The sequence below is a fragment of the Phragmites australis genome, chromosome 3, assembly GCF_958298935.1.
Source record: "Phragmites australis chromosome 3, lpPhrAust1.1, whole genome shotgun sequence".
In the NCBI taxonomy this organism is placed as follows: Eukaryota; Viridiplantae; Streptophyta; class Magnoliopsida; order Poales; family Poaceae; genus Phragmites; species Phragmites australis.
In genome coordinates, this window is record NC_084923.1 from 48,808,121 (window position 1) to 48,944,899 (window position 136,779).

The 136,779-nt window shown below is 45.2% G+C and overlaps 17 protein-coding genes, 1 non-coding gene and 1 pseudogene across 27 annotated transcripts in view; 6 read left to right on the forward strand and 13 right to left on the reverse strand.

The window, feature by feature from the left end:
• LOC133913667 (uncharacterized) overlaps positions 1 to 2,635 on the forward strand; it is a 3,393-nt gene extending 758 nt beyond the window's left edge. For 2 of the 3 annotated variants that reach the window (XM_062356879.1, XM_062356881.1), the window contains exons 2-5: positions 1 to 1,521; positions 1,793 to 1,997; positions 2,113 to 2,306; positions 2,387 to 2,635. The exon at positions 1 to 1,521 is cut by the window's left edge. In XM_062356879.1, the coding sequence (XP_062212863.1) occupies positions 1 to 1,521; positions 1,793 to 1,997; positions 2,113 to 2,306; positions 2,387 to 2,460 (1,994 nt within the window). In that variant the 3' untranslated portion in view covers positions 2,461 to 2,635. The remainder of the gene's footprint in view (positions 1,522 to 1,792; positions 1,998 to 2,112; positions 2,307 to 2,386) is intronic. The other variant, XM_062356880.1, reaches the window with a different exon arrangement.
• Positions 2,636 to 3,448: 813 nt separating this feature from the next.
• Positions 3,449 to 5,903, reverse strand: LOC133913671 (L-type lectin-domain containing receptor kinase SIT2-like). Its single transcript, XM_062356884.1, has one exon. It carries the CDS (start codon positions 5,630 to 5,632, stop codon positions 3,620 to 3,622), a length of 2,013 nt encoding a protein of 670 aa, XP_062212868.1. The 5' UTR covers positions 5,633 to 5,903; the 3' UTR covers positions 3,449 to 3,619.
• A 9,403-nt stretch (positions 5,904 to 15,306) lies between these two features.
• LOC133913672 (D-xylose-proton symporter-like 3, chloroplastic) lies at positions 15,307 to 20,137 on the reverse strand. Its single transcript, XM_062356885.1, has 14 exons — positions 19,832 to 20,137; positions 19,616 to 19,710; positions 19,036 to 19,114; positions 18,894 to 18,953; positions 18,725 to 18,791; positions 18,511 to 18,635; positions 17,682 to 17,783; positions 17,236 to 17,613; positions 17,010 to 17,057; positions 16,806 to 16,868; positions 16,577 to 16,657; positions 16,231 to 16,329; positions 16,026 to 16,163; positions 15,307 to 15,695 (listed from the first exon to the last, which is right to left on the reverse strand). The coding sequence occupies exons 1-14, from the start codon at positions 20,033 to 20,035 to the stop codon at positions 15,561 to 15,563; spliced, it is 1,674 nt and encodes a 557-aa protein (XP_062212869.1). The 5' UTR covers positions 20,036 to 20,137; the 3' UTR covers positions 15,307 to 15,560.
• Positions 20,138 to 20,606: 469 nt separating this feature from the next.
• Positions 20,607 to 20,766, reverse strand: LOC133913880 (U1 spliceosomal RNA). The gene has a single exon (XR_009909120.1). It is a non-coding gene; the product is annotated as a U1 spliceosomal RNA (small nuclear RNA).
• Positions 20,767 to 24,537: 3,771 nt separating this feature from the next.
• Positions 24,538 to 25,508, reverse strand: LOC133913673 (Bowman-Birk type trypsin inhibitor-like). Its single transcript, XM_062356886.1, has 2 exons — positions 25,271 to 25,508; positions 24,538 to 25,108 (listed from the first exon to the last, which is right to left on the reverse strand). Exons 1-2 carry the CDS (start codon positions 25,386 to 25,388, stop codon positions 24,846 to 24,848), a joined length of 381 nt encoding a protein of 126 aa, XP_062212870.1. The 5' UTR covers positions 25,389 to 25,508; the 3' UTR covers positions 24,538 to 24,845.
• A 2,659-nt stretch (positions 25,509 to 28,167) lies between these two features.
• On the reverse strand, positions 28,168 to 31,060 carry LOC133913674 (protein NRT1/ PTR FAMILY 5.6-like). The gene is made up of 4 exons (XM_062356887.1): positions 30,784 to 31,060; positions 30,161 to 30,378; positions 29,483 to 30,006; positions 28,168 to 29,173 (listed from the first exon to the last, which is right to left on the reverse strand). The coding sequence occupies exons 1-4, from the start codon at positions 30,914 to 30,916 to the stop codon at positions 28,327 to 28,329; spliced, it is 1,722 nt and encodes a 573-aa protein (XP_062212871.1). The 5' UTR covers positions 30,917 to 31,060; the 3' UTR covers positions 28,168 to 28,326.
• Positions 31,061 to 40,664: 9,604 nt separating this feature from the next.
• Positions 40,665 to 43,579, reverse strand: LOC133913675 (ras-related protein Rab2BV). Its single transcript, XM_062356888.1, has 3 exons — positions 43,437 to 43,579; positions 43,122 to 43,311; positions 40,665 to 41,455 (listed from the first exon to the last, which is right to left on the reverse strand). The coding sequence occupies exons 2-3, from the start codon at positions 43,284 to 43,286 to the stop codon at positions 40,973 to 40,975; spliced, it is 648 nt and encodes a 215-aa protein (XP_062212872.1). The 5' UTR covers positions 43,287 to 43,311; positions 43,437 to 43,579; the 3' UTR covers positions 40,665 to 40,972.
• Positions 43,580 to 47,370: 3,791 nt separating this feature from the next.
• Positions 47,371 to 51,575, reverse strand: LOC133913676 (nucleobase-ascorbate transporter 6-like). Its single transcript, XM_062356889.1, has 14 exons — positions 51,171 to 51,575; positions 50,918 to 51,015; positions 50,637 to 50,813; positions 50,434 to 50,534; positions 50,244 to 50,319; positions 50,108 to 50,167; positions 49,828 to 50,012; positions 49,586 to 49,682; positions 49,416 to 49,502; positions 49,260 to 49,318; positions 49,070 to 49,161; positions 48,529 to 48,606; positions 48,273 to 48,433; positions 47,371 to 47,783 (listed from the first exon to the last, which is right to left on the reverse strand). The coding sequence occupies exons 1-14, from the start codon at positions 51,268 to 51,270 to the stop codon at positions 47,565 to 47,567; spliced, it is 1,590 nt and encodes a 529-aa protein (XP_062212873.1). The 5' UTR covers positions 51,271 to 51,575; the 3' UTR covers positions 47,371 to 47,564.
• A 1,897-nt stretch (positions 51,576 to 53,472) lies between these two features.
• LOC133913678 (calmodulin-binding protein 60 A-like) lies at positions 53,473 to 57,286 on the reverse strand. Of its 2 annotated transcripts, none has more exons than XM_062356893.1 (7): positions 56,943 to 57,286; positions 56,753 to 56,828; positions 56,058 to 56,107; positions 55,478 to 55,965; positions 54,957 to 55,117; positions 54,428 to 54,628; positions 53,473 to 54,311 (listed from the first exon to the last, which is right to left on the reverse strand). In XM_062356893.1, exons 1-7 carry the CDS (start codon positions 57,080 to 57,082, stop codon positions 53,727 to 53,729), a joined length of 1,701 nt encoding a protein of 566 aa, XP_062212877.1. In that variant the 5' UTR covers positions 57,083 to 57,286; the 3' UTR covers positions 53,473 to 53,726. The 2 variants fall into 2 exon arrangements, with proteins under 2 accessions (XP_062212877.1, XP_062212876.1); XM_062356892.1 differs by having other exon boundaries at positions 55,478 to 55,968; positions 56,943 to 57,284.
• A 589-nt stretch (positions 57,287 to 57,875) lies between these two features.
• On the reverse strand, positions 57,876 to 60,098 carry LOC133913680 (mitotic-spindle organizing protein 1A-like). Of its 2 annotated transcripts, none has more exons than XR_009909074.1 (2): positions 59,620 to 60,098; positions 57,876 to 58,373 (listed from the first exon to the last, which is right to left on the reverse strand). XR_009909074.1 is itself a non-coding variant. In XM_062356895.1 (2 exons), exon 1 carries the CDS (start codon positions 59,961 to 59,963, stop codon positions 59,679 to 59,681), a length of 285 nt encoding a protein of 94 aa, XP_062212879.1. In that variant the 5' UTR covers positions 59,964 to 60,098; the 3' UTR covers positions 57,876 to 58,373; position 59,678. The 2 variants fall into 2 exon arrangements, 1 of the variants encoding a protein (XP_062212879.1); XM_062356895.1 differs by having other exon boundaries at positions 59,678 to 60,098.
• A 1,286-nt stretch (positions 60,099 to 61,384) lies between these two features.
• Positions 61,385 to 66,033, reverse strand: LOC133913677 (pentatricopeptide repeat-containing protein At1g74850, chloroplastic-like). 4 transcript variants are annotated; one of them, XR_009909073.1, is made up of 7 exons: positions 64,553 to 66,033; positions 64,048 to 64,463; positions 62,879 to 63,193; positions 62,681 to 62,788; positions 61,737 to 62,270; positions 61,529 to 61,644; positions 61,385 to 61,440 (listed from the first exon to the last, which is right to left on the reverse strand). XR_009909073.1 is itself a non-coding variant. In XM_062356891.1 (5 exons), exons 1-5 carry the CDS (start codon positions 66,011 to 66,013, stop codon positions 61,934 to 61,936), a joined length of 2,637 nt encoding a protein of 878 aa, XP_062212875.1. In that variant the 5' UTR covers positions 66,014 to 66,033; the 3' UTR covers positions 61,442 to 61,933. The 4 variants fall into 4 exon arrangements, 1 of the variants encoding a protein (XP_062212875.1); XR_009909072.1 differs by having other exon boundaries at positions 61,385 to 61,644; XR_009909071.1 differs by having other exon boundaries at positions 61,529 to 62,270.
• Positions 66,034 to 66,240: 207 nt separating this feature from the next.
• On the forward strand, positions 66,241 to 68,395 carry LOC133913679 (uncharacterized). The gene is made up of 2 exons (XM_062356894.1): positions 66,241 to 66,378; positions 67,287 to 68,395. Exons 1-2 carry the CDS (start codon positions 66,289 to 66,291, stop codon positions 68,034 to 68,036), a joined length of 840 nt encoding a protein of 279 aa, XP_062212878.1. The 5' UTR covers positions 66,241 to 66,288; the 3' UTR covers positions 68,037 to 68,395.
• Positions 68,396 to 71,840: 3,445 nt separating this feature from the next.
• Positions 71,841 to 74,556, forward strand: LOC133913681 (dolichol-phosphate mannosyltransferase subunit 1). The gene is made up of 8 exons (XM_062356896.1): positions 71,841 to 72,081; positions 72,931 to 73,030; positions 73,147 to 73,180; positions 73,261 to 73,337; positions 73,448 to 73,473; positions 73,671 to 73,835; positions 73,910 to 74,024; positions 74,259 to 74,556. The coding sequence occupies exons 1-8, from the start codon at positions 71,975 to 71,977 to the stop codon at positions 74,361 to 74,363; spliced, it is 729 nt and encodes a 242-aa protein (XP_062212880.1). The 5' UTR covers positions 71,841 to 71,974; the 3' UTR covers positions 74,364 to 74,556.
• Positions 74,557 to 97,363: 22,807 nt separating this feature from the next.
• On the forward strand, positions 97,364 to 102,225 carry LOC133913682 (serine/threonine-protein kinase BSK5-like). The gene is made up of 10 exons (XM_062356897.1): positions 97,364 to 97,717; positions 98,265 to 98,491; positions 98,585 to 98,720; positions 99,443 to 99,576; positions 99,663 to 99,768; positions 99,879 to 99,964; positions 100,143 to 100,331; positions 100,635 to 100,796; positions 100,981 to 101,094; positions 101,762 to 102,225. Exons 1-10 carry the CDS (start codon positions 97,651 to 97,653, stop codon positions 102,014 to 102,016), a joined length of 1,476 nt encoding a protein of 491 aa, XP_062212881.1. The 5' UTR covers positions 97,364 to 97,650; the 3' UTR covers positions 102,017 to 102,225.
• A 928-nt stretch (positions 102,226 to 103,153) lies between these two features.
• LOC133913683 (mitochondrial import inner membrane translocase subunit TIM10-like) lies at positions 103,154 to 106,094 on the reverse strand. The gene is made up of 6 exons (XM_062356898.1): positions 105,896 to 106,094; positions 105,732 to 105,786; positions 105,604 to 105,656; positions 104,823 to 104,861; positions 104,334 to 104,403; positions 103,154 to 103,459 (listed from the first exon to the last, which is right to left on the reverse strand). Exons 2-6 carry the CDS (start codon positions 105,771 to 105,773, stop codon positions 103,412 to 103,414), a joined length of 252 nt encoding a protein of 83 aa, XP_062212882.1. The 5' UTR covers positions 105,774 to 105,786; positions 105,896 to 106,094; the 3' UTR covers positions 103,154 to 103,411.
• Positions 106,095 to 108,273: 2,179 nt separating this feature from the next.
• Positions 108,274 to 111,432, forward strand: LOC133910824 (uncharacterized; annotated as a pseudogene).
• A 759-nt stretch (positions 111,433 to 112,191) lies between these two features.
• LOC133913684 (protein GRAVITROPIC IN THE LIGHT 1-like) lies at positions 112,192 to 114,129 on the reverse strand. The gene has a single exon (XM_062356899.1). It carries the CDS (start codon positions 113,976 to 113,978, stop codon positions 112,554 to 112,556), a length of 1,425 nt encoding a protein of 474 aa, XP_062212883.1. The 5' UTR covers positions 113,979 to 114,129; the 3' UTR covers positions 112,192 to 112,553.
• A 1,267-nt stretch (positions 114,130 to 115,396) lies between these two features.
• On the forward strand, positions 115,397 to 122,774 carry LOC133913685 (protein DEFECTIVE IN EXINE FORMATION 1-like). Of its 2 annotated transcripts, XM_062356900.1 has the most exons (13): positions 115,397 to 115,703; positions 116,840 to 116,950; positions 117,403 to 117,485; positions 117,723 to 117,840; positions 117,913 to 118,124; positions 118,425 to 118,897; positions 118,985 to 119,055; positions 119,672 to 119,928; positions 120,523 to 120,704; positions 121,042 to 121,325; positions 121,434 to 121,551; positions 121,788 to 121,970; positions 122,061 to 122,774. In XM_062356900.1, exons 1-13 carry the CDS (start codon positions 115,561 to 115,563, stop codon positions 122,373 to 122,375), a joined length of 2,550 nt encoding a protein of 849 aa, XP_062212884.1. In that variant the 5' UTR covers positions 115,397 to 115,560; the 3' UTR covers positions 122,376 to 122,774. The 2 variants fall into 2 exon arrangements, with proteins under 2 accessions (XP_062212884.1, XP_062212885.1); XM_062356901.1 differs by lacking the exons at positions 115,397 to 115,703; positions 116,840 to 116,950; positions 117,403 to 117,485 and having other exon boundaries at positions 117,921 to 118,124.
• Positions 122,775 to 123,153: 379 nt separating this feature from the next.
• Positions 123,154 to 125,290, reverse strand: LOC133913686 (calmodulin-binding receptor-like cytoplasmic kinase 2). Of its 2 annotated transcripts, none has more exons than XM_062356903.1 (6): positions 124,990 to 125,290; positions 124,689 to 124,846; positions 124,429 to 124,594; positions 124,152 to 124,241; positions 123,700 to 123,998; positions 123,154 to 123,625 (listed from the first exon to the last, which is right to left on the reverse strand). In XM_062356903.1, exons 1-6 carry the CDS (start codon positions 125,288 to 125,290, stop codon positions 123,368 to 123,370), a joined length of 1,272 nt encoding a protein of 423 aa, XP_062212887.1. In that variant the 3' UTR covers positions 123,154 to 123,367. The 2 variants fall into 2 exon arrangements, with proteins under 2 accessions (XP_062212887.1, XP_062212886.1); XM_062356902.1 differs by having other exon boundaries at positions 124,689 to 124,849.
• Positions 125,291 to 136,779: the final 11,489 nt, after the last annotated feature.

The window sequence follows — 136,779 nt, forward strand, 5'->3', positions numbered from 1 at the left end:
TCCCGCTCAACGAGGTGCTCGACTTCGAGCCGGTGCCGCTCGAAGAGAGGCCTCCGGAGAGCACGGAGACGAGGACGAGGGGGAGTGTTAGTAAGAAGAAGAGGAAGGCGGCGGTGAGTCACGCCTCTACTCCCCCACTTGCTCCTCAGACTCAGCAGCAGCCTCTTCAGCCTACTCCTCAGACCAATCCTCTTCATCAGGTTGTGATGGCAGTCGACGCAGTTGCGCCCACGTCTGGGCCTTTCGGTTCTGCTGCCTTGGACAAGGAGCAGGTTTGCATGGCAATCGGCAGGTTCTTGTATGACGCCGGTGTGCCATTGGAGGCAGTGAATTCTGTCTACTTCCAGCCAATGCTCGAAGCCATTGCTTCAGCAGGAGGGAGGCCTGAGGCACTCTCATACCATGACTTTCGTGGTCGCATTCTTAAGAAGTCACTGGATGACGTGACGGCTCAGCTTGAGTTCTTCAAGGGGTCATGGACCAGGACGGGCTGCACGGTGTTGGCTGATGAGTGGACGACTGATAAAGGTAGAACCTTGATAAACTTTTCAGTGTATTGCCCGGAAGGTACTATGTTTCTGAAATCGGTAGATGCAACCGGTATTGTTGCATCGTCAGATGCACTGTTTGAGTTACTGAAGAATATTGTTGAGGAAGTTGGCAAGAAGAAGGTTGTCCAAGTAATCACAAACAACTCTGAGATTCATGCAGCGGCAGGAAAAAAACTAGACGAAACATTTCCCACATTGTTCTGGTCTCCTTGCACTTTTCAGTGCATCGATGGCATGCTCGAAGATTTCAGTAAGGTGGGGGCAATCAGCGAGATAATAGGTAATGCGAAGGCCATCACGGGATTTGTCTACAACAGCACATTTGCATTGAATCTGATGAAGAAGTATCTGCATGGGAAGGATCTGCTAGTTCCTGCAGAGACTCGAGCTGCTATGAACTTTGTCACACTGAAGAACATGTACAGTGTAAAGGAGACTTTGCAAGCCATGGTCAACTCGGATGAATGGATACACTTCTTGCTGCCAAAGAAAGGAGGGATCGAAGTGAGCAATCTTGTTAGTAGTTTGCAGTTTTGGTCCTCTTGTGCTGCAGTCGTTCGTATCACCGAACCACTTGTGCATCTTCTTAAGCTAGTCAGTAGTAACAAGAGGCCTGCTATGGGGTACGTTTATGCTGGATTGTATCAGGCCAAAGCTGCAATCAAGAAAGAGCTGGTGAGCAAGAACGACTACATGGCTTACTGGAATATTATTGACTGGAGATGGGATAACCACACACCACGGCCACTTCATTCAGCTGGTTTCTTCCTGAACCCACTATTTTTTGATGGAATTCGAGGTGACATATCAAATGGAATCTTCTCGGGAATGCTAGACTGCATAGAAAGGCTGGTTTCTGATGTGAAAATCCAAGACAAAATCCAGAGAGAGCTCAACATGTACCGGAGTGAGGCAGCAGGGGATTTTCGCAGGCAAATGGCTGTCCGATCTAGGCGTACTTTACCTCCTGGTTAGTATTACAAATTTTCTTACGAACTAGTTTACCTGATTTGCCAATTATGACATCCTTAAAAACATGAGTTACATTTGTCAGTTCTCAATCAGCCAAACGAGAACTCTATATCTGCATTACTTCACTGACAATCCTTGTTAGCCTTCTTTCAAGAATAGGAACCTTGTTAACCTTGTTTATCCGCTGATTTAGGTTGTTACAAGATGAACTTTGTTTGACCATGCTTGTTGATATGTTTCATCTTTACTATTGTTAATTCATCCTGCAGCTGAGTGGTGGTATACATATGGAGGAGCTTGCCCAAATTTGACACGTCTAGCAGTCCGTATTCTCAGTCAAACCTGCAGTGCTAGAGGATGTGACCGGACATTCATTCCTTTCGAACAAATTCATGACGAAAGATTGAATAATTTTGAGCGTCAACGAATGCATCATCTCACTTTTGTTCAATACAACCTGCGGCTACAACAAAGGTAACTAAATCATCTTGTTCCACAGAATTTTACCATTGATTATTAGAGGACGAGAACTTCTGCTTGGTAATAAAACATGACTGGATTGAGTGATTTGATTAATAATTGTTTATAGACAACAACGCAAGGCGAAAGCATTTGATCCTGTCTCAGTGGACTACATAGACATAGTTGATGAATGGGTTGTGGATAGAGCTGCACTGTTCCCTAGCCCAGCCGAGCAGCCAAACTGGATGGAGATTAATCAGCCAGTCATCCGAATCACGTCCAGGGAACCAAATGAAGATGAATTTGAATCCTTCACTGAAGGTACATCCTTATATTTCCTTCCACTTTATCTGCAGGTAATGATAAAAGCTGAATACCAAAATCTCTAAACTTCCTTCCAGGAGTTGATGACGAAATGATCCAACGTGCAGCGCAGGGCATCCAGGAAGATGACGATGACCCTGCTTGTGGCTGAGGCTAGCTATAAATGAACTAGTCGGCTAACCTGTAAGCTGATGTTGTATGGACAAAATCTGGCGTTGCCTGTCATGATTTTCCAAGTAGCAACAAGTATATGCTTCTTATTTTGTAATTTATACTTACTGTCTGTTTTGCTCCTTAAGATATTTAGAGTTCAGATATCTTCCGTATCTTTGGTCAAGTCCATCACTGTCAAAAAACAGGCTTTTATCGTAAAGTTTTATGTTCTCGCGATCTTTTTTCCCATGATAAGCAGGTTGCAATCTGCTTTTTCACAGAAATGATGTTACTATATTCTTAGTTCTTTGGAGGCCGACTAACTGCATCTGAAGAGATTCACCTTCAATCGGTTAACGTTCATGTGTTCACCTTTTATTTTCATGCATTTGTCATTTGCAGAGTCAGTTCTTCTGAAAATGCATCAAGCTAATATGATAAATATGCGAGAAATAATTAAAGCTGATTGGTGTATTACTTCCTCAGCTGTTAGGACTTGGGACATCAAACATTATCTTTGGTCATCCCAAAAAGGGTTGACAATATCCTATATTTACTTTAAAAAACACACTTCCTAATCTTCAGATGTCTGAAATCGTGTGCTCGATTTTAGACAACCGTCTAAACGTTGGCGACTTTAGAGGAGGGGTTAGGGTTTGGGGTTCACCCATGACTTCAGGGTGGTAGGGGTGGCAACTGGACCGACAGTAGGCTACGTTGTGGTGAGGCGGCGGTGGCGCCGATGGAACCACAAGCAGGCAATGGGTGGGGTTGGTGACGAGGGAGCTCGAAAATAGATTGGTTAGTGGCGGTGGCGACGGATCCAGAAACGGGAGAGCTGTCGAAGACAATCGGGGCGGGGAGCGTTGCGGGAGCAGGAGCTGTTGCAGGGCGAGCAGTGGGAGGGGATGAAGTCTTCAGGAGGAGTAAAAAAGAATGATAACAGTTGGATCTTCATTGGACGGATGAGACTATGAGAGTGATCGTTGAAGAAAAAGAAAAAAACAAACATCTGATAAATAACATCACTCTAAAAAAATTACACAACATCTAATCTTGTACCTATTCCATTTCCAACCCAATCAAACTATACAGAACACTAAATTCGGTAATTTGGTGACGAGAGAAGGTGGCACTACTCAGCCGGAGATCAGCTGCTACTGCTCGTCGGAGTTTGAAGAAGACGGCTGTGTCGTGACGGTGGTGATCTCGGACGTCGTTGGGAACATGGTGACGAACTCGTCGAACGATTCGTTGTACCCAAAGATCCTGCCGCTGCTGCCTAGATCTTCCGGCATCGTCTCCGGCACCGGCGCAGCGCCTTCCAACATCTGTACCACCTGCCTCATGCTCGGCCGGCGCCTGGGGTCAGGGTGCGAGCAGAGCAGCCCGAGCTTGAGCACCAGCTCGAGATCGTCCTCGTCAAACTTGTCAATCCTTGGGTCCATGGCATCTTTGATCCTCCCGCCCTTCCAGCACTCGAGGACGAGGTCGACGAGCCCCGGCGAGTCGGCGTTGTCGCTGTTTTCTGTGGGCCTCCGGCCGCAGGCCACCTCGAGGAGGAAGGCGCCGAAGGCGAACACGTCGGTGTTCGTGGTGGCCCTACCAGTCTTGCTCATCTCCGGGGCGAGGTACCCGATTGTCCCGACGATGCGCGTCGTCTGCGGGTTGCTGCCGTGGTCGTACAGCAGCGCGAGGCCGAAGTCGCTGAGCTTGCCGTTCATCTCGGCGTCGAGGAGCACGTTACCGGCCTTGATGTCACGGTGCACCACCACCTGCTCCCACCCCTCGTGCAGGTACAGCAGCCCGGCGGCGACGCCCCGGACGATCTTGGCGCGCTGCTCCCAGCTCAGCGCCGGCTGGCCGGCGGTGAACAGGTGCTTGTCGAGGCTTCCGTTGACCATGTAGTCGTAGACGAGCACCAGCTCGCCCTGACGCCGGCAGTAGCCCAGGAGCTGCACCAAGTTGCGGTGGCGCAGCCGGCTCATGCTCGCGATCTCCGACACGAACTCGCGCAGCCCCTGCCGAGAGTCGTGGGAGATTTTCTTGACAGCGACCTCGGCGCCCGACCTTGGCAGAACGCCGTGGTACACGCGGCCGAAGCCACCTGCGCCGACGACGTCGCGGAAGCCCCTGGTCGCCGCGTGCAGGTCCTTGTAGCTGATCCGGTGAGGGCCGTACTCTATCTCCCAGTCCTCCTCCTCCTCGGCGAACCGCCGGCGCCTGACGACAAACACCGTGACAGCCGCTGACACCAGAATGAGTACCACGACGGCGAGGAGGAGCGCTGTCGCAAGCAGTAGCATCGGCAGCGGCGTCTTCTTGGATTTAGACGACGGGAGTGGCGGGAGCTTGGAGAGGTCGAGGTCCGGCGCGCGCCCGCCGCCGAGGCGGAAGCTCCAGCCAAGAACGTAGTGGGAGCTCACGGCCGCGCCGTTCGCTCCCGAGAATCCGACGTACGTGTCGTCGGCCACCACCGACGAGAGGTTGACGGTGCAAGACACGAGCGCGCCGGCCGGCCTGGGAACGCCGGCCGGCGAAACCATCACCTCAAGGCGCGTGCTCGCGCCGTCGTACTGGATCCACACCTGCAGAAGGTTCCCGCTGACCAGGCTGAGGTTGGCGAACTTGTAGGTTCTGACGTCGACGAACCTCGCTGTGGTCGAGTTTACGGACCGCAGGCTGTTGACATCAACGCCTACGTGGTTGTCGTCGATGTCCTCGAACTCCTCGTCCAGCGCCGTGTCGAGCTCGACGGCCACGATCTCGCTCCTCGCCTGCCCCTCGTTGTCCGACGTGTTGAACAGCCCGAGGTTCTTCCCCGCCACGGCGCCCGGGATCGCCACCGACGGTGCCAGCGCGAAGGCCATGCCGTGGCCGTGCGCGTCCGTGTACCGCGGCACGATGGCGACCACGAAGGTGGTGGAGAAGGAGAGCGGCGCGCCCGTGGAAGTGTTCTTGAAGCGGACTGGCAAGGGGTAGAACCCGTGCCCGAACCTCTCGTTCGTCTCGTTGGTGAGCTGCAGGAGGCCGGAGGAGGTGACCACGGCCGTGCCGGTGGTCGTCACGTTCTCGCGCGCGAATTTGGTGAACATGAACTCGTCGGCGGCCGCTCCGCCTCTAGCAAGAACGAGCAGGACGACCACCAGCACGGCAAGAATGGCCTGCATGCTGTTAACAAGGCAGTGATAATCTCGGGGCAAACGACGAACAAGGTGTGCTTTGCTTATTGCTTTCGGTCCCAGTCAGTAATCACGAGGCGAATGCTCGTCGTTTGCGCGCGGACGGCATCGAGAACTTCACAGGTGTTCGCCTGGGTTTCTCGTGAGCGGGTGGGTATAGGCGTATAGTAGGGGGCGTGGTCGCGTCGCTGCCTCAGCTCATGGTCCCCGTCGCGTGCGCCGAGAGGGACGTGGAGGTGGACGGCATCGGAGGGTAGGGGAGTGCGCATTGGCCGCTCGCGGGTGTTTCTTCGAAGCATGACAAGGATGGGAGAACTAGAAACTAAGGCTTGACGCACGACGGTCATAGGGAAGTAGAAACTAGCGAACGAGCAGCGGCGAGTGGTCAGGGTCAGTAGCTCAAGTAGCATTTGGAAGCTTCGGGGCTCCTACGCGGTCATGGAGTATGAGGTAACGCTCTACAATGGAGTCGAGCCCTGTGGGAACTTGATATCTTGTTTTATTTTTGTCCCGAGCCTCTAATGAAAGGCGTATAGATGAGATCGTACTGTTAAAAAGATAGAAACTGAGCCTTAACGTCTTACGGTCATAAATATATGTCATTTTAAAAAATTATTAAAATTTTAAAACTTTGATTAATAATAACTTTTAAATATTTAATTTGTAAATTTTAAAATCATGTGTAGATTTATATTGAATTTTTTTTGTAATATCATAAATTTAACAAATTTCATAAATATATTATAATAAAAAATAGTGCCCAAACTATATATTAGATATTGTATCTTATTCAAAATGACATCTATTTATGACCTAAGGTAATCTGTCTCTCTTTTTTTGAAAGCGGTTGGCAAATCTGTCACTTGTGCTTTGTGTGTGTGAGTGGAATTGTGACGGTTTTGTTGGGTGGATCATGACACATCGGCGTCTCCGCATAATTTATACTGGTGCACCAGTGCACGTCCTGGGCTTCTGGAGTCATTGAAGTTTTATATGTCGGAGTTTTAGTTCACTCCTATTTTATTGGAAATATGGATTATGCAGTTATAAAAAACTGAGAAGTACACACCTAACATTTCGAACCTTTTTAATGTGCCAGGAGTATGGCAGTAAGAGTTTGTTTGGTTAGCATCTAATTTTATCATAATTAAAGTTAGATAAAGTATGTATATTATAAAAAGTGTGATAAAGAAAATAACCGTCACATTTATGATAAAGTTTAGCATGATAATAAGTCTGTCATGAGAGGCAAGAAAAAAAAATAGTGAATATGACACGGATAACTTATGACGTGACAAGCAATCGAACACACTCTAAATCTAACACCTGCCTCAGTGGTCAAATTTGCATGTCTAAAGGTTGGCAAAGTGCAGTGACAACCAAACACGACCTTAGACAATCCGAGCTTGACAAAGGTGCCTTCCTGAACGTGAATGATGCGGCGATCCAAGAATTTGGGCACAACGTAACCACCACTCGATTTAGACCATAAAATCTGTATGAGCTTGATTAGTAGTAGTAGCAGATGCTAATACTAGTTTTACTACCGATCATAATCTGACATATTATGAACCCATCTAAACGACATGCAGCAAGAAGGTCTTACATTGCCAGGGGCTGCATGAATCGCGTGCGCAACTGTGAACAACCGATTGAACTGCAGGGACGACCGGCCAGGCTAGGATCGAGGAGAGGTCACAGGTCAAGGTTCTGAACAGTTGATCACACGCGGCGGACGGTGGTCGCCGGCGTACTCCGGGACCGGCCCAGACGACGCAAGGTCCGGGCGTTCGTTGGGCTGTCGGTATCGGCCTCGCAATCTCACTCTCACTTCAGACTCGGCGAGTCAATGGCTGGGTCGTCGATCAACCGGCGCTGGTTGCTGTTGCCTGATGGATGCATTCAAGTCGGGGATCACAGAAAATGCAACTCCAAACGGTATGCATACTTCTCTATATGTGTCGTTTGTGTTTTTTTAATTCGCAAAAATAATAAAATGATTAAAAAACCACCTCATTGGAACAAACATATAAAAAATCAAAATATTTACACACCATATAGAATAATCTGAACTTATGACCATCCCAATCAAAAAAAATATATAAAAACCGAAACATTAAAAAACCAAAAGTGTGACCATCCTATCAGAATAAATATATAAAATATAGAAATATTTACACATTATATAAGAAAACCGAAAAAGTATGATTGATAAAACCATAAAACCACCGTACCCTAATAGAATATAGTTGTACCGATATATACATTTACAAATCTGCACTTTATAATATTTTTTTAATTTGCTCCAAAATTAGTGTATAATATATACAAACGGTCTAGATAACCGATATGTACACGCTATGTTCCAGAAATTTCTCTTTGCGGGGATCACAACCGAATGGCTGAATCTCTCTCTCTCTCTCCCGGGCAGATTTACCAGTCATATATGCATGGTCAGTCGTTTGATACTGTGAGAGTTTGAGACTACGTCATGGCAGGTTCACACTTGGTTTCTGGTAGCTGCCTGCACATCTATGTTGGTCCATGCCCTGTACGTCCTGGTTGAAGTGGCGGAGCCAGCATTATTGACTAGGTATGTAAGATTGTGAGGGAGTAAACTGACGAAAGGTAATTGGCTGGTGAGTAGCTAGATGCGTGCGTGCGTAGGCCGTAGGCTGATAAGAGTATGCGGAAGTGAGGATGGACCGACAGTAGAGGTCCGATAGAAGGGTTAACATAGTCTCTGTAATATATTTTAGTAGAATATATTTATAAAATCTATTAAATTTATGATATTATGAAATTATTTTTTAATACAAATCTACATGCACGATTTTGAAGTTTGAAGAAGACGGTTGTGTCGTGACGGTGGTGACCTCGGAAATCGTTGGGAACATGGTGACGAACTCATCGTACCAGAAGATCTTGTCGTTGCTGCCTAGATCTTCCGGCATCTTCTCCAGCACCGGCGCAACGCCTTCCAACGTCTATACCACATGCCTCATGCTCGGCCAATGCCGAGGATCAGGGTGCGAGCAGAGCAGCCCGAGCTTGAGCACTAGCTCGACATCGTCCTCGTCACACATGCCGATCCTTCGGTCCCTGGCATCTTTGATCCTCCCGCCCTTCTAACACTCAAGGACATGGTCGATGAGCCCCGGCAAGTCGGCATTGTTGTTGTTTTCTGTGGGCCTCTGGCCACAGGCCACCTCGAGGAGAAAGGCGCCGAAGGCAAACACGTCGGTGCTCGTGGTGGCCTTGCCAGTCTTGTTCATCTCCGGCGTGAGGTACCCGAACGTCCCGACGATGTACGTTGTCTACGGGTTGCTGTCGTGGTCGTACAGCAGCGCGAGGTTGAAGTCGCTGAGCTTGCCGTTCATCTCAGTGTCGAGGAGCACGTTACCGGCCTTGATGTCACGGTGCACCTCCACCTGCTCCCACCCCTCGTGCAGGTACAACAACCCGTCGGTGATGCCCTAGACGATCTTGACGCGCTGCTCCCAGCTCAACGTCGGCTGGCCGGCGGTGAACAGGTGCTTGTCGAGGCTGCCGTTGACCATGTAGTCGTAAACGAGCACCAGCTCGCCCCGCCGTCAGCAGTAACCCACGAGCTGCACCAAGTTGCGGTGGCGTAGACGGCTCATGCTCGCGATCTCCGACACGAACTCACGCAACCCCTGTCCAGAGTCGAGGGAGATTTTCTTTGTTAGATGTAATCTAGTTGTTGACCTTGTGCTCAGCTTGTAGTCTAAGCTTAAGTTACGTAGTTGGTTTGAATTACTCAGTAGCGTATGAGTCACATAGTCTCTGTAATATATTAATATGTACTATGTAGCGCTGACCAGTAGCTAAAATGAAGTCACTCGATTGGTGACTCTTTTAGAGGAGCTACACAGTTCTGTAAGCTGCGTGTAAAAAAAGAGAAGCTTGCTTGCTGTAAGCAGCGCCTTGCCAAGCTTTTGCGTGTTCTTTGCTTTGAGATGCCTTCTTCTTCCTCGTGTTCACATCGAGTTCCAGTAATAGCGTGAGTTTATAAGGGCTTGATCCAACACTTGGCATCAGAGCCAGGTGTGGTTGGTGAAGAGGTGATCATCGGTGTTGGAAGCTCAAGTACTAGCCGGCGACCAGAGATATGTTGGACGATGGTGCTGTGAAGGAGAGCTCGTGCGGGATTCCATATCCCACGCTGACGTGAAGCAATTTTTTGGCTTGGTCGATCAAGATGCAGGTCGTGTAAGAGGCAAATGATTTGTGGGATGTTGTAGATCCCAAAGATTCGAAGGCGACGGTGGATGCGAAGAAAAACTAGGTGGCGCGTGCAATCATCTTCAGTGCCATTATGGAAGATGTGCTCTTCCTTGTCGCGAAGGAGAGTGCAAGGGAGGTCTGGATAGCTCTGAAAACTATGTTTCTTGGGGCTGATTGCGTTCGAGAAGCACGGGTGCAGACTCTTCGTGAGGAGCTAGACAGCCTGAAGATGAAGAACGGTGAGACTATGGAGGATTTTGCTTTCAAGGTTGGCACTCTTGTCAGCAAAACCAGGGAGCTTGGAGATGAATTGGAAGATAGCTATGTGGTGAAAAGGATGTTGCGTTCTCTTCCTAACAGGTTTTTGCAAATTATTAGTTCAATTGAGCAATTTGCTGATCTGAAAACCATATATGTGATGGAGTTGATTGGACATCTTAAAGTGCATGAAGAGCGCATCCGTACTGCTGATGAAGGTTAGGGTGAGAAGTTACTGCTCACAAGAGCTCATTGGAGAGCTATGGAGGAGAAGAGCAGAAGTGAGGCATCATGTAATGGCATCAAAAGAGGAGGTTTGACGAGGCTGTGGTCGTAGCGGTGGCAAGCGGACCACTGAGGATAAGCCTAAATTCGACAAAAAGAAAGTGCGCTGCTATAATTGTCAAAACTTTGAACACTCCTCATGGGAGTATCATAGTAAAATAGAAAGAAGAGAAGGCACTTATAGTGGAGAAGGAAGATAACGAACCGGCATGTAGTTTTTTTTTGAAGCATGTAAATATTCAACATTAGTGACACAAGCATTTATATCAATATTGTAACAACAAGAGCGATCGTTGCTAATAGAAGCATTATAAAGTAAGGTTGCATCATTAGAAGTGATAGTGCTATTCTTGAGGGTATCAATTTACATTTCAAGAGTTTTATGAGTTTTCTCCAAATATGAAAATTTCTCTTGAAATGTAGAATCGCTACTCTCAAGACTAGCAATTGAGGCATTAGCCAAATTAAGATCTTTGTTTAATTTCTCAACTTTCTCCTTTTCTTTAGTAAGGATCTCCTTGAGTTTAAGGTTTCTCTCATTTTCAAAGATGAGCAAGTTCTCTTACTTCTCAAGGGTCTTCTCGTGACTCTCTATTGTTTTCATTAGCTCTTTCATTTTAGACATGATATTTTTACTTAAACATTTAAGGATGCTTTCACAACCACTATCACTATCACTATCACTATCTAGGAGTTTGGGTTGTGATTTTACCTTGCGCCATTTCGCCATGAGACACTTGGGAGTGTCATCGTCGCTCATGTCTCCAAAAAGTAACTTTGTTGATGTAGAGGTGCGAATGACGATGGTGGCGACTCCTTCATCATCGGAGTCGGAGTTGGAATCCCACTCCTCTCCAATGTGAGCTTGACCCGAGTACTTCTTCTTGTGGGTCTTGTATTTGTCATTCTTGAAAGACTTGTTCTTCTTCTCATCCTTGTTCTTACTCTTTTTCTTGTTTGGACAATCAACAATGAAGTGATCAACTTCACCACACTCATAGCAAGCCCTCTTGGATGTTCTTCTCTTAGACATATCTCTCTTGTACTTGCTATAGCCATCCTTCTTTATGAATTTCTTAAATTTTCTTACAAAGAAGGCAATTTCTTTATCATCCGAGTCCTCATCTTTACTTGAGCTTGATTCTTCAATTTGCTTGCTCTTGCTTGCCTTGAATGCAAGTTCTTTGTTGTTGGAGATGGAGCTTTTGCTTGATAAGATTTTTGAATTTATGTGTTTCCTCCTTCATAAGCTCATGAGCAAGAATCCTCCCAAGTACATCACTTAGTGTGAGCCTCTTATAATCACTTCTCCCTCGGATGAGTGTGACCAAGGTGGGGTTTCTTGGTGCAAAAGCTCTAAGCAATCTCCTCACCACCTCATGATCATCAAGTTCTTTACTTCCAAGCCCTCTAATTTTGTTCACTAGCACCATCATACGATAATACACAGCTTGAGGGGTTTCATCATCCTCTATCACAAATCTTCCCAACTTGCCTTCAAGCAACTCAATTTTTGATTCCCTTACACTTATGATGCCTTCATATGAGACTTGGAGTGTGTCCCATATTGCTTTAGCTTCCTCAAGCCCATCCACTTTGTTGAATTCTTTGGGGCTCAAGGCACTAATAAGAATACTTGTAGCTTGAGCATTTTGATGAATTACTTGTTCTTGTTCCGATGTGAGTTCGATGTCTTCCACCGGAATATCGAGACCTATACACAATCTTCCAAATGGTCGGATGGAGCGAGATTAGATGCATCTTCATCTTGTGCCTTCAAGCGGTGTAATGTGTGCCATCAAAGAATGGCACACGCCTGGAAGGCACGAAGATGAAGTTGTTAGAAGGAGAATTTAATTTACTGTAATCAAAATCAACTTCTACTCTCCGTCTACCTTTGGAGCCAATTGTTATTGAAGCATCGCTTGAATCGATGGGCCTCCTTGAGCCATCACCCGAAGTTTTATCCTTCGGATCCTTCGGGCTCTTCTTCCCGGATGCTGACATCTTCAAATCCTCCAAGCGGTGAAGCCTTGTAGGAGGTTATGCTCTGATACCAATTGAAATGTTCGTGATGTCGCCTAAATGGGGGTGAATAGGCGTTTCCTGAAATTTTAAAACTTCACAGCGCATTATTGAGTCCGGATACTTCGGGTCAATCCGGAGACTCCGGGTTATACAGAACTCGGATACTCTGGGCTTTCCCGGATAATCCGGATGAAACAGGAAATCGAAACTTATGAACTTTTGAGCAAATCTAATTGAGTCTATAAATTACCACATATTCTAAGAGATGCCTAAAGGCCTTATCACCAATAACCTATAGTCACACGCACACAAGCAAGAAGATTGGGAAATCCCAAAAAATCAACTAGAACAAGTGAATGTGCAATAAAGTAAGTAGACAAGGATTTGTTCCCGAAATTCGGCCACCTCATAAAGAAGTACCTACGTCTCCGTTGAGAAGCTCACAAAGAGCCAGATCTCTCTTAACCCTTTCCTCACCCAAGTGATCACAAATATCAAGCTAGAGTTCTTACTCAAATCAATGGGTAATACAAACTTCTCGGGGCACTCCACAAGCTTGGGTGCGCTCTGGGTGACGTCTTGCTGTCTAGGAACTCAAAGCTCCAAGAGTAAAGAATGCAAATCGAAAGCTTGGCGATGACCTCAAGTGCTCAAGAATGAAATTTAGCTCTCTAGCACTCAATCTTACTTCCCAAACCCTAATCTTTAAATCTTGCAAGAATCAAAGCTCTAGAGGAGTTAGGAGGGCTATTGAATGGCTTTGAATGAGTTTGTCCACAAGTTGTTCAGCAACAAATGAAGAAGGATGTGAGGGGTATTTATAGTCCACTTCAAAAAAAATAGCTTACTGTGCATTTTGTACTAATCCGGAGTATCCGAATTCACCTAGAGACTCCAGGTAACACATGGGCACACAGATAGAACCACTATCCGAAGCCTGCCTAGAGGGTTCAGAAACATCAGAATCCGGAGTATCCAGGCCAACCCGGAGACTCCGGGTTAAGCACTTAAAGCCTATCCGAGACTCTGGCTCGGAGTCTCACCCGAAGACTCCGGCAACATACCAGACTCCGGAGTATCCGGGCTAACCCGGAGACTCCCTGTTGAGCTCAAGCTCAAACCGAGACTCTCTGTCGGAGTCTCACCCGGAGACTCCGACCTACTGATCAGAGTTCGGAGTATCCGGGCTAACCCGGAGACTCCGAGCTCAGACAACATAAGCCTTTTTCCTGGTGTCTGTGGGTGATTGCGTCTCTTAACTTTCGATTCTAAAAAGATATTTTGAGCACTGAGATACCTTCAAGACTATTAACACGCATCACTTTTGATAGTACGGCTATCCTGAACTTAAATTTAAAATAAAAATGAATTAAGGTCTATTGAGTAACTACATGCCGCTTCTGTTTTCTTTTTGAGGAACGTCAACGTCTCTTAACTTATCCAAAGGGACTTAAAAACTTTTCATAACTTCAGCAAACCTATTAATCCATTAATCGTTTATCATCAATTAGCCAAAACCCACATAGGGGGTCTAGATATACTTTCACAGGCGGCAGAAGAGAGGACACCACCAGCCATCGAGCAGCATCCAGAGAAGAGCGAGAGCGTCCTTAGCACTCACTCTCTCACTCTTAGTATTAAGTCCACATTGCAAAATAGTTATATTGAAGAAATAATTTATGCCACTGCCGCTATAAGGTAATTCTCCGTGTGTGTAAGTATCTGGGGGTTCCTAAATAGGAAAATCATTTGTAAGCTATGTTTGTGCAAATAAAGTAGTGTTGTCTTTGAAAATTCCTTGTTCTTCTAGTTTGTCTATACGAGACGAATTATTATGCTATATATCTTATAGGAGAAATCTCTTCGGTAGTTCTCAGGTAATCTCTGCATCTGGTATAGCCATAATAGGGTAAAAAGAACTCTGTGTCTGTAGAAAAGTGTTTCATTTGGATGGAATTGACTAGAGTGAGGATAAAAATTTATCACATATGTTCATGACTAGAGATATTCAAAGAAAACTTTGCTACTCTGAAATAACCTAGTGATAAGAATGGTGAATACTGAGTATGATTTTTACGTCTATTGTGCAACCAACTGAATTATTAATTTCGTCAACCTGCAAAGATCCTGAATAACATCACTGAGTACTACTGAATCAAGAAAGATCACTTTCAATATTAAATATTTTAATATTATTGTTAATATTTAAAATAGTATTTTAATAATATTAAATTAAGTTTTTATTATTTACACGATGTGCAAACATTAGTAAATAGTATCAGAATAATACTAAATAATATTTTAATAGTAATTCTTGAATATAAAATTTGCACACAGAAAATAGACGAGTTATTAAAATATATTATAATATTATATTCTTATATCACCGTACACTAACAATAAATATTACGGTAATATAACAATAAATTTGAGTTACTATTTACTAACTCAATTTTAAATAGTATATATATATATATATATATATATATATATATATATATATATATATATATATACTTAATTCAGTAGTATATATGTAGAGAGAGAGGGGGGGACCTGGCCGCCCCCTGTCTCCGCCCCTGCTGGCCTGCTGGGGAGTAATAGCGATGTTGATGGTTCCTCACTGCCAATTGTACTCGGCAAACCAATTTCTTTTTTTTTACATCAAATATAACCAATTTCAGCAAGCACAATTTCAATTTATACCGTAGGCGGCGTATCACGCACACGCACACACCAGCAGTTGTAAAGAGAAATTCCACATCAACAATTGACCAACGTCCTCCTCAGCGTGGCAGTTGACCAACTTTTAACAGTGACGTGCATGTTACAGCATAGGCACAAGTACAAACAGTCACAGCTGCTTAGGAACGAGATCACAATGGACAACTGGAACGTGGTTATGCTTCAGGTAGCTACAAATGCATGTACAAAAATACTAGTTGCACGAAGAACAGAAGATTATAGGAAAACTTTACACCGAGATGTATCATGCGTACGTATGTACTGAAAGCCTGAAACTGTGAGCGGCCGGCTTGAAAATAGCAATGAGCTTTCAAGTCTGAAATTGGGGTTGTACGGCCTCGACCTTGCCATTTCACTTCAGGATCTTAGATTCGATCTCCTCCAAGCTCAGGCCTTTTGTCTCAGGAACAGTGAGGATCACAAACACGAGGGAGAGCAACGCTATGGCCCCAAACAGGAAGAAAATATTGGCTGGCCCAAGGATCTCCTGTAACAAAAATAAAAGGCATACATGGTTTGTTCATATTTGTGGGTACAACAAACTGACAACAGCATTTGGAATAGACAGCTAAGATACACTGGTCTGGACTCTGGAGGTTGGACCAGAGAAGAAGCTGAGTTTTGCAAAACTGGGCAAGGATGCAAAAGAGTTTCTTCTATGCTTTTGTAAATTGTGCTATTACTGGAGAAGGATTCATAGGGCACAAGCACTAGATATTGGCATGTTCAGCTGTTCATGGAATTTTGAGCCTCCACTTGAAGAGAAAAAAACATCATGAAATATACAAAAGAAGATAGCAATTTTGTGAAGCAATACCTGCAAGGGTGAGAATGCAAACGTCACCAACGCATTTGAGCCAAAATTTGTAAGTACAGCAAGGCTGATCCCACGTCCTCTTGTTCGGAGTGGAAAGATCTCGGACACCATTAGCCAACTAATTGGACCAAAAGAGACCTGAAACACAACGGCATATAAATTTGTTGTGCCAGTCAGACTCCTTGTACAGAATTAAAGCACCGACCTGGTAAGCGCCGACATATAGAAGTAAAGCACCAACAGCAACAAAGGGGAGGTTGTTCAGAATCTTGTAGTAAGCTGCTAGTAGGAAGAGTGAAAGAGCCTGCAGGTTATAGAGAATATAAGAGCAATTCAGTCAGAATCTACGAATGTGTTGTACTGATTACATGATGCACAAAGGGTAAGTAGTTTTTCTCGTATATCATCGTAATTTAGACTGACTACCTAACATATAGTTCAGTATTCACATTAAGTGGGACCGTGGGTGTGGGATATGTGTTCAAATATATGGATATGAGAGCACTTTCCATGTAATCCATAGATCTCAAACAAGTGAAATAGTAACTCACAATTCCACCAACGCCGCCTATCAATAATGGGCGCCTTCCAATATCATCGACTTTAAATACTGCAACACCTGTCATCAGCAACTGCAAAGAATAGAACTGTTACACATACACCCAAAATAAAAAGAAACTGTAAGCTCCTTAGTATTTTTTTATCTACATTCCATGATTAATAACTAAACAGGTGACATACAGTAATCCATAGAGTATTGATGTAGCTCCTTAGCATTACCTTGAACAGCCCAATCAAGATTGACACTCTAGCAGCATCTGATGCAGCTGTGAACCCAGCAGTCTACAGAAGACGTACTTTAGACATAAGAGAGATTATATTGTATGCACGGAAGAAATGCATATTACAGACAATACTAGTTTGACCTCTGTATGTTCTGCATCAAAAGAAACCATTAAACAAATTCAACCAAAACAGATGTACCTGAAGAATGGAAGCTGCATAATATAGAACACTTGGCTGGCCTGTTATCTGCCAAATAAGAGTTTAGATTAAGTGATGATATTACTACTCAAAATAAAGGAGCGCGCATCAGTTTTTGAAAGTGATGAAAAAGGAGCAGAGAATTTCAAAACAAAAGATGGTAAAACCATTGCCAGAATTTAGACTCAGTTGAGCTACAAATGTGCAGGCTGAAGAGAACAAGGACCTGCTGAAAGAGAACCAGCCCTCCTCCGATGATGAAGGCCTTCAAGCTAGCTCCCTCAAATATCTCCCAAATGTTTCCTTCGGATCCTTGGTCTGCATAAGCAGCCTTAATAGAGACAATGGTATCATCAATATCATCTGCCAAAACCTTGTCGCTTACTAAGCGGCCCCTCAGTGTTCTCAAAGCTTGAATTGCCTTTTTTTTATTATCTTCCACAGATCCCTTTCCTTGCACAGCCCTGAGAAGAAGCCATCTTGGTGAAGGTGGTAAAGTCCACATACCGATGGCCATTATAGCTGCAAGAGGAGCACTGAAACCAAACATGTACCGCCATCCTCCTGCAGTGTCAATTTCAAGACTCCCTATGAGGTATCCAAACTGCAAAAATTATATTAACAATTAGCAGGTATCAAAGGGAAACATCAAAGTAAGAAGAATAGATATACCAGTATTCCTAACACGATAAACAGCTCCTTCAAAGATATCAATGTTCCACGTATCTGCGGAGGAGAAGTCTCTGCAATGTAAAGAGGGGCACCATGCATTGCCTGGAACAGAGCACCATGATGATTCAGCGACATAACACCTTACACTGCAGTGTAATAGGACAGCATAGGTCTATAATCTCTCCCAAACCACTTGTTGAATATGAGTATGAACATGCTTGTTGTAATTGTATGCCTCTTCAGTTGTTGTTAAGCCTTTTTAACAAAGCATCAACAATTTAAACAGCCATGAATGTTTTAAGTTGGTGCCAAACAGACTAGTGTACATACTGCAAACAGAAACACCTAGTGCCAACTACCTTGGCAACCCAAACAGAAAATTAGAAAACTTAGCCCAAAAGATAGATCTAATCAACTAAGATGATTTGATATATATGCATAAAAGGATAATGCCCCACCATCTCCATATCAGGAAGTTTCAAATGCATGCATGATTTCTCTCCACTTATTTCATAAATAATTGCATCTGCACACGAATATCAATCTACATTGGCATCAATTAATTTTACTGTCTCGCACTTCAGTAAATAATTGGTATATCAGAAAAATATGACCAGACATCATGACACTAGAACAGCAAATACCATAGGCAATGAATTGTTTCAAATCATAAATTTGCAATGCTTATTACTGTTCATGGAGCAACGATTCATTCACACTCCAAAATATACTAAAACATTTTACTATTCAGCTTGAACGAATATCCAACTTCAAGTCCCCAAATTTTCATTTACACATATACTAAACAGTCGTGCTAGCAGGTACTCACCAAACCAATACCAATGCCATAAAGGAGACGGCCTATGATCAGAACTACAAAATTAGGGGCAAATCCAGTGACCAAAGCACCTAAAATATATAACACAGCTGCTGTGACCAATTCTATTCTCCTTCCTGTATCAAGATGGTAGTAGAAGTTATTGACTTCCTTATCAAAGAATATACAGTACGGAAGATAAAATCACAGTAGCATTTCGGTTCACCTAGAAAATCTGCAATGCGGTATGCAAGAATGGAGCCACCAAGAGCACCATAAAGTGAACCACTTGCCTAGAAAAGGTGTAAAGAAAACTCATTTAGTCCAACCGCATTTTTGATAGGAAAAGGAAGAAGTCAGAGCTTAGGAAGCACAGAAATTTTCCGAAGGATTACCACAAGTCCTAGTTGCACCGATGACAGGCTGAACCAAGTGGTGCCACTGAGATCAGCAGACTGAGGAGGAATAAACCCAATGACAGCGAGAGACGGAATTTCATCTATAATAAATTGCTAAACAACTAAAACAGGGACTGACTTGCAAGGAGATCGTTGCTCCAGATGTTGCGCCAATGTCATAACCAAAAAGGAGACCGCCCAATGCAGGGAACAAGAACCTAGGTTCCGAACAATAACCCATCAGTACTGAAAGGCTGCAAGCTCCCCTTTGTTTATTTATTTATGTCACGCATTGCATGACTGCTTCAAGGTGAAGGATCACAATTTGGCAAGGTGAAACCAAGTAACCTAGTACTTTGTGCAACATAAGATAACACAATGTAAAATCATGTGGCATCTTTTCTTTTATTTTCTTTTTTTAACTGTATGTGGCATCTTTTCTACAATGCACTACTACAGGCTAATTGTACTATACGATTCATCACTACTGCCCAAATTTGGTATACTTATCCTCCTCAACACGCCGGACCAGGCACATCTACTGAACAACCTATTCCACAATATGATTCGTCGACACCACTGCCCTAATTTGGCATTGGATTAGGTTTAATTCTCAATATGTTTGATTCAACACTAGAAATGCATTCTAAGTCTACCTAGCGCACTCTAGATTACCCCCAAATGCCATTATACGAGGGATAGGCCAACAAATAGCTTACGGGAGGATGACGGGTGCCCACGAGAACGCCGCCGCTTCTCCCTCCGCCGCGGCGCCACGTCCCGCATCGCCCTCGCCCTGCGCGTGAGTCCGCACCTGCACATCCACCTCCATCTCATCAGACCACCACGACAACCAGAGCTCTTCCCTCCCCAGAATAGCAGGTGCGAGCAACGGTTATGTTTAGCCGCGGTGGGGCCAGGGTCGGGCACCGTACGCGGAGCCTGGGATGTCCCGCGGCGGCGTCGCGGAGGAGCGGCTGCGGGTCGGCGCCCTGCGACACGTGGAAGGCACGGGCGCCCATCGCCGACGTGGAGCGGCGGCCGAGAGGCGAGTGGCGGCGGAACGGGAGCGGGAGGATGGTGTGTGTGCGCGCTGCGGTGGCCGCAGCGAGTGAAGGGAGGAGGCCACAGGTCGCCATGCTTGGCTCAGCCGCACCTCAGAGCTTCGCCGCGTGGCGCTGCACATGGGGCTAATTAAATAGAATTTTTATTCGCTAATTAAATACCTATCCGTTCTAAAATATAAGACATATTAGGTTTTAAAAAATCAATTTTTATTAAATTTTGATCAACAATTAATTAAATTAAGTGTATATTTAATATACAGAAGTTGTGTATATTTAATAGATTTTTATTACGACATTGGTTATATAAAAAATGATAATATATTGTAAAATAAATTAACAGTTAAAGTATATTTTTCTAGATTTTAATATTCTCTATATTTTAAGATAAAGTTAATATTAATGACTTAAAAACAAAAATACAAATATTAAGGAATCGATATGAAAAAAATCACTAGTTTCCCTCATAATTCCTTATTTTTTATTAGAAAAAGATAGAGAATTAGAGTAGATAATAAAAATTAGATAATTATTTAAATTTTAAAAGTATTATTATATACTCGGATGAGAATAAAGAAAGAGGTAACGCAAAATTTTATATGCTCCAAAACATACTGAGGACAAAATTTTAATTTCAAAGAATTGGCAGGGGCCGCGCGAACGCGTACCCCCTCAACCACAAATTATGACGTCCACTCTCCCACTTGGGGAGATGGTAAGCCAGCGCGCCCACCAAGTGCAATGCGGGCCACTGGCCTAGGCCACGGGCCTACCTGATCGCCCGTCGACCCCGTCCAGGTAAGTATGGAGGAACGGTGCACCAGGCGCTAGTTTTGTAGGGAGAGCCCACGGGAAAAACCATCTTCGGCTTCCGATGCGGTACTAAACCGAAGGGCTTCTCCTCCCTGTCCCCGCGCCGAGCCCTCCTGGGCCATAGGGCCATAACGTTTTGGGCCATATTTTCTTGTGGGTCGATGCTTCGAAGAGTGGAACACGGATCGGGTAAGTGCTCCAACCAACATAGTAACGGGCTGCCCCTTGACTTGAAAAGGACGCGAGACTTTCCTCTGTAGAACTTCTTTTTATTTTTTAAATCAAAAAATTGTAAATATATGCACAGTTTTGAAACATTACAAATTAACAGGCGACAGGTATATGTTGCCTTTCAAATGGGCGAAAGGTTTAAAAATAAAAATAATATTGTGTTCTCAAAATTCAAAGTATTATCGAAATAGTCATGAAAATTTTCAACTCAAGCAATTACTTATGCAATGAGAAATAAAATAAATATAAATTAGTAGTAGCCAACACTCTAGCTAGATCGATTTCGTCCTCTCGAGAAGAGAAGACAGGCGTGCTTGCCTAGATTGTAAGGTGATATCTGGAGAGAGTGTTGTCCCTCAACAGAAGCTTTTGGTGGCTGACTTTCGCTTCCGGATACGTGTCCAGCGGGATAAGCGCGCTAAAGTCACTAGAACGAAGTTGTGGAAGCTCAGGGGGGAAGCGGCTCAAACTTTCAAGGAGAGGGTAATTAAGGAGGGCTCTTGGGAGGAAGGAGGTGATGCAAACAATATGTGGATAAAGATGGCGACTTGCATTCGGAAGGTGGCTTCCGAGGAGTTTGGGGTGACGAGGGGAAGTAGAAGTGAAGCGAAAGATACCTGGTGGTGAAACGAGGATGTCCAGAAGGCTATCAAGGAGAAGAAAGAATGTTTCAAACGCCTACACTTGGACAGGAGTGTTGACAACGTAGAGAAGTACAAGGTGGCGAAGAAGACCGCAAAGCGAGCAGCGAGTGAAGCAAGAGGTCGGGCGTATGAGGACCTCTACCAGCGGTTAAATACGAAGGAAGGGGAAAGGGACATCTATAAGATGGCCAAGATCCGTGAGAGGAAGACGAGGGATGTCAACCAAGTCAAATGCATCAAGGATGGGACAGATCGACTTCTGGTGAAGGAAGATGAGATTAAGAATAGATGGCGAGAGTACTTCGACCAGCTGTTCAATGGAGGAGGTGAGAGCTCTTCCATTGAGCTGGACGACTCCTTCGATGATGTCAACAGGCGTTTTGTACGAAGGATTCAGGAGTTTGAGGTCAAGGAGGCTTTTAAAAGGATGAAAGGAGGTAAGGCAATGGGCCCTGATGGTATCCCTATTGAGGTGTGGAGATGCTTTGGAGACATAGCAATTGTATGGCTAACTAAGCTTTTCAACCTCATTTTTTGGGCAAACAAGATGCCCGAAGAATGGAGGCGGAGTATATTAGTACCAATCTTCAAGAATAAGGGGGATATTCAAAGTTGTACTAATTACCGTGGGATTAAGCTGATGAGCCATACGATGAAGCTATGGGAGAGAGTCATTGAACACTGCTTACGAAGAATGACAAGCGTGACCAAAAATCAGTTTGGTTTCATGCCTGGGAGGTCGACCATGGAAGCTATCTTCTTGGTACGACAACTTATGGAGAGATACAGGGAGCAAAAGAAGGACTTGCATATGATGTTCATTGACTTAGAGAAGGCTTACGATAAGATACCGCGGAATGTTATGTGGTGGGCCTTGGAGAAGCACAAAGTCCCAACAAAGTATATTACCCTTATCAAGGATATGTACGATAATGTTGTGACAAGTGTTCGGACAAGCGATGGTGACACCAATGATTTTTCCAATTAGAATAGGACAGCACCAAGGGTCAGCTTTGAGCCCTTATCTTTTTGCTTTTGGTGATGGATGAGGTCACAAGGGATATACAAGGTGATATCCCATGGTGTATGCTCTTTGCAGATGATGTGGTGCTAGTCGACGATAGTCGGACGGGGGTAAATGGAAAGTTGGAGCTGTGGAGACAGACCTTGGAGTCGAAGGGTTTTAGGCTTAGTAGAACTAAAACTGAGTACATGAGGTGCGATTTTAGTACTACTAGGCACGAGGAGGATGAGGTTTGCCTTGACGGACAGGTGATACCTCAGAAGGATACCTTTCAATATTTGGGATCGATGCTGCAGAAGGATGGTGAAATCGATGAAGATGTGAGCCATCGAATTAAAGCCGGATGGATGAAGTGGCGCCAAGCTTCCGGCGTCCTCTGCGACAAGAGAGTACCACAGAAGCTAAAAGGCAGGTTCTATAGGATGGCAATTAGACCTGCGATGTTGTATGGCGCAGAATGTTGGCCAACTAAAAGGCAACATGTCCAACGGTTGAGTGTAGCGGAGATGCGCATGCTAAGATGGATGTGTGGCCACACAAGAAAGGATCGGGTTCGGAATGATGACATACGTGATAGAGTTGGTGTAGCACCAATTGAAGAGAAGCTTGTCCAACATCGTTTGAGATGGTTTGGGCATATACAACGCAGGCCCTCAGAAGCGCCTGTACATAGCGGAATAATAAAGTGTGCAGATAATGTCAAGAGAGGTCGAGGTAGACCAAACTTGACATGGGAGGAGTCTGTAAAGAGGGATCTGAAAGACTGAAATATCACCAAAGAACTAGCCATGGACAGGGGTGCGTGGAAGTTAGCTATCCATGTGCGAGAGCCATGACTAGACTTGTAAGATCTTATGGGTTTCATCTCTAGTCTACCCCAATTTGTTTGGGACTGAAAGGCTTTGTTATTGTTGTTGTTATTGTTGTTGTATAAATTTCTAACTAAAAAAATTACTTGAACAGGTGAATGAGTCTAGATTTGAATTTTTTAAAATAGATATATATATATATATATATATTAATTTTTTATTTAAAATAAAAATTGCAAATCTCTTCCTCCAGCAACATAGCTTGTCTGTGTTCATCCTACAGCCCATGCTATTCCACTCTTATTTTAAAGCTTGCACGAGTGGAATTATTTTTTATCCTGGTTTCAAAAGAACATCATTGATCCTTTTCCTGGTAAGCGCACCGTACCGAATTATTGTTTTTTGTATTTTTCCCCCCTTGAAGAAATCCCCCAGGTTGCTACTTCCTTATGAATTAATGGTTTCGAATACCAAGTTGCAAATATAGAGCATCGTTCTGAACTTCTGATCAAGGAATATACGAGCACACATGAGTTGTGTGCGTGTGTACTGAGTTTCTAAAAAATTAAGACGGCTTTGCTTTATTCAGTGGAAGGTGTGTTGCACGGTTCCTTTGGATGGCATATTCCGATATTCGCGTGTCCATCTTTCTCCCCCACCTCGGCTCCAAATCAAGATGCTTATGACTAGGTGTTTAAAAAAAGAGTATTAAATATCCATATAAAATTATAATCTTTAATATAAACAAAAACTATAAATACTTAAATATAATTAATTATCTTATTAACATTAATATAAATAACGATACTTAAATAAGCATTCTAACCTCCGTCTAAACATATGTGCCGTGTACCCTCGTGGAAAATGCGGATCTGCGAGTGCGTTGCCACGTCGAGCAGTGCTGTGCTTGCCGTCGTGGAACCGCGAGTACCGTTTCGTTGTGATGAATCTGGCTCCCGAGCTCGGCCTCGGCCTGGCGCCGGAGACCGGGTTAGAGTCCAAGTTCATCACCGTCTCCACCTTGCGCGTTCCATGACATATCCAAGCGCAAACATGGGAAAGAAAAGGAAATCTTGTTACAAATTTTAGCGATTTAGTATGCTCATCTCCTCATAATCAGCAGTCAACCAAGCAGTCGTAGCCAGCAATTACAGAGCCGTGTCAAGTAAAAAAAAAAGAAAAAAGAAAGAACAGCACCACGGCGAGCAAGATTGGTTTGGTTGCTCATCAGACTAATATATTCCTCCTCTCTTTACACAAAAACCAAGTTAAAGCACAGCTGGCGTTCAGATGGTAGGATTCGCCGCCGGTGGGTGGGTGGGTCAACAGCAATCAGTAGTTTGCTCGGCCGGCCGGCCGGCCGGTCAGTGGGCGGTGGCGGAGGGAGCGCAGCGGCGCTGGCAGAAGTTGGGTACGCGATCCATGCACTGGTACACCGGCGGGTCGGCGCTGAGGCTGGACTTGACGCAGTCCCTGCACGCCGGGTGGCACCCACGCGGCGCCGCGTCCAGGCACTGGCACTGCGGCGGGGTCGACTTGGTGCACCCGCCGCAGTTGTCGCAGCACGGCCACGCCCTCGCCGGGCTCCCCGCCTCCGCTAGCTCCCCGCCTCCCCCATCTCCGTGCCCTGCAGGCAGGTGCAACCAAACATGAATTCCATCCAACCCAGGAAGCCGAATCGATGCGTTCCAACAAGAAAGACCAATATAATCTAATCACGCGAACTCTTTGATTAACTTGGCGAGAAAAGGAAGTGACTTTTCAGCAAGAACAGAGAAAGATCCGGTACCTTTGGTTTGGACGTGGGAGTGGTGGTGGTGGTGGTGGTGGTGGTGGTGGTGCCTGCTGCTGGATTGGGCGAGGACGGCAAGAAGTGCGAAAGCGAGGAAGAACACCTGGGTTCTCATGTCTGCCTCGATCGCTCTGTTCGCACTTCGCAGGAAGTGGAATCGGTGGCGACCGGCGAGTCTCCTCCTCTGTTCTGGTTGTTCAAGGTTGGAGTCGTTGCTTATCTATCTGTACGCGGCTAATAGAAGCCATCTTTATAGAACGCGAAGACAAACGGACAGCTGACAAGCGAGCAAGTGGTACTTAGTAATACTACCATCTATATCAACACAATCTTTAATAAATACATTTAATTATTATTTTTATAACTATCTCTCGTTAAAAATTAATAAAAATTAGATAATATTAAAGTATTTTTAATGATAAATTCATTATTATCATTTTTATATGTCAAATCTTAATAATCTTGTGTATATTAGCGATCAAAGTTTTTAAAATTTAACTGCACGTATTCTATAACGACAACTATTTCAGAATAAAAATAGTAAATAGTACTAGTAGATAAATAAGAAACCTGTAGAAGAAACCTCAACAGAATTGCAACCCGCGGCTCCGACTACGAAAATAGAGTGTCCTTGTCCGATCAGTTTCATCTCCGAGATTTATATAAAATATAGAATTTATAGGTACAATAAAATAATTTAAATATATATTTTTAGTTTAAAATAATAACAATATGTCTAAGCTAAACATACTTAATATACTATAGCTAAAAAATTAAAATTAGAGATGATCAACTTTAAAAAATAGAGCTAGAGCTTTATCTCCGTATCGAGATAACACGAGGGGGTGCGTGCAAAAGTGTCAGCGGGATATCGTTGATAAATCGGGCGGTCGCGGCCGTTCACATGCGGAAATGAGTCACCCGAGATAAGATCGAACGAAGTACGGCGCCACTTCCATTTCATGGCGGCCCCATGCCGGACAGTGCCAACCCGGATCTCTTGTGCCGCTGGGGAACAACCTACCTTGCAGCGTAGATAAAGAGAGGTACAGCTCCGTGTCAGATTTTGAATTTATAGATTATAATAAAATAATTTAAATTATTATTTATAGTTTTAAATGGAATATAATAACTCATCTAAATATCTTTAGTTACTCATAGCTCTAACTTCGTAAATTTATAATATTAAAAATACTTAGCTTAAAAAAATAAAAAATAAGCTCTGCTAAATAAACCCATAGTATCCCGCTGTTATACGTTGCTATCTCGAAAATTTCAGTAAAGAAACACTCTGAGCTAAGACCATACCGTTTACCCTGCAATTGTAATGGTGTTGTCACTTACTACTGGACTAGCAGCACCAAAGCGAATACGGCAATCGGGCACAGAGGATCCGATGCTGGGGAGAGGAATTGCTGGAAAACGAAATTTCCGGCGAGACGGCCACGTCCCCTTCCTCCATTGCAATGATATGGTGTAAGAATCGAATCATAAGCTTTTCTTTTTCTTACTTGACAGCAGCGCAAGACCTAATCGCATGCCTTGGCTTTTACTGCCTGCGAAGATGAATAGTCGGTGCATTTTTGACTCAGCTCCCGGTCACTTTAGTTGGTCTGTCATCCTTTCAACCCACGACAAAATCTAAATTTATAATTTTTCAAAATAAACATATATATATATAATTTTTATTTTAAAAATAAAAATAAAAATTTCGGGAAAGAAGAAGAGGATCATGATTTTGGAGTAATGCTACACTAAAAAAAAGTTTTACAAAAGTTCTACTCACACATTGATGTGGATAGTAATAACCATACATGCTGATTTGTACTTATCGATTGAAAGGTTTCATGTGGTGGAGCATGCATAGTTGTTGTTGCTCACGTAGCATGTAAATAGAATTTTTGTAAAACTCTTTCGTAGGTGCAGCATTACTCCATGATTTGTACTGGTAATCAGGAGCAATGTCATTCGTAGTTGTAGCATTGAGGCCGACTCCATTCATTCAGCAGGTAAACCCGCAGCCCAACCGCTGCACCCGAGGCCTCCAGCTTCGTGCGCCAGTCCAACTCCTAAGGCCCATTAACTACTAGGCTGGCTCTTTTGCCAAAAAAAATTCGGCCCAACTCGAACGAACTCGAGCGCTGCCACCACCGCGTCTCCGCGTTCCAACTGTCTTCCTGTTTTGCTCTAAAAAGAAGGAAGTGCTAAATCACATTGAGGAAACTTTCAAGCGACCGTCCATTACCCTTAGATTCGAATCGAACGGCCTACATTATTCTTCTACCTTCAGATTTTGCTGCCCATGCTCTTCTCTCTCTCCTAAGTATTCACGCTGTCGTGCTACCCTGGCTTGGCCTGGTGGGTTCCTTAATGCCCCCATCGCCGACACCACCTAGTGCTTGCCTGCCACTGTCATCTCGTCGTACCGTCAAATTATAGTCCACCCTCCACCGTCTGTCTGGACATCAAGTCTCTTTTTTTTGTAATAATGTCTCTCTCAAATTGTACAGTCTTTAAGAGATTAAAAAGGTGTGAGACAGGAGCCTCAAGCCTCCATCGGCTCAACTCCCTCCGTACGATCTTACTAACGTGCTCCATGCACGTTCCACACCAGGTCTCCTTTTAAGCCCAGCAAACCTCCATAGCACCCAAAAGCCCGAAACCCATAATCTTGTCCCACCAAAAATCGCTCGCGTTTCAGGCATATGAATAATAGGAGGCGCAAAAAAAATTCATATCTTCGTCTTTCATGACACTCGCTTCACAGATCACACAACACACTGGTAGAGTGGTAGTGGTAGGTAGAGTGGCAGTGCTAGGAGATAGACGTGCATGTCGACGCGTCGCCATTGATTTCTTTGACATTTTTCGTTAAGAACTCTAAAGCACATGCATTACGACGAACCAAACGGCACTTGTGCAATCCACAACAGTACACAATCCAACGGCATCAACAAGCAAGCATCCAACTTGAATTATCAGGCATGTACCTAGCTATAATGACACGATGCCATATCTAGTTACTACTACTAATTAACCGGCTGGTTGATTAACTAAGTGGCGGCGGCGCACTCGATGTCGCCGGACTTTTCGTCGCCGACGCTGCCGGCATTGACGGTCTTGTACGAGTACCTGGCTGCGACGACCACGTAGAAGACGAGGTTCACGGCGCCGATGCAGGCCAGAAGCCAGTAGAAGAGGTCCAGCCTGCTGCGGTTCAGGTCCTTGGCGAACCAGCTCGCGCGCCCGCCGCGGGAGCTCGCGCGGTCCGCCGCCGTGATCACCAGGCTGCTAAGGAAGGTCCCCGCGCCGATCACGCTCAGGTACAGCCCGATGCCTAGGCTGCGCATGTTGTCCGGGACCTGGTCGTAGAAGTATTCCTGGAGCCCCACCAGCGCGAACCCGTCGCCGACGCCCATCAGCGCGAACTGCGGCACCAGCCACAGCACCGACATGGGCACCGGCGAGGACGAGTTGAGGCGCCGCCGCTCGACAGTCGCCGCCACGGCCATGGCCACTACCCCGAACGCCATGCCGATGCCGACGCGCTTCAGGATGCTGATCCCGCGCTCGCCCCCCGTGGCCCGCCGCAGGTACGGCACCAGGACCTTGTCGTAGAGCGCGACGGTGACGATCATGCCGATGGCGGTCAGCGCGAAGATGGACGCCGGCGGGAGCACGAAGTGCGGGCCCAGGCGCCGGTCCATTACGCTGCCCTGCTTGATGAAGAAGGTGGACACCTGCGCCGCCGCCATGCCGAAGGGGAGCGTGGCCACCCAGATGGGCACCATGGCCAGCACCAGCTTCGTCTCCTCCACCTGCGTCACCGTCGCCAGCCGCCACGGCCCGCGTGCCTCGTCGCCGCCGCCGTGCTCCACTATGGCCGCCTTGTCGAGAAACCTACACGTACCACATGCATCATGCTCAATAGTTTCTGCACCATCAACAGCACGACGATCAACATTTCTGGCTTGATCATGCACGAGCACGATCACGTAATGATTACTGTTCCATTTGCCTTTCATAGATTTCGTCCAGATTTGTTCATCCAGGAGCAGCAAAATTGGATAAACTCGAATCGCCATCACTAGTCACTACCTCACTAGTGATTGCAACAATACTAGCTAGTAATCGCATTATCTCACGATCACTTTAATCTGTGCAAATTAAAGAAAAGGCCGGGGAAATAAGTATAACGTCAGATCTTACCTAAGTTGGTCAGTATGGCAAAGCAGCCTCTTCTTGATATTCTGCGGCTTCACCTCGTACAGCTCACCAGCGTCGGTAGGCAACTCAAGGTGCCTCTTCCTCACGGCGGCGACGACGACCTGCAGCAGCGGCGTCAGCGGGCTGCCCTCCGGCACCCTGTACCTGTAGAGCCGCCAGCCGGCGAGGAAGACGACGAGCGAGGCGCCCATGACCGCCGCGAGCATGACGCTGGCGGCGCCCCAGCCGACCCGCTCCTGCGCGTAGACGATGGCCGTGACGCCGAGCAGGATCCCCGAGCAGAGCGCGCAGTTCCACCAGTTGAAGAAGGACATCTTCTGCACCCGCTCCGTTGCGTGGCTCTCGTCGAACTGGTCGGCGCCGAAGCTCTCCAAAGAAGGCTTGTGCCCGCCGGTGCCGATGGACACCAAGTATATGCCCACGAAGAACAGCGTCTCGTGCAGGTGCAGCGAGTGGTCAGGCTTCAGGCTTGGCGCCAACTGCGTCGTCGCCAGAAGGATCAAACCCTGCAAGAGAGGTGACCGGCACACATGACGAAGCCATTTCAACGGCAACAACGCGGTCGCTTGTACAAGTAGCTTCACATTTCTCTCAAGCACATAATGCACAATTGATGTAGCGCATGCGCTTTTCTCGCAAGTGCAAAGAATGGGAGCTCACCAGAAGGTAGATGATGGTCGAGAAGACGACGGTGGAGAACCTCCCGAGGTATCCATCGGCAACGAAGCCGCCAAGCAAAGGCACCAACGTGGTGACGCTCATCCAGTAGTTCACGTTCTTCGCCGCAAACTTCATTTCCTCTTGCAGCACCTTGGTGAGGTATATCATCAGGCTCGTTGCTATCCCGAAATAGCTCAACCTTTCGCTGAACTCAATCACTTCATGCCAAAAAGAAACAAGGAGAAAGAAGTTAAACGGATTTACTAGGCTTCAATCGACTGAAATTAGAGCTTTATTTCACTCGACACGTTATTCGTCCGATCGCAAGTTTGTCTTTTGATATGTACTCAATCAAGAATATTTATCTGCATACACCAGAAAATTATATATATCTCTACTATAGAAAATATTGTTCACTTGTGAATCAGTTTTTTATCAACCGTTAGAACTTCATTCAATGATTATGATTGTCGAGTGAAACATATTCTTATTTTCACTCGATTGAAAATTAGCAACTCCCGAAGTTAAATCATGACCACCTTGGGAAGAAGATTATATATTCATCGATCACGCAAAAAACCGTTGAAAAAATTGGTCAGTGCATAAAGCTCAATCTGACTCACTGATGATGAACATTGCAGCCTTCCACGACCCGGTGGCGGCACGGAGGGGTGGCCTCCCACGGTGATCCACAGATGAGTCATCCACCCATTCCTCGCGATCCTCCATGACACCAACCCCTAGGCCTTTGTCCATGCTTAAAACTAAATCCTCCAAAATGATGGGAAAATCTCCCAAGTTAGAGCCAAGAAGCTCACTTGCTTTGCCACAAAAAGGAGGTGTTCAATCTCTGAGAGTGGCACAACAACGTTGTTCCTGGTTTGAGGCTGAGAAGAGAGAGAGAGAGAGGGCCCTTATATAACCACCCCCTATGTGGATTCTGACATGAGCAGCGAAATGGGAAAAATGGGGAAGAAAAAGGTGTGCATGCGGCGCTGCTGGTCACTCTGTTGAGGAGATAGATGTGCACGAATCGAATCAACGAAAGGCAGGTCTTTATTTATTTCTGGTGAAAGGCGAATCCATGGAGGGAATTAATCTGTAAAGAGCTGGCACTAATTGGAGATTGCTGGCTTCACAAGTCACAAGCAAGAGGGGTGTGGTACCATGCCATATCAACAAGTCAAAGCAAAAGGGGTAGTGATTTATTGAGAAGATTAAAGGAAACCTACCTCATAAAAATCTCTATTTGTAAATCTATATGAGGCTATTATACAATCTCTTCTGTTTTTCCTGATAAGTTCCTTCTGTTTACCGCAAAGTATAGTCCTTGTGTTTTCATGACCTGAACTAGCTACCAAGCTACACAGATAAAGAGGACATGCATACACAATGCACATAGAAATCATGCTTGCAAACGACAGAATCAATCTCCACCTCTTATCTAGTAGATATCAGGTTCTGGCTTTGTGCATCTCAGGATATGTGTAATGCTTATTTTGCTTACAGTGTCTCGCGGATCGACGAGATCATGTGTGTCTGCATGCAATGCAAGGCTAGCTGCAAACGGTAGCAGAGAGGCCAGTTGTCAGCTAGGCCGGTTTCGCCGGTTCAGTTTCTCGCACAGAAGTCAGAGGTCCAAACGCATGGCATCAGCATATAACAGGTCACGCTCAGAAGCGGTAGTGGCACGGTGATGCAATCCGGATGGCTGGATCTGGCTGTTGGCGACGTAGGCTGCGTTTGGATCTCTTGCCTGTGTTGATGAAAGTGAGTCCAATGTTGTTAATGCGCAGGTATCCGATTGTTTGGTACACACATCTTGTAGTAACATCTGAGGCCGAGGTTTTGTTTGTTTTTTTGCCGTTCCAGTTTTCAGGATATGAACGTGAGTCCATTGATGTTAATGCATATGTATATGGTATAGTTTTTTGCAGTAGCATCGGTGACCAAGCTTTAAATGAGATTTGTTTGGCTGAGCTCTCCCTCTAATTGTTTTGTTAGACACTTAGAAGCTAGGAAGCTAACTTTAGAGAAGCAAATCGGATACTTTTCTCCCTTAGTTCATTTTTGTACTCTAGGACTAGGAGTCTAGAGGGGTCGAGTTTAAGAGTTCAGTTTTTGTTGGGTTTTATTACTCAGAAGTAAAAAGTTAAATCAAACATTATGTTTCTAGAAATATTTTTTGAGAAGTAAAATATGTCATTATTACTAGAAGTCAAAAACTAATCTAGAGTGTAGCTTCTGAGAAATGATGTTCTGAAGATTATTACATACTCCCTCTGATTGTAAATATAGGTCATTTTAGTCTCATTAACTATTCTCTAAATATAAGTCATTCTCGAACTTCTATGCACTTTTTTCTCTTTTGTTCCCTTCTTGCCCTTGTTTAATTAATGCTACTACTCTTACAAATAAATGAGTTATCTTTTTTAATGTATAATAAATAAAGGACAATAAGATCATTTGATCTACTTTCTTAATCCTTGTGCATAAGTCTAAAACAACCTATATTTGCAATCGGAGGGAGTATATTATACATTTCATATACATCAAAAATCAATTTAAAAACAGTTTTTTCTATAAACAGCTATGCACCAGCAACTTTAAAAAAAGTCTCGCTCATCCAAGTCGGGCTTCCGCACCAAACAGACCTAAGTCTCATTTGGAAATCATGGCGTTTCTTCATCGGCGCGGTAGGTTTCGAGTCGTGGAAGCTCATTTGGAAATCATGGGTGCCACCACGATGCAAGTTCTTTAAGTGGCTCGCGATCCTCGGTCTTGCTGGACGACATATCGTCTAGCGAAACGTGGGTTGCCGCATCCGGCGCGATGTCCCTTGTGCGACTAGGAGGACGAAACAGTGCAACACCTCCTTGTGCCTTGCATGTTTGCCCGAGAGGTGTGGTTCACAACTTTGTCGATCGTTGGCCTCCAAGGCATGACCCTGCAGTCGGAAGACGAGCTGCTCAAAGACTGGTGGTGCCGAATGCAACATCAATTGCCTAAGCCTATGCAAAAAGGTTTCAACTTGCTCATCATCTTGGTGGTTTGGCAACTATAGAAACACCGAAATTCTTGTGTGTTCCATGATGCACCCACAGATGTCCGGTTGGTGTTGTGAAGCATCAAGGTTGATGCCATGCTCCGGTGCATGGAAGGAGCTAAAGGTCTGCGTATGGTCTGGCCATCGTCGGTTTGATGTGTTTCTTTCGCCTGGTTGTCTTTTGGTTTTGTCCGTGATGTATCTGTACGCCTAAAGTCTTTGTTGGTGTGCGTTTGCGTGTGTAGCTACGGGTAGTTTTACGTGTAAATGTTGCTTTCTTTCGTTCTATAATACAATGACACACAATTCTACTACGTGTTCGAGAAAAAAAGAACAAACCTAAGTCGGGCTTCCGAGAGCATGGTGTTTGGTAAGTTTTCGTGGCTTTGACAAAGGAGCCCGGTTTCACAGCTAATTATAATATTGTGTTAGTGGTTGAAGCTACCTAGAAGGCTATAATAACATGAAGAGTCAATCATGAGTGATAGTGCATTCTAATCAGCACATTCTTATTCCGAATATATCTCCTAGGTAGCCCATACCTGGGCGGAAAAATGTTGATTTTACCGTTTTACGACAAGCACTGCCAAATGAATATTATTTGTTGATGGCATTGACCTGACCAGGTGATTTTTTAGTGACCGTAATCATTAGCATAAAAGTGATTCTGGGCAAAGGTAACCTTGACCTTTTCTTTTATTGAGAAATACTGGTTTCGGTTGATACAAAGTTGCAGGATACAGATCCTCTACAGTTGTCACTGGCAACTGCAGAGAGCTACAGTGGAGTGCATTACGAGCACTCCACAGCTGTTAATTGGGAGACGTGGATTGGATCAACTGCTACAGGACGCTACAGTACATGATGCTACAGTACAGACCCGTGGTACAGTAGAATCAAACACTGTAGCTACATTATCCTCAGTGAACAGCGATTAATTAATGCAGAGGACTGTAGCGCAGACTTATATTACTGTACAAAACAGTAATCCTCTGCATTAATCGTCATTAATGCAGAGGATCCGTGTCCAAAGTTGTAATATTTTTGAAAAGTGACAAGACGTAGCGGTAGTAAGCAAGAACTGTGCTGTTTATAAGCTAGGATATTATAGTTTGTGCTTCTATGCTTCTCAGAATAACCAGAACAACTTAAAGGATAGCAGCTTTGGATCGATGAAGATATAAGGTAAAATTCACTTTTGTCATCAGTTCCTATTTGAAATTATTCACCATTAATTGCTTTAAATTATTGCACTCATTTTATTTGGAATAGCATGGATCCATATACTATCAAGTGTGCCATATTGTCATACTCCATTATGGGTTTTACTTTTGCTCCTTACGTTTTACCACTTCGTATCTGCCCCTGAATCTCCCTAATTATGAAAACTATATACTTAGGGTAGACCGGCAAGGAGCCTAGTGGTTAGGCTCCAAATAGGAGCCCAACGGACGGGAGTTCGAGACTCCCGTCCTGCACCAAATCCCTGTCCTTCAATGAAGGGTGTGCAGTTGGGACAGCACTTGTAAAAAAAACAAATCCCTGTCCTTCAATGAAGGGTGTGCAGTTGGGACAGCACTTGTAAAAAAAAAAAACTATATGCCTAGATCATTTAGTTATGCAAAAACAGTACTCTAGTTTTATTCTGATCCTACAAATACAAGTGGACATAATTTCCTAAGTAAAACAGGATTTTCAATTAGTATTCTGGGGATGTTTTATTCTGCCAATTCTTTTGTTTTTGACAAACTATCATAAAACTCAAATAGTGGGAGAGACACACACTCTATCATTAATACGTAAGAGGTGAGAATCAATACCTGGTTAGTTAGATAACAACCACCGTACCCCACTAGGCAATACAACTCAGGGGTTGAGTAAACTGTAAGAATTAATGAAGAATTGGTTATGTAAGCCTACGAGTGGTCCTTAGTGTTTGAACTTACAAATCCAGTCAAAATTGGATCATGGATGGGATTGCTCCAGTACAATTTGTCGACCAAATGGAAAGTTAGCAAAACAACGCGGAGGAACCAAGATTGGACGAAAAGGAGCACTGAAAGTGCAGCTGTGGAGAACAGTCATTTTCAAGATCATGATAGCTTGATGTGCCATTCTTCTGTCACTTGCAGCTAATCACTTCCACCTTTAAACCGAGTTCATTCTTCAACAAATCATGCTGCAATTTTGGCATGTGTTCTTTTCACACAATTTACTGCAAGTTAAGATAATCACTGCCTTGTCCTATATGATATCATTCTTAATCTGAAACCCAAATTAACAGTGACTGCTAGCATCAAACTTGCTGAACAATTGATACCATGCATACACTTGTATTGCCGACAGCGTCAAGTTGGATGCGACCGGTAATGGATGAATGGATGGATGGATGGATTCACTCCACAACTTTGCTGCCTCCACTTTAGTTTGGCTTTAGTCAGTGCCCCCAACAAACTAATTTAAGCTCATGAAAGAAATGGGGCAGAAATTTGCACAGCTCGTACTGAGCTACCCACTCTCATTATTGTAATTAGTGGATGCTAACGCAGATAAGGATTAAAATATTATCGAAATTTCACGAATTTTGGAGGAGAACGAAATATCTAATTTCAGAGTTATCTTTCACTGATACGTGAGACCACAAAACAGAGGACGAAAAATAACCAAAATTTCACGAATTTCGGTCTTTTCGCCGGTGAATGAAAAAATTATAAAACAAAATTGAAATCCCTGAATGCAGATCTCCAGCCATCAGAAAGTGCTCTGGGTACAAACTATTTCTCGCGGGATCTTTAGGGTACCAGTCACTGGCACCCGGGTCCAGCTGAAATTGTGCTGTTGTTAGGGCTCATTTTTGTCGGTGACTGTTTGTAAACCGATCAGACCACTATGCGTAGCGCCTCCCTTGGGCTAGTTATATTGAGAACTTTGAATTGATCGGTCCGGGCTTTCTGGAGCAAGCGAATCAGCTGTACCAATCCAGCCACAGTGGACGTGATCTCCCATTATAGGGCGATCCAACACTCCAAACTAGTGTCAATTTGGCATGTTGAAAATGGTACTGTATTGGCATTGTGCTTTCTGTAGATTGTGTGGATCTATCAGGCTTCTGACTATCCTTGCAAAGACGATGTGAGTGAGGGGTGCATCACTAATTTGTGGATAGTGGTGTCGCTCCTCGTGTCGCTCGTTGGCGCATACGCCCTAAAATTAAATTATGGAGCTATATTGTTGCTGATATCTTTCTTAGAGCCATTGATGGTCATTCTGAACCTGATGGGTTGATTGGATATTTGGATATGTACGATGTGCTGAAAATATTATATAACTGATCTGACATGCCAACTAAAATGGACGTGCTGAAGAGGGATCTGGAAGAATGGCAGACAAATACCTGAGCTACATACTTTTTTATTTCAGTTTGTATCAGCTGAAGGCTGTATGCTTGGAGCTAAACCTTGGTACTCTCAGTTTCAATAAAACGTGACTGGAACTTCAGTTAAATCCTATTTTTCTGAAAATAAAATAAACGATGAGCGCACGCCCTCAGGTCGGATTTGAACGCCTTTCTTCTTATCACCTGTGTAAGTGCTGAAAGTCTCCCGATATATGTTTCCCATTGCACTGCACTGCAAATAGTCTTATTCTAGGAATAGTTGTTGCAATAGATACCATCCTCACCACCAAAGTAAAACCTAACACTAAGATGCATCAATTCACTTTTGCGCCTCAGGTTGCGAAGCATGGAATTTCCCAGCCACAATCTCATGATGGTAGCTAAATGATTAGCTCCAAGTTTAGTGGGCAATCTGACGGTCAACGCATAGAGTCCCTCTCGTCCTTCTTGTTTGTGCTGGTGATGGATATACTGGCGTGTATTTTATACAAGGTGGGTGAGGCGGGCATTATTTATTCCACTTGTCACAACTCTATCAAGCATCGATGCTCTCTCTACACGGATGATGTGATGCTCTTCATGTCGCCTACTTCGGAGGACATCCATGCACATCTGGACATCCTCCACTTCTTTAGCGATGCATCTGGCCTCAAGACGAACATCGACAAGTGTATGACGGTTCCGATCAACTGCGTCACGGAGGACGTCAATATCATCCAAGCGAACCTCCCATGCAGTCTGTCATCCTTTCCTATCACATATCTGGGGGTACCCCTAACGGTCGGTCGACTGCACAAGAGCCATCTGCAACCGTTGGTAGACATGGTGGCAGCCAAGCTCCCTATTTGGCAGTCCAAGCTCATATCAAAACCAGGCCGTGCCACCTTGTTCAAATCTATTTTGTCTGCCACCCCGATGCATACTGTCATCTCTGTTACGGTTCCTCCGTGGGTGATCAAAGAGGTAGACAAAATACGGAAGGCCTTCCTTTGGGCGGGAGACAAAACTTCATCCGGTGGCTGTAGTTCCATCGCTTGGCCTAAAGTGTGCATGCCGTTAGAGTACAGGGGGCTCAGCATCCAGGATCTTCGGCTTGCTAGCCTGGCGTTGTACCTTCGGTGGCTCTGGTGGTAGTGGAGTGAGCCAGCCAGTCCATGGGCCGCTATCCCGTTGAAACACGAGAAACATGTTGCTGCTCTCTTCGATGCATCTACCTTCTTCGAGGTTGGTAATGGGACGGACACCTTCTTCTGGAGCAATGCTTGGCTTGGTGGTCGTCACTTTCGTTCACTGGCTCTCGATCTCTATGATTGTGTCACTCGGCCATCGGCTAAATGCAGAATGGTTGTTGAGGCTTTGCACAATCGTGCATGGATTAGGGACATCACAGGTCCATTATCCATTCCGGCGATCAGTCAATATTTGCTGCTTTGGTGCCAACTTGGCTCCATCAACCTGAGCAGTGTGCTTGATCGGGTGGTTTAGAAATGGACCTCCTCCGGGTAGTACACTGCTAGATTTGCATATCTTATGATGTTCCTAGGAAGTGTGCGCCTTGAGGGAGTTAGGTTGATTTGGAAAGCTTGGGCTTCGAGGAAGGTCAAGTTCTTTGGTTGGTTGAGGATTCAGGGTCGACTATGGACTGTGTCCCGGAGGCGGCGGCATGGATTGCAATTGGATGACTCCTGCGCGCATTGTTCTCAACTTCTAGAGACTACCGGCCACTTACCATACTGCACTGTGGCGAGGGAGGCTTGGTGGCGGGTTCTCGGAGTTCATGCTCCTCAGACGGACGCTACTCTCCTCGAATGGTGTCTAGATCTCTGTGTGCGTGTGCCTACCAACTTTCGCAAAGGCTTGGATTCCCTAATTCTTCTAACCACTTAGAGAATTTGGTTGTCTCACAATGATATAATCTTCAACAACTTCTCATCTCTTCCGACTCGACGATTGCCCTCATCTGGGAGGAGGCCAACCGATGGTGCGACGCCGGTGCTATCCATCTATCCGTCCTACAAGCTCATTTGCGTAGCTATGGGTCGATAGTCTAACCATGCCGGCTAGATGAGCTCTAGCTGTTTCTCCTCTTGTAATATCTACTGCACATGTAGAACATTTAGACCTATTTTAGGTCGTTGTGTTCCTCCCGAACTTTTTTCGTCTTAATATAAATATGTGTAGCTCTATTGCATATTCTAGAAAGCATGGCCTACACTGATTAGACGAGCATCTAGAGAGGAATTGGAACACTAACTTCCTAATTATTTATCTAGTGCTAGATTGCATCCTAGCCACAGGTGAATTTTTCTATTGGCCTGGTCATAGTGAATTTTCAGCCTGGTCTAGTCTAACCCTGATGAGGACATGCATATCGATTTTGGGATGAACCTTCTTTTCCATGATAGGCAAGGTGGTGTGATACTTAATAGGATAAATTCAAAGCACCAGAATATAACAGATTTAGTACCAAATTAGCAACCCATGATAGTAGCCAGTGCTCTGGTGTCAAACACGCACTTGGTTCTCCGAAATGCGCCTGACATCATGATGAATGAAGGGTAATTTGGGTTCGGTTAATCGGCATATTTATCTTCCAAAGCAGTGCTAATTTGCTGAAATGATAACTTTTTTTTTATAGATTTTTTATAGTCACGTGATAAAAAGAATAGATGAACACACAATTAAAAGCACATGATTAATAGTCACCAGCACGATAGATCGCGATCAAGGCCAAAGCCTGCCTGCCACTGGAGCTAGAGGGATGCATTGGATTTGGATCGAACAAGCGAAAGCTGAGCCGAGGTTTCTAAAACTGCTTTGGCCTGCAAAAAGTGTGAAGAAAGCAGGTCAATGACCGCACACGTTCTTGGCAAGGCAACAGACAAGATTCGGCAAACGTTGCGTCGTCGAGAATCCGCAGTATGGAGGAGACTCTGCAGTTGACAAGCCTGCAACATGAAATTTCATCTCCTGTTATCATTATCTCTGCGAGCATCTGTGCCAGTGTCCTTGGCTGAAAAGATCGACCTGACATTTTGTGTGAATAGAACATGTTCTTCTTCCCAGTAAATTGATATCACAGGACCACAAAGGGGTATAATCACAAACTTGACACTTACTAGCCTTATCTTTGAAGGTTCTTCAGATGATGCTGTTCAAATTTGCTGATACTGTCAAGTTGGTTTCTGAAAGCCTGGGCATCTGCATAATTTTTCGTTTGTTTTTGCAGAAAGCGAACGAATCAGCCGAGAGTGATATAAGGTTACGAAGACAGAAACAAGGGCTATAATCTAATCACAGTTCACAGGGAACTGACACTGGCCAGCCTTATCTTTAACGGTTCTGAAGATTTATAATGTTGTTCGAACTTTCTGATATCATCAAATTGGTCTCTGAAAGACTGGCCATCTGCATAACTTCCAGAAATCGATAAATTGTCGCGAAATGAATCAGATGAGAGTAATATAAGGATATAAAGTCGGAAATGACTAGATCGAAAGTTGAAAAGGGTGTTAAGGTACGTAGCACAGTTACGCATGGTAGCTGCTGACAGCGAAGATGCAGTTTGACACTGCAATTGAAAAGAAGGTTATGCTAAAGCAGAGAGCATATAACTGATTCCGTCAGATTGGAACAACTATGAATCCCACCGACTCAAATCTTGATGCTTTTGCTAACTAACTGGAGTATGGTTCACGTGAGAAGGGAGGAGATCAAACGCAGCAGTGTTCTCATTCTCAAGATTCAAGGCTATTCCTTTCACACCGCTGGCAAATTCCACCATTTCTCCAGCTTGAATCTCGTTCAATCCGTAAACATGTGCAATCCCATCTCCAACTGAGACCACTCGACCGATCTCATCCACTTGAAAATTCGTGTAAAAGTTGGTCATTCTACTTTAGTTCAAGCAACGTGTAACATGGACCCTAAAAGGGCAAAAACCATGGAGAACAGATGAGCTGTGCAGCTTGGAAGAGCAAAACGTGTAACATGGATGAATATGATTTTAGTTCCTAACACAAATCAGAGATGTTGGATAATACCACATTCTCTGGTAGAAATACAAGAAACATCCGATTTTGCTTTTCCAATAATTAACACCATATGATGATAAGTATACTGAAAGAAAACACGACATCGCTCTGAAACTGTAGTAAGTCTGCCAAACGATGGTCTCTACCAAAATTTTGCAACTACACGTGATATCTACCTGAAAGGGAAATTTCTTTGCAGCAATATGAATTGTGATTACAACCCCACCTGAGTTACAGGCCAAACGGAGTCAAAGTGACCTACATAACACCTACAGTACCACAGGATCCATGCATGAGAGTTTCCTTTTGCAACATCGCCAGTTCTTTGTTTGCACCTAGGTTGAACAGCATCCTCTCCTCGTGTTTGCAGATGAATCGGTAACATTAATGGTGGTTCCCTGAATCGGAGGCCCACTGCCTGCTGCCTCTTGGGCAGCAAGTGCCTTCTTGCTTATGATTTGATGAATATCAGAGAGGACAGTCTGAAATGCCTTCTCAACATTAAGAGCTTCAAGTGCCGAGGTCTCAAGGAAGGATAGGCCTTCCTTCTCTGCTAATGCCTGGCCATCTTCCTCTGGAACCGACCTCAAGTGGTTAAGGTCAGATTTGTTACCAACCATCATAATGACAATGTTGGAGTCTGCATGGTCACGGAGTTCACGAAGCCACCTCTGGATGTTTTCAAACGTCTGCTTCTTTGTGATGTCATACACTAAAAGTGCACCCACAGCTCCCCTGTAGTAAGCACTTGTGATTGCACGGTACCTCTCTTGCCCAGCAGTGTCCCATATCTGAGCCTTGATGGTCTTCCCCTCTATCTGTAATGTAGTTTCAAACTCAATCAGATAATGTAACAGAATGACAATGCTGATCCTAGAAACAACTTAGTTTTTCATACTTTTTAAAAACCAAATCACTTGCCAAAAGAAAAAAAACAGTGAAAACACCTATACATTGAAACAGAAAAATAAGCAAATCGAAGATCAATTAATGCATAAAAAGTCAGTGGGATGAAATTAGATAATTAATGTGTTTTACTACAATAGAACAATAGCAATATAACATGACATGGTCAAACAGCTCCCAAACTTCAGAAGTTCTCTCTTGAATGTACTAAAATTAATCAAAGAACTTGTCTTAAGAAAACAGGCCATGTCTTGCATGGACATCGCAAGAACAAATCGACTAAATGATAACAACACAATCATGAGCTCGTGGTATCCATTCTGCCAGACAATTCTTTGTTCTGAAATATTCCTGGAAAAGATCCGTATACCTGTATGCTCTCAGCAAGTTGCTCATTTTCATAGCAGGTTGAATAAACCAATTTGTTACCACTGGTAAAGGTGATACTTCAACATTTGATTACATCATAATCACCCGATGATAAACACAATGCTCTTGTATGCTTTGTAAATCAGTGAACTTGGAAATAAATATAGCAGAACTACATTTCAAACACCAGTAAGTAAAGGTTTGTTCCATTGGGTTAAAGACATGTTCGCAAACTTGGATACAAGACTTAAAAGCAACTTCGCACCATTAACTTAAAAAAAAGGTAAAAGACAACCAATAAACAAGTGTATGCTTTGACTTGTTATTGGATAATGAGACATACTATAAGCCAAATAAAAAGTGGATAACTACTGCAGATGTTTCAGAGACAGACAAAACAAAAGAGTACTGCAACAAAATATGCATGTTTGGATGGAGTTCAAACAGACAAGCAGAGAAACCGCCAAATGGAAGGACACATCATTACATCAGCAACATGCTTGCAACTGAATATAACTTAAATGCCCATATTTTATAAGGTGGTGGTGAGTGGGTACTGTTGCAATGTTAAACTCAGCATCCTCGATTCAGGCAATATTCACTTATTAGCAGTATTACTAGCCACTAGCTAAGGTAAAAAAAAAATGCTCAAGGCAAGTCTTTGTGTAAAAACTCATCATATGACCTCTTGTATGATCATTCTGTTAGAGCTTAAAAATTGCAATAAGAACAAAAATTGGACAAAGCCGCAAGTGCTGCATGACAACCAGCTTGCCCTAGTCTGCATTTTAAATTTTAGCCCAACCTATACCTGCAACTATACTTCCCTTCTCTGCATGAATAGAACACAATGATCCGTACTAATGTGAACTCCCACCGATCAATCAAAATCACTCAAGCAAAATAAAATGTTAGCTTTGCAGAAGTAGCTAGTAACACAAGAAAAATCGCAGATCTGATATATGCTGGTATTCATGCTGCGCAGAGCCCACTAAATTCACCCAATCATTCCATTCCAAGCCCCCTCCCTCCCAATGAACCACAATGATCTAATTACCATCCTAAATGCCTGTACTCATGGCTCCATGACAGAACAATCGCCTTAGATCAAAACAGACAAGAGCATCGGCGCATCCAACACACAACTGGCCACGCGAAATCTCCAGACTCCACATCTAGAGGTTCAAGGGTGGGGAGGGATTGACCGACCTGGAGGGTGCGGGTGGCGAACTCGACGCCGATGGTGGACTTGGACTCGAGGCAGAACTCGTTGCGGGTGAATCGGGAGAGGATGTTGGACTTGCCGACACCGGAGTCGCCGATGAGCACGATCTTGAAGAGGTAGTCGTACTCGTTGTCCACCCGATGCGCCATGGCTGGTCGACCGCCGCCGCGGATCCTGCACCACGACGCAGCCCAAGATCCACCCGCCCAAGGAGGAGGGGGAAAAAACGGTGACGCGCCGCGCGGATCGATCGAATCGCGAGAAACGGGGAAGAATCGCAGCGAATTGCGCGTGCGTACCTCGGATTCAATTCGTGGATGGAGGCGGACGGAGGTGGCGATGATGATGGGTGAGAGAGAGAGAGAGAGAGAAATGGGGGAGGAGGAAACCGAACTGAAACGAAACGGAGACGTGGGCGTAAACAGCGCGGCAGGGAGGGTAGTACGAGTGGTAGTTAATTAATAATTACTTAATCATTGGGTGGCTAAAAGTGAAAGCTAAAATAATCAGGGGATGATTTTTTGCGAGAAAAATATCAAATTTAAATAAAAAGGGAACCACCAGATAATTTGAATTTAATTTGGAGTTCTCGGTGTATCAGATCTCTTGGAATCAGTGTATTTTGACGCGTGAACGTCAAGTGGAGTAAAAAAAATGTTCTGGTGTAAACATCATGTTCAACGTCTACGCTGGCTGCTAATTTACGCACTAGTAATCTGTAAAAGAAAAAAAAGTAATTCCCCACCATGTTTGCATTTTAGATAGTACTATTTTTAATTTTTTAAAGAGAAACTTGCATGTTAGTAGTTGGTACTTGACGATGTTCCTTTTTTTCAAGAGCTCTTTTAGATATTTTTTAAGGGTTTGAAATGGTCTGGCTTTCTAGTTCATCGACAACAGTGGACGCTTCAAGCTTGGGTAGATTTGAACGGCCGTTGCATTTGACTATGACTAGGAATGCTATTGGGTATTAAATAGATAGTTTTGTATTACTATTTAGTTCATTTCTCCTTTGTTTAGTTAGGTGGAACGAACCTTTAGTTTACTTTTTTTTATCAAACTAATAAAAAAAATACAAAACTTATATCTCCAACCATGACTGTGGATAGTGGTGGAGCTAAGATTCCACCAAGACTAGGGCCGAAAACTTAAAAGTGTCTAAAACACTCATATCAGGTCACACAAAGAGAGAAATAAAGCACAGATACGGCGATTAAGGTCCTGACAGTGGGCTTCATTGTCTTAATAATGCCTTCATCACCCTGCTATCCAAGAAGGAGGGAGCCAATTTGCCATCCGATTTCCGCCCAATAAGCTTGTTCCATAGCATTGGCAAGATCATCACCAAGACCATGGCGTTGCGCCTAGCACCTCAACTGAATCGGCTTATCTCGAGCACCCAAAGTGCTTTAATCATCGACCGCTTAATTCATGACAACTTCAAGTTGGTTCATTCCACATCGCGGCTACTCAAGCAGGCTAAGAGACCGAAGCTCTTGTTCAAGTTGGATATCTCGAAGGCATTTGATTCAGTCAATTGGGCCTTCCTCCTCGAGCTTTTGCGCATGTGGGGTTTTGGTAACCACTAGTGTGGCTGGATCGAAGCCGCCCTTTGCTCCTCCTCTACTTGGATTCTCCTTAACTCCATACCAGGGCAACCTTTGTGCCATGCCCGTGGTTTACGCCAAGGAGACTCCCTTTCCCCGTTTCTCTTTGTGATGGTTATGGACATCCTCGGTCGCATTTTAGCCAGGGCAGGCGAGGCAAACATCATCAACACCACAGGTCATGGCTCCATCTTACATCGCTGTTCACTTTACGCCGATGACGCTGTTATCTTCCTCTCGCTAACACCTCAAGACATCCGAGCGCACTTGAATATCCTCCAATTCTTCGGCTTGGTTTCTGGGCTCAAAACAAACCTGCACAAGTGCGCCACAGTCCCAATTTGCTGTGATCAAAATGACATCAGGTCTATCAATGATAATCTGCCTTGTGGTTTATCAACTTTCCCCATCCAGTATCTAGGCGTGCCCCTCATAGTTGGCTGACTACGCAAACAACATCTCTAACCTCTGGTGGATAAGATTGCCACCAAGATACCAATTTGGCAAGCCAAGCTCATTTCAAAGCCCAGGCACACCAGTTTGGTGAAAGCTGCGCTCTCCTCGACCCCGTTGCACATGCTCATATCCATGACCATCCTGCCTTAGGTAATCAAGGAAATCGATAGGATTCAGAAAGCTTTTTTGTGGACTGGCGATAGAAAAATGACAGGGGGCCAATGCACTCTTGCTTGGCAGTGCGTATGTCGTCCAGTGGCTTACAACGGCCCGGGTATCTTGGACCTTCAAAGGGCCGGTGTCGCTTTGTGGCTCCGATGGCTATGGAGCCAGCGGACTAATCCTTCTAAACCACGGGTTGCCCTCCCTCTCCACCATGAACGGGATGTCATCGCTCTCTTCAATGCATCAACCATTCTCAGAGTGGACGATGGAGTGTCTACGCTTCTAGAATGACACCTGGCTTGACGGTCGCTCCATTTGTTTGTTGGTGCCAGACCTCCTTCAATGCATCACCTCATCGCGCCTGATGACCAGGCCAGTAAAGGAAGCTTTGACTGATCGTCGCTGGATTTCAGACATCACGGGTCCTCTCACCATCCCTGCGATCACCCAATATCTCCAGCTTTGATCAAAGCTTTAGACCATCGTTCTGAACACCACAAAGGATCCCATCATCTGGAGATGGACTCCTTCTGTTGTCTATTCGACGAGATCAATGTATCATCTCTCGTTCCATGATTCCAGCTAATTCGCAGGCGCTAATTTGATCTGGGAAGCATGGGCGCCATCGAAGGTTAAATTCTTTGGTTGGCTAGCGCTTCACGATCGGCTCTGGACTGCAGCCCGAAGGAAAAAACACAGACTTCAACATGAGGATGACTGTATACATTGTTCCCAGCTTCTGGAAACCAACTACATACTCTTTACACTGTGTGTTTCCACAAGAGATTTGGTAGCGTGTTCTGGGCGTGCACCCTCCTCTTGAGGACATCCTTTTCATCAACTGGTGGTTCGACCTCCGAGGGCGTGTGGCCACAAACTTCCGCGGGGGCCTTGACTCCCTGATTCTCCTAACCTCATGTTGTATCTGGCTTTCGCGGAACGACATCATCTTCAACGGGCGTCGTGCCTCTTCTAACACTCTTACGAGACTAATTAGAGAGGACGCGAAACGATGGTGCGTCGCCGGAGCCAAGAAGATGGAAATCCTGCTGCAGCATTTTCATGGCGTTGGATCAATACTCTAACTAATGATATTGCTTCGGTGCTTCTGTTATGGTTGTTCCTCCTCGTCTGTATTAGTTTTTAGTATCATGTGAACTCTACTTGATCTGACTTTAGTCGTTATATCAAACTCTATTTTTCATTCTTTTTAATACAAAGATACACCCCTCTTATACGTATTCAAGAAAAAAAAATCTTAGAGTTGAGCTCTATCAAAATGTCCTTGGCCAATACTACTTACTAGAATGCCACGGGGAGGAGAGCTGCAATGCACGCTTGCGCGGGCCATTAGGAGCTCCGGCCTATCACTGTGGGTTGGGCGGGTGCTGGCCGCCGGTCGTCGGGGTCGGGATCCAGAGCCACGGGCGCCGCAGCGTGCTTGGTGCACGGGCAGATGGCTGCCATGGGGCACTGGCCGCGTCGGACGTCCTGGCATGGGCCGGGTGGAGCACTGGAGCCGCGAAGCTGAGGGGTAGGGCGCAAACGAGTGCACGACGGGCCGACAGCCGGGGGAGAGAGAGAGAGTTCATACCGCGCTTTCTTTGCTGCTTGGGGGCACGACGTGTGCGGAAAAGTTGTGGTTTTTTCTGGTCTAAAGGCAACATGAACAGAACAGCAAAATCATCTCAATTTCAAATTGCAACGCCCCATTATCCAGCAATTTCTCCATGGCCTGCAGCCTCAATCCTAGTTAGTGAAGGCCAAGTAATTACACTAGTTTCATCAGTTTTTTTTCTTTTTCTACTGCTGCCAAGTAAAATGTAAAACAAGTTCTCTGATGAGCCAATCCAGTCATTCTTTCAGCCAAATAGCTGAATTCAACTGAATAAAAAGAAGATATTCATATAGCAGGAGCATCAGCAGGACACAAACTAAAAATCACGGCTGAAAGATTGATTGAGATAGAAGTTAGGCATTTTTACTTTATCAAACTAACCGTTAATTTACATCCCAAAATATCGAAGAGCTTCTCCATTCCTTCAGAGTAGTTTACAAATTGAGCTCTATAAGATTCAGAACTCAGAGGTACAATAGCAATGGGAGAAACAGCAACGTGCCATCGCCAAAAATCACTTCACCAATGACTAATCGGACAATATTTCCCCTTTTCTGTTACAGAGAGTGAGTTCCACAGAATCAGAAGGATGGGAAGAACTTGTTGAGGTTAAAAGGGAGGGAGTAGAACTCCTCGCTGCGCGGGTCTGTCTTGAAGGACCTGAATCTGTCCCAGAAATGGTGCCCCCGGTCCTTCCTCACGGCGCCATCATGTCTGTGTATGGTGTTGTCCAACAAATAAGCCACGGCGCCTCCGACAAATGCTTTCGATGAGAACACCACGTTGATCATATCATTGAACTGGACATGAGCAGATGAGAATCATTAGTAGCAGGCCTTCAGCATATCAAAGTACTAAATTTACTAGAAGGTGTAATTCAGAACAAGGCGCCTGCTTTGAAGTTAAACAGCAGAGACAACTTTCGAAGGTACCATATCACTGACCATGACACTCACATAAAATTTGCAGATTATCTAACGTTATATCATCACCAAGATTATGATATGGAACATATCAGGATGCTTGGGTTATGGGTATCATATGTTACCCAAGTATTATTTGGTTACTCGACTAATATACACAAGAATCAAGTATAGGCTGTATAGTACCATAATACCAGATCACAGCGCCACAATCTCTGTGAACTATGATGTTCAAATATCAAAAATTGCTGCGAAAGCTAGTATTCAAAATGAGCATTTGACAGAAGTATAGAACTATATAAGTGTGTCAGCTAGTTGCCCTCAATGTAAAAAAGAAAACGGAATTCGATTAGAACTGGATCTTACCCATCTTGCATGTGTGTGTACTGGACCAAAGCCTGCGACAGAAGTGTACTCATTGAAATACTGTGGCACTGACAAACCCATAAACAAGGAGAATCCCATGATGAATTTTGTTTGGAAGCTATTCAGGTTGCAAAACTGAAGGAAGCCAACCCCTGCCACACCTGTTTGTACAGAAGCAATGCATTGCTTTTATCATCGTTCCACTATCATAAAGAAAAAAGGATCCATTGTTTAAAATTTGCTTTGTACTACATACCAACATATGCAAAGAGAAGACAATATATAGCTGCAATAATTGGGCCTGGAATTGATGCAAAAACAGCTCCAAATTTCCCTACAAAGGCAGCACAAAACCACTACCATTAGATACAGTTGATTATTGTCAGAAGAGCAGGAGAATGGTATGAATCGCATGATCGTATTTGCCATGATAACAAGCTTAAATAATTCAAAAAATGAAGGAAAGAACAGGCAACACTTTGCTCATCCTCTAGCTTTCACTAGTATAATTTTAATGTGGCAGCGGAGTTAATTTTAGTAAAATATGCTAGGGAGTCGGTATTTTCTTTGTTATCCTGGGTTTAAGCTTTGCTTTATTTGTTTATTTTGCAATGGTTAGACAACAGTGAATAACTTTGCCCAGGACATTACAGGAAACATATGTGCACTTCGTCAGATCATGGAGGACAGACCGATCTTCATATTTTGTCAATTTTACAACCTTAAAAATAGTTAACTAAAACAAAGTATGACAGCCACCAGTTGAATGCATGGTTACATCAAAGCATGAAGCCTACCAAGAATAGAGAAGAATATCATAAATCCAGCAGAGATTTGCACTACACGTCTGCTGCCAACACGTGTCAAACCCAGTAACCCAGCATTTTCCCTGTTACAGAACAGTGTAAATTATATCAGACCGATATCCAATAACATCCGGATCAGCCTATGAACAACAGTTCCAACAACCATTTAGAATCCACTTACACAGATACAGATGATCCAGCAGCCGTTCCAAATAAGCCACCCAACAAAATACCAACCCCCTAGAATGGCGCACAAACAAATTAGTTAGTGATGATGCTTAAAAGTCATTTGAATCTTCAGATACACTAACTGCAAATTAAGGAAACTAGATGATACCTGCCAACCAATGCCACGACTCATAACAGAAGGAGGGCATGGTGTCGCACTGGCATACCGTGAGACCGCAATGAATGCACCAGTGGACTGCATTATGCAGTAGGGAATATTAGTTTGTTGATATGCAATACTATATAGCATAGGAGTCCTGTATATCTCTGTGAATATACCTCTACAAGAGCAACAAAAGAAGCTGCCATCATAGCAAAAGCTTCACCAGCATCAAAGGTTGGTGCTCCCCATTGAAATGGATAAGGTACACTTATCCTTCAAATTGTACAGCAATAATCAATCTATTAGTAGCCAAGCAGTCTCTAGTGTGAATTGCAGAATGTACCATCCAGAATATAAATGCAAGCATATAGAGCTCTTCAGTAGGGGAAACAACATGCAAAAGGAAGCATGGTATTACCAGGAAGCGCCCCCAACAAGCCCAGAACGATCAGTACGGCAGTGGAATTGGGTTTTGGGAGCAGCATTCTTATAAGCGCCACCAACTGTCAGGAAGAATGCATAAAGCCACACTACGGCAACAGACATTATGATGGCAAAGCGCTCAAAGGCAATCCCCAAAAAGGGCACCAGATTTGGTATGTACTGCGAAAGAAAAACAAAAGTAACACATTGTTGATAAGGATCCAGCTACTGTTCAAGTTAAAAATCACACAAACATCCATCCTGATGCACCATACCTGAGAAAGAGCCACCAGCAGTAAAATCTGTGGAAGACCAATCTCTACACATTTTGCAACCTGTAGTGCAAATTCATGTCATTCTCTCACTGTTGTAAAATACATGCAGGCATAATGTAAATGTACTGAGACTCACACTAGGAAATCCTAGTTCATAGAGTCCAAATCCAGCAAGCGCGACCAGTGGCGCCGCAGACAGTGGGCTCAGCAGCCTGCAAGATTACAAGAAACTCGAATTAGCACAGATGAGATCGTAGAAGGTACACTGATCAATTCATCGCAACACATGGAACCTGAAACCTGAGGAGTGAGAGTAGGAGACCAACCTGACGACAATGCGCCAGAGTCCACTGAACCCCATGATGATTTGGAGCGTGGAGGCCACTATGAGCGCGCCCTGAGTCCCCCGCATGATGCGCACGAATTTCTGCAGCCGCAGCCCACCAGATTAATTAGTCAGTGCTATTACCACACCAAACCGCGTTGAAACGATGGAAGACTCGGCTCGGCGGGCAAGAAGGCGAGGTACCTCGTGGGGATCGGCAATGCCGCTGTAGCGGCCGGCGAGGATGATGGAGATGGTGGGCGCGACGAAGGTGTAGGAGCCCCCGATGACGGCGGGGAGGCGCGTCCCCAGGAAGCTCTGCAGCAGCGTGTTGATCCCCGCGACGAACAGCAGCGTCTGGATCACCCGTGCCTTCTCCTCCTGCCCACCCGAGAAAGGAGCGAGCTTTCTTGTCAAGCGGCGGCAACACAATGACACAACGAGAGAGAGAGAGAGAGAGAGAGAGAGAGAGAGAGAGTCCGTACATTGCCGCCGCCCATCTGGGGGACGAGCGCGGTGGGGATGATGACGGTGGTGCCAAGCATGACGAGGTAGTGCTGGAACCCGAGGAGGATGGCCTCCGCTGCATTGCGAACACGAACCAGAAGGAAGCCGCCGTCAGTTTCGGAGAGATCCAAGAACCAATGCGCACAGCCAGCGGCGGCGACAGGGGTACAGGAGCAGAGCAAGGAAATGCAGGAGGAGGAAGGGATTAACGAGGGGGAGTAGAGGACGTACGCCATGGGGGCGGGCTGGTGAGGCAGTAGGCGACGGCGGGCAGCTGGTCCTTGACGGCGTGCGGCTGCAGCTCTTCCTGCTTCGGCGCCGGCGCCGCCATCGCGCTCGTAGCAGCTGTTTGTTTTGCTACCTCCTCTCTCGTCCTCGTTTTTCGTGGCAGGGGGAGGCAAGGAGCAGGTGAGAGCAGTGCGTGAGACCGCAGTGAGCTGCAGAGCAGAGGAAATGTGGAGCGAGGAGTGAAGCACTGCAGCCGAGTGAGCCGGGCGCCTCCTGGCCAGTGCGAGTGGGGAGGCACGCACCGCGGCAGGGCACACGCAGAAAAACCAAGGCCGCGGCCTCGCACTGACGATGACTCTGCGACGACTCAACGCAGCCACTTGCCTCGCACATCGAACGGCGGCGCGGCACCGAGTTAAATATTCCCAGGCACGCGACGCCGAGTCACCGACGGCTCCCCCCCCCCCCCCCCCCTCTCTCCCCTCCGTAACTGCGGCCCGCAGTGGCACCGCGTCGGCGCGTCCACCCTGGCTCCATGTGTTTCCCTGTAGTACTGGCACGGTTCCTGCCCTGCCGCGGCGTGCGAGTACTGCAGCAGCGGTGGTTGCTCAAAACCTTGTCCTCAGCACGTCGCTGCGGAGTTACGACGGCCACCCCGTCCTCAGCACACGGGCGTTTCAAAACCTTGGATTGGATGCATCTCATGAATGCCGTTTGAGAGGCTGAGGCCGGCGGTTGGTTTGTTTGTTGCGAGCGGCGCGGCGATCTAGTTTTTCCGAGCACGATCAGGCGTACATGCCTTGCCCCTCGCCCTCTCCGAACTAGATGGAGGTGGAGCCGGGTAGGCGAGACCCCAGAAATTGTTGCGTTCGAGGTGGTGATATGACCGGCAAATGTTCGCTGCAAATTTTAGCTTCTTTGACTACAGCAGTGACAGGTCTGCTTCTGATTTTAGTACGGACACTACATTTACATCTATAAACATCTAAATAAGATTAATATCAAATGTTAATATTTGTACTTAGTAGAATGACCGTTAAGATGTTTGGTTTAAATCTAATGTTATCACGTCTAAACTTAGTTGTGTTATAAATTTTTAAACAACTATTTAGTTAACTATGTTAGCATTCTAACCTACGCATCGTATACTTAGTTTTTTTACCTAATTTTGTCATAGTTGGGGCTAAAAATTGATTAGTCATACTGCCATAATGAAGTTTAAGCATGATAAGTATAGTTACAACCTAAAAAGCCCCTGAATATAATAAAGGGTCCCGCACGGAGACTTGAACGCTTGATTCAAGCGGCGAGTGATCATCACTCATGGGGTCGTAAAAGCAAGGCCAAAGTTGCAAGGAAAGGATCTAGGGAACCTCCTCTCCTCATGTTTCTTTCTCTCTTTGTTTATTCCTAGGCGGTGGATTCATCTTGGGCGCAAGGAATCAACCGACTGACCGACCGAGATATCGTAAATAAGCATCCATAAGCCAGTACAAGATCAGGTTGTTTTTTCTGACGATCCTGCAAATCACACGGTAATGTCGTGTCGTAGAGCAGTCGTCAGAGAATAAAGACGTTGGCACCTGTCAAATACTTGTACTACCAAACACACGTCTTTCTGTGGTTTCCATTTCTTTTCGGTGATGATGGTAGGGCATCAAGGTTATGCAATACTACCTCAAAAAAAGGTTATGCAATACTTTAGTGCTTTCCCCAACGTCTCTCTGAGCCTCTAATCAACTCAAAAAAAGGTTATGCAATACTTTAGTGCTTTCCCCAACGTCTCTCTGAGCCTCTAATCAACATCCACTGCTACGGTGCTACCTCGAGTGTTTCGTACGGCTCATCATGTACAGGGATTTCAATTTCGGTTAACAATTTTTTTCGTTCGTCTGCGTAAAAACCGAAATTCATAAAATTTATCAAAATTTCAATTATTTTCGTCCTTTGCTAGGTTGATCCCATATATCAGTAAAAAAAATTCTAAAATTAAATATTTCGTTCTCTTCAAAATTCCCCTAAAATTTTAATCCCTGATCGTGTATAGTTGGGGCCTTCAGCTCAGCTTGACTGTTTGTTCCTTTTCTTTCCCCTCATTTTTGGCAGCCGGTATCTTTTCTAAAACAAGCTCCAAATCAAACTTGAGCAATGAGAAAAACAATATGACTGTTGAAGGGAAAGTTCTGTCGTGGGATGGGAAATGAGATTTTCACAAGTACAGAACTATAACCATCTCAAGTCAAGGATAGCTTCACCACAACAGTAATTTCCTACATCAGAAGATATTATGCGAAGTCGGCCAAGATATCACCAATACTTGCGCATTATATGCATATCACTCACCCTGTACAAAACTTCATCTGATTATTTACAGGCATTCATCAGAAAACTTGCTGATAAAAAGCTCATATACAGCTACCAGAACCAGCAGAGCCTGCCAATTGTGCCCCCAATCCCTAAAAACGAAAAGATAACAAATGACTCTATGCACATTATCTCCTCTCCACTCATATTTCACAGTTTAACTAAAGATAGAGAAAAGTACTCATATTAAAACCTTTATTTCCCATTTTTCTTTCTCTTAAGTGCAACGATTTTCTTGGTATAGAATATCCATCCTAACACATAAGACAATGTCCTCCATCCTCTATATGCCTTGGGCTTCGATATGGTTGCAATGAAGCCTTTCAGTGCAGCTCCAAGATCTTGTGTGTCAAAGGATATGCTGGGATCTAAGCAGCTGTAATAGCTCTCACTGAATGAGGGATGACCAGTACAGTCATTATAAACCAAAGAGTTCGAGAACTTCTCTAGCGTCTGAGATTCTTGAGGCGCTTCATGTCCACCAAGTGGGGACAATTCTGACTGAAATCGATTTTCATTGAACTCAGTCTCCAAATGACAAGGGTCTAACGCACTTGAGGGTTCCATGGAGAAAATGTCAGCTGATGGTATGGTTGAATGGCTCAAACCAAAGTCATCGGTACCAACTTGTGTGGGAAACTGGTTACATTGATTTTCTCGCAAAGATGGAGATCTCATATTGAAGAGCTGCGAAGGATTTTCCAGAAGTGTTTCGTTGTCACATGTCAAGACGTTCTTCCAGTGTTCATATGCTTGCTTCACAGCTGCATGGGCTTCAGCCTGTAAATAACAATCGTGTACAAAACAAATGGTCCAGGTCAAAACTGGTGGAGGGGGAGGGATGGCAGGTGGAACTTGTTGAACAAATTTAGACAGTGATGAAACATGACGGTTACCTTCTCCTTTTCGGTAAGACCATCAACAGAGACAAACTTGTCAGATATTAAACCTCTCACTTCTCCAACAACATTGAACACAACACCAGTTTTGTTTTGATTGTCTGGATAGTAGTAATGCATTTTGTCAGTGAGAACACAGGTTTTTGCATGCTCGATAGAGACCTCCCACATCTTTGTTGACATGCCACCACCTAATATCTGCATGATTTGAACATAGAACAGGGTTAGTAATACATATCTTTGCTGAACTGCAACTACCATATAAAACAACCTCATTTCCACAAGAAGACCAGTTACTTCACTGAAAAAGTGGATTTCCTACACAGGTGTAGCTTCCTAATTTCATGTCTCATTTATCAGCTTGCTATCACATTCGTTATAGACATAATGTTTTGGACAGGAAAAACTTCAACAAGTGACATATTACATAAATTCTGGAAAAAAAAAGTTGCAAAATGCGAACATAACAGATTCTGTATACAGGCACGCAGAATAGAAGAAGTACAAACGAAGAACAGAATGATACCTTTCGAAGTCTAGGAGCATCAAGATGTAGTAAGGTAAGAAAATCCTTGACAGTAACAATTTTCTCCCTATTCAAACGTTTGTGAAAAGCACCTTCCTTGCCAATTTTCTCCAGGCGCCAGACCTCATCTTCGAGAAATGGTGGGTGGTGCTTCTTGTACACTGGTCAAAAGAAGGAAGATATGCCAAATAAAGAACTGAGATTAGGTCATTTTGGAAGTATTAAAGGCAACAGAGAAATAATAGGTCTCAAGCATTCAATTAGAGTAGTAAATCGCTAGGATGATAAAAAAAATCCTTCGTTAAGGAAGAATACTGTCTGCTAGCTTATTATCATATATATTAAGCTCTGCTAAGCCTAGAGTACAAAAAAGAATTCACTTTTTATATCTTTACATGCAATTGTTAAATTAAATGCCACTATGCCAAATTGGTCGGAAGCCTAGCATGAGTCCAGCAGAAGCAAAAAAGTAAAAGGATAGCTTGGGCATTGAAACTTAAATATCCAATACATAAACTCACACTCTCCTCGATGATCCTTTACCACAAATGATTCGGTTTTTGCTTCCCGTACTCTTACGCCGTTGAAACAACCATCCTCAGTTCTTACACCTAGCCTGAACTTTCGGCTCCGTGTCCAGCTGGAGTTATCTGTGAATGAAAGTTCCTCTGCTGTTCCAATGCCTCCGATAAGGGCAACAAACACATCTCCAGAAATTAAGGGCCGTTTACCTTCTCTTTCTCTAACAATGTTATTGTTAAATTCCTGAGCTGTCCAGTTATCGTCTTCTCCAGCTTCAAAATCCCCCTCTAGAACTACAATCTCAACCTTCATCAGGGACTCCTTTCCTGATGCTACAACTTGTCTGGTCAAAGCATCAACTAGAGCAATAGTTATATTTAAGGAGCCCTCTCCTTCAATCTTGGAACCAGTAAATATTGGAAGAGAAAGTTTAGTCATGAATTGCAGCTGCAATTTTTTTGATGTACACGGAACAGTGTCTGTGACACTTCTAATGAAAAATAAGAAATAAAGTTGTTAGAGATATAGTGAACAACGCAAATCATGGTGGTTGTCAAAAGTAGTGTTGAAACACCATACCTTATCATAATGGCATGATTTGCAAATGCCGACTCAATTTCTTCTTTCACCTAGAATTGAATGAAATATCAAAACCATAGCTGGATGGCTAAAACAAACACATGGTTGAAGACAAACACTGGCTATGGTGCACTGTAAAATATCTCTGAATAGGAATGGCTGGACACAGAATGGTAACAGGGAAAGAATGATTTCTTTTCTAGGGTTGGAATGGTTCCAGACACTATCATGAGCAATCCTATACAAGTATACAGACTATACAGATAGAAGTCTAGCTTCTCAAAGGAGTGATTTGGGAACTAAACAAGACCTCACTTAATTACATTAAAGCCTACAATATGGTAATTTTTAGTCCAAATTTGCAGGTTTGCAGGGCTCATATATATTATGTTGGGAATGGTTGAAGTAATCTAACTATCTAAGCACGTTTGCAAGCTTTTCACGGGATTGCATGACTCAAAATCAATCTAAGCAAGTGTCATCTCAAGCAGACACAGAGGGAACTTGCAACAGGCTATGCGTCATTAATATAACCAAAGGTTCATTAGAAACCACGCTGCCCACAAGCATAGCCCTGTGCCTAATAGAATGAAAGGATAAACAGGCCAAATGACACACATCACACCAAATGAACAATCCTACGAAATTTTCAAGCCATGTAAGCGAGAAATGGGGCAAACAAGAGGTGGTCTCACCACTCTCCGGATGAGGGGCTCGAGCGCGATGAAGAACTTCTCCATGCTGGCATTCCGCATCACCTCCGTGATCACACTGCAGGAGAACAAGCCACCACGGCAGCATCGAATCAGGGTGGCGAGGTACGCGCACCGACGCAAGCGAAATCAGGGGGTTCCCATCGAGAGCGTGAGGGGAGGGAGAGCTTACTCGCGGAGGGCGGGGACCCTCTGCCGCTTCGGTTCGCTGGGGCTGTGGGGCAGGGAGGAGGAGCTCCCACCGGGCTCGGCGCCGCCACCTCTGCCGCGCCGCGGGCCATCGCTCTCTTCCGGCAGTCTCTTCTGCGACATCTCCGACCGCCACGCCACGCCTCGCCGGCCCTCGCCTCGATCACCGCTTGGTTCGCCTCGCCCCCCGCGTCGCAACCGCGTCGCAACCGCGTCTTGACCTAACTCCGCGCCGTACAGAGCCACAGAGCGACGCTTTCCTTGAAAATGCTTTTTTTTTCTCTCTCTCTAGAAAATGACCTGAAATCGCGCGACTTGAGACAGGAGGCCAGACCACCTAGACATAGCCCCTACAAAAAAGAACCGACCCAGTCGTGGCAGGCCGGGTCGGTCAGGCCGGCTTTTCTGTTTTAAAAAAGTTGATCGATTCGAACCGATTGTTTTGTATTGTTAGGTCTTGATTTGGCAGACACTTCAAGCCAGATCCTTTTAAGTTCGTAGATTAAGATAAACTAATTTATATCTTTATTTTTAGATTAAAATAAAAAATTAAAATAGCTTATCTAAATACTCTCAGTATACCCACTATAACTTATAAATTTCTAAAGCTAAATATACACAGCTTCGAGAATTTTTGAGCTAAAACTTTATCAAACAGACCTTAAGATTTAACCACAAATCCTGGCCCGATCAAGTTAAAATAAACCTCCTATCAAAAAAAAGTTTAAATAAACCTGTAGCTCTTAAGCAATACAGAATCGATGCATTGATCCTGGACAACTTGCAAGAGTTGCTAAAAAGAATTGATGGAATCTACGCAATGATGCATCACAACTTGCAAGAATGGTACGAAACCTTCACCGTTTTCTTCTGGACTGGATGAAATCGAGACTAGGATGTTGAATAACACAGCCAGTGGGGCACCAGTAAAATGGTATCACGATGAACTTCTAACAGGACAGTAGCAGAGAGATGAGATGTCATCCTACTAGCTTTTGACCGTCATCTGAAAATGAGTGTTCGATCAATGGCTATGACACGTTCCCTCACAGGATAAGCACATGACAATGCAAGGGACCGTATTTTCAATGGGAGGATAATTGACGGAAGACCGGGTGTCCAACCGATACACACACAACTGATGGAAATGATCCAATGATAAATGAAAAGACAATGGCCCCTCATGATTACTACTCTTAACCCGCACAACTCCAGCAAAGCATATGTCAATCTCGGTAGCTCTATGAACCACAGCTTTCTTGTAGAAACAACAGCCACAACATCACGAATGCAATTCTAAAGCAAGATTTGCATCTTCCCTGAGATGGTGACTCCTATTCATCCAGCAATTCCAGCACTGAATTTGCTTTACTTCAAATCGACCACGTCAGTTCCACCCAGTCTTTAATAGTACCTGCTTAAACACAAACAAATGCTTATATCATCACCATCAAGAGAAAAAGGTTTGGGATAAAATTAGGCAAAGTCTCAGATCCCAATGCATTAGATAAAATGCTGCTGTGCTGATAGCTTGGATTTCACCCCAGGAACTCTGTGGACGAATCCAAAACAAGACAAGCAGTAAGATAATGTTAAGTAACAGATATAAAAAGTTGCCACACTTAGTGGTTGCGCATCATCTGGAATTTGAAACTCACACAAATTGCACCAAACAATTTGCAACTTAAGGTAGTCAGTATAAGAGGGCAATTGGTGTGAGAGCATCATTGTTCTAAGGCTTAATTTCATCCCAAGCAATATCAATATCAAAAATCTATTGCCAGCATTCACCAGAATTAAAAGAATTAAAATACTTGAATTCCGATTTTACCACTTGGTGATAAGAGACTTTAATGGCTTATCCAGCACTAGGAGACAAACGAAATTGGTACAGGAAAGCCGACTAACATACATCACGTTGTCTCATTCTATGAAAACTGATTATCTATGTTCGTAACAACTCAAAGTACAGATTCGCCAAAAATAAAAAAAGAATCTCACGGTGTAGAATTTACCATTGCAGTCAACAACAATTTCAATGTTTGGCTTATTGGTTCTTCTGATTAAAGACAGTGAAACTGATCAACCCATTGTCCTCAATTATCACCTCTATATTTGATCAATTATCCAAGGACAATGGAGTAACTTGTGGGCACTCTAGACTCTACTATATCATCAACTTGCTTGATGATGGGGACTGGGTAGGCAAACATTCTCAACCAATGTACATAAATGATTAATGTAATTGTGGCAGCAACACACTTGCACCATGACAAAAGTGCTGCTCAAGAAGGATTAGTTAAAAGCGAGGCCTCTGGCATAAGAGATAGAAAACACTGCAACTGTTTTTGTTGCAGAGAAACAACAACCGAACTCCACAATTCATGTAACTTTTCCCTATTTTTAGAAATGGCAGACTCGAAATTAACTGTATGTAACCCAAACATGGACATCGTAATTTGAATCTTAATGTCAACAATCTCTGTAGTCACGTCGTACAGATACACATTTTATCTGAACCAATCCACGTACTAAAATGTAGGAATTACACAACGTCCATGCATTATCCCCTTGCGGATCACAAGCCAGGAAGCAAAATTACTCAACATAAGGAAATCCTATATCCTACATTCAGTCATTCACAACGCCTAAGTGCATACCATGGGATCTAGTGATAGTTCATATGGATCTCATCGGGGAAGAAGGGAGCTCACAAACCCTAGGGGTGGCGAAAACCGGAAGGGAACAGCGAAGCGGCTGTCGGGGTCGGTGCCGCGGGGCCGTTGCTCACGGGAGAGGAGACGGCCGCGGCCGCCGGGGGACCGGCGGAGGAGAGCTCGCGGACGAGGGCGGCGAGGGCCTCGGGGTTGGCGCCGCGGTCGCAGAGCGCCATGAGCAGCGACAGGGTGTGGCGATCGAGGCCGGTGCCCAGGATCTGGGACATCTGGAAAGCCAGCTCCAGCGACTCCTTTGCCTGCCTCGCCGCCGTCGCCTCCGTCTCCATCTCCGGCGGCGCCGTCGCGTCCGGCCTCTGGTAGGTAGGTGGTGTGGCTCTCTGGCTTGAGTACTGTGCGCGGTAGCACAGTTGGCTGGCCGGTGAAAGCCTTGAGATTTTGTTGGACCCACGTGCCGGTGGCTTTCGTTGGGTGGCTGACCCCACACGACAGTGGGTCCATTCGGCGATTTGACAGTTCGTTCTGGTTTGAATGTGAATTTTTTTTTTAACTCACTCGAAAATGCAAGTTACTGTAAGGATCTATTTGTTTCTACTTACAAATTGTAGATTATAATCATAATTTATAAGCTAAAATAAATTCATTTAATTATAAAAGTTAGATGGTTCAATTCAGCCTCTATATTGTTACTTTTACAATCCAATTTTTATAATCCTTAATCTATAAGCTATTTTTCATAATCTACAACTGAAATAAATAAACTCTAATTCTAGAGCTCTAGCGGACGAACTTCATTCCATCATCTTAACCTCTCTCCTCTTACCCCTTTTCGTTTCATGGTCGAGCACTAGAGCTCCATGCACCTCCACCTTGCCTAGCAAACTACCTGTTGTGCTCACCATTAGTGCCGCAATTGTCCTCTGAGCAATCACCAGCGCCATCCCATAGTCAACAAGTTCATCTGATTAAAAAACATGGTACGCTACTTGTGAAAGGTTATGATAAGATAGGAACCAGATTGTTTCTGGAACGAGAACGAAATTTTATGAGACGAGGAAGGTGGCATGGCTGGTCACTAAGCGCCATCCCAACTCAACATGGAGCACGTCAACAAGCCTAACCCCAACCCCTCCTCTCTTCCCACCCTCTGCCACATCACCACCACCAATCCTTATGCTAGGAACTTAGGTCACTCCTAATATCTACCTTAACTAATGTCTTAGACATTAAATACACATCACGTCAACAAGCCTAACCCCAACCCCTCCTCTCTTCCCACCCTCTGCCACGTCACCACCACCAATCCTTATGCTAGGAACTTAGGTTACTCCTAATGCTCCACCTTAACTAATATCTTAGACATTAAATACACATCCACGTATGATGAGATCTGATGTGACAAACAATTAAATAGGGAAAGAGAATAAGCTAGTATCTTATGGGAGAAACAAATTAGGCTTAAAATCTAAGAGACAAGAAACAAACAAACAAACATGCATTGAGGTATAGATACTGTCATCAGTTCATGTTCTCGCATTTAGCTATTGTTCATAGAAATATTTTAGATACAAGCTATAGACATTATACACAAGCTATAGAGATTATGCATTCGGAGGTTATTTCTTATCATGTATTTCTTATATTATCTCTCTAAATAATAATAGCTATGGACATCATACATTGGGAGTAGCCTTAGAATTCTCAATCCAAATACTATCACTTCAAACGGACCTTAACATCCAAGCAACAATTTTTCAAGTGGCAATTTGCATTAAAAAGATCTGGCACGGGGATTACCCTTCACTCCTGTAAGAATCAAACACACTACGGGTACTATTTCCATCAGCATTCAGAAAATATCAACAGTTGACATGTTTCACTAACAGTAACTTACCAGGCTAACGATGCTATCATGTTTTACACGGTTGCGCTGCACCAGGTGAGTCCGGACGTACAAGGTTGTCATACAGAGCAAGTGAGCAACTAAAAACATCTGTAACCTGATTTTCCCTACAACAGGAAGGTCACAACTGTTTGTCAAGCTAGCAGGAACCAGCAGCTCACCAATTTCGGGCGAGATGTGAATCCGCAGAGATATTCACCATGTATGATTGAACTTTCTTTCTTGCGAGGGCCAAAGCAAAGCACGCGCTGCAAATATGCATATGGCCATGCCATCGCTCTAGAAGATCTGAATGCCCAAACTCCAAAATTGTTACCGCTGTTCTGAGTCTCTCTTCCCTTGTTCAGATAGATACCATCACATCTGCAGAGGCAAAAGGCAGCAGCTCCTGAAAACTCACAATGCAAGAAGCTCCGACTCCTTTTCTTCCAGCAGCTGTTCGTCAGGCAAATGGCCGGCACCATTATCAACTTGGGCCTCCCTAGTATATATTTTGGAACCAGGAGACGGCAAATGTGAGTTTGTCATGGGGATAAAACCAGCTATGGCAGATCCATTTGAGGAATCTATGGCTGACTGCAGCTTTTTCAATTGGGACTTCAGGCATATGATTCGCCCCTTATTCCATTTTGGATAATGGAAGGATGCTGACAGTGTATCATTTAGAAAGGAGTAGACAACTTTTGCAATTGGCAGTCCTCTAGTAACCGTGCTCTTCTCCATTTCTCCTCTCCTGGTAATCGAAGTACTGTCAGACAGACCAAAGCAGGCTAAAATAGATAATTCTATGCAAGTGAAACACAAAATTTAATAGTGGGAACAATGGCCTGGTACTCTTATTAAAATAGAAATGAAATAATTCCTATCAAGGGCTGTTATCCTGTGAAAACATCTGTGCTTCGATTTTGTGCTTGCAGTATGTTCCAGTTATACCTTCAACAGCCCTTTCTTTATCTACACTCTAAAGTTCAAACAAAACTATTGCAGTAGCTTAAAACCAAGTTGTTCTTCTGTGAACATATCAATGAAAGCAACTGAATGACTGATTATAGAGACAATTGAAGAATATACCATAACATAATAACAGAAGATGGTAAATTGGTAATATGAAAGGAACATTTAAGTCTTAGGCTAAAAGCTTACAATACAATAACAGACGCCAACTGGGGAAGATCTTCATCTCCTTTTAGTCTGCCATAAAGCTTATTGAGCCATACTGACACAGCCACCAGTGCCCCACCTACTGACATCCTGAAATGGAGACTGAAATTGACTACATCCTGGCAAATAGAAAATTGGATTGCTTAAGGTAAATACTACAAATGAGAAATATAACATTACCTATGTACATCTACAGACCAGACCAGCTTGGTGTCACGAAATAATTCAGGGAAGAGCCCACATTTTACAGCTTGATCAAGAACTCTAGCAGCTCGAGCCTTCTGACCAAACCACCAAAGCACATCAAGGAGAGCATTAAAGAATCGTAAACTATAGTCACAGCCTTCCAAGGTACTGTTTCCCAGTGCATATTCAACCATTTGCCAGTTGGAGCTATCATCGTACTCTCCTTTGATAAGGGAAGCAATTACTTGGTGTGTACTACTAGTACGACTTGTTTTCATTTCTTCCAGCAGATCATACGCATCAGTCCACCTGAAAATGCACATTGGATAGAAATTGAGAACGTGATGTGTACATTAATGTTATAACTGACACCAAATAAGATAATATTTTTTGTGACTTCTAAGTATTATTTAAACATAAGTATGCTTGCATCCAAAGTATTGACTGATTCCTCGACAATTGTTCGATTTAAGCTGATAAACGCATGTTTTGGCATTGTCCATTATTAATGTTGCATGAAATCTTGAATAATGTAGGCTAGGCCATACCTAGATCAACACCCCCACCAATTTAAGAATGCTAAGTATCAGAAAGGGCACACAAAAGAAAAAGGGAAGAAACCCAGCCCACAAACATAGAATAATTAAGAATTCAAACCGATAGTATCATATTGGAAACAAGTGGTCTCTATAAGTGTGAATGTACACATCAAAAGAACTCTACAGCTTCTGGAAATGAGTGCAAAATCGTATTAATTCATTAATTGGGGTGAAGAAGGATCAGGATCCCTGATTGGATTAATTCTCATCCAAACTTTATGGAATTTTACCAGCATACTGGTCGGTGCTCCTCATCCCACTAGGGCTTCTTTAGAGGCTGAGGGCCAGTAGTTCAAATTGATAATTTATGTTCCAATTGCTTGTTTTAACTTTGATTAGCAATCTCAAAAGTACATGACTAGCACACCTAATTGAAGTTTGTAAATCTTTCTTCCTATTTCCTCAAAAAAACCCAATTAGTTTGATGAGGAAACTAATAACACATTGTTATTATAATGCTGCCTTATCTGTTAGCATCAGTGTTTTCGTTTTAAAACCATGAGCAATCTTCAAGCGAAAACATGATATTTTGGCATATTAAGACATCAAGCCCTTCACCATTACCTGTCGTTCCTAGAATATAGTGACAACATCATGCAATAAGCAATGATGCTGGGCTCGGTCACGCTAGATCGAAGTTCTTCAAACTGCTCCTTGCTCTCATCTATGACCCCCGCTATGCAGTAGACATTGAGTACCCCCTCAAGGGAGCGCTCATCTGGGTTAAACCTGGACTTGCGCATCTCCATATATGCCTTCACTGCATTATCCAGTTGTGCACCCTGGCAATATGCTTCGAGGAGGGCATCAAATGAATCCTTGTTTTTCTGAATGCCAGCATTGTTACTCATCCGAGAAAAGATGGCCTCAGCCTCCTGGAAGAGCCCACCCTTGGCATATGCATTTGCAAGAGCATTGTAGGTCTCTATAGTTGGCAAGCTACCAATTTCAGTCATCACGTTGAAAGCAACGTAGGCTTCCTGCATACCGAAAAGATCACCAATAAAGCATTTCATCAGAAAGGGGATATCTTAGGGTCATGCTATCAATATTTGGTTCGTATCCTGACCTCATACATAGCCGCATGGCCAAGAGCTTCAACCAGGCCAGTGTAGGCCTCTGCAGTAGGCACCATTCCTTCTCTGGTCATATAATCAAGAACTTCTCTTGCATCCTCATGGAGCCCACCACGACCGCATGCAGCCATGACACCTTCACAGGTCCCCATATCAGGCTCTACCCCTGTGCGAAGCATATCATGGAAGAGTTCTACCACCTCCTTGAAGAAGCCACCATCCCCGAATACACGGAAGAGCACATTATATGTGGCCGTGTCTGGTGGTACAGCCGTTCTCATCTCACGGAAGAGCTCGCGCACACCATCAAACCGCCCCTGTCTCCCGTAGAGGTCGAGCAGGACACGGTATGTGGCAGCCGTCGGCACACAACCATCAGCCTGCATCTGCCGCAGCACGGCTACCGCTTCAGCCGTGGCGCCGAAACGGGTGTGTGCCTCCATGAGCCCCAGATACGCGGAGGCATCCGGTGTGTGCCCCGTGGCCGCCATTTCGGAGAACAGCTCGGCTACGCGGGATAGGTTGCCGGCGCTGGCAAAGGCATCCACAATGTGACGATAAGATACAGTGTCCGGGGAGACGCCAGCCTCGAGCATGGTGCGAAGCAGCATTTCGGACTGATCGGCGAGAGAGCGCACGGCGGCGGCGGCGAGGAGTGTGTTGTAGGTGGTGAGGTCGGGGCGCACGGCGGGGGACACGTCGTGCCGCATCTCAGCGAAGAGGCCAAGGAGCATGTCGAATGGGACGGGCGGGTCGGTGGCGCGGGCGCAGGCGGCGAGCACGGTGTTGTAGGTGGCGGCGGTGGGCGCGACCCCCTCGGCCTTCATCTGGTCGAGCAGGGCGCGGGCCTCCTCGTGCAGCGCGTTGCGCGCGTAAGCGGCGATGAGGGAGGTGTAGGAGAGCGCGGTGCGGGACTCGGCGGGGAGGTCGTGGAAGACCTCGAGGCACTTCTCGAGCAGCGCGGGGCCCTGGCGCCCGAGCACGCCGATGACGATGGCGTGGATGTGCTCGTCGGGGCGGCACCACGACTGGCGCTGCATGTACTTGAAGAGCCGGAGCGAGCGCTGCCAGTCCCCGCGGCGCGAGAACTCGCGGTACACCGCCGCGAAGTCCTGCAGCGTGAGCCGGTGCCGCGCTGTCTCGAGGCAGCGCGCGATGGAGCCCCGCGGCGGCAGGTTGCTCAGCCGATCGATCAGCGACTCCACCTCGTACGAGTTCCTGCCCCCTCCCGCCGCAGGCACCAACTCATCCCTTCTCGCGGCGGCCGCGGCGGCGCCCGCCCGCTCCAGCACCGCGAGCCCCGCGCCCGCGCCTACCCGCTCCAACACCGCGAGCCTCGCGCCCGCGCCGCGGCGGGTCCTTGGCCCGCGCCACCTCCTCCTGGTCGTCGGGAAGGGGAGGAGGTCGCAGTGGTAGGACGACGACGCGACGGTGGCGGTGGACACGAACGCCATGCGAGCATGCGGCGGCGGGGAAGGGGTTTAGGATTCCACCACGGCTCGGATTTTGGGGGAGATTTTTGCCTCCGAGAAGTGGATAGAGTCGGCGACTCTCTCGAGCGGGCTGAGCCTGACCTGCCCGAGGCGTTGGTTTGGTTCAGTCTGACTCGGACGCGCCGCAACCCTTCCGTTTCGTCTATTTTCCCCGACGCGCCGCCGCAATCAGCGAGAGGTTTCTCTCGCGGCAGCATCTCTTTCTCCCTCCTCCTCTCCCTCTCGAAGCCGCGGCCATGGCGGACGGCGACCGAGGGGCGGCGTCGGGGAAACTCACGGAGCTACCCGCGAGCGGCGAAGAGAAGGGCCTCCCCGGGAGGGGCAAGGTGAGCACTTTCCACTCCAACCTTAGGTTCGAGGGATTGGGAGCAGAGGATTTGGGAACGGGGTGTAAAGCTCTCTTATCTCACCAGTTGAAACCTGAAACGTAGCGGAGGTGGTGGTGGTTAGGATCGAGCTCGTTTGAATATCCCATGGCCGTGGCTGCGCCGGCGGCGGCGATGTAGTTCCCGGTAGGGCGACGTGTGGACGTTGATCCCCATTCGGATTTCGGTGCCCCCAACCGGCTGACCTAGTAAAGTAGGATTTTGTTCTGAAATTTAAACCCCGAATCAATCATGTATGCAACCTTCTCAGTAAGCACCGAAGTGGTTTACACCAATGAGGATTAGGCAATAGGAACGAGACGAATGCAATGGTTAGTTAACCGTCTCGCTAGTCCTCATTGTACATCCTTACCATGTTGAAATATCTTATGTGTCCATCAGTGTTCTTCTTGAAGAGCTTTTCCCTGAGAAATTTTCGTTGCTTGATGTTCTTGATGTAAGACAGAGATGATTCGCTTGGCAAAATAGTGTCGAGTTGTTTCTCCAAAGTGAGGGCTTTTTGTATTGCAGTGAACATGAGATCTACTATTGGAGATAATATGAGGTCTACTTGAGAGATATGTTCCGAGGTTTGCTCCCTTCAGTTTAAGGCAGTGAAAGATCATACTAAAAAATTAGTTCTGAAGTAAAAGCCGGATTTTTTAGCTAAAGTTTTTATTATTATTATTTACTGTCGGAGTGCGAAAAGGAAGTTATCCTTCTTGTGCTACCATGTAGTATTGTTTTGCTTCATCTACCTAATGATTGTGCTTTCTGTCAACAGATCAAATGAAAAAAAAAATTGTAAGCAATATTTGTTTTAGAGAATTTAGGTTATTTGTTGGCATGACAAGAACTTGTTCCTGCAGGCTTCGTCAGGAAGGACATTAAACACCGCACAGATTCCGCTTGTCGCGAGCCATCCGGAGGTGTATGAGCCATGTGATGATTCTTTTGCCCTAGTTGATGCACTGCTGTCAGACAAAGCACAACTTTTGACCCTACAGCCGAGGTTATGTATGGAGGTAGGGTGCGGGAGTGGTTATGTCATCACCTCTCTTGCAATCATGCTCAGGCAATTAAGCTCTGGAACCCAGTACCTAGCAACTGACATCAACCAAAATGCTGCCGAGACAACTCAAGCGACCCTTGAAGCCCATGGCGTGCACGCAGATGTGGTTGCTACTGATATCGTGTCAGGTCTTGAGAAACGTCTAGCTGGTATGGTCGATGTGGTTGTTGTTAACCCTCCTTACGTGCCAACACCTGAGGAAGAAATTGGGTGCAAGGGTATTGCTTCATCTTGGGCTGGAGGGTTGAATGGGCGCCAAGTGATAGATAGGATTCTTCCTGCTGTGCGTGAGGTGCTATCAGAAAGAGGGTGGCTGTACATGATAGCCCTAGAAGACAATGATCCTTTGGATATATGTCATTTGATGAGCGAGATGGGATATGCATCACGTGTTGTCTTGAAGAGATGCACTGAGGAGGAGAGCCTTTATGTTCTCAAGTTTTGGCGAGATGCTTATGCTGGCACAAATGCTTCTCCTAAATCTTCAGGCCCGGAGTCATGGTTTTCTCAGTTGCCTTTCAGATCCCTTTGGCACAAGAGTTCATAGCTGTTCCTGGCCTCATCAATTTGAAGTCTTCGGTTCTGAAATATAGTTAGAAGTCCTTCGCAAAATTGAGATGGCAGTATCTCAACATGTGTTTGAATGGGATGTTACTGTTGATTTTTTGACTTGCCTCAGTACAAGAATCAGCCTAACCTGATAGGTTTAAGGCGCTAACCAAACAGGCCATTAGAGCACAAAGTACCGAACCTTCTTATTGTCTTCTTACGTTCCTGCCATGTGTATATATGCTAGTATGGATTCTTATCTTCCTGCATTTGTGATTTGTGTTTCCTTATGGATTTACTGCTCTCAGTTGATTATTTCAATATGAGAGGAAAAGAAGATTTGGGCAGTTTCTTGAATGGCACAAAATCAGTCACAGAAATACCAGCATCATATCTATCTGTTGAGTTGTGTGTAATGTTATTCTGGTTTTAGCTTACGCTAGTAAGCGCGAATGTGGAATCCATGTCATAAACTCATAATACTTGAATAGTTAAACATTTAAATAGATGTCAAAGAATTGAGAAAAAGGATTGGGCCATTTATATTGTAATTGCTGGATTTCCACACATATTATCGTCCTCACAATCATTCCCACAATCCTCACAAGTCACAACATTTACATAAATATCACAGGATATCTTATTTTTCAGTGGGTTCCCTCACTGAATTATGACCCCAAGCCATGTCCAGTGGTAAATTGAATATTTCCTCCAACAAACTTATCAGATTGTTATCAATAAATGTTTATTACTTTCCTTATGGTTTATGATATCCTTTTTCATGAATTTTTTTACAAGTTTAAAACGTAGGAAGCTAAGGCATCCTACACATGAAGGAATTCTTAAGAAGTACAAGGAACGAAGAGTGGGTGTGTTTTTTTTGGGAAAGAAGAGTGAGTGCGTTTAGCTAAACGCAATTGAACAAAGAGAGCCTAGACTTAGGCACAAAATGGAATCTGATTGTCTGACCATGTAGGGTCTGATTAAGTCACAATAAGTACAAAAGGACTAGGAAAAAAAATGAATACAAAGAAAAGAAATAGTAGCTATGATACAGTAATTGTCCATCACATGTAAAATTAGCTATGAGAACTATTAGCTTACTTTTGTAATGTACAGTCCCAAGCGAAGCTTTGAAGAAACGTGATGCCTCATATTCACTTTATCATTTATGCATTAGTCATATACATGTGGTATCAAATGAGTACACAAAGCAAAAAACATGAGGGTCATGTGGATTTGGTCTATGTTCAACGGAATAGAGAGAGAGAGAGAGAGAGAGAGAGAGAGAGAGAGAGAGAGAGAGAGAGTACCGTTGAAGATTTCCATTGGGTACCGAGACTACAGTGACTCTTCTGTAAAATTGCCTAGGTTGGAATGTAGGTGTGTGATTTGTGCCATTGGAAAATTGCCTATGCAAATAATTGACAAATGCAAGTCCCCATCCCCCCACAATGGACACAAACATGGCTATAATGTTATTGTTCTCGGCGTTTGCATCAATGCATTCCTCCCTCAGTCTATTGGTGCTCGTGGTGTGCTCCTTGGTATACAGCATGGCTGAGGCCTCCTTTGAAATGGATGATTGGCATACGATTTTTGGAGGGTTCCACTACCTAAGGATTTTCTCCCATAGACACCTTTGGTTCATGGGAAAGGGAAAGGAAAAAATCCATAGGATTGCTTTCCTATCGCTCAATTTCACAAAAAACTAAGAGATATGACCTCTTGGAAAGTTTCCTGGTGCAAAATAAAACGCTCTTGTTGTCACTTGCTTCTGTTCACCTAACCATATTCGCGCTATAACAACTACGTCTCTCTGGCGAGATGCACCTACAAGTCATGCAAACGGAATGATCTAGATGCGGGGCATGCGTCAGTACATCTTAACTACAAGCAAAAGGGGTTCCTGTGGCACTTCATAAATAGTGTGTTAGCATGATAGCATAGCACAACATTTGCTTTATGCAATACGTGACTTGGCATGATGGGGATGCACGGGAATGAAGATTGCGGCATCAACACGTGTGTAGTGCATAAGCTGGATGTTAGTTAGTCTCGACTTGGCTTGGAAAAGAGAAAATTTAAGTAAGAACGATCTAATTGGAATAAGGAGATTCAAATGGCTAACTTGTTGCTTCGAGTGGTAAACAACTAGTTAGTTCAAATTCAGAATAATATGCATTGTGCAAGTTTCAGATTCCTACATTTTTCCTAATGCTACCAAAGCGATGCTTTCACTATTCATGTGTTTCCAATTCCTATAGGATTTTATAAGTATGACACCTCAAATTCTATGTTTTTTTTTCTATTTTTGTGTTTTTTCTATAATTTCTTTTGGTGCTCCTAACCGGTCACAACAAATACTATGTGTGGGGGCACTTGCCCCCTCCCCCGTCCCACCGCGACAAAAAAAAACGCTTATACACTTGAATATTTGGAGATTGATGTCGTCCTATAAATTTACAACGTCCACTCTATATATATATATTATATATATATATATATATATATATATTAAATATTTTTTCATATCTTAAGTGCACTTTTTTAAAACGGTTGAGGGATGATAATAAATGTTTTTTCTGATTTCAGGTTACTAAGCGAAAACAAAAGTACAATGTTTGCTTCTTATGGTAGGCTCGCTTGTGGTAGGGTTTATTTGAATCCTATGTAGTGCTGTTTAAATGGATAGTGCCTGCTAGGTCGGCTCAAAAGTCAAGACACAATATTGTAGGTACAATCAAAGCACGACATGACCTGAGAGGTAGGCGGGTCAGACTGTGTCTGGTCCGACGCCTCGGCACCATGGGCTGGCACGGTATGACCCGGCTTGCCCTGCCTGCCCCACCTCCTGTCCATCCCGCCGTCGTGCCGCCCCGCCTCTACGCCGCCGCCCCGCCCCGCTACCGTGCCGCCCCGCCGTCGCATCATGCGCATTAGGCAGACGTGTCGCAACAGTACCTGCCTCGGCCCGGCATGGTCTGATGGCTGATAGGTCGTGTCATGAGTTGCACCTTCGTCACGTGGGCCGACATAACATGGCTCGTTAACCTACTGTGCCTATCGGGCGGGCCCAACATACTCATTTGGACACTTGCCTCTAGGAATTGCCTCTGGGAATTAAGATTATAACTCAAATTACAAAAGAAATTGAATTGGATAGATCCGGTTGAAACCCATTCTTCTTATTTGGATGTACATGGAATTTGTCTCTTGGAAGTAAATTGGAAATGTTGTTTCGATATTCAAATATGGATCCAAACTGGCCCTTAGATGCTGTTTAGCTCTTTTTATCGTGTGTACCGCATTTCCGTGTGCCTACATTGTTTGATTAACCAGGTCAATAGCTCGATGCTAGAACGATAAAGAAGCTTAAGTGCTCAACACCACTTTTCTGACTTTTCACTATGTCGGAATACGAAAAAGACTTTGAGATATAAAAAAAATACAAAAATGATAAAATCAAAACGTAAAGGTGTCTTAAACTTTCCTTCTTCCGAGCAAATAAATGTAGTTACCATTTGATGAAGAGTGTACAATTTATTGCCGAACCACCAATTTAAAATCCTTCTCTAATCTAGAAAATCAATCTCCTTTGCAAGAATGAACCAAAGGATTCTGAGTACATCTGCAATCAAATCTGTAGTTGTTGTTCATCGCAAAAAAAAAAAAAAAAAAAAAAAAAAAAAAAAAAAAACTGTAGTTGTTGCATATTTTCGTGGGCTATGGGCCTGGGCCTGGGCCCATTCATACGTGCATAGGACTTGAGAGCAAATCGTTCGTCGCGAAGGGGGAAAAAACGAAGCAAATCGTTCGCACCGGACAAGGGGAGTCGCCTCCGCAGCCAGTGTCTCCACCGCCCTCAGTCTGTGCCAGGAGCCCAACGGAGCGCTCGCCCAAGGGAGAGATCCACCGCGTTCAAGTGGGCCGGCGATGGAGGCGGCGGCGGGCGGCAAGCGCGCGTACAGCATCATCGTTCCCACCTACAACGAGCGCCTCAACATCGCCCTCATCGTCTACCTCATCTTCAAGCACCTTCCGTAAGCACCACCCTTCCCGTCTCCCGTGGCTGTTGATCTGTGCCTCTCCTTGCGCCTTAGCCGTCATGGTTCTGTCGAGGTCGTCTTCGGTGGTTGCTGGAGAACCTCGTCGGGTTCGAGTTCGTTAGGTGCGATTCGGTTTTGTGTGCTTGAACTCAGAACAAATTGGATTAACACTTAACAGGAGTGGATCTGATCTGGAGATGTGGATGGAACTACCTCTATCTGTTTAGATGTTACTGCTTGCACTGAGATCCAACCGAAGGCACATGTGGAGCAGAAGAAATCGGATCACGTATTGTTCCACTTTTGCATTCAGTCATCACATAGAACACCTTTATATTCTTACTTTGGGGCAATTCAAAACTTTAGCAGTTATTCTCACTCTCAGGGTGATGGTATGTCCTGTTATAATCCAGAGCCGGTTTCAGTTAGCAGTTCTCTTGCTATTTGCATGTTTTGGAGCATTCGGGTCCTAGACACCCTAAATCCTTGTGCTGGATTGCTGGGTGTGGCTAATTTGCTTGACTGCACCGATGAGAACTTGAAAAACATGTTATTAATTAAGTCATCAGCCATGTCAAATGGGTGATGAGAGGCCCTCCTGATTGGAGATCAGATGTACTAATCTCCACGAGGTTTTGCAAGTCTTGGCTATTTGTGTATTCCCTGTTCTTAGAATGGTCATATTAGAATGTCATCATGCATTCCATCAGCATCAATTGGCTATCCTATTGTTTGCTGGAACGTTTGCTGCTTTTGTGGAATGGCAAGGCTGTTGTATTTGTATAATTACATTTCCAAATTCTTGCATATTATGAAGCCTGAAGTTGATACTTTCGACCTTAGGGATGTCAACTTTGAGATCATTATTGTGGATGATGGTAGTCCAGATGGAACTCAAGACATTGTGAAACAATTGCAGCAAGTATACGGTGAAGATCGTGTTGTAAGTATCTTCAAAAACATTCTCCCGTTCAGCTAGAAGTTTGTGTATATGTGGTGTGGTTTTGTTTATTTGGTGCCACGGCTTACTGCAATGTCTTTGACCTGACATAATGCTAGCTACTGCGAGCTAGGCCAAGGAAGCTAGGACTTGGTGAGTTTAGGACTTACATTTAAGTTTTTGAGTGAATTTTTACACTCCTTTTGTGTTAATTAGCAACTGGAAACATGCAGGTACTGCGTATTTACATGGGTTAAAGCATGCCTCAGGGGAATTTGTTGTCATCATGGATGCGGACCTATCTCACCATGTATAAATCTTCACCTTTTCTTATTTCTGTTATTAATTATTTGATATTGTTTTGCTATTCAGAATATTTTCTCCTAGTTTGCTAACTTTTTTTTTCACCATTGTGAACAGCCGAAGTACTTGCCAAGCTTCATTAGGTAAGCATATCTTTGAACATTTTAAAAGCTACTGGGTTTATACTGCATATCATTTTACAGATATTAGTCCACATCCTTAATCTAGATATTTGTATAGTGCAAATATTACCCAGTCTGATTGATCCAAAAATTTCTTTAATGACGAAATAGCTTAGAAGAATATGTGTTCTTTTTAATCATGTTCTTTCGTTAACCAGGAAGCAAAAGGAAACCGGCGCTGACGTTGTAACAGGTACACGTTATGTTAAGAACGGTGGTGTCCATGGTTGGAATCTCATGCGCAAGCTGACTAGCAGGGGAGCAAATGTTCTTGCACAGACATTACTACAGCCTGGAGCTTCCGATTTGACTGGATCATTCAGGTGTGCCTTCTTTTACTCGAACAGGATAAACGCCATTCGATCGCTGTTTTTTATGAATATTAACTTCATAACAGGTTATATAAGCGAGATGTCCTGGAAGATTTAATTTCTTCATGCGTCAGCAAGGGCTACGTGTTCCAGATGGAGATGATTGTTAGGGCTACTAGGAAAGGGTATCACATTGAAGAGGTAAGCCACTGTGTGTTGGCCCATTTTTCATTCACGTAAGATTGCTTTTTCTTTGAACACCGGGTTCCCTTCCCGGAGCCTTCATTGGAGGCTTTTTGACAGGGATGTGACGCCGGGGGTTGAACCCCGGCGGGCTCGGCTCACGCCTGGAGCTCTGCCACTGGGCACCATGCCCGTTCGCTGTTGTTTTCATCTTGTGGCTTTTGTAAATGAAATTTTGATTGCTCTCTCCAGGTTCCAATAACTTTTGTGGACAGAGTCTTTGGAATTTCAAAACTTGGTGGGTCTGAGATAGTTGAGTATTTGAAAGGCCTAGTCTATCTGTTGCTCACAACATAAGGGAAGAGATACAGTAGGCGTCTAACGTGTCGTGGACAACCCATGTTATAGAGAATTTTACTGATGTATTATTTGGAGCTTGATTTGTATGAAAGTACGTGTTTTCAGCTTGCGAATGTGTTTCTTTACATAAATTTTGGATTGTCAATACCTCATTTAACGCAACATGGTGGTTGTCCCCTCCTCTGTTGAATCTCAAATACTTCTTTTGTTAAACGGTTTATAATTCTAAGACCGAATACAATGTTTTGTATCCTTGAGCTAATTGTGTGGCTTCTCCACCGTTATCCATCTCATATCCCCTCTATCTGTTCTGCGAAAAGCGTTGTTAAATGTTGTTCTCTTAAACGAACTAAACAAAACTAATAACTATTATCATCTTGACATCTCTGCGTACGATCAGATAGATGAACAATGCATGACTGCGGAGGCAGGAAATTCAATCGTCCTTATTGATAGCTGTTATTTTATTTTTACACTCGATGAACGATCCAGCTGACGACTTGCTTTTCTTCTTTTGCCAATACATGCTCGAGGGATGGTCTCGGTCCGCAACAAAAAATCTCCTTGTTAAAATGAGAGCAGTCAGACATTCAGACATGCGTGGATACTGAACTTTCGAGGGAACACGAACAGATGATGGAGGATGTTCTCATCTGAATCATCACCAGATGTCCATAGCTCAGATCAGAATGACGACGAGGCCGCCGCCGGCGCGCAAGAAGGAGGACGCGGAAGCGGTGACCACGGCGAAGAGAACGACGAGGAGGCCGTCGTCTTTGACGGTGGGGCTGGCGTCGACACAAAACGCCCACGGAAAGTGCGCAGGCCGGACAGCCTCTAGACAAACGTGATAGTTTGAAGGAGCGGTAGCAAACGGCCCACTCTCATCATGTCACCCACTGACCCACCGAACCAGCTGCATGTAGAATGCAAGCTCGCTAGAGGCCCAGTGGGCCCAGATATCAGAGAAGGTCGGGCCGGAACTTGGGCTGCCTGGAAATGCGCAAGCCCGTGCTCTTCCGTTTCCAATTGCGACCGTTCCACTCGGTTTTAGTAGGAGAGGATACGGGCCGGCAGGCAGGCTGGGCGCTCTCACCAACGGCCGCGTGCGTGCGTATCTATAAGCAGGGGGGCGTGGCCTAGGAGCAGCCAGCTGACTGCCCCCTCCCAGTCGGCTGTAATTTTTTTATTACACCTATCAACACTCCAATTCGAGATCTCTTTCTTTAATATCATATTGAGCTGTATTTACTAATCAGTTCACTCAAAAGATTAAGTTAAAAAATATAGACAATTCATTTATATTTCAACACATAGGTAGCAGCCAGGGATTTTAATTTAATTTTACAATTATTTTTTTCACAGCAAAAAGATTGAAATTTTAGTGAGAGAAAAATTTAAAATTATATGTTTTGGTCTCACCTAAAATTCATAAAATTTTGACGAAATTTAACTCCCCGATAGCAACCGGCGAGCCACGGTGCCAGACACCAGTGTTTGGTTGGCTTCTGCACCTGGATCGTGCTGGCCCGTGCCTCTAACCGCGCATTTCGTCCATTTCAGCAGTAGCACGTCCATCTTATACCGTCCGTCTAAAATCCAAATGCATGTGATCGTTTCGTACGTTACATCGTCTTAGTTTTCTCTTGAGACCATACTCATCTTAATTCGTGTCCGGCCAGTCCCTCGCTTGGTGCAGGTACATCGTGCATTAGACAGGCATATCGCCATGCATCACGATACTGCCGTACCAGATAATGGATGATCGATGGTGGCACTGGACTGCCTTGGCTGGACAACGTAGACAGACAGCTCGACGAGTTGGCGGGTGGAGGCGAGGCGACACGACGCGACAGCATGTGTGCCGTGGGGACGAGCCTGGGCACGTTCCGCTGCCGCCGTGCTCCCCACGGCCGCGACGCCGCGGGGACACGCCCGCCCGGCCCGGCCTCGCCTTTTGCCGCCCGCTTTGCTTTGCCCCTTGCTGGAATGGAATGTTAATTCCCGAAGGAATCCATTCGCTACAGCAACCACTGACCACGGAGCATTAGAATCTCTATCCCCCCTTCGCCTTTTCCCCCTTTTCAATGGGGATGAACGTAACACAAACGACATCAAAAGCAGCTTCACCGAGGTGTTGGCTTGACGCTTTCTTCCGAGCTGCCCCAAAGCCAGGCTGGTTTTGAGCGTGTGCGTCGCATGCATGCCTTGACTTGCATGGTTCGGGTATGCCAAAGGAAGGAGGTCGGTTCGGGCCCCATAACTTCTATCCTTATTTGCTATCGAAAGATAATATAATTTTCTATTTATTATTTCACAAAATGATTTTTTTACTGTTTCTAATTTTCATTTATTTCTTGTCATTGTCATTCATTTGACTCGTAGAAAAGTTATTTATCTTGGTGAGCAGGACGGTGGGCTCGGTACATATGTTAAACACTTTATTTCCTCGTTACACACGTTAAATGACTTGTTGTCCATAGAGTATAAAAATATAGAACTTGTAACTAAAAAATATATTCATATGTAACAACTTATATACAGAAAACCGCACTTAATAGACCGCATTTTCTAGTTAGAAAGTATCAAGAATATTAAACAAAATCGTATTTAAAAAATAGCCACAACACTAATACATCCACCGCAATCCAGATGCCTTATTATTCTCATATCTATTTTCCTACAACAGAAAACACAACAATAAGCACATTAAAATTATCTTCACGGAAATTTCTACAACTTTGATATTCAACAAAAAAATTTAATTATGATTTTTGCTATGCCTAATCATAGTCATAATGTAACCATGTAACTCCCCTAATCTATTCATCTTTCATCCAAATTTAACGTTCAAAAAAGCCTATAAAAACATAAAGATATTATCTACAACACTTTAGTACATCACATCTAAGATTTAGTTTCTAAAGAGACCTAAACTTCGATTAACGGTTGGCGGCCGTGCCCGAGGCCGCTGTCCTCATCCCCAAAGATAAATGTATATTTTCTATGTATCAAATGTACAACATCGAGGAAGAAATAAAAATTAAAAGTAATAACAAATAAAAAGGTTCATTTTGTGGGATGACAAATAGAAAATTGCCTCATCTTCCTATTGCAAATAAAGAATTTCCTCGTTTTCTATTGTGTGATCAAAACAGCGGCTCTGGATGTATGTACGCAATGCTTTGGATGATGCATGGTGGAATCTACTCTATCTTGTATTGACAAACAGGTGTTTTCCTTTTGAAACTTTTTGATGGATGGATAATGGTAAAATTCTTGATGAAAAAGTCGTTTCTCTCAGAAAAAAAAAACGAATGAAGAAGTCAATGTGTCAGTTATACAAACGTGTTTAAGGGTACATTAAACCTAGTATTGATGTAGGTGCCCTAGAACACAAGAATAAAGATCACTGGTTTTCTTGGATTTTTTTTTTTTAAGAAGAAGCTGCTGCTGAATCATTACTCCGATTCACAGTTCAACTTGAAATTCAAGTACTAGAACGCAGTTGGTGCGATTCACGGTTCACCAACTGAGTTCACCTTAGATTTTTTTTTCTTTTTTTTTCTTTAAAAAAAAAGGAGAAGAAGATCTGATTCTACAGCTAGCTAGATCACGAACATATCTTAGCTGCATCATGAGATTTCAGAACAGCAAGTTGAGAGTAGTAGCAGTAGAATATTTCGCGTGTGCTGCCGGCTTCGGACGCGACGGAATATGCAGGGCAGGCAGGACAGAGAGAGCAGAGAGGCATGCCACTGGTTTTTGCAGCGCGGTCTGCTGGCCTTTTCCCAATTCCCACGGACGGCTATGATTGCCATCAACCCAGCCCATCCTCACGCCAAGCTCCTCAGTTCGCTTTCACAGTTCGAAATTCATATCGGAAACGGATCGGATATAAATTAAATAATCAATTTTTCATATTACTATTTATATTTTAATATAAATACGAATATAAATGCGAATATTCATAAATGCGAATATGAATTGAATTGTTTGAATCCGAATCCGTATTTAATATCTACTGGATCGGTAGTACACAAATATCCTACATCTTTAAGGACAAGAATTTTTATTTTGGTAGTTAAAAAAACGTTCACATTTGGAATTACTGATATTTAGAAATTTTGTTCAAAATTCATATCAAAAATTTAAATTTATAGTCAAATTTGACTGAAATTTATTCTAATTTGATCGGGATGGAATCTATAAATTTCATTCACCTCTGAAATTTCTAAAACTTTAGCGAAATTTGATTCCTTGGTTGGTAGATGCGGATATTATTCATTTTCACATCCGAATTCAAAGCAATTCGGATATTCACATTCGAACCTGAATCTCGAAAACATATTCAGATACATCTATTTTAATATCTATTTTAAAAACAAATACAGATATAGATATTCATATTCATGTTTTTACTGATACGAATATCGAATAATTTAAATAACTATTATTTATTTTTCAGAAGTAAATTTTATATGACCCTATCCGGGAAGACCCTCGTGAGACTCCATCCATAATATCCATCCCATGATTCAATGACTGAGCTGAAAATAAGAGAGTAAAATAGACACCCCTAAACAAAATCTTTCGTATAACTTAATCCTATAGAATTTTCTTCCCCATTTTGCACCCCTAAACAGTGCATATGACATGAACGCTGAGATGCGACCGATCTGTGACGCTGGCTGAGGCTGAGCGTGCGTTGGGTCTCCAACTTTGGAGGCCCCATTGAGTGCGCATATAGGATTCGCTCGATCTTATTCCTCCTGTCCGTCCGTTTGGATGGCTGGCTGGCCGGCCGGCGTCGAGCGTGTCCATGATGGGTGTGACCTGCTGAAACCACGCTGAGACTGACCGCGCCAAATCGTGCAGCCGCACCACTATGCATCTATCAACCCCTTGAAAGTAGTATAGGGCTTACTGAGTACCTTTCGTACTCACTATTGCTGTCATTCAGAAGAAGAAGCTGATGCCGACTTCGCCACAGGTGATACCGAGGACGAAGAATAGTCATGAGTGTTGTGTTCGCACTCTCGTTGCTTGTGGCTTGAGCTTTTGTTTTCGCTGTGTATTTTTGATGGCCGTTAGGCCAGGTTTGTATTATGTAGTGCAGTTTGTAAACCTTGATTACTCAGTACCTTAAGTTTATATACGAAGTTTGATTATGATACTACAACTGTTATACTGTGCATATCAGCTACGTAATCCAGGGACTAATACAAGAGGCACAGGAAATCCCGGCAACGCGGGTCTTACAGATATTATTCATTTTCACATCCGAATTCAAAGCAATTTGAATATTCACATTTGAATCCAAATCTCAAAAACGTATTCGGATACATCCATTTTAGTATCTATTTTAAAAACAAATACAAATATAGATATTCATATTCATATTTTAACTGATACGAATATCAAATAATTCAAATAACTATTATTTATTTTCTGGAAGCAAATTCTATAGGATTCTAACCAGAAATACCCTCATGAGATCCCATCCATACCATCCATCACATGATTCAATAATTGAGCTGAAAATAAGAGAGAGGAAATAGACACGCATAAACAAAATATTTCGTATAACCGAGTCCTATAGAATTTGCTTCCACATTTTGCACCTCTAAACAGTGCACATGATGTGGACACTGAGACGCGAACGATCTGTGACGCTGGCTGAGGCTGAGCGTGCGCTGGGTCTCCAACTTCGGAGGCCCCGTTGCATGCGTAGATGGGATTCGCTTGATCGTATATCTCCTGTCCGTCTGTCCGACCGACCGGCTGGTTGGCCGGCGCCGAGCTTGTCCATGATGGGTGTGACCTGCCGAAACCCCGTCAAGAGCGGCCGCGCCAAATCATGCAGCTAAACCACCCACCCAATGGGATGGATCCAGCGGCGCGGGACGGACGGGAGCCTGCACCCTCACAGAGTTCCACCTACCTGTTTGACGACGATGCAACGCGCACAAAATCCAATTCCATGGTACGAGGTGCACTTATCGGCGTACTCGCTGGGTTATAAATACATGTTATTTTAAAAAAAGTTTCAGTTAAAATTTTAAAACCGTGACTAGCAATAGTTTTTAAAATATTTAATTTAAAAATATTAAAATTAAATGTGTAATTTTTAAAATATTATCATAATATCACTAATTCAATACATTTTATAATTATATTGTAGTAAAAATAGTAGTTAAAACTATGCATTAGAAACCAGATAAACTAGCGTGTATTCGGGAGCACCTGCTTTGTCCGACGGATGGATTTGTCCTGGGATCAGCGAGATCATGTACGCCTTGCGCAGTTGGTGAGATTCACGTCTTGGCTTGAAATCAACGCCGTGACGCGGGACTCGGGAAGGGATAGTAGGCCTACAAGTTGAACTCTAGGATCGACACAACTATTACTCCAAGCGTATTCAACTGTTCATGGTGACAGGACGGGAAGGGATGACTCCGTGTGTGAAGGACCCAAGGATTTGGCACGAGCTGGAGCAATAATCGGGAACGTGCTGCTGATTCGCTGGATTGTTTCCACACGTGGGCTCTGTCTTTCGGTCGTCCGTCCGTCTGGGATGACAACGGGAGCACGGTTTGCTGGCGAGATCATTTGTTTACAGCTCAACTGCTCAAGCATGCTCCGTCGACAGAGCAAAGCAAGCACTGCTTGAGATAGATTGTGACGAGTGGGGAAAATTGCTTGTACATCACTAGTTTAATTGTATTTTGAAGATTTTTCATCCCGACTTATATGTTATTGACATAGGTGACTATATATCGGTGAAAGAAGGATGATATTTCATCAAAACATAGTTAAATTAATAGCAACTAGGGGTGTGTTTGGTTGGAACAATGAGGTCTATCCTGGCTCGGATTGTGCGTAGAGTCTTGTGGTGAAGGGTGTTTGGTTCCTAGATTCTATTATAGCCGTCAGGATCATCTGATGGAAAAATATGAGCGCATGTTGCACCTGCAGTGAAGCCTGAATCTAACTTCGCTCGCGGGCCTGGCTGAGCGGATGCAAACGTGAGCTCGCAGCCGTCTCCTCGCTCGGGCCAATTGAATCGCACACCACTAGGGTTACCACCACACTTAATCCCCTCGACCCCCTTCGGCTACCATCGTCCCTCCATCCACACCGGCGAGAGGTCCCCTCAATCCCCTTTATTTTGGGCTTAAGGCCCCTTCTCCTTCCTCACCGCAGTGGTCTGCAGATTCATGGTGTGAGGCGGCAAGCGGTGCCCATATTCCGACTCCAAGGATTATGCATTGAGCTGTTAGCAAGAATATAAACATGCGGTTAAGTTAATTAAAGCGGTAAGCAAACTAGACATATGTGTGAGTAACTAACTTAACCAACATATATAAAATTACCCTTCAACTACCAACTGATCATATAAAACTGTAACCACAATTGTATCAATGTATAACAAGTGCCATCTCGACCATCTCCCATATATCCGAACCACAAACCACATATCCGAACCATCATCCACAAGCATGAACTCTACGACCGATACAAATAAAACTATAGCATGCTCATGACCGAGAGCGCGACAGTTCAAAATGTTTTTTATACCCTGCAGGGGATACTCCTGGACCCACACGACTCGGGATCATACGGCTTGTGCCACCCGCTAAAGTACACATAAGGGGGTACCCATATCAACCTTTCCCAACCAGCCCCAACCGTGTGCGGCATGCATCGCTCGACGCGCACGGTACTAGAATTACTCATGGAGCAAACTAGTACCACTTACAAGCCCGCCCGCTCACACTGTCGATGTTCAGGCCTCATAAAGCCACAACTGTGAAGGTATTCTACTCGCTTTACCATTAGATCGGAATGTGGTGAGTAAGGTAAGTGCTAAAGCCAACTGTACCGATGGACGGCCTTAAACGATGCAAGTGACCTACGGTGTCCGGGTTCACTTCCCGAACTGTCTGGACTTTCCTTGAGGGCAGATGACACCCCTAACACCACCCACATCTCGTCTCATACTCACCACTCAACCAACCATAACACCCTCAACCATTTATTTGTGCGACAAAAGTAAATCCTATGCTCGCAAACAACGGAAAACGCCGTCGTTCAACTTCTACTAAAAGACCTAAGCATGACTAAGCATATAAGTCGAACTTGTACCTAGATATAACATCATCTCAAAGCTACAAGGAACGTGGATGAACAAGTCATCGATGTAGAAGAATACAATTAGAGTAGGTTCTACCCATTTGTTCCCGACATCGACTCCATATACATGCAAGCCTATACATAAGCATAATTTATCAATATTTAGACTTCATTCAATTCAACTGACAGGGTGCAATATGTTAGATACTTGCCTTGCTGTTCAGGTGGCTGTCCAAAGTTTCCCTCGCTCTCATGGATTACCGGCTCGACGTTCTCTAAAAAGAATAATGTGTGTAATGCCATGAGTATGAATAAAGTATAACGATGCATGCCATAATATGCACAAGATGAAATGCCAAAAAAAATATGCTTTTACAATGCATGAAAATATTTTTTTCTAGCTAGAACAAGTCATAAGAAAACTAGCAAAATTAGATTCACCTACTTTGGACTTGTGAAGAATTATCGGTGAATTAATGAAGCTTTAACCTAATTAATTAATCTCAAAATTTTAATTCAACATTTAATAGTTGGGGATATTTTTAATAGATAGAGTAGTTTATTATGAAACCAAAAAAATTAGGTTCATAATTTTTGGAGTTACAGAGAATTTACTATAAATTTTACAAGTTATCAGTACAAAAGATGAAAAAAAAGCGGATGAACAGTGAACCTAGATACCCGGATACTCTAGGTACTGGAGTCTCCGGATGACCCTCCGGGATGGGTCCTCTGTTATTTTTCGGCTGGGAGTCACCCGGACCCTCCGGGTTAACCTGGATTCTCCGGGTGGCTTCAGAACAACCCGTTTGAGAGGAGAAAATTTGACCAAAATAATTTGTGAACTTCTCTATATCAAAAGAAAATATCTTAGAACTAATTCAAGGGTCTTAGAACTCACTACCCAACCTAAAAACTCAATTTCTAACTCAAATTCATCAAAATCCTCAAATTAGATCTAAAACATAAAAAATACCGAAACTTCACCACTAGCTCCAAATTCGGATTTTGATCAACCAAATGCGTATCCAAGCCATGGGAAGCCTAGAGGACTTACCTAAGGTGATTTTTCGAGGTTGGAGATCGCCGGGAGAAGGAGGAAACGGTGGGAAATCGAAGAACTCTGGTGCTCCTTTGAGCTTCGACCAAAAACACCAAAAGACAACAAAATTGGCTCGAATCCTTCGGAAAAACGAAAATGAATTGGAGGAATGGATAGCTTATGAGCTCGTGATCGCAATGGTAACACATGCTCACCTTGATTCGGCTCCTAGAGCGCGGATTTGAGGGAGAAAGGGAGAGAGTGCTTGAGAGTGGAGTGAGAGGGAGAGGGAGCTCGGGTGAGGATGTGCGGGAGAGTGAGGAGGAGAGAGAGCGCGCAGGTGGGCTGCCCCTTTGGATAAACGGAAATTTAATTCTTTTCTCTTCCGAACTTCTTTCTCTCGTTCAATTGATTTCAAACGAAGTGCTCTAGTACGTCAAAATAATTTATCTCGAAATTAATTATGATGCTAATGATGTATGATTAAGATTAATTACGTGATTATGGAATTTAGGATGTGATAATATGCACTGAAGTATAGTTTTGTTCCTTTGAGCTTGAGAGATGGTTTTTGAGTCCTAACTGATGACAATAGTGAAACATGGGGAGAGTGTCTGTGCAAATAGGCACCCGTTCATCCATCATGTCACTTTGAATGTAGATCGGGACTCCTGGGCAGTGCATGGGGCAAAAAGAAGTAGTGGTGACGATCTATGGGAAGAGCAACCTAACACTTACAGACGGAAGAAGATAAACACGAAAAATGTGATCTGTGAAAAAAAAAGCTCACATAAACCAGTAAATTCGTTGTTCATTTTAAATATATGTAATCATATTGCTTCAAGTACAAAAGAGGTGTAGAGAGAGTGCATCCAGAAATGAGAGTTTGTTTATGTTCCCGTTTCTTGAAAAAAATGTCAAATATATGTGTTTGTTGTAGAGGATAAAATAATTTATATGACTATTTAGTGCACTGAACATTGATTAATCTTGTGTAAAAATAAAGTGTTGCCGCTATATATATGTGCTAGGCACTTAGTTAATTTCAACCCATCCAACAGTATATCATGACCACATCTAAGGACTTAACAAAATTCGGCTCAAGCACCTATGACCTATAATACTTTAACCAACCTTACCTCATTCAAATACATTACTGAACAACGCTTCAAATTTTCCAAAAATTTAAGCAAAAGTTAAATTAACACAAATTTAACCTATATAAACTATATACAACAGCTATTATCACTTAGCCAAATTCAATGCTAGCAAACTCAGTCTCAAGGGGGTAAGCACATTTCTTAGGTACAGACTCACCGTATTCTACTCATACGGACAACCAATTATAATCTTAAAATTTTACACCCGCTCATACGACCTTAGATATAGTCAACAAAACAGAATCTCAACGTAGCTTGTATCCACAGCTAAAAAAATTAAACACATTTATTTCTAAAATACAGACCTTCTTACCCTACTTTCACTCATCCCAGATATACGCGGTTACTATACAAAATCTCACGCGGCCAAACAAAAACATCCTGTGTAAATCCCCAGAGGTGCTAACAGTACAGTGGTTGCTGGCGAGCGAATCGGTGAGCATTAATCCATGCCTGCTCGAAGCTGCCTATGCCATGTCAGTGCTAGCTTATGATAGCGTACGGGCTGAGGCCACTGAAAGCAGAGGATTGAAAGCGAGGCGAGGCCACGGCGGACGAGTGATGAGGCCCCTCGTGCGGGCGTGCGAGGGAGGGAAGGAAGGCATGGGGCGAATTGAATTGGGGGCACCACTACTCCCGTGCGCGGTGTCTCGTCGTACGTACGGCAGGGCGCGCACGTGAGCGTGCGGCCGGCCGGCCGGCCGGACATTTACACCGCCGGTCATGTCGTGCGCGATGGAGCACCGCCGAGCCGAGCGGAGCGGAGCGGAGCAGCAGCAGGGGCCAGGGGATGAGGGGAGGGAGGCAAAAGATTTGCTTCTCCCGTACGTGCACGGGGAAAGAAAAACAATGCTTCCGGGCCCCAGCGGCCGCACGCACGCACGCCGGTCTAGCTACTAGCAGTAGCATGGATGCGCCGCTGCGCCAGCGTAGTAGCTGCGACGCGCGATACGACGTCTCTGTCTCTGGAACTTTTCTATACTCCAGCCATATTTGTTTTTATTCTAATTACGGATTCCAACTCTAAAAGTAAAAGAAAAAACAAACTATTATAATATAAAAGTTGATTTTTATAATCTATAAGTTGAGTTGTGATATAAAATATCATAATGCATATAATGCATAATCTGATAGAAAGTAGATTCTACAGATTCTACGAAATGAATTAGAATTTAAAGTTAAAACAAACATTTGATTAAATATCTACTTTTTGCATTATAGGGACGATACTCAAAAGAATTAGTATCTTGTCCATTGCAATTTGCGAAGAGCTGCATTTCAGGAAAGAATTAAAGCTTATAATTTGTTTCTGAAATTTTTTGTCAAAAGGCTAATTGTAGAACATTGTTGTTGGGCTCTGCTATGACGTTTTTCCTTTCAAACAAATCACACAACTGCCCTTGTCTCCGTGTAGTTTAGGATGGAAGTCACCCAAATGTCGTAGGCATGGTATGTTTCCTCCGGTAGTGTGTAGCTTAGATGAGTGGGGGAACACCATTTTTTTTTTTGGACCAAGGGCACTAATGAACTCCGAGCCGTGAATACCGGTAGTGGGGAGGAAGACGCAGGCGCTGATCAGGAGAGGAGGGTGGGCGCAGAGGAGGTCGCCGTGCTCAGAGCTTGGAGACCGGCGGAGGTCGCGACGTGCCGATCAGGGGCAGAAGGTCTGCGCAGAGGAGGTCACGGCGCTCTGAGGGGCTGTTTGGTTGCTGCTATAGGGCCTGTTTGCTGCTATAAAATAAACTATATAGGAAAAGTGATTTTAGGTAGAAAGTGAATCAAATAAAATTATTTTTTTACTTCTTAATTTCTAATTTATTTTAAAAAATCACTCATATGGATTTCACTCAGAAAACTAAAAGCTAAAAACTACTGTTTAATAGAATTTTCTGATTCCAACCGAAAAACTGCTCTAGCAGCTCTGCCAAACAAAATTATAGTTACTATGGCTTAAGAAAAAGAAAAAAAAGTTGTCTACTAAGGTACGGTATTGCTTGCCTGTTAAGATACGGTGTGGAACAGTTGTTTAGTTGAAAAAAAGTATGAGCAAGCTAACGGTAGGAAAGAAGAGTGAGCTCAAGCGCGGACGGCATCCTCATCATGCATGGTGGCTGTTTGTTTATCACCGTCAGAACATGCTATTTTCCTTAAGGACTTATTTTAATATAAATTATTTTGGAAAACCATAGGTGTCTGCAGACATATAAACTATTTCATGGCTCTATTTTCACAGTTGTTTTTTCTTCTCGTTCTCAGTTCACGGCTGTGCAAAACTTCAGATTCTGTGACCTTAAGCAACATAAAAACCTTGATGTTCCTAACTAGCATGATCAATGGAACTAACTAAATGATTCTGCCATAAAATCCATGACACAGGAATGCCATAAAAAATCAAAGAAGACATATACACAACTAGAGTCTTCTGGTCTTGTGCTATATTAGTCTCTTATGCATATATTTTATTGTAGATTATGTTTTCACCGAAGATTATGTTTCCAATTAAGGCTAATTTAGTTATGTCTCGAAAATTTTGATTGATCAAATTTTTTCTATAGAAAAATTAGAGCAACTCCAATAGATACCACGTATGATTCCTTAAAGTTAAATATATGGAATTTGGTAAAAAAAAATGTTCTCCAATAGATGACCTATATGGTTCCCTATTTTTTCTCGTCCCCTAACTCAGCCTCTCCGTCCCTCAAATGTAAGGGTTGTCAGAGCCTTCCTTCAGGTCACTTTGTATAACTCAGATCAGTCCTTAGATTAGTAGCGGGTTGTCGCAGGATTAACTACTATCGCAGGGATCCCGAAAGACCCATTTTTAGAGATTCGGCCGGGGGGATGATCCTGAATAGGTTCGTCGGAGAAATAAATGGAAGTGGAAATAAATGCAACGGCCGATGGTAGGGGATGATCGACCTAGTGCAAAGGGAAGTAAATGCACCGGAGTTTAGACAGGTTTGGGCCACACGGGGGCGTAATACCCTACTCCTGTATGGATGCAATAACTTTCCCTGAGGGGGATCCTTCAGGGATATATCTGGTTACAAGGATATATTGTCTACTAAGAGCTTGAGGCTCCTTGTTCTAGCTCTGATCAGGCTTGCTTGCGATGTTTTCGTCTGAGTGTGGCACGGTCGACTGCTTGGGCTTGGTTCGTCGTGGGGTTCGTCTTCTTCGTCTGGGTGTCTCGGTTGACGGCTCGGGCTTTTGTTTTTCTCAAATTCCCTTCGATCTCCTTCTTCTCTCTGCATGCCGATCCTTTTATGCACTCGCCGGTCGTGACATACCCCGAACGGGAAGGAAGGGGCACAAGTTCCAAGACGCCACGACTGAGAAAGGCGTCATCATTTCCTCTGGGCGAAGTGACAGGGGCGGTGGAAAAATCGGCGCGCGTCCGGTCACTCGTCACTGTGGACGCCCTGGCGACGGGCGCGGTTGAGAGGGCCCACCGAGCAGCCACAGAGGCACCCGGCGTGCCCGCCCTGTCTTGTTCCTCTGCCACGGCAGGGCGGCAGGCGAAACGTCTTGGTCCAGGCAACGTTATCCCGAGATACACCGGATGATACGGGACGGGACCCGTGCAATTAATGGCCCCACGCCTCCCTGCCAAAGCATGGCAGGGACTGTCACTGCGGCGAAAGCAGTTGTGAATGTCAGGCCGCGCACGCGCATTAAATGCGGCCTCGGACCTCTGACTAGTTGACACCTCATCGGCGGGCCCCTCGGGGGCCCTTCTGGGTCGTCGGGGCACCGAGTGCTCGGGGGGTACTGTTCACCTCCCCGAGCACTCTCGCACGAACCTTCGGGGAACCGAGTGCTCAGGGGCTACCACGTGCAACCCCGAGCACTTTCTCCCGAGCACTTTTGCACTGACCCTTCGGGGAACTGAGTGCTCGGGGGCTGCCACGTGCAACCCCCCGGGCGCTCTCTCCCGGAACTTAGCTCTTCTGATCGTCGGGGGACTAGGGTGCTCGTGGGGCGACCGGGCACCTCCCCGAGCACTTTCTTCCCTGTACTTGGACTCTGCGGGTCATCGGGGAACTGGGGTGCTCGGAGACCAGAGGCTGTGGCCCCTAGCACCTTCTCCCGGAACTTAGATTTTCCTCATCCCGCAGGAGGGACCTCGCGGGATGGTGACGCGTGGCGGACGACTGGCCTGGCCTCGGGACTCAGGGACCCCCGGTTCCTGATACACTGACACGGGTACAATACATATTTCCAACAGAAGTAAATATCACATGCATACATCAATTAAAATACGATATTACGGTACAATACAGAGTTTATTACAATAAAAGCTCGTAGGCATAATTAAATAAAACCTCACAGCACAATGAATACAACGCAAAAGCGTCGCAAACCCTGCATGCAGCTTGAGTGCGGACGAAACCCAACTTTTTTATTCTTCATCTTCACCTTTGACGAAGTCGACCTTTGGATCATCTGAATCCACATATAGCAAGAATGAGTATATGAGGTACTCAGCAAGTCCTATCTCAAGGGGAGATATTAGATGCATAAAGATAGATCAAGGATAAGGTTGTAGAGTCTTTAGGCATTGCAGAAAGCTATTTTTCGATACAAGGTTCAATTTGCAAAGACTATCTTAAAATATTTTTGAGGGAACATATAAGTTGAGCTTACGGGGTGGTTGGCCCTATGGGAGATACTTCCATCTCGCTAGTTCCCATACTTCTTTTGCCGGTGGATATAGTCCGAGATACTCCCAGCACATAGTCAACACTTTTTGAAAACACGGGTACACTGCCCACTCACATGCCAAGGAGATACTGAAGGGATCGGTGATGTCTTAAGACGTGGTGAATTAGTAAACTTAGAATCTATTCGGCTCCAGAAACTACACAAGATAAACATATATCAATTTCTATCCAAATATGTTCTAAATTTATCTAGTGTATCTACTCTATCGATCAAATTGCTTGCAACCTATCTAAGAAGGTAAATTGCATGTAAGTAAATGTGGAAACGTAAATAAGGTAGATAGAGTAAATTCGGCACAAAGATTTTTTCCTGTGATATCGATGGCATGAATGTCACCCCTAGTTCACGTTGGAGCTCCACCAAGGATACGCTCATGGTCGGCACCCGATCATGACTATTGAGCCACTAAATCGCAAAGACAAAGCCTCAACCTAGATGAGTCGCCAAGTCACCAAGGCAAGGCATCACCACAACTCTCTCTTCCGGTACCTTGCTGCCATGATCACTTCGGAGCTTGAGCCAGAAAGGCAACGGTCTCCGCGTCCCCACACAATCGTCTTGTCGCTACTGCACACCAAGTTAGAGGGTCAAAAAGCTTGCCGATAAGTCACCAAGACTCCAAGGTGCGGGCGTATTAAGAGATACAAGCTTAGATCACTACTTGATCCACTCTCTAGGCAGTAATCACCTAGCAACAAACTCTCTAGGCCTATAAACACTAATCACTCTATAATAATGTGATTAATCACCTTGAATGATCACTTTAAGCACTTTTGGTAGCTTGGATGTCTTCTCAGGTGTACATAAACTTCTCAGTACTCCAGCTACATGCCACACCTTCAAATGACTGAGCGGAGAGGTATTTATAGCCTCAAACTCGCGTACTAGCCATTAACCCAACGGCTCAAAAGTTATTTACACCGGATGATCCGGTGAGAACAGTGGTACTAACAGCAGATCATACGGTGAGTACATCTTCAGAAACTAGCCATTGGACTTTCACTCAAAGTCACCCTGAACAACGGACACTCTGGTGTATACTTCATCACCATCACCGGACTATCCAGTGAGTTATGCTGAGCCATACAGCGCATTTGCAGCTTTCCTGTAACTTGCTTCGGTGTAAGCCTTCGGTGTATACAACACCTATCACTGGACCATCCGGTGAGGTATTCTTTGATCTTCAACTCTTGGAAACGCTTATATAGGAAATACTCTGGTGTGAAGCATCCGGTGTGTTCAACGCAGGCACCGGACCTTCCGGTGAGATGATCTCCATTCTTCTGTGCTTGGACTCTTCTCTACAAGAATTAGTTCGATGCTTTATACCCTTCATCACTGGACTATCCGGTCAGCTTATCTTCATTCTTCAGCATAGCACATTTCTCTAGAAGAATTACTATTGTCGGTGATATGGGATCCGGGGGTTCCCGAGTCCCGAGGCTAGGACATCGTAGTGCCACGTGGCGCCTTCCCTCAGGGACCACCTCCCTGAGGGCCCGAGGGAAGCAAGGTCCGGAGTGGGTGCTCGGGGACGAGAATAGTTGGTCTCTGAGTACCCAAAGATCCCTGAGGACCCGAGGGAAGCCAGATTCGGGAGTGGGTACTCGGGGCTAGGAACAGTTGGTTCCTGAGTACCCAGAAAGTCGTGAGGACCCGAGAGAAGCCAGGTCTGGGAGTGGGCGCTCGGGGCCAAAAACAGTCGGTCCCTGAGTACCCAGACAGCCGCGAGGACCCGAGGGAAGCCAGGTCCGGGAGTGGGCACTCGGGGCCAGGAACAGTTGGTCCCCGAGCACCCAGAGAGTCCCGAGCACCCTTCAAGCTCCATGCTGGTGGACCCCGCAGGGACTCCACGATGAAGTGTCGGTCGGTGGGAGGCCCGATACCGCATTTAATGAGGAGCGTGGGCGGTCACATCCGGCCACGTTCCCCCACGCCTGCCATACTGAATACGCCAGTACCTGTCGCCGCCTGTCAGGAAGGCGTGAGCACAATTAATGCGGCGGATCCCATCGCATGTCCCCTCGTGGGCCCATGAAGGAAGGCGGTTTGAAGATATCTTTAATGGGCACGAGACTTATCACCCTGTCACATCAGACCGCGGCAGACCTTCTCTGCCTAAACAGGCATGAGAGAGTACTTAGAGGCTGGCCAGTGGGCGCCCCTGCGCTTGCTAAAGCTGGAACGCAAAGACCAATGGAACCGTCCGAGGGATATTTTTTAAACCTCTGTAACATCAACTGTAGACTAATGATGGTCACTTTCCATTTATTGTTTACAGGAACTTGTGCCCTCGTTCTGGGCACTTCCTGAAGGGCCTCCCCCCGGTAGATAAAGGGGGGGGGGGGAGCACCTTGTAACACAAAAAATGGGGACAACAAAAGGATAGATCAGCTCGAGATAGATAAAAGGAAGAGATCGATAGAGATCCAGAAAAAGACAGACATTCGAAGAGCATTGATAACATACTAGACACATAGGAGTAGGGTATTACGCCTCTGTACGGTCTGAACCTGTCTAAATTCTTGATGCATTCATTTCCGCTAGCTGACGATCCATCCCTCCTAAGTCCTATACACTCACATTAACCCCACGTACGAGGTAGTTCCAGGACTAGCCCCCCAGCCGAATCTCGAAGGGGATCCCTGCTCGCGGTGTTCATCCATCGACAGCTGGCGCGTCAGGTAGGGGTGTTGTATCCTTGAATCCACCTCATTTTTTACAGAAAAAATAGCGGATGGACATCGTCTTCAGCGCCCTGATACCAACCTGTAAGTTATCACTTGTTATTTAAATTCATCACATCTGTATGAATCATTACTATACGCCTACATTGCTCTTGTTCCGAGTTTTCCTCTGGAACCCATGTGTTAGTCTGCTTGGTGAGATGCTTGACTCGTGCGCGAAAAATACGCTCTCTTGTTTTCCCACTAACAAAAGCGGATGCCAGTCGGTTGTGGTAGGCTGTGGTGCCCGGCTGCTGTGGCAATATCCCGAGCACTACCGAGCCTCTGGGGTTCTCAGGTAGTTCTACCGCTCGAACATGAGTGGTCAGGACCACCTAGTCCCCGGGGGCGGGCTGTCGGTGCTCGGCCTGGTTAGTCCCGGCCTGAACACCACCGAACCATGGGACCTCTTGGTCGTATCTCTGTCTGTATACTTCGCCGGTCCGGGCATTTGAGAGGTCGTGAGCTAGAAACGAGAGCAAGCTATAATAAGTACCGCACCGACAGAGCGCACCAAGCAAAGAAACCTTGCCTATTTAAGCTTGCAGAGAAATGCTCGAGAACCAAGCAACCCGAGCACAAGGGCATCAGTGCCCATGGCGCTGCCGAGCCTCTGGGGTCCTCGGGTAATCCTACTGCTCGGGTATGAGTGGTCGGGACCACCTAGCCCCTGGTTCCATTGCCGTGTTTGAAGTGCTCGGGTGCTAAAAGGACATCATGGGGGCTAAAGCGCTCTGCACAAGGGAATCCACATTCCCGAGCGCCCTGAGCACCGGGGCATCTACCCTTTCCTGGCCTAGTCGGCCGAGAGGCTAACTCCGACTCGGTAAGTCACTAAAGTCATGTGAATTTCCGTTCATACATGCGTAATAAACTATTGTTCCTGAGGTATCCTCGGGACCCTCTTATGCTAATCTGCTCAGTGAAACGATCTCCTCATGCGAAAAATCCTGCCCTCATATTCGCTTTTCCTTAGAATCAACTAGACTTACTTAGGGGTACTTAAATTTCAATTTCGAGTTACAGTCGGACTATTCGGGTTGAGCTCAGAACCTCTGGACCCTGGAAGTTCCGGATTGACATGGAGTATCCGGATTCTGTTAATCTGCTGTGAAGTTTCATTTTTCAGGAAACGCTTATCCACCCCTCTCTAGGCGACATCTAGTACTTTCAGCTGGGCTGGCGCGAAACTCCGACGAGCGGACACGGGGATCTTGGGAGAGAAGGAAATAAGGGAGAGAGCCATAGGTGGGGAGAAAAGAGACAAAAGAGAGAGGTCGACATGTGGGTCTCGCAAAGAATTGTTCCTGGCCTCTCCAGTAATCCCAGTTAACTGATGCACTAATTTATAAATAGGAGATGAGATTTAGGAGATCTGTTGGAGAGTGAGGAGATATAGAGGATAAATCTTTTAGGAAGAACCTAGATATAAGACCATCTCCAACGGTTTCCCTTCAGAGACCAAAATCCCTTCACGACGGGATTTTCGTTCCCTTCAGCGCTCCAACGGTTTCCCTTCACGGTTCCCGTCACGACGGGATTCCCAGAGTCATTCCCTTCAGGACGGGATTCTCTCTCTTTTCCCTTCGCGATTCCCCTCGAGGGGAAGCTGTTGGAGATGAGAGGAAATAAAGGGAATGAGAACGGGGAAGGGAATCGGGAAGGGAACGAAATGAAGGGAATATGGTTGGAGATGGTCAAGGGATGAGATTTAGAGGAGCTACTAGAGATGTCTTAGGCAAGATTTTACCACCAAAAATGGCCACTTGATTTTTGTCCAATCAAACTTTTGGTTTGGTCTCAAAATAAATACTATTTGATATGATTAAATTTTAGCTTTCTAGGGCGAGAAGTTTTGCATCAACTTGACTGTGAAGAGGCCAAATTTTAGTTTTTTTGACAAAATTTTGATTTGGTCTCAAACCACATACTATTTAACATGATTAAATTTTAGTACGATCTTAATTTTGGTATGACTAAATTTTAGCTTTATGGGACGAGAAGTTTTGCACCAACTTTACTGTGAAGTGAACCTATGCTGAGTCGTCTTCGTCGTCTTTACCACTCACTGGTCCTAATAAAAAAACGATCATGCGTAGCAACCCCTGCAGCGTGTGAGGTTTATCTGTTAAATCAACGTCGACTTGCTGTAATGATATTCTGACAGCGACTTCCTCCTAGTGCTCACACACATGTGCCCAACGCGGCTGCGCCGCCTTCAATTCGTCTCAATTCCCTCCGGTTCACATTGCTAATTCTGTTTGATCAGTGAGATAGCGTATGTTTGTGACAGGCTATATCAAATTAAATGATCTAATCGATCTACCTAATATTTAAGCATGCAGTTAATTTCTAAGCAAAAACACATCCTTTTATCCTTATCCACCGAATTTCTTTTAGATTATTGCATACCCTATATTCACAAACCTTGAACAGCACCCCCTCCCATTTCTTTCTCTCTTTTTTGACCGGAACACCCCTATTAAGAGGTGATTTCCATTTATTTTGTTTTTACTACGGATAAATTATTCTGGAAGGAACCAAATGGAAAAGGAAGCAACGGAAAGAAATTAATAAGTGCTAAACCAGATTCTATTCCTTTTCGATTGGAGTTATGAGTTATCACTCATTTGAACTGGCGTTGTCATCAACAGCTAAAACCGTTGTTATTGTAGATAATCTATTCTAGGAAGGAATTGAATGGAAAGGAAGTAACAGAAGGAAATTGATGAGTGCCAAAACAAGTGCCTACTCCTTTTGAATAGGAATTATCTTCTGTATGAAATTAAAAAGCTCTAAATTTTGGAGTACCTACTAATATTTGAACCGAAGTTATCGTCAGTAGCTAAAGTTGTCGTAACTGCAGATAAACAATTTTATGAAGGAATTGCAAGAAGGAAATTAATATGCGCTAAACCAAATGCCTACTCCTTTTGAATCAGAGTTATCGTTTTATGGAAATTAATAAATAGTAAAATATGGAGCCATTCATTTGAATCAGAGTTATCACCAATTTACACGTCAGCTAACTCAAATGTTAAATTTAGCAACAAGTTATTGGTATCCACTCGTAGTTTTACACAAAACAGAGTAGTGGACATGAAACTACAAAAGTTGCATTCTGAAAAATTACACATTAATTCTTAGATAGCAAGAGAAAGCCTACAATCTTCTTTGAAATTCGTGGCAAAAGAATCAAATGTTTATACCGTTAGAAAGTAGTATTAAAACAGATAATTTCGCAACTCTAACAACGTTTTCTATCTTGAAGTACAATCTTTTCATAGAGGTCCAATAAATATGCGCAAAAAGAGAGTTGCTATTTTACTATCGTCTAGAAATAAGAAGGCTTGCAATTGATGGTCTCAGCTGTTGGATGACGACCCGATGAACCACACAGTTCGTCTTCCACCTCCAGCTTTTTTCTCCTTGCTCGCCCGCTCTGTCCCCCTCTTCTCATCTCTAGTAGGGGCTGTGGCTGCTGGATTCACAACTGTCTCGCTACTTCGTCTTAGACGGTTTGTCGCTTAATCTCCTCTATGAATATTGTAATGACATAATCCTGGTACATTGTAACGCCAAACGTTCTCAGTGACCACTTAGATTTGGTAAGGCACTCTTTCCGAATAGAACTGTAACGGTAGAATCATGTTATTTTAACGTAAAACACTATCGGTGATCACTTAGATTTAGTAACGCTATTTCTAACCATATTTTCTCCGTTTCATTTCTTTACTAATTTTTCTTCTTTTTTTATTTTTTTTATTTTCTCTCCCCTCTAACAGTTTTTTTTTACTGATTTTTTTCTCATTTTTTTTATTTTCTCTCATATCTAACGATTTCTCTTTAAAAAGATTTGTGAAAGAAAATAAGAAAGATAGAGTGAATACCCTTAAGAATTTCTTTCTAATTATAAAAATATAAAAAGAAGCAGTTGATATACGAAGGAAACAAAAATTCCTTCAAAACAGATTTTCATCTGCGAAAATAATCCCTTAAAATGCTCTAATACAACTTACCGAATAGCACGCGGCTGATTAGCATCACATAAATACGTCCAACAACAATCTAAAATAATATGCGCACCCCATCGTGCGAAATTGACTACCCTTTCCACAGCTTAGCATGCCTCTGGCGCCTTCCCCCCTCCCACAAATACTAGTATATGTACATAATCCCTAACACTTGCATAAAATAAAATCCTAAACATTATGTTTAACCCATATATTCACGATAATGCACCCCCGCAAAGATTCAATTGGTAAGCAGTAGTATCTGGCGCTGGGCTGGCCCTGAGATTTTATGATTCAGGACAAAACTAAAAGCGGAGTCTATTGAATATAAATATTAAAATATTTATATATCAATTATAAAGATAATATTTTAGTAGAGTTCACGAGTATTTACGATAAGGTTGAATAACCTGAAATGTGTCTATTACAGTAAACTAGAACAAAATTATTGTAAATGCTCGTGTGAACAAAATTATAAAGAATCGGAGTACATGTACGTATGCTTGTATTAATGCATGCTAACTAGATGGAGATACTCACATGTCTATGTACAACTTGCTGCGTGCAGCTCTAGTTACTCATCGGTACATACGGTAGGTAGTTTGTAGCTATAGTAGCTTTGGAACTATCTGTTCGCAGGTATTAGCATCACCGAAGCAAGCAGAGACCTTTCTATATTTTAAAAGAACGATCTTAGTAAGGGTCGAATCCATTTGAGATGAAATAGAAATTATAGAGGAGAAAAACCAAAGATAAAAACTCATATGGTAATAGCTGATGTATGTCCTCGATCGAAAATATGGACATGTCGGACGTCTTGGAGTTATGGTCTCACGAAACGCAAGAAACTAAACTGTCTGGACGGAAGAAAATATAAAACAGGTAAATAGCTAAATAGACTAGATAGATAGGTTATTTGATTTTTTATAGATTAGAGAAACCAGATCACTTACATTCTACCGTACGCACTGCTAGAAATAGCTGGTACTTTAGATCTAATTATATTTATTATAGTATGACTATTAGACATACAAATTATATATAGATATATATGAAAAAGGAGCCGCTCGGTTTTGGGGCCAGGGCGGCCCTGATCTGGCGCTTTTAAAAAAGATGAGAAAATCCTCCGGTTTTCCAGTGAAACAGAGAATAATTCGCGAGTATATGAAGGGTGGAGGAGAAAGATTGAGAGGAACAAACAGGCTGCAGGCAGCAGGGGGCTAAAAAGCAGGGAAAAGCCCACCACCTTCCTAGGATCCACAACCCGAGCACCCCACCCGGTCCTTTCTTCCTCACTCTCTCCCTCCCAGTCCCCTCTCTCTCTATCTCCTCTCTCCTCTTCTCGCACTTCGCAAGTATTTTAGTCTTACTCTATTCGAGTCCTACCAGTAGCAGGCGAGCGAGAGAGGTGGTGCTGGTGGTGGGGCGGAAGGAACCGTCGCTTGCTGCGAGGAGCCGCGCGAGATCTAGGCGAACGCTGCCATGGGTGCTCGCTGCTCCAAGCTCTCCGTCTGCTGGTGGCCTCCCCACTTCAAATCGCCGATGCTTGGTACCCACCTACCGCGCATTGCCACTCCTGGCTCGCGAGGATTCTTCTGTTCTCGGTTTGGTGGTTTATTTCTCTTGCTGCTTCTGTTTTATTTCTTGGGGGCGGCGGCGGCCCGGCATTTGGGGTTGGCTCTTTTGTTTTTGTTGCGTTTTTTGTGGATTTTTTTTGTTGTTCGTTTCTGCCTGCGTGCGTGATTTCGTGCTTTGGTTGTGGTGTTGGCCCCCGTCGATCTCGCTGGAATTCGTTGCGTGTGGTCCCGATCCATGAGGTTATTTTCTTTGGACGCGCAAGAACGATCCGAATCTCATTTTGCTCTAGCTGCTTGTCGCTGATTCGACACGTTTCTCTACTTGGTTCGACGAATTCGGTTGTTCTCGCGAGATTTCGGACTTGCTTCCGTTTAGTTCTCTGCTTTTATTCGGATAATCTCGTGACGGAGAGCAATGCGTAGTTAATCACAAGTGTTTCCTCTTGATTCTGAGGTGTGCTGCTGTGTCTGCTCTCGTCCTTGGTCCTGATCCGACGCCGGTGTTGTTTTCCTGTGCAGAGAATGGCGCCGCCGAGGATGACGGCAGCGGCGTTCCGGTGTTCGCCGAGTACAGCCTCGACGAGCTCCGGGCGGCGACTGACGGCTTCGCTCCCGACCGCATCGTGTCGGAGCACGGCGAGAAGGCGCCCAACGTGGTCTACCGCGGCACGCTCTTCAGCTCCGGCCGCACCGTCGCCATCAAGCGCTTCGGCCGCTCCGCCTGGCCGGACTCCCGCCAGTTCTTGGTCCGTGTAGCTTGCTTCGTGTCATGGATCATTTCTTGTATGTCTCTAGCCTTTGTGGCGTCTGATTGAATGGATGTATGTCTGTGGATGCAGGAGGAGGCGAGGGCTGTTGGGCAGCTGAGGAGTGGCCGGCTGGCCAACCTGATCGGATGCTGCTCCGAGAGCGGCGAGCGGCTGCTCGTCGCCGAGTTCATGCCGCATGAGACCTTGGCAAAGCATCTTTTCCACTGTATGTTTGTATTTTTGCTTACTTGCTGTTCTCTTACAATAGATGCAATCAATACATTTGGGCTCTGCTGGAGTTGTTTCTGGTTTGATAGTAGACTAGTAGTCGAATTTAGCATCAAAGTGGTAAGATTGGGACCCTTATTTAAGGATGTGTGCTTGTCACATATATCCAGTGTGGAATTGTTGCTTTCCATTGGAGAGGGTTGAAGTAATTTCTGCCACAAAATCCTTTAGCTGTTTCTTTTGTCTGGTGCTATTTCCGTACTTTAGGCTAACTGGAAATCACTCAAATCAGCACACTGGTTTTCTATAAATGCTTCTGGTCAGTGTTTTGTTTTGAAGCAATTTCTGCTGCAGAATACTTTAGCTGTTTGTTTTGTCTGGCGCTATTTCTGTACTTTAGGCTAACTGGAAATCAACACACTGGTTTTCTATAAATGCTTCTGGTTAGTATTTTGTTTGGAGGTGCAGTGACAGGCATCCATGCATTATTTTTTTACGCATTTCTAGTGGATATTTATAGCTTAATTGCATCTAACTCATCTAACTTGCAAATGTTGGTTTGGACGAATGGTACTTATTAGGAAGGGTTTCCATTGCATGACCTTTTAAATGCGGTTCGCGCGTGTGGAGTTTGGCGGTTAGGATCATTTAGGATTTTCTATAATTGGCTGCATTTTGAATATGATGGTTGCATTTTGCCCTCGTGGTTATGCATGGCAGGGGAGACAAACCCATTGAGTTGGGCAATGAGGATGAGGGCTGCGCTTTATGTGGCACAGGCGTTGGACTACTGCAGTAGCAAAGGAAGAGCTCTGTATCATGACCTGCATGCATACAGGGTCGTCTTTGATGTGGTGAGCCTCTACTTGTTCGCCTTAGTTGCCCTCAGGCCTTTCAAACTAAAGCATTAATCCTTTTGATTTTGGATTGTGAATTGTAGGATGGTAACCCTAGACTATCATGTTTTGGTATGATGAAGAACAGCAGGGATGGAAAGAGTTACAGTACCAATTTGGCCTTCACACCTCCGGAGTACCTTAAGACAGGTAAGTGTGTCACATACATACCAAGTTTGCGATCTCTTACTATTGCCATGAAATGAAAGCTTTAGGGAATAGGGCTTTTATTTGTTTCTTAACTGTTATCTGTTCTGCAGGCAGAGTAAGTCCAGAGAGTGTGGTCTACAGTTTTGGTACTATCTTGCTTGATCTCCTAAGTGGAAAGCACATTCCACCAAGCCATGTAAGTAGTTCTTCTCACTGTTGGATGTTTCCTTCGGTGTGTGTGCTTTAAATATGTTCTCCAAAGATAATATATGAGCATTGTAGTGTGTTCTGTGTCGACACTTAGTGTGACTAACTGTTGCCATTGATCGATTTTATCCAAGGAAAACATTGATTTTAGCTTTGCTTTTCTGTAGGCACTTGACCTTGTAAGAGGAAAGACTTTCTTGGTGCTGATGGATTCTTGCTTGGAAGGTCATGTCTCCAACTCTGATGGAACTGACTTGATGCGATTAGTATCCCGTTGCTTGCAATATGAAGCACGTGACCGGCCAAACCTGAAAGCAGTAGTGTCTGGTCTTGCAAGTCTCCAGAAAGATGCATCTGTAATATTCTTTCTTGCTGCTATTTTTCATGGTCTAATGCCTATACCTTGGGTTTCATATAAGATTGATTGTTGATGCTGCAAATGTCCCCTATTAAATTTGTTTGTATTGCAAATTCCAACTAGTAGATATGATGTTCTTTCAATGGAAAATACTTAGTGTATGTGTTCGGAACACAAATGCTGGTCTTGTGTGCCATACATTTTATGTTGTTTTTTCTGTTGACATTATCTATCAGAAGAACTTATCTCATTAGTTATATTGCTTTGCTTGCTTAATATTTCTAACTGAATTTTGACGCAGACTCCTTCGCGCACTTTGTTGGGAATCCAGCATGATAAGGAAAACTCAGAACAAGTCTCATTGTCTGCCATTGGGAAAGCTTTTGCCAGAGCGGACCTGAATATGGTACATGAGATATTAGAGGATGATGGATATAATGAGGATGACATTTCGAATTCTGAGGTAAAAGAACTATTTGCTAGTAAACCATTCTGGCTGGTTAATGCCACATTTCCAGTTTTGGCTATAGCCCAAGAAGGCCATTTTCTGAAATTGTTCATGAAGTGTTGATATGAATGATAACTTAGGGAAAGAGTACTTGATGCTATATGTCTTACATATGTATTTGGAATGTTGGAACTTGCAGGTATCTCTACAGTCATGGACTGGCCAGCTATCTGAAAGTTTTGTTGTTAAGAGGCATGCAGATAATGCCTTTGAGTCCAAGGATTTTGTAACTGCACTCGAGTGTTACTCAAGGGTATGTTTGTATTATCATGTGATAAACAAATATAATTCTCCAATTTCAAATTGATACATCTGCTGCTTCAATGTTTTCAATCACTTTTAGGTTGTTTTTCTTCCAACTAGGCATACAAATGGGTTTAATAAGTAATGTTTCCAAATTTGGTTCTTTAATGGGTTTAATGACCTGTATTGAGGTTTGAGTCAGGTGGCGTTGTGACTAAATTGGGATGACATGTCTAATAGCATTGGTGTGCTTATGTTTAGGAAACAGTTCTCTTTTTCGCATGGAAGTGAGAGATGTGAAGTAGCTCCAAACCATTGGCTTGAGTTGAATTTGACATCTAGGCTGTGAATTTCCATGACTCCTTGGGACCAAGGCCTTTTTGTTGCTTGTAGTCAGTTGGAGCCCAAAATGCTTTTTACCAATTTAGCTTTAGGTAGTTTTGGGTTCTTTCATGATTCAGAATGATACCTTATAGGTGGGTTGGGTTTGGTTGCAACCAATTCACGGGTTTATTTCCAACTCCACTAATGGTGACCTAAACTTCAAACTCTGAACACTGGATGTATTGCACTGTGCCTGCATGCTAAAATATAGTAGTAAGATACAGTGTGTTGCTGGATGATGTTTCATTGGTATCATTTTTCAGCCTATTGATCTGACATTGGTTGTTTGGCAGTTTCTCGACACAGGTGCACTGGTGTCTCCAACTATGCTGGCGCGACGATGCTTCGCATACATGGTGGCTGGGAAGATGCAGGAAGGCCTAGAGGACGCGAAGAAGGCTGAGGACATTGCACCTGGGTGGCCGATTGGACACTACCTGCAAGCGATGGCACTTCTTGGCCTGGGAAGGGAGGCTGAAAGCCATGAAGCACTAAAGAAAGGCACTGCTTTGGAAGCCGAAAGAAAGAGTAGAGCTAGAACTGTATAGCCCTAAATATGATGCCTTCTCTGCTTGTACCTAGATCGCCTGCATTTTGGGTGCCTCCAATGCTTGCCACCAGTAGGGCTGATTTTGGTATTCCCTAACTTGTATCGGTATCTCCAGTGGTTTTACAAGTAAAAAAAACTCCTAGGTTGGCTGTTATTACACCTCCAATATATTCATGAATACAGAAATGGGCAACTAGTATTGTGATAGCATTCTGTTGATGTGAGATTGTAAAGTGACAATTTTTCATTTTATTCCAAAAAAGGCTTGTATATACAAACTTTCAAAATTTTCTCAGGATTAAAAACTTAAGTTATTTGATCAATCAGGCATCCTCGGAGTCTTCATGACATAATACTGCGGAAGTATTTGTTCCGTGCTTGATAGCTAAAGTTATTCCACAGCCATGAGTGAAGTGCATGTATGGTTAAGACTACTAAGCAGAGTATGGGGCAGCAGATGCCGTTCAACTATGGTTAATCCTTGAGGGCATCTCTGGTGCAAGGTGCTCTTATGCATATGCTTAGAGTGAATATAGCTACATCATCGAGCTACTTGCTCCATTATCTAGTTAAGGGAAAGCTATATGCATAACAGCATAAGTACTTGGTAAGCAAGTGATACTAGTATACTACATTTGTGTGTGTGTGTGTGTGTGTGTGTGTGTGTGTGTTAGAAAGCAAATCATTCTGGAATGAGCTGGTCATATCATGGAATCCCATAATTTTTTGTGAGATGATGTTAGCATGTGCTAGATCTATCATTAAGACTAGATGATACATTATTCCTCAAACCAAGTTAGGACGCTTTCAGCAAAAGAAAGTGACACTTTGAGTGTGCATGCAAACAAATTTTAGTTTTAACTACGATGTATTCAGATGTATGTCTCGTGAATGATACATATAGATTCATCTTAAAAATACTTTCATAATATTGGCACCACAGTAAAGGCTAATTCAAGGTGCCCTTGTACACTGAAACAGGTGAATCAAAATACTTACGTGAGAATGCACTCTGATTAGCGTGGATTGTAATGTCTATAATGGACCGTTCGGCTATGACTCAGGTAGTCAAAAGTTGCGAGCAGTCCAGAAGTTATGTCAGCAGAAAGACATCCATACAGTTAACTACGAAACATGGCCAACTTTCGCAGCAGAATTATTCTCTCAAGCTGTATCAAATTATTATAGGCATGTTCCCTGTTCATGATTCATAGAAAAGGTACATCACCGGAAAGGGCAGGATACTGGGATTTCCTTGAGCAGTCCAGGAATTAGCAAGTCACTGGTGCTGTACTCGTGTACTTAGTAGCAAGTGGCAACATTCTAAAACCAACCAAAATGAAGGAACAGAGCGACGAGATTCTGCTACAAAATGCAACTGGTGCTTCTCAGTTCACATCTGAGGCCGGTTCCCAAGAAGCTGACCGACTAAATTAGTCACCTGAAATGAATGGCCCAAAGGGCAGGGATTAAAAGAGTGAGACATAAACAAGTAGCAATTGATGAATTGATAGAACCAAACCAGCAGGTATCTCAAATCAAACGAGAAAACTATTGCCAGCTTATCGACATGGAAAAAAGTGGCATGGTAGGAATTCAGGAAACTATTGTGCTAATGTCGCATCTTGGAGACTGTTTGGTTGATGCCTAATTTTGCCATAACCAAGTTAGAGAAAGTGTGGCGTGTCCCAAAAAGTGTGGCGAAGAAAATTCTCACCACAAGCCTGCAAGTGTGTCAAAGTTTGGCAGAAAACGTGTCTATGACACATAAGCCAAAGGGCTAAGAAAGTGTGGCAGCCACAATAAGAAAGTGTGGCAGCCATGATAAGAAAGTGTGACAGCCACGATTCTGGCAGTCAATCAAACACTTACCTAAGTAACTATAACACAACTAAGGTTAGGCATGGCAACCTTAGGCATCAAACCAAACAGATGCCTTTCTTAACCTGTCTCCATATTTCAAAGACTCAAGCAGATACATAAAAGAGTCGCATATTTCTGAAGTAGATATAGAGTGAAGGCTACTGCATTAAAACTATCATAGTAAAAAACAATAGAGCGAGCATGTATATCTTCAGGCCTCTCTGGATGGAGATCACAAACTGTCTTTGTTCGCAATAAGCAGATGCAAATCATAGTTCTGTTCCAACCTAAATCCTTGAGTATGCAGGACACCATCAAGGACAATAATTTTCACAAATTTAATGAGTGCACAGCCATGTATAATACACTCTGTAGATTAGCTATAAACACTTTATGCAACCAAATGAGCACAAAAATGAATCAGGAAAGAGAAAAAGTATCAACAAACTTGCCTGCCAGTACTTTGAAACACATCGATCGATGCAACTGTTCTCACCCATATTGAGCTCAGCTTCTTTATACCTGATGAAATAAAATCCCCAGAGAAAAGAGCATAGTTAAATCTGACAGATGATAAATCCTTCCTAATTCTCACTAACAATGTGCCAAAAGGAGTTCCCAGGCTTGAAATGTAATGCATTATAATTCACTATCTTGTCCACCTTAGCTGAATTATATGATTATCCTCATACAACAACATTGAATAAGATATATCTAAAGTACTTTAGATGAAAATGTAATACATTATAATTCACTATCTTGTCCACCTTAGCTGAATTATACGATTATCCTCATACAACAACATTGAATAAGATATATCTACAGTACTTTAGATGAAAATGCTATTCACTAAAACTGAAATAAGGATATGCTAACAAGTTCATAAAACAACGATTTGAAGATTTCTAGTTATGCAAAATATAAGCAGATTATTTCTGTACCTTTTCTCAATGCACTTGTCGAAACAAGTCTGTGTAAGCCTGCATAAAGCACAATGACACTGTATCAGAACGAGCATATATTAACCGGCAACCAAAACTAATCCTCCTGTGAAACGACTGGATTGAGAGGAGAGATATAAGAGTAGTAATTTTTAATGTCTATTACTATAAGCATGGCAGACTTTCAGAAGAGCAGGAAAACTCTATAATTACATTATCTATGTTTGAGTGTGTTTGAAGGATGTAGGCTTAACCGTATGAAGCAGATATCACTTGTTAGGAAAAGCCGCAATATTTCAATAACTCCAGTAAGATGTTACCAATGTATCATTAATAATGAGAAGCATCTCTGTGCTGAGTGTTGACAGGATCCTGATTTAATTTATGATCTCTCTTTTATTTATTGCTGGAACAACTAAGTGGTAATGAATACAATATCTCTCTCTTTTCAATGCATAGTTGTTGATGACAATTTGCATTGCCAATAGCATTTGCAACCACTTGATATATCGTAAGAATGATTAGTTTGCAAGACAAGCATGATGAAAGCATTAAACATCACCGGGATCACATTCTCTACAATATTGCACATTTGCACTAGTGATATAAGTTTGTGACGCCAAGAGGTTGGGATAACACTGTAATTCAATTGAAATCTTTTGTTTTTCCAGGTAATGATGATGACTAATACAGTAATTTGAAACTACAAAGACAACAACTGGCACTGGTGTACTTCTTGTATCATTAGTGATCTCAGGCAAGCAGGAAGCATATCGCTCACCTATTGAAAAGATCAACCCTGTACTCCATCTCCTTCTCCGCCATCCCAAACATCTGCTCAAAGACGCCCAGAATGAGCAATAAATATAAAACTGAAAGAAAAAAAGGCATCAAGCTAAATGAATATACCTGCTCCTTCTCCAAATTGGTCGGCCCGCCTTTCGCAGCCATTGCTACGCCTCACCTGCAAAAAGCAGAGCGCACCAAGAAACGCAAAGCCGAACCAATTAACAAATCATCCAGAGAAGAAGCAGAAGGAGAAGAGCAGAGAAGTGATACGAGGAAGGAGATACTTATGGGGAAGGAAAACGACGGTCTGGATCCTTGAGAGGCGGCGTTGGGATGTCCAGGCGCGACGAGCAGCACAGCGCGCCTCCAGCCGTCCAGCGTCCTTCGCCGACTAGGGTTTTGCTCTTCTTCCGTCGGGGAGGCGGAAACGAACGGAGAGGAGAGCCCGCCTTCTCCCTCTCCTATGCGCAATTCTGTAAGAGCCTGTTTAAAAAGATGCACTATACTATTTCTTTTATAATTTAATAGCTAAGTAAAAAATAAAAAAGTAGACACATATAATCATAAATAATTATAATAGGAGAATTTTTTAAATAAGATTCTATAGCCCGCATCCAGATGGATCCTGGCCCGAGAGGTATTCATTCACACCATGGACCCACTAAAAAGGCCCAGTGTTCCAGTTCTAATCGTCTTGTTCCGGGCTGCTTCGCCTTTCGGGCCTGCTCATCGCGCTTCTTCTTGCGGCATTCTCGGGCCCAGTGGCCCGTCTTGCCACAGTACCGGCACTCGTCGGCGGCGATCGTCTTCTTCCCCTTGCCGTTCCCGCCAGCGAGCTTCGGTGGCCTCGAACCATCAGAGCTCCCGGCGTCTTTACCGCGGGCGCCGCCACGGCCTCGGCTCTGGCCCGATGACAACGAGCGGTTGCCACCCGAGCCACTGCTGGCGGAGAGTTGAAGACGCGACACGACGCGCGCCACCAGCTCGTCCTTAGACAGGTTCAGCTTGGCCGCGGCGCCGATGCTGCTCCCTCCGAGGTCGTAGCGCTCCTCCGTCGCCTTCAGTCGCGCGATCAGCTCCTCCACCGAGACCTGGCTCAGATCATGCAGTGTCTCGATCGCCATTGCGATTTGCGCATACCTCGCCGGGACCGCCTGGAGAAACTTACGCACGACGTCCTCCTCTTCGACCTCCTCGCCTAGGACCGCCAGTTGGTGCACGATCCCGTTGATGCGGAGGGAGAAGTCGTCGATGGTCTCCCCATCGCGGAACCGCAACGAGTCGAAGTCTCGCCGGAGCGTGTTCGCCTTGGCGCGCCACACCCGCTCGACGCCACGTGCCTGGTGCGGATGGCGTCCCAAGTCGCCTTCGCCGAGGGCTTGGTTGCCACGACACCCATCATCTCTGGCGGAACAGCCTTGGAAATCACCTCGAGCGCCGTGCGATCGTCGGTGAAGTCGACGTCGACGGCGCCGAGGCTCACCACCTCCCATAGGCCGCGCGCTCGAAGCATGACCTTCATCAGCGCCGCCCAGTCGAAGTAGTTTGTACGTGTGAGAGTCGGGTATTGCCCGCTCCCACTCACCTCCTTGGTGATCCGGTGGATCACCAGATTTCTGCCCGAACTGCCATTGCCGCTGCTGCTCCCCAGCTACGGCGACGTGTCGCGCTGACGGCGTCGGAACGGCGATGCAGAACGACCGCGCAGCATGAGTGCCCACTCGATGGCGCGATCGCGAACCCAACGGCGGTACCGGAGCTCTGATACCAGTTGTGGCCTCCTGCTCGTCGGCGACCGTCGCCGGAGACGGAGAAGACTACCCTGGGTCGATGAAAAACCCGCACAGAAACTCAACGCGAACACACACTGGAACACAAGAGTTTGGTGCCGCTAAGACCACCTCTTTTCTGGACTCTATTGATCGAAATATATACACCACGATTACAAAAGGCCGTAGCCACAAACTCCACTACGCCGTGCGCGCCACGACCTCCGACTGGTTCGCGCCATCCCACGAATGAGAGCATTGCGCGCACGGTGACCACTACCAGCTAGAAAACAGGAAAGCCACTGCATGAACTTGGCATGCGTCAAGCTGCTACAAACGCGCTCGAACTGAATTGACCGAGCTCACTTATTCAGAAAAGAAAACAGCTAAGAAATAGGAGCTAAACCAAGCTGGATTATCCAACACCGCCGCCCCAACTATCGTTTGGTCGTGCTCCACCGCACGTCCTCTCTGTCGGCCCTTCCCTGTCGAATCGCCACACCGTCCTGGCTTCTGCACCGCTCGATCGCCGGTGCGCTCGCCTCCGGCGTAGCCTACCGGATGCTGCCACCGCTCGGCTGGCCTGGCCAGCTATCCCGCCGGTGCGCTCGCCTCCGACGTAGCCTGCCGGATGCTGCCACCGCTTGGCTGGCCTTGCCAGCTATCCCGCCGGCGCGTCGCCACTGGCCCATCCCTCTTCGGCATCGTCTTCTCCCCAGCGCCCCCTTCTCTCGGGTGAGCCCCAACCGCCGCTAGGCTGAGCCCCGTTGTGCTCGGCCGCATCTTCTCCCTGGCCATCTTCCCTCTGGCGCCGTCTCCTTCCCCTCCCCACCGGCACCCATCTCCCTCCCTCTCTTCCTTCCGTCGCCCGGCCGAAGAGATAGCGTGAAGGCATGGCGTTGAGCGGTGTGATGGAAATGTGGGCCCGGGTGGTATTTGAGTGATGAAATCTAGGTGGGTAGTATTTTAGAATGTGCCATCGGTAGAGTGATAAAAAAAATAATTAACCCCCTCACCAAGGCCATTCCCGCCCTACCCAGAAGTCTCCTTCAAAGTATTTGCCGCATCATGTTTATACCGAGCATTTTGCCGAATACTTGACATAATTTACAACTCAGTGCAATGTTTAGGTTGTCTCATCATGTTTATACCAATTATGCCACGAGCAACATCACAGTGAAGTTGTCGTGCGACTGTTAAAATTTCACATCTAACATGCGAAACATATGCACTATGTTGAAAGTGATTGATGACAAGTGACCTGCCAAATTGTACTTAAAATGCTTTAAAACTGTGACTCGTTTAGTTGGATGGTAGTCACTGTGACAATCTGTATTAACTTGGGTCCGCGATTCATGTTACTGTAAGCACTTAATTGTGGCGAGATTGGGAGTACTAATTTCTGATATCAATCCGATCATTCTCCAACTTACCATGTTACCATTCCTCATAGGAAATGGCTCACTGCAAGTCCACCTGAATGACTTCTCTTGCATACCATTTCTTTTAGCATTGTATTTTTCACAAAAGTTATTCGCAGATTTATAATCCATCCATCCAAGTCAAGAGGAGATTGAGAAGTGGCTCTGTCAGTGTCAAATCAAAGCCTTTGCATCCTGGATTGGTCTTTCTGCATTGCACTTTAAACAAGGAGCTTCATGACTTCATCAGAGATACAGAGGGTTGTTACGGCTTTATTGGAGCTACAGTTGGTTCTATGTGAGTACTTCCCTGAGTTCTTTCCATTCATTGATTTTTGTTTTTTTTTTAATTCTTGACATGTTATTAACTAGCATTGTTATGATTTTTGTTTTAGGTGGATACTTTCATAATCTTTTTGGGACTATTCAATAAATGATTATACATTAGAGTACTTGACCTTAGATAATAGATAGCATCTCATTTTGACATTTATTTGAGAACTTAAGACAATACTGGTCACCATGGATATGGTAACCATGTCCAAACAAATATATGCCATCCTTAATTGCACAATCATCCTTTAACCTCATAAGCGATCAGCATGCACCATTAAGTGTTACCTGAAAGTAATAGGGTATTTCTTTGATGATCAGGATATTATTTTTGCAAGAAAAAATAATTATCACAATAATTTGCTTGGTGTAATGGTAACAAGTATGAAATATTAATCATGCCATACAGATTATCGAAATCACTACATGAATATACTGCTACAATAGTACTATAGCAGATCACATCTCCTCGTAGTATCTTCTATGATCAGTTATTCAGTTTGCGGGTTGCGTGTCTTATACCTGTCTTCGTGCTAATATCTGTACTGTGCAGCAAGAGGCAGATTAAAAAGCCAAAACACATTCCAGTTGAAGAAGTTGAATCAATTATTAGAGAAAAAAAGGAGGAACAAGAGAAAGCTGACTGAGAATTTGAAGAAATGGAGAACATGGGAAATGTCGAGTCTTTCAGCAAACCTGTTGAAGATTCTGAACTTATGTTAATTAATAAGATCAAAAGACAGTTTAAGAAATCACCCTCAAAAGGAGGCACCAGCCACAATGTTTTTATACCTGGTGCTAGTGTTCATGTTCTCTCTGGACCTCTCACAGGCTTCACTGGATCCCTCCTGGAAGTGAACCGCAAAAATAAGAAGGTTTGGCCGATGACAGCTTCACCTCTTTTCTTCTGGTAATTATTTGGTTATCTAACAAGTGTAACCTCTCATAGGCCACTGTCCAATTGTCACTTTTTGGTAAAGAGAGCTTTTTTGATCTAGATTTTGATCAAATTGAGGCAGTAGAAGCAGACGGCAACGATAGTAACCTATGAGGTTGAACGCTCTTCTAAATCCTGATTTACTGACTTTGGCAAACATGTTCATTACTTCAGAATCCCAAGATATGAGCACACCTAACCTTGAACATCTGTTATACCCTATTCTGCTTGTATCAGGTTCGAATCCCAAGATATGAGCACTCCTAACCTTGAACATCTGTTATACCCTATTCTGCTTGTATCAGGTTATCGCAAAAGGACATCTGACTTAGGAAGTTAGATGTTTCTCGTACATAAATCGGATGACAAAAGAAATGATATATCTGGAGATGTGACTTTCTCACCTGATTATATGATGGAACATGCATTCACCATTATTGCACTGCACTGATTTGTCTCCCCCATTAAAGTAAACCAAGTCCATTTAGGATCGTACAGTAAGGGATTTTGATTGCTTGAGAGAATGTCAAGATTTCATCTTATATCATTCTGCTTCTCTGCATGGTGTTTTTCATACCTTTTGTATCTCCTCCAAACTTTAGCTGCAGGGGAGGAAATTTAAGATTTTTATGGTATTCTGCTATAGTTTCTCACTTTGTGTTTTCATGTCTGAGCAGGCATCTTGTGTATAACAGTATCGACTGCTTTTATCAAAAACGTCAGCTGGGGCCTGAGTGAATGAGTCTGGCACTTCAGTTGGACCGAGTTACCAGCAAGACAAACAGTTAGCGTAAGAGCCGCCGTCAAAATTAAGCAGTAATTTCTGAGTTCACTATCAAGCATTCCAAATAAACTTTTGTCTACTGTAAACAGATAGAAGGGGGGTTTGGGGTGGGGTGTTCATGGCTCTATTTCATCTATTGCATTGAAATAACTGTTCCCTTTTTCATTTTTTTGACAGGAGTTACTGAAATGCAAGTTTATAAATAATGAGGATTTTGAACCGGGGAAATCATTGACTTCCACTAGGTTGCGCTCACATTTCGTTTAGAGCATCTCCCGTACAACTCATCCTCTATATCCACATATAGGGGTATTACTTAAATTATTCCTTTCCAGCAGATCTCCTAAATCTCAATCTCTATATCTCACTCTCCTTTATTTTATTGGTATCTTGTAAAAGATGACCCGTACGTCAGTGGACGGTGGCAACCTGTAGCGCTAGATAGGTGACATAAGAGGTCACTTATATTTGGGGGATGGAAAGGCTCGTTTAGGAGATATCCAAAAATAGGAGATGTGTTAGGGAAGCTACCGGAGATGCTCATGTAAAAAGCAATATTTCAACATTTTAGGTTGCCATTTTCAGTGCTGTAGGCTGTTTATTTCATATTTTTATTACCATTATCGTCACTTTTAAACAAGTTGAAATGGAAATAGAGCTCCAAGTTTATTATTTTTTAACAAGGAACTCCAAATTTATCAGATCTTCAGTCACTTCAAGGTGTGCATGTAGCAATCCGGGGGTTTGCTGCTTTGCCTCGGATTCTGAACGATGACAGGCAGAGATGGCTTTGTAGAAAGAGCCCCAACTTAGCTGTTTAGGACAAAGAAAAGCTTAGGAACAATACAAGCTTCTGCCTTTTCACTTTTCTCTTTCCTGTCAGTTTCCGGAGATCTGTTCTCAAAGTAGATCGGGAGTAAAAACAATAACAACATCAAATCCTTTATCCCAAACAAGTTACGATAGGTTAGATATAAAATTCACAAAATCCAACTAAAAAGATGATAAAATAATAATAATAATAATAAAAGTACTAGTAATAGAAAAAATAAAAGTAATACCAGGAGTAAAGAGAAAGACAAAATATGCATTCTCTTCACCGTAACTGCTCTATCATGATCATCATCATCCATTTATGCTATCAAAGAATATGCAGTGAACAAGATACATCTCCCTGTATGAGATCTAACTTCTAATCTTCAAACAAATTAATTAAAGATGATCATGAGTTCCCATGGCCACATCCACATCCTAAAATCTTGCCTGTCCCCTGCCAAGCAAGAGGAGAATTGAAGCAGCACCCCTTACAGTATTGCATAGTAACAGACTAACAACGTATCATAAATGTCTTTGATGAGGAGATGTCCTCCTTGATGTCATACCAACAGAATGGCCCGATGTAAACTTATGGTGTTCCCGGGGTGTTGATACATCCAAATCTTAGAATCATAGTTGCTGATCAGTACATGAATCAGGAAATGGTACTGTTGCTTGCCAAACGATGATTATACATTCAATTGCAAGCCGAACACATGGATAATGGGTTACTTGAGATAACGAAGCAACCAAAGAAAGTATAAGGAGCTAGTAGGCTAGTACGGTACTACTCTCACTGTTCTTCACCAATGAGCTGCTGCTGCTCCGGCATGTCGCCGGTCAGCAAACGGATGTGATCCTGGCGCGCCATTCATGCGTCTGTCACGGCCGGCCGCCGCGCGGCACGAGGTACACCCGGGCGCGCACGACGGCGCCGTTGCCCAACCGGAACCCCGGCGCGACCGCGAACCCGACGACCATGCCGGCTCTGGCGCGCGGGGGCGCGCCGGACACGCTCTCCATGTACTCCGGGTGGAACTCCGCGCCGCGGCTGGCCTCGAAGTGGCTGGGCGGCGGCTCGAGCGCGAACGCTAGCAGGTGAAGCATCCACACGGCCTTGGCCGCGCGCAGGAACTCGCCGTAGAACGGCGTCCGCGGGTGCGCGCCGCCGCCTACCACCTTCCGGTGCTCACCGTCGCCTAGGATGGCCTCCTCCAGGCGAGGAGGCAGGAGGAACGCGAACTTGCTCGCGGCGTAGCGGCCGAAGGCGCAGGTCGGGAGCACGCCCAGGAGCTCCGCGGGCTCCATCCCGCGCATGTCGCGGAACTGCGTGTACCGATCGCGCCGGAACGCGGCGGGGTCGAGCAGCGAGGAGAGGGAGCCGTCCAGGTAGAAGGACTCGTGCTCGAAGCCGCCGAGGAGGACGCGGGTGACGTGCGCCTCGAGGGCGTGCTTGGCGAGCTGCAGGGAGGAGACCGGGATCTTGGTGAGGGACCGGGTGGCCGCCGCGAGGTCCAGCCCCGCCGCGCGCATCAGGTGGAGGAGGTGCCCCGCGAACGCCCGAATGGCCGCGCGGGCCTGCTCGGCGCAGGAGGTGAACAGCTCCACCGTCGGCACGCCGCCGGCGCCGTTCTGCTTGGACGGGTGGTGGCGCGCGTTGCGGCGGCTGGTGGCGACGGCGAGCTTCTCCTTGAGGCCGTCGACCTCGGTCTGCTTGGCCTGGAGCTGGCGCCGGAGGTCGTCGATCGCGGCCTCGTAGGGCGCGACGGCCTCGCGGAGCGGGGGCGCCGCAACGTTGGGGCGTGGGATGTGGCCCGCGGCGGCGGAGCGGCGGAAACGGTCGCGGAGGCGCGCGAGGTGGCGGAGCTCAGCCACCACAGCTGCATCCGTGGTGCGCATCTTGTCGGGGTCCCATGGGCAGTGCGCGCCCTGGAGCGCCGCGTACGCGCGCCGCACGCCGGAGACCGCGTCGAAGACCTCCGCCATCAGCGCCTCCGTGTCGCGCGCGCGCTCGGCGCCCTTGGCCTCCGCTAGCTTCCTCTTCTCCTCCTGCCCCTCCTCCCAGATCTTGAGCTCCTCCTCCTCGTCCTCGTCCTCGTCCTCCACCTCCGCCGCAGAGGGGGAACGCCGGCACTTCTCACTGCCGGAGACGGCGTCAGCGAAGTCGGCGAAGGGGTCGTCGTCGTCGTCCTCCAGGTCGCTGTCGCCGGAGTCGCGTAGGGTGTAGTTGCAGGGGAGGCGGTTGGAGAGGCAGGAGGAGGCGACGCGGTGGATGAGGTCGCCGACGGTGACCGGCTTGCTCGCCATTTCTTGCTCGGCTTCCCACCCTCGTCGTCCCTGATCAGTGTACTGAGCAGAAGATGCCGTGTCACTGTGCGCCAAAAATGCGTGTGGGTGGGTCGTAAATTTAAGAGGCCAGCCCGACAGGGGAGCCAAAACAGGAGGCAGATGCCCTGTGGAATGCAGCGCGGCTAGATGAAGACGAAGGGGATGAGCTGGACTGCTGGAGTAGGGATTTACTTTTTTTTATCGGCGAAAATTTCGGTTCATTTTCTTCCTCTGTTTTACGAGAAAATTCCGAATTTACGTATTCCGCTCCTTTCCGAAATTTTAATCCTGGCCGAGAGCTTTCAGGCTTATTAGGCAGAGCTCATTGAGTAAAATTAGTGAAAGCTTTGTCATTCGGTAGTTCGTAACTTTTAACTCTCAAAGTGATTTTATGGTGATGATTCTTTAAAATAATTTTATGGTGGTGATTCTTTAAAATAAATTAGATGTTATAAGTAAAAAAATCAACTTTATCTGATTTCACTTCTTCCATATAGTTTATCTATAAATTACTCTCAACCACAAATTATTTCTAGAAAATATTTTTTCTTAAAGAATTTAAATAAATAGCTCTACTAAACAAACCCGACTTATATTAACCTTACATTCAAACACCATCAATTCCCTTCAATTTGAAAATCAATTTACCATCAATCCCCTTCGATTTGAAAATCAATTTAGTAAGATGCCGTTCCACGAACCTGTTAAAATTTAGGACTTACCTTATATCTTTTTAAAAATACACCACGTTTATTAAAAACTGAAGATGCGTTTTGTTTTTCAGCTCACTACTTGTGTTTCATGATGAACATCACACGCATAGTTTTTTGGTATTGTGTTTCGTGATAAACATCACACACATAGTTTTTTGGATAATTGCGAAGAACATAACTATTCCTAGTATTATTGTAATTTTGTCATTAAAAAATTATAAAAATAATATTAAAACTATCATTCGAATGGCATAAAAAAAATAAAAAACTAGAAAAATATTTATAAATGTCCTAGTTTTTTCGTCTACTTGTATCATGGTGTGAGTCAACGGAAACCTATCATAGTCGTAGCTACGACATGTGGCATGGGCTGTACTCTTGGCTTCCACTCCATTAGCATTTTGTTAGCCCGGATGATACGGTTAGACATGTGGCCATTTTATTTGTCAGAGCCTATCAGAGGTGTACAACCGTTGGATCTCCACCGGTCTCATTCAACAGGATCCCTGGGAGATCTGAGGGCTAATCGCGGATTAGAACCACAAACATGACCCCACTAAGAGTCCAGCGCACCGGATCCAACAGCGGGGCGTGGGTCCACTAAATCCATCGCCACGGACCCACATGTCAGGGACCATTAGACCCATTGACCTGCAGCTTTGCAGGAAACCCCTGATAGTCTCTGACATTTCGTTCAGTCCTCCACCCGCCCGCTTCGAGTTGGTTCGTGCTCGCTCGCTCCGACCACTGCCCCCCCCCCCAGCCGCGTCGGACGCCGCGCGAGATCCCCTTCCCCGCGCGCACCCCCAGCGCGGCCGCGGAGTCCTAGGGCTAGGGTTTATCAGGAGATGCGTCCCCTCCTCGTCCTCGCCGCCGCTTGCGCCCTTCTCGTGGCGGCCGGCGCCGCCGCCGCGGAGGAAGAGGCGAAGAACGCCACCAACAAGTTCCGGCAGCGCGAGGCCAGCGATGACATGCTCGGCTACCCCCACCTGTGAGCACCGCTCGCTTCCCTCTCCCTCCTTTCCGCCGCGGTTTACGAGCCGCTAGATTTGCAATCGCTGCTGGATCATTAGGACTGGGAGCGATCGGATGATTGGCCGTTTCATGTGGGTTCTCGTGGGATCGTTGTGATTGATGAAATTAAGTAGCTTGAAAATGTGTAGTGATCAGCTGTTAGTTTGTCCATTCGAGCATGGGAGTCACAGTTTCCCATTTGTTTGTAGAAATTAAATGCTAGAAATATCATATGCCATAGTGGATTTGGAAATAGAAACAATAAACTGTTGTCTGATTTGAGCCATGACCAATCTTGTTATTGACCAGCTTGTGGTCACTACTTACTAGCTCTGTTCACATTCCAAAAGAGCCTTGCCAGCTTGTAGTTGCTACCTACTAGCTCTGCTCATATTCCAAAAGAGGTAGCAGAAGCACCCACTGTTTTGGGTGATCCTCCAACCCCATCGATCAAACCACCCAAGAATTGAATGAAGAGCTGACAAGGTGAATTTTTTGTGTGTACGTGAGTCCCACAAGATGGCTGCAGCCGTCAAAGCTGATCTTATAAGCTATTTGAAGTAAATGTGGATAAATCTGGATAACACTTGAGGCCTGTGGATTGATCCTAAGTTTATTACTGAACTTGTGGCATTTATCTCTGACTGCAAATATCTGTTCTAGTATGTTCTCATAGATCCTTGCGACATTTGATATTATGCATGCCTCTTACTGTTATCCAGAGTTTACTTGCATTTTTATGACTAAAATTTATGCATTGCATATGGTCTGATCAAAAGTCAGATAAGGAGCAAATTGTGTAGTTGTTTAATGCTAGGCCTATTACATTTTTCTATCTCTCAAAGGAGTTAGAGCTTGGATTGTTACTTTAATAAGTGAAGTGTTTTTACGCAAACAACTGATTTCAAGTTAGTTCACACCTGCAAAAATGAACTTACGATGTTAAGTTCAATTAGGCCTGTCACTATAATTTCAATACATTCTTAAGGATATTCGACATATCTGTGTACTTTGAAAATTGAAAACCACACCTTGGCTTCTGTATGAATTGTTTTTTTCACTCAATAAGGTTATCCATGCACTCAATAAGGTTATCCATGTGTTATCTTGTAGAGATGAAGATGCTTTATTGAATACCAAGTGTCCAAAGCATGTGGAGCTGAGATGGAAGACTGAAGTTAGTTCAAGCATTTATGCAACTCCTTTGATTGCTGATATCAACAGGTAAAAGATGTTTGTCAAATAATTTGTCCTCTTGATCTTTAGCATCACAACGATCTGGTGATTTGTGTCAGAGATCCTTCTCTCTAACTTCAGGTGTTGCTGCGTAAGCCACCTTAATCATTTTTTGTCTTGATGTTTCTTTGCTTATGTAGGGATGAAATCATGGTGCTATGCACTGTAACGACATTCACTTCTCAACAAACATTCTGTTAGTTATTAGTGTTATATGCAAAATTAAATAAGTAGAGCATTATCATAACCTGATTATATTGTTTCTTCTATTTGATTTTTGTCTGCTGAACCCTAGTCTTGTGAATGACGTATGCAGTTTTAATAAGTTGACTTTTAAAATGTCAAGCATGTTTTTTTGTTCTTCCAGCTCCTGTTTTAATGCCTTTTCCTCAGTGATTTCATTCTGTACGCACTCTAATGAACCCTTTTATGTTATGTAGTGATGGAAAATTGGAAGTAGTGGTGCCATCATTTGTTCATTACTTAGAAGTTCTTGAAGGCTCTGATGGAGACAAACTGCCAGGTATGGGTTCATGGCCATTTTGCATGCTAAGATCTTTCTTATAGATTCTGATAAAAGTTTCATCTGTACTGAATTATCATCTATAATGTGCTAAAAATCTTTTTAGCTACTGAATATGTTTCAATCAAGTTTCTCTTATCCATCCAAGACATGTTGTATTGAAAATTTCAATTTTTCTGAAATTGGTTTAACATACTGTTCCTTTTAATGTATATATTTGTTGTACATTGGTTGCAGGATGGCCTGCATTTCATCAGTCAAATGTTCATTCAAGCCCTCTTCTATATGACATTGACAAGGATGGTGTACGGGAAATAGTTTTGGCTACTTACAATGGTGTAGTGAATTTCTTTAGGTAAGGAACTGAATGAAGGACAATTTTATGTTTTTTGTGTGAATACGGCAACTTTATTTGTCTATCATGTAGGATATCAGGTTATATGATGATGGACAAGCTCGAGGTACCTCATAGGAAAGTACGTAAAGACTGGTATGTTGGGCTAAATCCAGATCCAATTGATCGTTCCCATCCAGATGTTCATGATAGTTCAATTGTGAAAGAGGGTGCTTCTAAGGAATCTCCCCCAAAAGATCAGGAGAAATCTGGTATTGAAGAATCTTCTAAGGGAAATCAGTCACGTATGTTACTTTATAATCTAATGCTATATTGTTCATTGCACTTTTTAAAGAAATGTCTTCTTTTGTTTTCGCATCTTGTGATAAAGCCTATCTTCTAGTCATGTAGCTCCATAGACTAGAGTTAGTAGCTTTGTCTGATGACATCAAGCTGAAAAATGGAAAAAATGCTTTAAAGAGAAAAAGAATTACATAGACTCAGTACCAATTATACTAATTGATGTGGAAAATGGACTATGCATGCTGTGGATGTAGGAATATGTAGGGATCATCCATTTTGATGTTATTTATTTATCATTGTAGGGAGTATGCAGGGAGGTGAGGACCTGAAAAATGTGTCTAGGCAACACTCCGTTGAAACAAAACCTAATTCTACCCGAGTACAAGAGAATGTGGAGTTGTCGAATAATGTAACCAACACTCAATCTGGGAGTATCTCTGGTGTTACTACTGCAACAGAGAAAACATCACATACTCAAAGGCGTTTACTTCAAACAGCTGATAAAAGTGATGATCAAACAGGAAGCTCAAAAACTCATGAAAGTGATTCGGAGGCAAAAGTAGGAGCCACTGTTGAAAATAGTGGGCCACTAGAGGATGATGCTGATACATCATTTGATATGTTCCGGGATGCAGAAGATCTGCCTGATGAGTACAATTATGATTATGATGACTATGTTGATGAATCCTTGTGGGGAGATGAGGACTGGAAGGAACAAGAACATGAGAAAGCGGAAGATTATGTGAGCATAGATGCTCATATCTTGTCCACCCCTGTAAGTGAACCTTTTGTTTCCTTTTGCTTATGTTTTTCTATCCATTCCATAAATGGTCTTGAGTTATTCTCCACATTCTTTCTACAGGTAATTGCAGATATTGACAAAGATGGTGTACAAGAAATGGTGATTGCTGTATCCTACTTTTTTGATCGCGAGTAAGGCTGCTTTCTTTGCTACTAACACATCCTCTGAATGTTGCTCATGACTTCTGAATGACGACTTCAAATAATTACAATTTTGGTTTGCTTACATAATAGAAATGAGGTATCTAATTTATCTCGTTTGTCTATCAACTCGAATTTGAATTTGAGTGCCCCTGAAAAAAAAACGAACTTATGTATTTGCTATGTCCTGTGGTACGTGCACCATCCATGTGTTCCAAGAATAAAATCATAAACCTTTATTTCTCCATTATCATGAGTAGATCTCATTCAGAGTGGACCTTCGCTTCCCTGACCCTGTTAATAAGCTGCACCACTAGATTTTATATTTTCCTATCGCAAATTGGCAGGCACAGTTTTTTGGTGAAGTATTATCATGCTGTTTCTAGCAATGAATAAAAATGTGTTAAAGTAGGTATTTGTTAATTGTGCTGTGTTATCTTTGGTGCCAATGCTAGGTGTTTGCTTATCTTGCTGTTATGTTTGAAATATGTTTTCTTAAGTCTTAACAGAACTTGCTACCACCATTGAACACTTTATGAATTCCTGTTTGTGACTGACTTTGTTGGTGTGCCTTGTACACTACTAACTTGCTGGTGTTTGTTGGCAGGTACTACGATAACCCAGAACATGCAAAAGAGCTAGGAGGGATTGACATTGAAAAATATGTTGCAAGCAGTATAGTTGTCTTTAACCTTGACACACGGCAAGTTAAATGGACTGCAGAGCTTGATTTGAGTACTGATACTGGAAATTTCCGTGCACATGTATATTCCTCTCCAACCGTGGTTGATTTGGATGGTGATGGAAATTTGGACATCCTTGTTGGAACTGCCTATGGCCTGTTTTATGTCATCGATCATCGTGGTAAGTTTTTAGCCTCGTAATATTCATTATTGAATCCAAAAGCAGATTTATTCTGAGCTGTTTTTTCATATATCGGGTCCATATAACATATCTAGTTCCCATCGCATAACTTTCTTGACTAGAACAATGTAATTTATTGGTGTAGTTACAAATAGTGGGATAATAATCAACTATGGTAATGGTTTGGGGGGCACCAGGCCATTGGCACATGTTCAGTTCCTGGCTGCACCGTCACTTAGGAAGAAAAAGACGGTTTGTTCCCTGACTGGAAAAAAGGATAGGGTAAAAGGGATCTGTACCCCAGAAAAACAGAAGACAAACTAAACAAAATTGGTGGCCTAGGTTCAAGGTTTAATCAGGCTTTGCTGGTTCATGAAAGAAAACCACATTGGTCGAGAAAAAGAGGGGGGTGGGGTAACAATCTGTTTGTACCATGCTATTTTTTCTTCAGAAAATTATACTGTAGTTCACTGAAATCCTCACTAGAATACAATAAATTCGCACCATCCTTTATGCTTTATACCTTCGGTGCACTGCTAAGCTATTTATATGTGAACATCCATGTGCTCTTCTTATGTTGATTTTGTCAATTAGGTAAGGTTAGGAACAAATTCCCCCTCGAGATGGCTGAGATTCATGCACCAGTCATTGCTGCGGACATCAACGATGATGGGAAAATTGAGATGGTTACTGCTGATGCCCATGGAAATGTAGCAGCATGGACTGCAGAGGGAGAAGAAATCTGGGAAGTGCATCTAAAGAGTCTAATTCCACAGGCAAGTTTCACCCATTTCTTTTGTAAGGTGTTGACAGATTGCTTTGTAAGTTTCCTTGTCTATCTATATGGCAAGGCAATACATGTGCTGAAGTTGCGTTCTTAGTTTAGCTCAGAGCAATACATACATCCAGGATCTTGCTTAGATTGTTTAATTTAGAGATCTAACCATTTGGGCTTCATCTTATTCAATCACTATTTTTGTCTGACTGATTGAGATCATTATAACTGGTTTCGGTCAAATACTTTCGCCACTGCATTTCCTTTGCTTTATATCTCTTTGTTACTTGGTATGATTTTTAAAATGTGATCTGATTATTATTATCATATGATGACAGCGACCCACTGTTGGTGATGTCAATGGAGATGGCCACACTGATGTTGTGGTCCCTACCGTGTCAGGAAACATCTATGTTCTTAGTGGAAAGGATGGCTCGAAAATTCATCCTTTCCCGTATAGAGCACATGGAAGGATCATGAGTCCTGTACTACTGCTCGACATGAGCAAACATGGAGGAAATGCACAAGGGCTAACTCTTGCTACTACGTCCTTCGATGGTTATTTGTATTTGATCGAGGGATCAAGTGGTTGTGCGGATGTTGTTGACATCGGAGAGACCTCGTATGCCATTTCCTCTTTGCTTTGCAAGATGTTTGATATCATTTTTGAGGATTGGGTATCGTATTTTCATCAATAAAACGGTCTCACATTGTTGCACTTTGCTGACAGGTACACCATGGTTTTGGCTGACAATGTGGATGGTGGAGATGACCTTGATCTTATTGTTACCACAATGAATGGCAACGTCTTCTGCTTTTCCACTCCCTCACCACACCATCCACTCAAGGTAGGCGATCTGTTTTCATAGGTTTTCATTGGTTTTCATTTTGCTTCACATTAATTAACTCATGTTGGATAAATCATAGATCTTTCGGTTAACCCTTTGCAACTTATGCTTGAATCTTGTTTGATACTTCAGAATCACATATCTCCTTTAATAATTTTATTCTTTCGATGTTTGGATGTTTGAACACTGAGATGAGCATGATAGAGAGATAACTTCTCATCTTAATTTGATGGCAGGAATGGAGATCATCAAGCCAAGGAAGGAATAATGCTGCATATCGGTACAACCGTGAAGGTATTTATGTTAAGCGTGGTTCCAGGACCTTCCGTGATGAAGAGGGCAAGCATTTCTGGCTAGAGTTTGAGATTGTTGACAAGTACCGGGTTCCCTATGGTAACCAAGCTCCCTATAACGTGACGGTATATTCTCTGAACCTAAAGTCTCGCCTGATGAACAAGCCAAGTGTTTGTACTAACTTCTACTACCTCTGTTTTACGGTTCAATTTCAGGTAACTTTACTTGTTCCTGGGAATTATCAAGGAGATAGACGCATTGTGGTCAATGAGGTGTATCATCAGCCAGGGAAGCAACGGATGAAGCTTCCAACTGTTTCTGTTAGAACTACAGGAACTGTTCTCTTGGAGATGGTTGACAAAAATGGGTTTTATTTCTCTGACGAGTTCTCACTCACCTTCCACATGCATTACTATAAGCTGCTGAAATGGCTTGTGCTTCTGCCAATGCTCGGGATGTTTGTTGTTCTTGTCATCTTACGGCCCCAAGAAGGCGCACCATTGCCATCGTTTTCTCGGAACATCGATTAATGATTCATATGGTGAAAAGCACAGGGCCTCACTGAAGCAAATGAAGAGATAAAGATTACCTCCCAACCCTCCAGTGACAGGACTTGTCCACACTGTAATATACGGGGGAGTTTAATCTACACAGAATTCACGCGTTGCTCTCCAGCAGTTAACCAGTTCAGGGGTCATAGTTTTACAGTAGAACAGATCAGTTTTGCAGAAGAATTTTGTACACACGCGGAGCCATTTTCTAACCGGTGATGTATTAGATTGGCTCATCTGAGCCTACATTGTCACTATAGCATCGGTTCAACTGAGCTACATAACTTATGCTGTTTAACTGCTGAATGCTGCTCAAGGAAATGATAGACACCGTGGGATTGTAAGGTGGTGCTTTGTTGCCTTTTCCCTGTCACTGAATACTAAATTTGCTTGGCACTGGAAAGGGCAACCCATGGAAGTGTTTTGCAGCCTTTTTCCAGTAAGCACGAAGTTATATGTCTGGAAATTTTCACTCGATGGGATACATTTGCATAAGTATCACTTGCATATCTGTATTAGTGGCAGACTGGCAGTGATCAGATTACTTGTGATATACTCTAATTCTCTCAAAGATCAAAGATAAATTAATCTGCCATATTAGTTTAAGTACTCTTCTCCCTACGCATAATGCAGAATTTTTAATGCATGAGTTAGCTTGGCGTACACATACTGCTTGTGCACGAAAATATCTGTTATCTTAAAGAGCAGTTCCAAGCTGGTAGGCAGTTCAGAAATCACAGTAACTTGGCTATACATCTTACGGACTAGGAGTAGTTACAATGCCAAACCAAACAATCCAAACAAAGTTCTCCCAAAAAAACCAATCTAAGCACGCATGACTTACCGTTCAATTGCGTTGAGATTTGTACAGAAGAAAATAGGTGAAAAAATTATAAGGTAGATAAGAAAATCAAGAAGGCAACTTCCCATCCCCTGTTCTCATGCCACAAACGACTCTGCTTGGTCTACAGCTACCTGACGACCCACTCATCGCTCCGTTCTTCCGCGACGGCGGTGCAGTGTGACTCCTCCCGGCGGTGGTAGTCCCTTCGGATGGTCCACAGCTGCTCGGTGCACCGCCGCATCGACGGCCGGTCCTTCCTCGCCGGGGTGACGCACTGCTCGGCCAGCGCTAGCATCTTCTCCACCGCGGCCACCGTCGCCGGGCTCCTCCGCATCCTGGGGTCCATGGCCACCACGGCCTCTCCTCCTCGGTACTTCTGCAACGCCTGCATGGCGTGGCTGTGAGCATTGCACGGTGCTTGCCCAAGAACCATCGATGATTTTGGCCCTTGTTTCTTACCCATTTCGTGGTGAGCCGGGCCTCGCCACCGTGGGAGCGCTCCACGGGCGGCCTGCCAGTGACGAGTTCGACAAGGAGGACGCCGAAGGAGTAGACGTCGCTCTTGTCGGTCAGCTGGTACGTGCTCAGGTACTCCGGGTCCACGTAACCCGCGGCGCCCTTCACCGGCGTCGCCTCCGAGCCTGAGCCCGAGCCCGAAGCTGCCGTCCCCGCCAGCCCAAAGCCGGCCACCTTCGCCGTCAGCGCATCAGTCAGCAACACGCCCGACGACCGGATGCTCCCGTGGACGATCGGCTGCTCTGCAGCTCACCATCAGACCACGTGAGTTTCAGACAAGAGACAACTGGTGCGTTTCTTGCTCTGGCTTACCAATTTGTTCACCATGTCTGACCATGACCATGTCACAGACTCACAGTTTGATCTGGAGAACACATGTCAAACCGAGTTCATACCTGTGTTCTCGTGCAGGTAGGTGATGGCATGAGCAACGTCGATCGCGATGTTCAGCCGTTGCGCGAGTTCCAAACCATTTCCACGGGATTCTGCGTTGTTTTCGCATTGCGAAATCCGGTAGATCAGTATGCTCCTAGGATGACAAATAATTCTACTTTGATGCAGATACTATTGTAGAAAAGAGCATTTTCTAACATTGTGGTGTACTGCAACTGCAAGCATGATGATGAAAAACTAGAATCATGAATCGGATGATCTGTGGCAAGCAATGCGTACCATCCAAGTGTTCCCTCAAGGAGCCATTGCTGAGGTACTCGACGACGATCAGACTGTCCTCTTTGCGCTTGAAGAATCCGAGGAACCTCGCCAGATTCGGATGCTCAATATTCTGAAGAGTTTCGAGCTCCCTCCAGAGTTCAGCTGTCAGATATTGATCGTTCAACTGCTACAACAGAAGAGCTAGTTACTGTGTAGCAGTACTCCAATCAACATGTTCTATGAACAATGCAAAGTATGTCTGTTCTTTGATTCGTGACCTTCCTGACACATTTTATGGCGATCGGAGACCCATCCTTCAGCTTTCCTCTGTACATGGTGCTGGAAGCTCCCTGCCTTACTATGTTCTTCTCGCTGAAATTTGAGGTCGCCTTGCATATATCAGCAATGGTGAGTACCCTACTTTCTTGCCATGATCCTGCTGCACTCAATTTGTCAATACTTCATAGAGTTAATTTTTTTTTGAAAAAACTGGATAATAATTTGGCTCGTTGCAGCAACACTGCCTGAATTTAAATACCCAAGAAGGAACCTATTGACGAAGAGGACAAGCAACGCTACCTGAATCTGTGGAGACATGGTGATCTGCAGCTCCGCTCTTCTCCCTCTCTTCCTCAGTTTTGAACTGGATCCGAGGCACAAAGCAGCTGCTGAACGCGCCGGCGACCCGCTGCGCCGCCGCCTTGAACGAGCCGCTCCTGCTCACCGCGGAGGACCGAACGCTGTCCGATGAGATCTGCCGGCCGTAGACGTCAGGAGAGAACGATGGGCGCCCAAGATCGTAAGGCCTGTGAGCACCGGTGCCTGAAAGCTCAGCACTCTTTCTGGTGATGAACTGCCTCTTTGCTGCTGGTGACGCCATGAAGGTAAGCTCTCATCTGCTGCTGGCTTTGCCTCGTCTCCTGGGCTGGAAGTGCATTGATATGGGGGCAATGCGATGACTTTATGCTGTTCAATGGCACAAGACTTGCACAGGCTGGATGCCGTTGCGCAAGGAAATTTTATCTTAATTTATACTTTTTTTTTAATCTAAAACCATCTCTATCACCAACACTGTAGCATTAATGCACTTCCTCAAAATACTATTATAGCATCCTCCATCATTAACACTGTAGCAGTACTGTATCACTGGGTAGAGGATCTGCTGAGATGAATTTCAATACTACAGTAGATCGTAAAAGTACTGTAGCATGGGAATATGCAAATTTGAGGACTCGATTAGAGTTGGCCTAACAGTTGATACGAGAAAGGATCTTTTAATGAAACCGAGCCTTATAAAATTTGCTATCCAGCTGGATCAACAGCAACCTGTCTCGGATGACCTGCAGATCGCTGCGCCCTGTGCCATTTCTTAAGAAGGCACCATGACCGTGATACAATTATACAAACTCTAATGGAATATTGGTCCCAGGATATGCATGTGAACGAAGCAATCTTTTTTTACGAAATGGAAATTCTGCTCAGACAGGAAGACTTCACACATGAACGTTCTGTGCTGTCATGGTTTGGTTGGTAAAGATGTAGCAATCAGTGATTGTTGCATCCAATCAGACTTGGTCAGATTAGTACAACATGTAGCTGAAATTGATTAGTGTTATCTGGTACAATCAGTTTGAGGATATGGCAATGAATTTTGTGTTAGCTATACTTGTCCAATTCAGCGAAAATCCAAGTCAAAAAATAATAAAGAAACAAAGGGAGAAAGAAAAAACAGAGAATACAGGGGGGAACTACACATATTTTTTCAGAGGAGGAGAATATGGGGCCCTAAGAAACAAGAATGAGGAACTTTTGTTGGCTCTCTGCAGTATCTATTTTGGCAATCAATTGCATCAAAGTTAATGAAGCTTATCTATTTTGCCAAATCATTTACATCAATGTTTTTTAGATGAATTACATCGATGTTAATGAAGCATGTGTAGTTCGCCAAATCAATCACACTCGTAAGTGCTTATCAGAAAGCGGGGAATTTACTTGTTTGCCACCAAATTGTTTGCATTTTGAAGAACTGCCATCTTTAGTTTCGCTTTGACAGATTGCCACCAAATAGATTTTTGGATTGCCACTTTGCCATTCCTGGCTTTTTAATTCGTTTTCACATGTTTTACCATGTACCGGCCACTAAAATGTCCATTTTACCCTTAACGCAATTGAAGCATACCAGAGAAAGTGGCAAATAAGCAATTCTTCGAAACACAAACAATTTAGGGAAATAGAGTGGAAATACATATGTAAGCGTACTTCTTGTCACGCTCTGAACACGGGCTTACGCGACGGCCGTCACATAATTATAGATTAAAAATTTATAACTATATTAAGATAAAAATACTTAAATAAAATCAGTGGTTTACATAGTAACTAGCGGAAGCTTTATTTATATGAGAAATCATAATTTAAATTGTTAAGTGTCTGCTTATACAACTTATTTTGATGTAAACAAAATATTAAACACTACATTATTGATATGTCCCAATATTTCCTGCGCATAGCACATAGTTGTCAATATCTTGATCATGAGTTTGAGATTATACGTTCAACAACCAAGATAAGTACGATGATAAAATACTCAGCAAGATAAAGGCATTACATATATAAATAAACTTAAATTATTATGGTACCTAAACTTTATTATTTATTATTTCTGCAGAGTTGTCTAATCACTAATATCACATCGTGTTTTGTACCACGACGAGCTTGAGCTTTCCCTATGGACAGTCCCATATGATACTTCCATGCACGTGTCACACTATACAAGTGAATAAGATAGTCCCAGCTACATGACTAGATCTTTCACTAGACACTCTCTGTAACTCAAAATATATTGATTGTCCACGTCAGTATCCACTCTACCATTAGTGATCGACAACATATGTATTTCCATTCTAGAAATACAAGCATAACTTAAAATGTAGCATCGAACTTCAATATAATCTTTAATTAATTTCAGCCAACGTCTTTGTCTCATATTTAACTCATTATGAGTAAATATGTATTTGAGGCTCTTATGGCCAGTGTATATTTCACAATGTTCTTTAAAGAGATAATGATGTCAAATCTTGAGTGCAAATACTATAACTGCTAATTTCAAGTCATGAGTATGATAGTTCATTTTATTAGGTCTCAATTGATGGGATGCATATACGATAACTTTATCTTGTTGCATTAACACATATCCTAAGCCCACTTATGGTGCGTCACAATAGATCACATATCTAATTCCACTTCTTGGTAAAGTGAGTATTGGAGCAAATACTAGTTTCTCCTTTATTTCTTTGAAACATTTGTCACACTGCTCATTCCATTCAAACTTTGCTTCTTTTCGTGTCAACTTTGTTAATGGTGATGATAAATGAGCAAAACCTTCAATAAATCTCCTATAATATTCTGCCAATCCAAAAAAAACTTCTTATCTCTGTTACTGTCGTTAGTTTCTTCCAGTCTACTACAACTTGTACTTTTGTAGGATCAACTAAATTCCATCGTCGGATATTACATGTCCCAAAAATGATACTTTGTCAAGTAAAAACTCACATTTCTTTAGTTTTCCGTATAACTTATTTTCTCTCAATATTTCAAGACCTATCCGTATGTGATTTGCATGTTTTGCTTCATTCTTTTATTATATTAAGATGTCATCAATGGATACGATAACAAAGTGATCCAAGTATGGTTTGAAAACTCGAATCATTAAATTCATAAAAGCTAGTGGAGCATTTGTTAACCTAAAAGTCATAACCAAATACTCATAATGTCCATATATTGTCCGAAATGCAGTTTTGGGAACATCTTCCATTCTAATCTTCAGTTAATGATAACCAGATTGCAAACCTATCTTGGAAACTACCTTTGTTCCTTGAAATTCATCGAATAAGTCATTGATTCTTGGCAATGGGTGTTTATTCTTAATGATCACTTTGTTCAATTCCTGATAGTCCACACAAAGTCTTAGGCTATCATCTTTCTTCTTTATAAGGAGCACAAAAGTATCCCATGGAGACACACTAGATTGTATAAAACATTTGTTTTCCAGATCTCCAAGTTATTTTTTAAGCTCTTGCATTTCAACTGGAGCCATCCGATAAGGTGGTTTAGTGATAGGACTAGTACCTAGAATTAGATTAATACAAAATTCTATTTATCGGTCAGGTAGCATTCCTGATAATTTCTCTGAAAAAATATTTACATATTCATTCACTACAGGAATATCCGTTATACTTTTCCTTCTAACTTCGATATTAAGAGCTTTAAGGCTTGCTACTGTCGGAGAGTGAACTCCTGTCGCAGGGATCCCGAGAGACCCCTTTTTAAAGATTCGGCCGGGGGGATGATCCTGAACGAGCTCGTCGGGGAAATAAACGAAAACGGAAATAAATGCAGCGGCTGGTGGTGGGGGAAGATCGACCTAGTGCAAAAGAGATAGATGCACCGGGGTTTAGACAGGTTCGGGCCGCACGGGGGCGTAACACCCTACTCCTGTGTGAGTGCAATATCTTTCCTTGAAGGGAATTCTTCAAGGATGTGCCTGGTTACAAGGGTGTGTTGTCTACAGAGAGCTTGAGGCTCCCGTATTCTAGCTCTGCTCGAGCTTGTCTGCGATGTTCTTGTTCTATCGTGTTCGTCGCGCTTCTTCTATGTCTCCTGTTTATGCTATCTTGTCTGACGTGTTCTTTATGTGTTCTCAATCCTTTCCTTTTATAGGCGCGCCGACCTCGACTTATCCTGAATGGGAAAGAGGGGGCGCGAGTGCCAAGGTGCCACGGAGAAAGGTGCCATCATTCTGTCTTGGCGAAGTGACAGGGGCGGTGGAAAAATGCGGCTTGCATCCGACCACCCGCCACTGTGGATGTCCTCCGGCGCCATTAAGAGGGCCCACCGGGCAGCCATAGAGGTGCCCGGTGCGCCCACCCTGTCTTGTTCTTCTGCCGGGGCAGGGTGGCAGGCGGAGCGCTTCAATTCTGGCAACGTTATCCCGAGGCACCCGGATGAAACGGGACGGGACCCGTGCATTTAATGGACCCACGCCCCCCTGCCAAAGCATGGCAGGGTCTGACACTAGGGCGTGGGCAGCTGAGAATGTCAGGATGTCAGGATGTCAGGCCGCGCGTGACTATTGAATGCGGTATTGGACCTTTGACTGGCTGACACCCCGCCGATGGGACCCTTCGGGTCGTCGGGCGATCTTGCGTGAACCTTCGGGGAACCAGGCGCTCGGGGGCTGCCACGTGCAGCCTCGAGCACCCTCTCCCGAGCACTCCAGTGAGACCTTCGGGGAACCGAGTCCTCGGGGGCTGCCACGTGCAGCCCCGAGCACCCTCTCCCGAGCACTCCAGTGAGACCTTCGGGGAACCGAGTCCTCGGGGGCTGCCACGTGCAGCCCCGAGCACTCTCTCCCGAGCACTCTGGTAAGACCTTCAGGGAACCGAGTCCTCGGGGGCTACCACGTGCAGTCCCGAGCACTCTCTCCCGAGCACTCCGGTAAGACCTTCGGGGAACCGAGTCCTCGGGGGCTGCCACGTGCAGCCCCGAGCACCCTCTCCCGAGCACTTTCTTCCCGGTACTTGGACTCTGCGGGTCATCGGGGGACTGGGGTGCTCGGAAACCGGAGGCTGCGGCCCCGAGTGCCTTCTCTCGGAACTTAAGTTCTTCTCATCGTGTAGGGGGGTCCTCGCAGGATGGTGACACGTGGCGGATGGCCGGCCCGGTCTCGGGACTCAGGGACCCTTGGTTCCTGATACACCGACAGTAGCCCCCGGGCCCATTGGTAGGCGACGGGATGGAGACTGCGGATGGGCCCTTCGTCGCGGCCGAAGCTTAGGCTGGTGCAGACGCCACATGGCAGGCTTTCGAGAGGTGGCCCTTGCGGACCCAGACCTCAGGTACAACTTCCGAAGGGTATGCCGACCGTATGGGCGGCACGCGCGGCCGTCGCGCAGATTGAGGAAAATACGCCTGGCAGTTGCTGATGCCGCACGATCGGCGGGAGATTCGCCTGGCGTTTGCGTCGACCGAGGCGACGCTTCGCCGAGCGAATCGTTGGGCGGCAATTTTTGAATTTTGAGATATAAAAGGGGGAAGGGATCGGCCCGTCCCCCTCTTTACGCCTTCTTGCACTCCTGCTCTTGCTTTCTTCGTGCTCCGAAGCCCCTTAGGAAATTCTCAGACGATCGGAGCATTCTTCCTTCTCTCTCTCTCCACCACCAAAACACTTTCTATTCTTGCCGAGATGACGAGGGTCGGAGGAGGACGTCGGGATAAGACTTCGAACAGCATCTTGCCGGAGTCTCGTCTGAGGAACGAGGAGGCGGCGGACAAGATCAGGAAACTGCTGGTGCCGGAGGGGCAAGCAGGAGCTGTGGTAGTGACGCCGGCGAGCCTGACGCCGGCGACGACCGTCTCTGGGCGGATCGTCCTCTTCACATCTTTTGTGGCGGCGGGGTTGGTGCCGCCGTTCTCCACCTTCTTCTTGCAAGTGCTGGAGACGTACGGCATTCAATTGGTGCACCTAAGCCCCAACTCCGTGGTGGTGTTGGCGATCTTCGCGCACCTCTGCGAGATGTTCGTGGGGGTGGCGCCTTCGGCAACGCTGCTTCGCTATTTCTTCGTCCTTCGGCCGGTGGGGAAGAAGAGGGGGCATTCCACGGCGGACGTCGCGGGGTGCTGCAACCTTCGGCTTCAGGACGGCCTGGGGGATCATTACATTCCCCAGGTGCTGCGCAGCAAGTGGGAGGAGTGGCGACGGGACTGGTTCTTCGTCGACGTCAACCCCCACGAGCGCCTCGAACTGCCAGAGGTGGCGGCGGAACCCCGGAGGTCGACGTGGGAGGCGCCGTCGCCAGAAGACGCGAGGCTGAAGCCGGTGCTGGAGCGCATCCAGGAGATGCGCGAGTCCGGGCTGACTTCTTTCATGGTGGTGGTGGACTTCCTGCGCCGTCGGCTGGCGCCTCTGCGAGAACGGGCCCGGCCGAGTTGGTTCTACACCGGGCCGGATGACATCACCAGGACCCAGATCGGCGCGAGCTGGGACCTGGGCCCGGCGGAGTTGCGGGGAATGACGCGGGTGATCACCGGAGTGGAGGACATGGGCCGGGCGGAACTCCCGTGGCCGGAGATGGCGCTCTGCGCCAATCCCGACCGGGTGGCAATCATGGCGCGACTGCCGGAGTTCGACGCCCAGGGGCCCGTGGACCAGCCGAGGAGCTGGAGTCCCGAGGCCTTCGAACTCCCCGGATTGGAGGAGCTGCTCAGCGAGAAGGCCACAATCAGCTCGACGCGGGCTGGCGACGGGGCCGCCGCATGCAGCAGCCGACGTGCCAGAGAGGAGGGTGCCTCCGAAATTGCCGTGGAGGTGGCACCGGGGGACCGGGGAAAGCGTCCCCGAGCCCTCATTCTAGTGCCGGATTCTCCGCCGTCGCCGACGGCAGCGGCGGCATTCCCGGTGCTGGAGCTGCGGCTGGTGCGGATGGGGCCTGCGCCGGCGCCAGAGACCCGCGCAGCGGCCCCGCCGAGCCCCCAGCGGAAGAGGCGGTGGGAGGAATCCGGGCCGGCGCCGCCGGACCCGAACTTCAGGCTCCCAGCGGCCAAGTGGCAGTACCGGTGAGTCTCTTTTCTTGCTCTTTCCGGGCGTTTCTTGCCCGAACTGAGCTTTGACATTCTTTATCTATCTCCCGTAGGCCAACTGCGAGCGCTACTGCGACGGAAAAGGCGCGGGCGCCAAGGCCAGAGCCGAGCCCGCCGGCCGCGTCGACGGAGGCGGGCACAGGAACGGCGGAGGTGCCAACTGTCGTGGTGGCCACTGGGAGAGAGGCTGAGGCGGCGGCCGAGAGGAGGACGGAGCAACCGTCCGAACCCTTGGCGCCGGCGGAACCTACCCCGGGCGCGGAGAGCCCGGGGCGGACGACGGTGGAGGTGGAAGTTTTGCTGGGGCCGACGGACGTGGCGGCCGATGCAGGAACACGGCCGCCGTCCGAGTCTTCGGCGCCGGCAGAGCCTACCCCGGGCAGGCAGTGCCCGGGGCGGATGGTGGTGCGGGGCCCCGCGGAGAGCTCGGATCCCCCAGAGGCAACCTGTGGGGAGGCCTGGGCCCCACCGGCGCCCGGCCAGCCTGCTGATCGCTTCCTGGCCGCCATCGAAGGCGTCCAAGTAGCGGTCAGGCGGCTGGGCGCGGCGGTGAACGCCAAGGAGGAGGAGCTTGAGGCTGAGCGTGCCCGCCTGGCGTTGGAGAAGACGCAGCTGGCGGGCGCCCAGGAGGAGGCCCGCGCGGCGGCCGCGCGGGAACAGAAGCTCCTAGAAGACACCCGTGCGGAAGTCGCGCGGGAACAAGAAATTTTGAAGGCCGCGCGGGCAGAAGCCGCGCGGGAACGAGAAGACGCCGCCCGCCTGGCTGAGCCATCGAGGCAGCAGGCTACCGAGGCCCTTGCCAGGATGGGGCAGGCGCAGGAGAGGGAGGCGGCGGTCGCAGCTCGCGAGCAGGCGGCGGAGGTGCTGCGAGCCGAGCTGACCCGCCGGCAGGGCGCGGCCGAGAAGACGCGCGCCGACCTCCAGCATTGGGAAGACGACCTCCGGAAAATCAGAGAAGAGATCTGCCGCTGGGAGGAGGATGTCTCCCTTCGGGAGGTGGACAATGAGTTGTCGACGGCAGACCTCGGCGCCTGGGAGGATTCGGTGGCCCAACAAGAGGACGCGCTGGCGCGGCGGGAGGGCGAGCTGAGTCGCCGAGAAGGTGAACTGAGTCATCGAGAGGGCGAGGCTGCTGTAGCGGCAGCGGCCGCTGCTACCAGGGCGGAGGAGAACGCGAAGCACGAGGCGGAACTGACCGCCCGTGAACGCGCCTTATTCGAGATGGTGGCCAAGACGAAGCAGGCTCCCGCAGCAGTTGGCGGTTCTTCTGGTCCGGCTGGGGACCAGGGACTTGAGGCGCAGCTGCGGGCTGCCAAGGAGAAGCTCGAGACCGCGTTCGTCTCGCGGGTCAACCTGCAGCAGATGCTGGAGGATATACTCCGGCGGATGCGGCGGGCTGTGGAGAAGGGCGGTCTCGGACGGCTCGTCGAAGACCAGAAGGGCGACGGCCCTGCACGACAAGTGTTAGGGCTTCAGCAGGTCTGCGAGCGCCTTGAGGCCCTGCCTTGGGCGGTCGAAGAACTTGCCGCCCGGGAGGGACGTGGCTTGGCACGTGCAGTGGCCGAGCACGTCCTGACCTGCTATCGAAGCAGGGACCCGAACTTCCCGCTGGAGCCGGCGCGGGAGGGAGTGGTCGAAGCTGAGGGAGAGGCCGCCCGGGAGGCGGTCCGGAGCACTGCCGCCGTGGTGGCGGCCGGCTTCAAGCGGGAGGTGCCGCCGCCGCCAGCCCCCGGGGACGACTCAGAGGACTCAGCTAACGCCTCCGCCGCCGACTAGATCTTTTGTAGTTGTTTCTTTCTTTTGTTGTCTTGATGAATGTAAATATAGGAGTGATCCCTTAGAAACGCTTTGTATATGCCTTGTGAATAAAGTGGCAGCTTTTCTTTGGGCTCGCAACTCTAATTTCTCTGAGTGTTTGATGTTTCTTCTGATGTTTTGCCTTGAAGTCCCGGGGAGTACTCAGTCGGGCCATTCCCGACCTTCCCATCCTCGAGAACGAAGTTGTCCTGATCGCTGTTGTTGGCACAGTCAGCTCTCGAGCTCTCGCAAGTCCGCATTGTCTAAGTTAAAAAAAACAAAGACACAAACTTCCTTGCTCTGGAGATAGATCGATCCAGCACGGAACACGCCGTGCCTGGTGAACACTTTTTCACTTTGCGACCACTCAGTTAGTAGATGGGAGATGCGTGCGGGCGAAAATGTGACCAAGAGTCACCGTGGTCCGGTGGTGCCCGGGCTTAAAACGGACCGGACCGAGCACTGACAGCCCGCCCCCGAGGCCTGAGCTCCAGACTACTCGAGCAGCTCGAGCGATAGGATTACCCAGGGCACCCAAGGACTCGGTAGTGCTCGGGGTCCTTAAAAAGCGGATCGAACACCACGACCACCACGAAGGGCTTCGGTCAGACATTACCGTACGCGCGGTACTCCTTTCTACAAAACGCTCTGTCATTCTAGGAAAAAGTAGACACGCGGCAGGGTTTTGCGCGCAAGGAGATCACCTCGCCGAACAGATTAAAACGCGAGAGCCCCCGAGAATGACTCGGGAACATAAATTTACTGAAAGCAGACTTGTCTGATTATAACCACTCACCGGACAGCTGTCGGCCTTCCGGCCAACCGATCCAGGAGGTGTGTGCTTCCGAGCTCGGGGTGCCCGGGGACTTGGTTCTTCCAGCAGAGCGCCCGAGCGCCCAGAGGCACACGAGGCTCCCGGGGTCGGGTGATCTCGACCACTCATGCCTAAGTGGTAGGACCATCCGAGGTCCCTTGGGGCCGATCAGAGACCGGGGCATTGAAGCCCTCGCAGTCAAACTGCTCGTGATTGTCGGCCTGTGACTTAAGAGAGAATATAGAACTTCTTTGTCTGGTGCGCTCTGTTAGTGTGGTACTTGTTATATACTGCTCTCATTTTCGACCCGAGACCTCTTGAATACCCAAACCGGTGGACAAGAGCGGACAGAGGCATAACCCAGAGGTCCTATGGTTCGGTGGCGCCCGAGTATGACAGACCAGACCGAGCACCGACAGCCCGCTCCGGGGGCCTGAGCTCCGGACTACTCGAGCAGCTCGAGCGATAGGATTACCCAGAGCGCCCCGGAACTCGGTAGTGCCCGGGAGCCTGCCACGACACCGAACACCACAGCCTACCATGCCGGACGTAAGTCAGCGGCGACTGCTCGCATGCATACCGATTGGGATTCTTTTATCAGCGGGGAAAAAATGAGAGAGCGAACTTTTTCTCGCACAACCGAGCACCTCACTAGACAGATTAAACATACGGAATCCAGAAAAATATTTCGACATAGCGATTGCCTATTGAAATACTGAATGTGCAATTTTTACAAGGTTGGGCGACGGCGACTTACCCAAGGGGTGGAGCCCTCGGTCTGCTTGGGCGGGGGGAAGCCCCCGACCTGGCTGACCTGAGCCGCGAGCACGACCATCTACGGGTAGAACCTTCGGAGATACTCGATGTTCCACGGGTTCGGGAGTGGCTGTCCTTCCTCTGTCGCCAACCTGAAAGAACCTGCTCGCGGGACCGCGATCACGGTGAAAGGACCCTCCCACACAGGGGACAGCTTATTCATTCCTTCGCGCGACTGGATGCGTCGGAGAACTAGGTCCCCCACCTCGAGAGATCGGGCCCGGACATGGCGCAGATGATAACGCCGCAGACTCTGCTGGTACCGAGCCGCCCGGACGGCGGCACGCCGCCGGCGCTCTTCCAGGTAGTCCACGTCGTCGCGCCTTTGCTGCTCCTGCTCACCCTCAGAGTATGCATGTACTCGAGGGGAGCCCAAAGTGAGCTCGGAGGGGAGGACTGCCTCGGTGCCGTAGACGAGGAAGAACGGAGTCTCCCCGGTGGCGCGGCTTGGCGTAGTCCAGTTAGCCCACAGCACGGCTGGCAGCTCGTCCACCCATCCCTTCCCGTGCTTAGCGAGCACGTTATAGGTCCGGGTTTTGAGGCCCTTCAGTATCTCCGCGTTGGCGCGCTCGACCTGCCCATTACTCCGAGGATGAGCGACGGAGGCGAAGCAGAGCTTGATGCCAAGGTCTTCGCAATAGTCCCCGAACAGGGCACTCGTGAATTGGGTGCCGTTGTCGGTGATGATCCGGTTCGGGATGCCAAAGCGGCTGGTGATACCGCGGATAAACTGGAGCGCCGTGTTTTTGGTCACCTTGATGATTGGGACCGCCTCCGGCCACTTGGTGAACTTGTCGATGGCGACATATAGGTATACATAGCCCCCGATTGCTCGGGGGAATGGACCCAGAATGTCCAGACCCCAGACCGCGAAAGGCCATGACAGGGGAATGGTATGAAGAGCCTGAGCTGGCTGGTGAATCTGCTTTGCATGGAACTGGCACGCCCTGAAGTGCCGAACCAGCTCGGAAGCATCCTGGAGAGCTGTAGGCCAGTAGAAACCTTGCCGGAAGGCCTTCCCGACCAGCGTGCGGAACGATGAATGGCCACCGCACTCGCCCTCGTGGACCTCAGCGAGAAGATCGCCGCCTTCTGCCCGGGAGATGCATTTCAGGAGTACACATCCTGCGCTACGTCGGTAGAGATCCCCATCTACTATGGCATAGCGTCTGGACTGCCGAGCAACTCTTTCGGCAAACGCCTCATCCCCGGGTAGGAACTTTTCTTTCAAGTACCCTCGGATGTCAGACATCCACGAGGCATCTTGAGAACATTCGGCGAGCGCAGCACACTCGCCGGACGGCGGC

Excerpts from the sequence above, each read along its gene's own strand:
- LOC133913685 (XM_062356900.1), top strand. The coding sequence starts at position 115,561 with ATGCGTCCCCTCCTCGTCCTCGCCGCCGCTTGCGCCCTTCTCGTGGCG. Across the intron at positions 116,951-117,402 it reads TTGATTGCTGATATCAACAG|TGATGGAAAATTGGAAGTAG; the intron begins GTAAAAGATGTT and ends TATGTTATGTAG. Across the intron at positions 117,486-117,722 it reads TGATGGAGACAAACTGCCAG|GATGGCCTGCATTTCATCAG; the intron begins GTATGGGTTCAT and ends CATTGGTTGCAG.
- LOC133913674 (XM_062356887.1), bottom strand. The coding sequence starts at position 30,916 with ATGGACAAAGGCCTAGGGGTTGGTGTCATGGAGGATCGCGAGGAATGG. Across the intron at positions 30,379-30,783 it reads GGCTGCAATGTTCATCATCA|TGATTGAGTTCAGCGAAAGG; the intron begins GTGAGTCAGATT and ends TTTGGCATGAAG. Across the intron at positions 29,174-29,482 it reads TGCCATACTGACCAACTTAG|GTTTCTCGACAAGGCGGCCA; the intron begins GTAAGATCTGAC and ends TGGTACGTGTAG.
- LOC133913672 (XM_062356885.1), bottom strand. The coding sequence starts at position 20,035 with ATGGCGACCTGTGGCCTCCTCCCTTCACTCGCTGCGGCCACCGCAGCG. Across the intron at positions 19,115-19,615 it reads TGGGCACCCGTCATCCTCCC|GTTCTTGTTCCCTGCATTGG; the intron begins GTAAGCTATTTG and ends TTCGGAACCTAG. Across the intron at positions 16,164-16,230 it reads TATATGTCGGCGCTTACCAG|GTCTCTTTTGGTCCAATTAG; the intron begins GTCGGTGCTTTA and ends GTTGTGTTTCAG.
- LOC133913684 (XM_062356899.1), bottom strand. The coding sequence starts at position 113,978 with ATGGCGAGCAAGCCGGTCACCGTCGGCGACCTCATCCACCGCGTCGCC.
- LOC133913677 (XM_062356891.1), bottom strand. The coding sequence starts at position 66,013 with ATGGCGTTCGTGTCCACCGCCACCGTCGCGTCGTCGTCCTACCACTGC. Across the intron at positions 64,464-64,552 it reads GCCATGCGGCTATGTATGAG|GAAGCCTACGTTGCTTTCAA; the intron begins GTCAGGATACGA and ends TTCGGTATGCAG. Across the intron at positions 62,271-62,680 it reads TTGGCGTCTGTTATTGTATT|GAGAGGAGAAATGGAGAAGA; the intron begins GTAAGCTTTTAG and ends TTCGATTACCAG.
- LOC133913678 (XM_062356892.1), bottom strand. The coding sequence starts at position 57,082 with ATGTCGCAGAAGAGACTGCCGGAAGAGAGCGATGGCCCGCGGCGCGGC. Across the intron at positions 54,629-54,956 it reads ATGCTCCTAGACTTCGAAAG|ATATTAGGTGGTGGCATGTC; the intron begins GTATCATTCTGT and ends CAAATCATGCAG. Across the intron at positions 54,312-54,427 it reads GTCTTACCGAAAAGGAGAAG|GCTGAAGCCCATGCAGCTGT; the intron begins GTAACCGTCATG and ends TGTTATTTACAG.
- LOC133913681 (XM_062356896.1), top strand. The coding sequence starts at position 71,975 with ATGGAGGCGGCGGCGGGCGGCAAGCGCGCGTACAGCATCATCGTTCCC. Across the intron at positions 73,031-73,146 it reads TATACGGTGAAGATCGTGTT|CTACTGCGAGCTAGGCCAAG; the intron begins GTAAGTATCTTC and ends ACATAATGCTAG. Across the intron at positions 73,836-73,909 it reads GATTTGACTGGATCATTCAG|GTTATATAAGCGAGATGTCC; the intron begins GTGTGCCTTCTT and ends ACTTCATAACAG.
- LOC133913679 (XM_062356894.1), top strand. The coding sequence starts at position 66,289 with ATGGCGGACGGCGACCGAGGGGCGGCGTCGGGGAAACTCACGGAGCTA. Across the intron at positions 66,379-67,286 it reads GCCTCCCCGGGAGGGGCAAG|GCTTCGTCAGGAAGGACATT; the intron begins GTGAGCACTTTC and ends TTGTTCCTGCAG.
- LOC133913682 (XM_062356897.1), top strand. The coding sequence starts at position 97,651 with ATGGGTGCTCGCTGCTCCAAGCTCTCCGTCTGCTGGTGGCCTCCCCAC. Across the intron at positions 99,965-100,142 it reads AGCACATTCCACCAAGCCAT|GCACTTGACCTTGTAAGAGG; the intron begins GTAAGTAGTTCT and ends GCTTTTCTGTAG. Across the intron at positions 100,332-100,634 it reads GTCTCCAGAAAGATGCATCT|ACTCCTTCGCGCACTTTGTT; the intron begins GTAATATTCTTT and ends ATTTTGACGCAG.
- LOC133913676 (XM_062356889.1), bottom strand. The coding sequence starts at position 51,270 with ATGGCGGCGCCGGCGCCGAAGCAGGAAGAGCTGCAGCCGCACGCCGTC. Across the intron at positions 50,814-50,917 it reads CCCAGATGGGCGGCGGCAAT|GAGGAGAAGGCACGGGTGAT; the intron begins GTACGGACTCTC and ends TCGGGTGGGCAG. Across the intron at positions 49,162-49,259 it reads GCTGGATCATCTGTATCTGT|GGAAAATGCTGGGTTACTGG; the intron begins GTAAGTGGATTC and ends GTTCTGTAACAG.
- LOC133913675 (XM_062356888.1), bottom strand. The coding sequence starts at position 43,286 with ATGGCGCATCGGGTGGACAACGAGTACGACTACCTCTTCAAGATCGTG. Across the intron at positions 41,456-43,121 it reads TCGCCACCCGCACCCTCCAG|ATAGAGGGGAAGACCATCAA; the intron begins GTCGGTCAATCC and ends ACTACATTACAG.
- LOC133913671 (XM_062356884.1), bottom strand. The coding sequence starts at position 5,632 with ATGCAGGCCATTCTTGCCGTGCTGGTGGTCGTCCTGCTCGTTCTTGCT.
- LOC133913673 (XM_062356886.1), bottom strand. The coding sequence starts at position 25,388 with ATGAGAACCCAGGTGTTCTTCCTCGCTTTCGCACTTCTTGCCGTCCTC. Across the intron at positions 25,109-25,270 it reads CTCCCACGTCCAAACCAAAG|GGCACGGAGATGGGGGAGGC; the intron begins GTACCGGATCTT and ends ACCTGCCTGCAG.
- LOC133913683 (XM_062356898.1), bottom strand. The coding sequence starts at position 105,773 with ATGGCTGCGAAAGGCGGGCCGACCAATTTGGAGAAGGAGCAG. Across the intron at positions 105,657-105,731 it reads CCAATTTGGAGAAGGAGCAG|ATGTTTGGGATGGCGGAGAA; the intron begins GTATATTCATTT and ends GTCTTTGAGCAG. Across the intron at positions 103,460-104,333 it reads GTGTTTCAAAGTACTGGCAG|GTGACTAATTTAGTCGGTCA; the intron begins GCAAGTTTGTTG and ends CATTCATTTCAG.
- LOC133913680 (XM_062356895.1), bottom strand. The coding sequence starts at position 59,963 with ATGGAGACGGAGGCGACGGCGGCGAGGCAGGCAAAGGAGTCGCTGGAG.
- LOC133913686 (XM_062356902.1), bottom strand. The coding sequence starts at position 125,290 with ATGGCGTCACCAGCAGCAAAGAGGCAGTTCATCACCAGAAAGAGTGCT. Across the intron at positions 124,242-124,428 it reads CTTGAGGGAACACTTGGATG|AATCCCGTGGAAATGGTTTG; the intron begins GTACGCATTGCT and ends AAAACAACGCAG. Across the intron at positions 123,626-123,699 it reads CCCGGCTCACCACGAAATGG|GCGTTGCAGAAGTACCGAGG; the intron begins GTAAGAAACAAG and ends CACGCCATGCAG.